The 144179-nt window shown below is 43.4% G+C and overlaps 3 protein-coding genes and 1 non-coding gene across 6 annotated transcripts; 2 read left to right on the forward strand and 2 right to left on the reverse strand.

The window, feature by feature from the left end:
- Window positions 1–226: 226 nt before the first annotated feature.
- On the reverse strand, window positions 227–330 carry LOC127669043 (small nucleolar RNA U13). Its single transcript, XR_007974256.1, has one exon. It is a non-coding gene; the product is annotated as a small nucleolar RNA U13 (small nucleolar RNA).
- A 340-nt stretch (window positions 331–670) lies between these two features.
- On the forward strand, window positions 671–11788 carry Tti2 (TELO2 interacting protein 2). 2 transcript variants are annotated; one of them, XM_052161969.1, is made up of 8 exons: window positions 671–1747; window positions 3765–3951; window positions 4612–4704; window positions 6019–6206; window positions 6280–6423; window positions 8918–9080; window positions 10110–10213; window positions 11689–11788. In XM_052161969.1, the coding sequence occupies exons 1-8, from the start codon at window positions 1098–1100 to the stop codon at window positions 11771–11773; spliced, it is 1614 nt and encodes a 537-aa protein (XP_052017929.1). In that variant the 5' UTR covers window positions 671–1097; the 3' UTR covers window positions 11774–11788. The 2 variants fall into 2 exon arrangements, with proteins under 2 accessions (XP_052017929.1, XP_052017928.1); XM_052161968.1 differs by lacking the exon at window positions 11689–11788 and having other exon boundaries at window positions 672–1747; window positions 10110–10324.
- On the reverse strand, window positions 10590–18666 carry Mak16 (MAK16 homolog). The gene is made up of 10 exons (XM_052161970.1): window positions 18577–18666; window positions 16513–16562; window positions 16322–16431; window positions 16174–16238; window positions 15904–16055; window positions 14858–14912; window positions 13134–13208; window positions 11619–11735; window positions 11234–11299; window positions 10590–11060 (listed from the first exon to the last, which is right to left on the reverse strand). The coding sequence occupies exons 1-10, from the start codon at window positions 18589–18591 to the stop codon at window positions 10875–10877; spliced, it is 891 nt and encodes a 296-aa protein (XP_052017930.1). The 5' UTR covers window positions 18592–18666; the 3' UTR covers window positions 10590–10874.
- A 15484-nt stretch (window positions 18667–34150) lies between these two features.
- Fut10 (fucosyltransferase 10) lies at window positions 34151–108851 on the forward strand. 2 transcript variants are annotated; one of them, XM_052162570.1, is made up of 6 exons: window positions 34151–34358; window positions 35173–35288; window positions 42104–42443; window positions 49238–49532; window positions 83100–83935; window positions 106894–108851. In XM_052162570.1, the coding sequence occupies exons 3-6, from the start codon at window positions 42363–42365 to the stop codon at window positions 107125–107127; spliced, it is 1446 nt and encodes a 481-aa protein (XP_052018530.1). In that variant the 5' UTR covers window positions 34151–34358; window positions 35173–35288; window positions 42104–42362; the 3' UTR covers window positions 107128–108851. The 2 variants fall into 2 exon arrangements, with proteins under 2 accessions (XP_052018530.1, XP_052018529.1); XM_052162569.1 differs by lacking the exon at window positions 35173–35288.
- Window positions 108852–144179: the final 35328 nt, after the last annotated feature.

A 144179-nucleotide genomic window follows, 5' to 3' on the forward strand; every position in this document is an offset into this window, starting at 1 on the left:
GTGCACAAAGCATTGATACACAAAACAGTAATGACTTATGGCAGCAACTTTTTTCTAACAAGTGTCTTTCTAACTTCCGTCACTTTCTGTTTCGTCGGGAATGGAGTGTACTTTAGGTACAGTCGCCAGAGCTCTTTTTACAGCCTAAGGAACAAACCTGCCACACTGGACACAACATAATTCTGGCTTAAACAAGAAACAGAACTTAAGGATCCTCCAAAGTTCACGTCAGACGGGTAATGTGCCCACGTCGTAACAAGGATTATGGGCGGCACATGTCACGCAATAGCATGAACACCCAATCATCACGCTTTATGAACCAGAAAGGATCGGTGTAGTTCATTGCTTGGGAAGTATCAAATAAGTCTGACCAGTTTTACAGCGAGGGTGACTGACATGCTGCGGACCTATTCAGTTTTTACATACAAAATATAGTACGATTAAAAACTATTACTGAGATTTTGTGAGAATTCTCTTGTTTCCATCCTGGCAGATGAAATCAGAAACAAAATTAATGCGCAAACATTTCATTATGCAAATATATTCTTCATAGCTCCACCTTTTACTCGTTCCTTCTCCGCCGAATTGTTTGTTGCTTTCTGGCCGCAAGTCGTAAAAAGAAGTGTTGCGGCTCCGCTGGCGGAAGTTAGTTTTGCTTTACGGCAACAATGTTATCCAGGGCCGGAAGTCGCTGAGTACAGATGGTGTAGGGGAAAATCTGTAGGTGTCGGGACCTTGTTGGTATCGCGGTTCGGTAGTTTATCTTTACAGTTAACTTCCTTTTTTTTTTTTTTTTTTTTTTTTTTTTTTTTTTTTTTTTAAATTTTGAGCCTTTAGAAAGACAGATTTCGCAACATGTTAGGAGCATGAGGCTCTCACCATAGAGAGGCCCCTCCTTACACCCACTTAACCGAATGGACGGACCCTCGATCCCTGTGTCCAGCAAGTAAGGCAGCGTGCGCCTTCACCGTGTATGGTTTTAGTTCTGTGCACTGGGGGACCCCCAACCCCGGACGACCTTCCCTTTGAGACTCCAGACACCTCCCTCTTGTGGTCTCTGTCCCCGCGGGGAGCCCAGCCCACGGGTGCGACCCGGAATGAAGCTGGACAGCGCGGACGAGAAGGCGGGGGTCGGCCGCTCCCTGCCTGCAGAGGGCTCGCCCCCCGCCCTCGAACAAGCCTTCTGCAAGATCCTGCACGGTCTCGGCCGCCACGAGTCATCAGGACGAGGCAACGCAAGAAATGCCGCTCTGCAAGACCTCAGCGCCTTAATAGAAGCCGCCGAGGGTGACAGATTATTCGAGGGGAGTGGGAGCGGTGGATCCCTCCGGGGGATGCCCGAGACCCTGGGACAGGTGGCGAAAGCCCTGGAGAAGTTCGCCGCACCCAGGGAGGCGGCAGATGGAAGCGAAGAGCATCCCCAAGTGCCCGAGAAGGCAGCTGAAGTTGGATCTCTGTTTCTGAAGCTGTTGGGGAAGGTTGAAACTGCCAAGAGTTCCCCCGACTGCCCTGCATGGAAGACAGGCCTCCGACACTTGTCAGGACCCACGTATGTTTTTGCCATCACACACAGACTGAAGCAGCCGTGGACCAGTCCAAAGTCTCAGCATGTTGCGGGTGAGGTGCTGTCTTTACTGCTTCGAGTTACCGAGTGCAGTTCTGTGGCAGGATTCCTATACGGAGAAAATGAAGATGATCGAGGGAGATTTGCTGTGGTCTTGGGTCTTCTTAAGCCCCATTTGAATAAGTGAGTACTGAACTTTTCACTATTATCAGGAAGATGGGTGTGTGGGGGGGTTGACATAATAGATTTCTACAGGACCAGAGCGGTTGTGGCTCATCTGGGAAAGAGGTAATCAGATAGGAGCGAATTCAAGATTAGAACTGAAGTCTTTAAATCCCATTTTCTCCACTGAACAACTGCCTTGGGATATTGGAAATTCTGACCATAGCCATGGAATAGCCATGGAAATTGAAAATTCTGTCCCGTTTATATGGAATCAAGTATCTTATGCCAGGTAGCCTTAGGTATTGGGGGAAAGACCCAGTCTCTCAGCGTGAATGTAAATATAGGGACTTCTGACTTGCTCATAATTATTAGGTAAGGTGATTACATTATAAGGAATAATACTTGGGATAAAATAGTGAGAACGATTTGTAGTAAGTGGATTGAATTAGATTGCTATAAGCTAACATACTTGCTGTGAGTTTTGACTTGGTACTTTCTGTGTTTTGGGATTGTTTTGTTTTGTTTTTTTTTGTTTTTGTTTTGGTTTGGTTTTTTTTGTTTGTTTGTTTGTTTTTTTCCGGCCAGGTCTTAATTTTATCTACATTTTATTTACTTATTTTTGAAATAGGGTTTCACTGTGTACCCTCAGCTGGCCTGGAACTTTTATGTAGACCAGGCTGGCCTGGAACTAACAGAGGTTGTTCTGCCTCTGACTTCTGCGGGTGTCACCACACCTGCCCCAGGCAGTTGTTTTTGTAAAGGATTTTATTAATTTTAATTATGTGTAAGTGTGTGTCTTCTTGAGAGTGCGGGTGCCTGAGGAGGCCAGGGGTATCTGGTCCCCTGGGGGCAGGATTTGCATGTGAGAACCACCTCACGTGGTTGCTAGGAGCTAGAATCAGCAAGTGCTCTTGACCACTGAGCCTTCTCTCTGGCCCCTTCAGGCAGTTTTTCATGTAGCCTGAATTTCTGATCCTGCTTACAAGCCTTGGACTTACAGGCAAGTGTCTCCCCAAGCCTGCCGAGGACTGAGCCCAGGGTGCTGTCCATGTCAGACAAGCACCTTACCAACTGAACTAGATCCCCAGTCCTCTGCCTATGGAATGGTGAGGTGACATAAACCTGGAGTTAAAGGCTTTTGAACTGGTCTTTCGTTCTTTTTCTTATTAAGACCTGCTTACTTCCTAGGCTGGCTTTGTACTTCCTATGTAATCCATGCTGGCCTCAACTGTGAGAGATCCTCCTGCTTCAACCCCCTCAAGTACACATACCTCAGAATACAGGGATGCAACACTGTGCATTGTTGTGAGGAGGACCAGCTCAGATAGCATCCATGAATCTTTTTTTATTATTTGTAATTAAAGGTGATATACCTATTATACAGTTAGTGTTTCGATGAGATTGAGTCAGATGTGCAAACTCCTTTTATAAGCTCTAAGTTGGCACTCATGCTCAGATTTCGTTATTCCTTTGACATTGTAGTGGAAAGACAGCTTTATTCTTCTCTGTCCCTTCTCAGCACATCTCATGTCATCCACCTGCATGGCTGCTGCTCATTGCATAAGCTTACATTACCCCAAGTTGGGCAACTGCTAAGTGTATATAGTATAAGATACATAAATTATTTTAATTCATATCATAAAATGTATTTGAAAAAACCAAGAGTTGTATAGGAGATACACACACACACACACACACACACAATGTATAAAATCTGTTAAAGACAAGAGAAATAGGGACTGGAGAGATGGCTCAGCAGTTAAGAGCACTGACTGCTCTTTCAGAGGTCCTGAGTTTAATTCCCAGCAATCACACGGTGGCTCACAACCGTCTGTAATGGGATCTGATGCCCTCTTTTGGAGTATCTGCAGACAGCGACCGTGTACTTATGTATATAAATTAAATAAATAAGTAAATCTTTAAAAAAAATAAACACAAGAGGAGGAGGAAGAGAAGAACTCCTTGTTAAGCTTCAGGTGTTATTTTTGCTAACGCCATGCCATTTACTTAGTGTGGTTTTCATGTGTCCTTTCAGGGAAACCTGGAAGAAGAATCCTGCTGTCAAACATGTTTTCTCGTGGACTCTCCAACAAGTCACTCAGCCCTGGCTGAGCCAGCATCTAGAAAAGATAGTTCCCCCATCTTTGCTCATCTCAGATGACTATCAGACTGAGAATAAAATCTTAGGTGTCCAGTGCCTCCATCACATTGTGGTTAATGTGGTAAGTGCCTCAGCTCTGGCCTGCAGATGGGCAGCCAACCCGCCCGTGCCTGCATGTCATGTCTGATCTGTTTTTGCTTTGTACTTTTGTCTTTGTAAGGAGCTTTCTTTTCATGTTAAGTCATGTAATTCACTTATTTATATTTTTCTCCAAATATATTTTTCTCTCTGAACCTGGTAGAAATAGTATCATGTTGGTAATAAATAAAAGGGTAATCATAGAAGAAACAAGATCATGCTTCATTATTTTTTAAAATTTATTTTATTTATTTAATGTATATGAGTACACTGTAGCTGTCTTCAGACACACCAGAGGAGAACATCTGTTCCCATGACAGATGGTTGTGAGCCACCATGTGGTTGCTAGAAATTGAACTGAGGACCTCTGGAAGAGCAGCCAGTGCTCTTAACAGCTGAGCCATCTCTCCAGCCCCTCATGCTTTATTATTTAAAAAACGTGAAAAGAAAAAAAGCAAAAAAGCCTATAGAAATTAGTAACTTTCAAGTAAAAATAAATGAGTTTATAGCAAAATATACAAAATGTTACTGAAGGAGACTCTTCTTAAATATGAAACTTTTACAGTTCACATAGGAGAGTGGTCTACCGAATCTTCATGTACTCATATCTAATTTAAAATGATTGACATTTTGTCACTTGCAGCCAGCTGCTGATTTGCTGCAGTACAACAGAGCCCAGGTCCTCTACCACGCCCTTCTCAGCCACCTGTACATGCCCGAGCACCACCTCATTCAGGTATGGGAAGATTTACTCCTCTGACTGCAGGGCTCTAGCCTGAGCACAAGGTGCTATTCTGTAAGCAGGAACAGTTTGGAGCTGGAAAAGTCAGGCCCTGCAAGCTTCTGCCTGACTAAAGGGATCTGAGGGTGAAGCAGATGCAGCCCGGGCTTTATCTGCATGCATGTCAGCTACATGCCACTTGGGGGTAGGTGTGTTTTCATTAAGTGTTCTTCCTCTGTGGTGCTCCATGTAGACATATGTATTTGAAATCTCTTGTATGTAGATACCTTGTGTCAGACTCCCAGCAGACATTACTGATGTGTAGTATGTGTCTGTGGTAGGTCCCAAGAAGTGACTCAGAAAGTGTTTCTGACTTGAAACTCCTTGGAAGACATTAAATATGACTGTGCACATATATCTCTGTGTATGCACAACTCACCAAAGCTCTATTACAAGGCGTGTAGTGTGTGACCAGCAGTAATAGTCAGCTAGTGAGGTTGAAAGTAGCTTTAGGAAGTGGTGGGAATAACAGGAGATATGTTTATGAAGGGCAAAAGGCACTTTCTTAGGAGGGAGAAGAACACGAGAAACAAGCTATCGAAAGTTTTAAGCGGTAGTTTTTCTTTGCACTGAGATTGGATCCCAGCCCTCATACATGCAAGGCCAGTGCATACTGAGCCTGTTCTCACCGCTGGCTTTGGTTCTTGTGACAAGGTCTGATTCTAGCCCAGGCTGCCCTGGAACTTATATTGATCATGACCACTAAGTGCTGGGATGGCCAATGTACAACACCATATCCAGCAACTCCCCCTTTTGTGTGTGTGTGTGTGTGCTTTTAATACCTTTAATATTTTGGGTACTGAGAATCCAGTTTTTCTCAGAAATTTTATTGACATGTTGGAGAAAGGAGATTTTTAAAATCCTCAAATACCTAGAAAAGCCTGAGGCCCCTGGAATGCTAAAAGGGAATGTTTAGATACTATAACCTCAGATAAAGAAGTTTGGACACTGTTCTGTGGGAGCAGTTTCATGCAGAGAGCCCATAACTCCTATGTGTCACTCAGTCTACGGGACAGACCTAGATCCATAAAACCTGGGGAAAGGTCCTAACTTCGCCATTCTTTCCATGTCACAGATTAGTAAAGAACAGTTCTGGACAGGAGGTTTGAAAGTTTGCAGTACTTTGGACCTTGTTCGTTAGTTACGGTTATTGTTCAGAATTCTATGACATGCCCCGGGGACAGTACATTAATGAAAATCTTAGCAAAACCAGGGATTTTGTGAATGCAAATAAGTGAACTCTGGTTTCTTTTCCTTCTTTTTCCATAGGCTGTGCTCCTGTGCCTCTTAGACTTGTTCCCTGTCCTAGAGAAGGGCCTGCACTGGCAGGGCGAGGCAGTTCGAGCTGCCACACACTGTCATGAGGTGCTGCAGCTGGTCCTCACCCACATGGAGCCGGAGCACCGCCTTGCGCTGCGTCGGACTTACGCCAGCCACCTTCCAGCCTTTGTGAGCAAGTGCGTGCCTGGCCTCCGGCTCTGGGCATGTGCCCCACACTCTCCTTCTTAGTGTGGCACTCTCTGTTTGTAGGTTGGGGATCCTAACTGTCCGGCACTTAAAGAGGCTGGAACGAGTTATCCTTGGTTATCTGGAGGTTTACGATGAACCAGAAGATGAAACTAGGTTGAAGATCCTGGAAACCCTGAAGCTTGTCATGCAGTATACTTGGCCCAGGTACAGCATCCAAGTTGACAGATGTGCTAAAAGGGCATGCTTCAGCTAATTGTCTCTTCAGAACTTGCCCAGATAAAAATATTCAGGACATGTAATGTATCTGAATCCTTCTCACTTTCTTCATTTCTAAGATACTTTGGATGTTTATATTTGAACCCCTTTCGTCGCTAGTAGTTCTACGTTCTGTCACAAATCCCTTCTCTTTCTTAAAAGTTCCAAGGCTGGGTATTGTACTACAACCCTTTAATTCGAGCACTAAGGAGGCAGATTTCCTGAGAGAGATCAGTTGGAGATCAACTTTATCTATATAGTAAGTTTCAGCCCATTCAGGGCTACACAGACCCTGTCTCAAGAAAAGACAGACACAGCCGGGCGGCGGTGGTGCACACCTGTAATCCCAGCATTCTGTAATCCCCATCAGAGGCAGGCGGATTTCTGAGTTTGAGGCCAGCCTGGCCTACAGAGTGAGCCAGGGCTATACAGAGAAACCCTGTCTCAAAAAACAAATCCAAAAAAAAAAAAAAAAAAGATACACACACCACATACAGAGAGGGAGAGGCAGACACACATACACACGTACACACAGAGAGAGAGAGAGATAGGCAGAGACATGGTGGGGAAGAAAATCACAAAACAAATTTATGGTCATGTAAGTGGGGAAACATTGCTGTATTATGATTATGTTATGATGAAGGCAGTTTACAGAAGAAAGTTTGTTTTGGGCTTACAGATTAAGAGGGTTCAAGTCCATGACAACCATGTTGGCAGACAGGCAGGTATGGCTGTGGGGCAGTAGCTGAGAGCACACATCTCCAGGCACAAAGAATGAGAACTGAAGGAATGGCAGTTAAAACCTCAACGCTCACCCCAGTGTCACACCACCTAAACTTTTCCAAGCAGCTCCATCATGAGGACCAGGTGCTTAAGTATGAGCTTATGGGGTCCATTCTCATTCAACATGCCACACACACGGGCTCTTCCCAGAGTGTAGTTATGCGGTAGTTATGTGAGAGCACTTGCCTGGCATGTACAGCAGTATAGGCTTGATCCTGAAATGCTTCCATAATCATGTTTAACTGTGTTCATCTTAGAGATCTTCAGTCTATTTGGGAATGGACCGCTTCAAGACAGTCATTCAACATTTGCCAGGGCAGTGATTAGATTGCTAACTTAGGACATACTTGTTTAGAAGACATTCCGTATGAGGCTCAAAGGTGTCAGGGATAAACTGGAATCTCCACCATCTAGTCACCCAGCAGCTGTCTTGCAGGAAATGGAAAGGTTAGCCAGACAAGCCCGAGCCCCGACAGTCTGCTGGAGTATATTCTTTTTTTACAAATATACCAGGTATCAAGAAACTTGCCCCAGTGACAATCTGAGCTACCTAACTATATTGCATTTTTTTCACCTGTTATTTTTGTCCCCCACTAAACTACAGGATAGATAGCCACATCTACTATGCATCTCTGAAGCACTCAGTACCTGTCATTAGGTACATTAAGTATTCAGAGAATGAATAGTCGTGTAAGTGAAACTGAATGAAGCTAATTTTATACTGAGCCTTCATAGGGTAAAGATTCTAAGAAAGGCAGTGTTAAGGCAGAGAGCGGGGAAGTGGTAAATACAGCAGACTAATGAACGGTTAGAGAAATACAAGCCATAGCAAAACACTCAACAATTGAGATAAAAGATGGAAACTAGTCAGTTTTAGTCAGAAATGTTCTGTTTTTATATTTTTCCACCTTTCAGTAAAATTTACCAAGTAAGAGCCAATGACCTGATGGCATGTTGTATAGTCAGAATGTCATGTAATGAATACTATGTCCATTTCATCAAAAGGACTAATAGACAATAAACTAGACTTAAAAGCAAGCAAGGCACCCAAGACTGAACTAATGTTGACATTTAGGTCATCCTTGTCTATCTTTTACGGCTGTTTCACTCTGTAGTAAAGCTCAAGTTTCAGGTCCTCCTGCCTCTGGGTCCTGACTGCCTGGATTATAAGCATGTACCACTTACTGCCTGCAGACTCACTCTAAGTCAGGCTCAAAGTTCTATGACTGCAGACTATCTCCTTAACACTGGTAAAAAAAATAAATTTAAAAAAAAAAGGGGGTGTAGGGGAGCCTTGAAGAGGAAGGATCTCAACTCCCCTCCTCAGCTCATGCTGGGGATCAAGCTTTGGCAGGAAACTTCGTTAGGTTTTATGGTTTTTGTTGATAGGGTCCCTGGCTGCTCTAAAGCTAGCAGAGATCAACCTGTTTCTGCTTCCAGACTGTTGAAGTTTCTTGAACTTCCCAATGTGTGTACACAGGCAGAAGTGCTAGAGAAATATCAGGAACTTTGAGGCTAACAATCTGCAGTCTGTGTTTGGTTTGTTTTTCAGACGAGATAACAAACATCTTGACTTCTTTCTGTTTTTCCATGCTTGACCAAGTCTCATCCAAGTTTAACATTCCAGTTTGGAATATGATGTTTTTCTTCCCAATTCCAGAATTTCCTGCAGAGTTGTGGTCTTACTAAAGGCTCTCCTGAAACTGATCTGTGATGTGGCGAGGGATATGATCCCCACAACTGAGGCTGCCAAGACTGCAGTGCTCCAGGAAGCCACAGACTGCCTGATTCTTCTGGACCACTGTTCACAGGGGCAGGTGAAGGTAAGACAAGCATCTGCAACTCCATGTCAACTGGCCTTACTGTCCTAAGTGGTTTACTACTTGCATGCCCCTCAGAGTTCTGGAGAAAAGGCTGGGCTCTTTTAATGATATTTTACCATAGAGCAAAAAGAGGATCAGATGTTACTGGCATTCAGGACAAAAAAAGAACAAGCAAATGCCACAAAGACTTTATAAAATTAAGTTCTGAGATTGACACGACACCTACTGTGTTAGCAAATTCTATTCTAGACTTTTGAGTTATAACCAGTATTAATAAAGTCAAAAGAAATAATGAAGCTATAAGCTACCAAGGAGTAATATTGTTAATTATGGGAGGGGCACTTTCTAGAAGCTTGTTCATATTCTTGGGTGTGCTTGTACAGGTAGGGCCAGTGTAGGGTGTCATTCCTCACAGCCCCCACTTTTCCTTTTAGACAAGATCTCTCACAGGCATGGAACGCTTTAGCAGGCGTGGCTGTCTCGATAACCAAAGAAACCCAAAGGGTCTGCTTAGTTATTCCTCCCTGCGCAGAGATTACTGGTGTGGCTTTCTCACTGATGACACAAGTTTTAAACATGTTCATCCCACTGAGCTGTCTTCCATTTTCCATAAATCAGTAGGAAATTATTCCTTTGATTTCATAATTCCTCAAAATTCTCAAGACCATAGTTTGTCTATTTACATGAAATTCTAATTTCTTATTTTTTACCACAATTAGAAGTCTCCAGTTTAAAGGAGCAAGAGAAGAAATCCATACCCCAAAATATGTAGAGCTGGAGTGTGGCTTGCTGTCTTTCAGTTTCTTTGGCACTGCAGCCTTGTGTTGGGCAGTTTTCTAGCTGAGGGTCCAGGCCGAAGTTGTTTTGGCTACAATGAGGAGGTTCTTAAGCGTGGGAGAGCTAAGTAACATCTGTTCTGATGGAGGCACTCCCCTAGGGCCATGCAGTCTTTCATCTTTTGAGTATGTGACAAGAGGAAAGGCTGTGTGGAACCAGAACTCAGTGCTTGTTTGCTCGTGTGTGTTTCAGGATCTTCTGGCTAGAATTGCGATATCTTGTGAAGACAGCACAGTGGTAAGCTGCATCAGGAAGGTGCGGCAGGGCTCTGCTGATTCTCCTGGCGAAGACCCTGAAGATGACTAACCCGCAAAAGAGGTTGCTCCTCTTATCCCAGATCACATGGATGGAGTTATGGGGGTAAAAGAAAAAAATCTATTTTTGTATTAAAATATTTTAAGTTGAAATTTTTATCTCCTCCAATTTGTTCGCATAAGAAAACTGAGTAAGAAAAAAAATTGAAATACTGACATTTCTAAGTAAAAATTGGGAGGAGAGAACCGGGCAGTGGTGGCACACACCTGTAATCCTAGCACTCTGGGAGGCAGAGGCAGGTGGATCTCTGAGTTCAAGGCCAGCCTGGTCTACAGAGTGAGTTCCAGGACAGCCAAGGCTACACAGAGAAACCCTGTCTCAAAAAACCCAAATCCAAAAAACAAACAAACAAAAAAATTGGGAGGAGAGAATTCAGCACTTGTAATTTAGATATTTACAGCTAGTGCCATTTCAGTTCCAAGAAGTCATCTGTTAGGTTCCTTGGTCTCAAGCTGTCACAGCACATGTGTTATAAAAATACTCCTTACAATTCAAGGCTCTTTCAGATTCATTCCAGATATCTGCTCCACTGAAGATAACAATATAAATAACTTTCTGTAACAAAATAACTTTAGGAAATAGAATACAAAAGAGCCCAGCAGCCAGTGTGGACTGTTTCAGGATAAAAGGTGTGAAGGGAGCTCATGTGGTTCTGCCTTTGGCCATGGGCTCTGTCTCCTGTTCATACTCTATTTCCACATAGGCCCGCTTCTTCCGCAAAGGTCCTTTCAAGGGTGCTTTGCCTTTGTGTTTGGCCTTATGAGCCTCTTCTTCAGAGGATTCGTCATCCTGGTCTTCTCCACTGTCAGTATTCAGCTTATCCATATCCTAATATGTAGAAACAGAGTCAGACCAGGAAAGTGCAAGGTTTCCCCAACGCCCTTCACTGCACTACAGGTTCAGAGCAAACCATGCCTTTGTTCATTGCTCCTGTGCTCAGATCCTCCCTTTCCTCCCTCCTTGATGGGGCCACAAGCCATTCTTTGCCCTACAGGGCTCACCTCAAAATCACTCAGGTCACTCTCCTCTACCTCATCATCTTCTACAAACTCTCTCTTCCCCACATCCTAGACGGAAACAGTTACTGGTTAGAAAAAAAAGACATTGAAGACGTAGTCCAACATCAAGTTTGACCTCTTTCCATAAAGGAGTGAATCAGTCCACACACAGCCACCAGAGCCTATTCCTGTCAGGTTAACACTTAGAAAGTAAAAGGAAAACCAGGCATGTGTATGAAAAGTCAACACACAATCTGTTGGCCAAGCCCTGCTAAACCAAAACTAATCATCACAAGATACAAGAGGTGATGGACATGTCACCTCTGAATTACAAAAACGCGTTGTCCTACAGGTCACTATGTTTCAAAACAAGGCAAACCATACTTACCTCTTCTTCATCTTCCTCCTCCTCCTCCTCTTCTTCATCTTCAGAGTCACTTTCTGCTTCCTGTTTCTCTAGGGCCTTGTCGAAGGCATGGATGGGGAAGTTGTATATGTCGCCATACTGAAGAACAAACACAGACCGCCTGTAACTATGTTTGAGTCTCACACTTTCCAAGTTCCTCTGTCTACAACCGTATTATTTATCACCAGGAATAAACTATATTTCTGTACAGTTTTCCAGCCTAGGTACAGAATGTTTTTGACATTAACAATCTAAGTTGAGGGCTGGAGAGATGGCTCAGTGGTTAAGAGCATGGACTGCTCTTCCGAGGGTCCTGAGTTCAAATCCCAGCACCCACATGGTGGCTCACAACCATCTGTAATGGGATCTGATGCCTCTTCTGGGGTGTCTGAAGTCAGCTACAGTGTACTTACAATTAATAATAAATAAATATTTAAAAAAAAAAACAATCTAAGTTGAGAAGCAATAGTGACATTTTTTTAAAAAGAGACTTTTTAAAAGACCCTTAAAAGATTAGAGAAATACACAAGAAGCAAAGGCTCTAGGCGTTGAGACTGGGGTGAAGCTCAGCATATATCAATCCTCAGGTCCAATCCCAACATCATATACACCAGACATGATGACAGTTATAATACAGCACAGCTGGAGGCAGAAGGGTCAAAAATTCAAGCTCATCTTTTGCTACAATCTGAGGTCAGTCTGGGATATCATTAGATGTGGTCTCAAAACAACAAGATAAACTATAAGGAGGGAGAGGTTCCAAAATGAGTGAGGTGCTGAGTGACTATTTATGCCGAGGACCCAGAGCCACCTCCGCAGGGATGGTGAAGCCACCTCTGGTCTGAGTGCAAAGGTGTGTAGAACATGTGTCCTAGGTCACTTCACCCAGTACTGAGGGTCTGAAGTATCTCCACTAGAGACACTGCTACTGAGATCAGGTAAACCTGTCTCCTTGCTCCGGCAGTGTCCACAAACCTGCCTCCTCATGTATCCACACTAAGCCATTCCCTTGTTCAGCTGTGAGCTATAACCTGCCTCCCTGAGTTGTCAGCTCTGTACAATAAATGTGGCCGAGCTTCCAAGAGCCCTGCTCTCTTCCCAGCCCATTAACTGCAGCTTTCCGCCTGTCTTTTCATCCCCTCGCTGCCCCAGGCAGCTCTGTCCCTGGAGGCTGTGCATGGACAGGGGAAACAACCAAAGCCAGAAAACCAACCCTATGACTTTTATGCTGCTTTTATACAGAACTGGTAAGCTTGCAAACATCACCTAGAGGTACCAGCCAAGGGGAGAGTTTCATCAGGAAGACAGGCCTACATAGACTTGCTTTATTCTGTGGACAAACTGCGGTGGGAAGACTTTCTGCTTCCGGTTTCTCTAGGGCCTTGTCACATGTGTCTAGGGTGGGGTGATGTGTTTAAAAATACTGCATTTTTCTTAAGTCCCAGCAGGTACTACTACCTAAGAAAACACTTGTCCCAACACTACTAGCTTTCTTACCGTATCTTGTTTCAGTCTCTCCAGCAACTCCTTCTCAATAGCATTGTCCAGCTGGGCAGCTATTAATGCTTTTTCCTATAAAAAAAAGACCAAAGCGTTACTCCATCAGGACTTACTTTCCAGCCTGTACACATACAATTACCTATGTTTAAAAATGGCATGATGTGGTTATGTACTAGCAAGGCTTTTGCCTTTCTAGCCAGATACACTTCTTGGTCTCTCAAGACCTCTTGGGAGCTTTTCAACGAGAAGTTTCCTTCTAAAATTTGCATAAATACATCAAAGAAATAAAACGAAAATAATTCTTATGACTTTAGCAATAGCACTCTGAATTTCTAGCAAACCCTTGATAGACCTACTACACCTATCTGCTTACCTACATTTAGGAATGTCCGATGGGCCGAGGGAGATGGCTCAGCGGGTGAAATGCCTGACTGCAAATATGAGGATCTGAGACTGAACTCCCAGAGCACTGTAGAACACCAGGCGTGATGGCATACACCTGTAATCGTGCCAATAGCGAGAGAGGAGGCAGAGGTAGAGAGAACCCTGAAGCTTGTAGAAAAGATCCTGGCCTAGAGTTCAAGCCAATACAAGATCTCCTCTCAAACACAAGGTAGAAGGGACCTGAGAACTGTCACCCAGTTTCTACATGCATGTGTGCTCTGCATACACTCATAAGAAATACATTAGGTGGATAAAAAAGAAGTTCAGAAGGTGCTTAATAATGAGAGGAAGTGTCCTCTGAATTCACATGGAGAAGGTATATTTATTCTGAAATGTCTGCAAGGATGTTTGAGAGTTAGGGTCTGTGGAGACTTACTAGCTGGTCCTGAATAAAAGTGGAAGGATAAATAGCAGAGTAAAAACCTGACAGTGGCAGGAGTCTGCAGTCACAGAAGCTGTGTGGCGATCTGCACCTGGCCAGGCCAGTTCTGCTCACACAGCAAGCTGCTGTCTGGGACAATAATGAAATAGTAAATCTGAGTTCGAAAGCTCCACGTGATTAGTGAGAATAAAGGACCAAAGATTGAGGATGTGTTCCTTAAAGGGACAGGACAGAGTGGGGCAAATGCCGTTTAAAGGGAGAGAGAGAGAGAATGCAGAGGACTGGAAATGGACTTGTTGGGGAGAGCTGACTCCCAAGTGTAGGTCCTGACAACCAGTGGAGCTCAGCACAACTGTCACGTCAGTGAGATGGCCTGACAGCACCCTCTGGGCAAAGCTGAGGAGCAGGCCTTCTTCATGCATGCTGCTGCCTTTAGTAACCACGCGCCATCACCCTCCTTAGGAACCAAACCACCCAGGTTACTCCAGAGCAGCTTAATCTGAGATCACTGTATCCATTTTTTTTGTTAAAAAATAAAAACAATCGCACAATCAAACCCTTCTATTTTCTAAATAATATAGCCAAAATAGCCATAAGACTAAAGATATTGTCTAAACTCTGCAGAAAGTAATGTATGTATGAGGCAGGCAATGCCAAAAATCTAAATTATGAAATATTTTGACTTAAAGGCTTTTAGATAGAGTTGTCTAAGATACTCTTTTTATTATACCCAAACACCTCAGAGTACCTATTTTCAACCTTTAGTGAAAATTTTAAAAATCTGAAGATACAGAGACCAACTGCCCCATTAGTGACTTATTATGAATCTCATGCAAGAAACAACTTTCTTACATGACAATATAGAAACCATGTAAATACCAGAACAACATATTACCTCTCTTCGTTTTTCCCTTCGTTCAACCTTTTTACTCAAAGGAACAAGCTTCTTCCTAGCAGAAATCAAATATATTAGAACATTCAAGTTCACTTTAAAGATAAAAGAACAGCAGCTCCCATTAGGGACTCAGCATGGACAGTGAGGCAGAGGGATCACTGAGTTGAAAGCTACATAGTAACTTCCAGGCCAGCCTGACTACAGGGTGAAATGTTGTCTTAACCCTCTACCAAAAGTCAGATATTTTGATATGTATTTATTTTTTAAGACTTACTTATTTTATGCAGGGCATCAGATCCCAGTTAGTTGGTTGTGAGCCATCATCTGTAGCGGTTGCTGGGAACTGAACTCAGAACCCTTCAAAGAGCAGCTAGTGATCTTAACCACTGAGCTATCTCTCCAGCTCCCTTGACATGTATTTTAATGTGGTCCTTTTTGTTTAGGTTCACTACAGTAAGATTAATGCTTCAATGAGCAAAGAAAAATGAATTTAAAAAAAAAAAAGATGCACATGATCTTTAACATTCTTTGCTGATCGCAATAAAAACGCCTTCATGCTTACACTCCTTAAGAAGGTGTTCTACAGCCAGGCGGTGGTGGCGCACGCCTGTAATCCCAGCACTTGGGAGGCAGAGGCAGGTGGATTTCTGAGTTCAAAGACAGCCTGGTCTACAGAGTGAGTTCATGACATGCAGGGCTACACAGAGAAACCCTGTCTCAAAAAAACCAAACAAACAAAAAGAGAAGGTGTTCTATTGAATCTGTGTGTATCACATCAATTACTGAGTGTAGTTCATACTCCTGTTAATCACATTTTAAATCTTTAAGCTTTTCTCAGTGAACCACACAGAATATCCAGGTAGCCAGGGTTATCACATATTCTGTTTTAAAATCCTGCAGCACCACTGGACACACCTTTAATTCAAAGTTTTTCTGGCATATTATCAAAGATTAGTCACAGCCAAATTTAGGAGGAAAACATGGTTTGTGACACGGTCCAGAGACAGTAATAGACAGACTGTGAACAAGGGACCAGCTGGCCTTACCGTCGCTTCAGTGTAAGTTTTCTGATTCGAATCAGGTACTGGGTTATCTTGGTAAACCTCTGCTTACATTTGTGTCGGATAAAGCGGGGCCAGTAAATCAAATTTTCATCTATTTGTTCCAGTGCTTTCTCATAGTTTTTACTAAGTCGTACCTGTGGAACAGAAAGGGAAACATGAGGAGGAAGGGCAAATCAAGTTAGGTCTTCCTTTTCCATCCCGAGACCACTGAGGGTGGCTTTGAAATGTAGAGATTTTCTCACTGAGTCTTACCCGTTCCCAGAGACGCCGAGGAAAAGCTGCTCGTTCTATAACCTTTATGTACAGGTAGCACTGTCCTGAAGAGAAGTTAAACAGCTTTACTATATTTACAGAGAGACTTATAGACATCTGTTTATAAATTGTTATGTAGTTTCCATACCTTTCTCTTCTTTAATGGTAGCATACTGACTATTTGCCAGGGGACAGGATGACCGATTGCACAGACCCGTCAGACTGTATTCATTTCTGCAAAAGCCCTGAGTCTTGGTTCTAGGATACAAGGAAAGAAATGTTTACAACCAAGGGGACAACTAAATAAATACACTTTAGTCTAGGCTGCAATGCACTCACCTTATTTTGAAGGAACAAAATTGCTTGTTTCCTAGTGTATTCCAGATAACCTGCAAGACAGAATGAAAGCCCTTTTGCTCCGGCCCCAAAGATGCTGTTTAATATAAAAAGAGGCACTGCTCTCTGGACGGCCTCATGGAGCTGGGGCTCCATGGCTGAATCCTTGCCCAGCATGTGCAAAGCTCACTGTAGTCTCCAGCAGCAGCACCACCACCACCAAACACAAACACAGATGATGAGGACCATGTCAGAGCGCATTGCTGGGTGCCTCGGTGAGGAAAGTCTTTAGGGAATGAAAAGAAGGAACTATCTTTTAATAGCTCCCACTCGTTCCCTTTACAAGGTAACATGAATTCATATCTTGGAAACAAACAAAGGAAGTGTTCTTTGTGTTTGTTTACAAGAAAAACCTAAATTCAGATATGATAACCGTACCCTATTACTCAGCAATAAAAGTTCATCAAAAGTAACTATTTCCCCGGGATTCTTTTCTTTACACACATACATTCTAGCATCTATGAGCCCTATCACATTTACATTGTAACATTTTTCACATGTGTTCATTCTCCATTGTCCAAGTCTGCACAGTAGTAGATGCTTAGACACACATACCACAACTGCCACAACTTTATTACCTTTTACAACTTCTCACTAAAGTGTCCTGCATTCCAAAGTAATGGCACTGCCATCCCCAAGCCCTGACATCACAAACTCTAGGTGTTTGCAGGATGAAAGCACAGTCCTTATATCACAGTACCTGGTGAGGTGGACAGTATTTAAGTGGTGCCACCTATGTGTGTGAGCATAAAGGGGGAAAACAAGGGGTCAAAGAATAAAACACACATTGGGGATTTAACAGGGGTATGGGTGGGCATAGGAAACAAGGGAGGTGGGGGTATCGTTCGGTTCGTGACTTTTGCATATCATTTGGCCAGACCTCTTTCCTGGGCACCAGGTTTCTCCATGCATCCAGTTGCCCACTTGGCATCTCTAAAAGGATCCCAGTGGTAAACATTCTGCAATGCAACTCTCAGCTCTCCAGTTCTCATTAAGAAAAGACCTGAAATCATTTCCTTCAAGGTTCAACCCTACCTTACCCGGGCAAACATTAAATCCAGCACCCCCCTCATCCTTTGGATTCTTGTAACAAGTCCCATTGGTGCCCTCAGTACCACTCCTTCCCTGTCTCCCATCTTTGTACCTTTACTATTCCTCCGCTATTCTTTTTGTTTGTTTGTTTTTGTTTTTCGAGACAGGGTTTCTCTACGTAGCCCTGGCTGTTCTGGAACTCACTCTGTAGAGCAGGCTGGCCTCGAACTCAAAAATCCGCCTGCCTCTGCTTTCCAAGTGCTGGGATTAAAGGTGTGTGCCATCACTGCCTGGCCCTAGCGCTATTCAGTGGCTGATTCAGTCCCAATGTTTGGGTCTTTAGTCCAATGTGAGTAGTCTATCTGCAATGGTTTCTCCATTACTCCTCGTTCATAGTACCGTTTACCACGCAAATGCTTCGCCTATTTATTCTCCATCCCCAGAGTGCTCATGAGAGCAGAGGGTTTTTTTCTTTTTTAGTCTTCTTGTCCGACTGTTAACAACTAATTACCACAGTGCCTACGCCAGTCAGACACTTGCTATGTACTTACAACTCCTGTAAACAGTCAAAAGTAGTCTTACTTGGGAAATTACGACTCGGGCAGACAGTAGAGCAAGATAAACGCCTAACACAGGGAAAGTAACGCTCATGATGGATGAGCCCCTTAAACTTTAAACATCGCATCTCTCCCGCCTGGCCATTCCCGAGACAACTGCCGTTCAGATGGCAACTGGCACAAGGGGCTTTACTGCTAAGTACCAGGGACTAAAGAAGCCGATCCAGCGGGCTGAGGCTGGGGCGTCCTGGCCTCTCAAACTCGCGTGGGGACCCGCTATCGGAAATCGGGGCTCTGGAAGCCTCGCAATCCGAGAAAACAGGAGACGAACGGGCCGGCTGAGTATGCGGGTCTGAGTCCTAAATGTGCGAAATGCCGCACAAACCCCGGGGCGCCAGAGCGGGAGGAGGGGACTCACGTCGTCCGACTGCATGGTCCCGGCGGGTCAGCTCGCTGCGTTAGGTTGTCCCGGGAAAGCAGCCACGCTTCTTCCGGAGAGCCACTTCCGGAGAGCCACTTCCGGAGAGCCACTTCCGGAGAGCCACTTCCGGAGAGCCGCTAGCCTATCGCGAGAAAGCCCCAATTTCCCAGAAGCCCGTGAGGTCTCCGAGCGCAATGAGCGTGCGCGCTGCCGCACCAGCGCTCGCCTGGTTCGCGGCGTGCTCGCCTCGGGCATCTCTTGCCTTAGGGGCGTAGATAGTGTCTGGTTCTGTTTGTTCTGTCTCTGTCTGGCTACTTAAGTGGGCACGCTCCAAACCTCTAAAAAGCGGGGCTTCTTCGTCCTCTCTAATAGAAGGCGCGCCCCCGAGGCCCCGCTGTGCACGCGCGGGGATTTAATGCTAATTGCGGTCCCATTCCTGGGCTGTGGCCGCGAGTCTTTAAAGCCTGAAGCTGTCAGCCCTTTTACCAACCCAGGGAACTTCTAGCAGCCATCTCCATTCTCACTTTGAAATACTCACGGTAGTGTCATCGTAGTGAAACAACAACAGCAAACGAAAAAACTTGTATGCATGTGACCCTAACACTGACAGATTTCTTCCGTCCCTGCCTTGCTTCTTCTACACAAGTGTTAGGGATCAAACTCAAGTTACCAGGCTCCCGCTACTTCCTGAGCCATTATCCAGGCCTGAGATATCCAGGCAGCTGCTTTTAAAAGGTCATCAGGAGAAATAATAAAATGAGGTTTGCTTCCCTGGTTCTCCATCCCGAAAGCCATTAAGTACTTCTAATGATTTTGAAGCAACTGCCATGTGCCAAATACAGTCCCAGAATCTAGAGATAGAACAACAAAGAAGGGGAAAAAAGTTCTAACACTCAAGGTTTTTACTTAGTCATGGGATTCAGAGAATTGTACCATATACTGTAAAGGTAATGTTTAAGTAACCCAAAGCGTTGTAAAAGCTATGAAGCAGCTGTGAACCGTATAAAACATTCTCAGCTAGTGGGGAGGTTTGTTTGGGAGCTTGATAACAACTTGAAACTGGAGAGATGGCTCAGCAGTTGAGAGCACTGGCAGCTCTTCCAGAGGTCCTGAGCTCAATTCCCAGCAACTACATGGTGGTTCACAACCATCTGTAATAGGATCTGATGCCCTCTTCTGGTGTATGTGAAGACAGCTATTATGCACTCAAACACATAAAATAAGTAAATCTTTTAGAGACCAACTTGAGTATTAGGGAGGCCACATCCCGATGTTGGTGATGGTGAAAACGACAAGGATAACGTGAAGTAAGTTAGTGAAGTCAGGCTCTTTTAGAAAGGTTTATTGGGAGAATTGCGTAGAAGTGGTAACTAGATAGAGAATCTCGATGAGGTGATGCAATAAGTCCTGGCAACAGGGCGTGTGTGTGTGTGTGTGTGTGTGTGCCCTTTAAGGATGGATAAAAGGCAAATGGAGAGCCCTGAAATTAAAGAGATACTTGCAGTAAAGATGGGGCAGAAAAAGGTATGGGCTAGAGAATGGAGAGCAAGAGGAAAGATCAGTAGGAAATTAAACCAGGAGGAACCCAGGCCCGAAGTGCATGCAGCCTATCCTTGACCTTTGTGGTAAATGTCTGGGGTAAAAAAAAAAAAACAAAAAAAAAACAAAACAAAACAAAAAAAAACCAAAAAAACAAAAAACAAAAAACAAAAACCTAGTAGCTAGATTGCATCTCTGCTCAAACAATACCAGTTTCTCTCACAGTTCTCAAACAACCAACAGTGCAGTTGGCCTTGTGTGTGGTTGTAGGGAACCCAGTGCCTTAATCATACCAGACAAGGTTCTACCATTGAGCAAAACCTATAGCCCTGACTCGATTTATATCTGGCCATCTATTTGTTTTTTGAGACAAGAGTGTCACTGTAACACAGGCTGGTCTGCAACTCACTGTATAGCATCCCAGGTTGGCCTCAAACCTGGGAGTAATCCTCCTGCCTCCCTACCTTCTCCACTGGGATTACAAATGTGAGCCCCAACATTGAGCTGTGAATGATTTTAAAAGGTGGTGGCATCCACTGCCTTCAAGGAAGAAGGTATCTTTCTACAAAGCACCTAAGTGCAAGGTCCAAAGAGGCCAAATAAAGGGCTACAATTCCCTGACAAGATTCACACTTCACATAGCAGTGTGTAAACACAAGGTTACATTGAAAAAATAATGGCCAGTGATGGCACACACCTTTAATCCCAGCACTTGGGAGGCAGAGGCAGGCAGATTTCTGAGCTCGAGGCCAGCCTGGTCTACAGAGTGAGTTCCAGGACAGCCAGAGGCACACAGAGAAACCCTGTCGCTGACCGGGGACAGGGAACATGATTGTGGTTGTTCTAAATGATATTCCAAAGTGAAAATGATCTCACAATGTTTTTACAGATATAGAAAAAACAAAACGTGTTGTAAGGCAAGGCATTTTTCAGATTCATTGGTAGAAACATTAAGGGGTGGGTTACAGCAAAGCAAGAGAACCTGTTACAGGCTTTGGATGCTCTCTTGTGACTGTCTTACCTTTTCGTGAAGTTCTAATTAATCAGTCTTGTAGAATCATTACCATAGAAGTGTTCCCCCAAACTCAGGGTGCATTCGGTCACATGGAAGACTAAGGCGATTATAAATTGTAAAGGGCTAGAGCAGAGGTAGTGGTTTGAACAAGAATGGCCCCCATAGGCTCATATACTTGAATGCTTGATCTCCAGTTGGTGGAATTGTTTGAGAAGGACTAGGAGGTGTGGTCTTGTTGGAAGACGTTTGTCACCGGCATTGGGCTTTGAGGTTTCAAAAGGCCACATCATTCTCAGTTAACTTGCTCTCTGCCTCATGCTTGTAGATCAGATGTAAACTCTCAGCTACGGTCCCAGTGTCATGGCTGATATTTCTATACCATTACGGTTCTGAAGTCTATATAATCCTCGAGAAACCACAAGTCTCAAATGAAATGTTTTCTTTTATAAGTTGCCTCAGCCGTGGTGTCATGCCACAGCAATTTGACAAAAAGCAAAAGTACCCAAGATAGCAGGTGAAGAAAATAAGGGTCCTAAACTTCACTCAAACTGGAAGGTGACAATATCAAGTACTACAGTGTTAGGTGTATATCAAATAAGACACAGAGCAACCACTAAAGAGGGGTTACCATAAAAATACCATCAAGTGGAATCCTTAAAGGGTTCAGGTAATCTACAAGATGTCAGGAAGAGGAGGGAATCCGCACAGGAGTGTTCAGGTCATTGAAGACCCCTTGAAGATCTCAGCTTTTTGTTTATAAAGATTATACAACCCACAGTGATCAGCCATGCATGGGTGAGTGAGAGCAGAGTGTTTATCACAGAGCACAGGTGCACATTTTCACAATTTTAGATTGGGCAGATTTCTTAGAGAATTAAAGCACAGCAAAACCAGTAGGGAAATGGTTATGGTTTAGGTAACCATAAACCTCTGTAATGAGAATGTTCCCCACCCCGACTCCAGCGTTGTATACTGGTATGGCATGGCACCCCCAGTTGATGAAGTATTTGGGGAGTGTCTTAGTTAGGGTTCTATTGTTGTGAGGCGACATCGCGACCATGGCAACTCTTATAAAGGAAACCGTTTAATTGGGTCTGGCTTACAGTTTTAGAGGTTCAGTCCTCTGAAGGAGGTTCAGTCCTAGAAAGAGCTTCAGTCCTAGAAAGGATGACCTAGCCAAGGAGCAGGAACTTACAGAGAGATGGTAGGGAAGGTGACTTTTAAAAGAAGCCCCTAGTAAAATTAAGAGTAGAACAGGAAGTTGGGGTTTCCCCCAAGGGTAGAGCAGTTGAGGGTGAGGAAACAGGCGCCCAGTCGAAACAGCAGCCAATGACAGATGACAAAATCCGGGGAGACTTCCTGGATAAGCCACTTCTGGTTTTCCCAAGCTTGGCATGGGCCCAATCCTGTCCTATGGGAATCCTGTCCTAACATTCTGCATCCATGGCACCCAAAAATGAAGCCCTAGGTTGGCCGCCGCTGCTGCTGCTGCTGGAGGTGGAAACACCTCTCCCTGTAAACAAAGCGCGGGTAGGGGTAGGGGTGAGGGGTGAGGAGTATGACCAGGAACAGCACTGCACCTGAGCTATGGGGTGGGGCGGGGGGGGGGGGAGCATGGTCAGGAGCAGCACAGCATCTCAGTTATATAACAGCAAACACAAGAGACAGACACAAGCAGATCCCTGTGATTTCTAGACCAGCCTGGTCTACACAATAAAGTCAGATCAGGAGCCTCCACTGATAGATACAGTCACTTGCAAATGACTGTCTAAAGTTCAAAATGTCACATTTTTTCCCTTAAGAATACTATGTAGGTTTTTTGCTTAATTATAAGTAGTAATATCCTTACTAATTGAAGATATAAATATGCTTCAATCTTGGGTTTATATAAAGAGAAAGTGAAATGTAGGTATATTTATTCACATAGATATTAATCTCCAAAGAAGGGAGAAAGAAATGGGAATTGATATAAATATTTTCAAGGATACATAGATAATAAATAAATCCAGGCTTTTGGTCTCAATAGTTAGGAGACAAACGTAGGGACAGATAGGTACCTTATGAGTTCAAGGCCAGCCTAATCTGCAGAACAAATCCAGATCAGCGTCAGCTACAGAGAAACCCCGTCTCAATAAATGATCATTGTTTTAATTATCAAAATGCACGTGGTTGTAAGCTCATTGTTTATGATGGTATTACAAGTCTGCTATGAAAGAAGTCAGAATAGAACAGACCTAAATAAAAAGGGGCTGCGAGACTGAATCAACCTGTACTTTTGATGATTTCAGATAGCTGAACCAGACATGCTGTTTTTGGAGAAAGGTTCTGCATTTATGTTAACAGGAAAGAGGAAGAGGCTTTGGACTCCTTCCAAAGTAATAAGGATCAGATTTGATAGAGGGAGACCCTCTGAAGATCTCAGATACATATAGGAGAAAATAGAAAGGACCAAATGCACTGTGTATTACTAAACCCTCTTACTCTAAACAGCTCTGAAAATGACTGGGACACATATATCTCTCTGGCTAGAACCTTAGCTTGCATGGGCAATAAATCTTCTTGGCCTAGAAATTCTCATACTTATTCTTATATACCATCCTTTCAGGTGGCATGATTGGAGATTTATATTGCAACTTGATTATATGATCAAATTAACTTCTGAAGAAACACTGTTGTCTTTCACATGTTCAAAGAGCAGGGAATTATCCTTAACTGATCGGTGCACCTTTTATGTTCCATACAAATGTCTTTAAACCTATGGATTGCTCATAAGATGTATATATTATAGAATGGAAGACCCAGAGGGCAGCCCTGACAGGATTCACCCTTGGGGATGCTGAGATGCTGAGATGAGACCTGCTGTTCCAGCTCCCTGATCAATCCTCCCTCAAACTGATGCTGTCTGCAGAAACTTCCTTCCAGAACAGTTTCAGAAAGGACTGTTATTCCCAGATAACCTCAGTTCATCCAGCCTTTCAAGACTGTTCCAGTCAGGACTTCAGTTAAGTCCTGAACTTTCCCAGCACATAGAGACTGTATAACAAAAGATGCCAGCTAACTTTCTTTTGACAACCATTTTTCCATTTTCCTTTTGGGCCTCAAAACAGGAATTGTTCCCCCAATTCAGAAAGACACAATTATAAGAACACTGCCATTTCAGTCCCTTAAGTTGGGGTCAATGGTTTTGGTCATTTTATAGACATATGGGGATGAATTATTGAATCTGCTCTTTTTTTAAAAGACTTATTTATTATATGTAGCTGTCTTCAGAAACCTGAAGAAAGAGCATCAGATCTCATCACAGATGGTTGTGAGCCACCATGTGGTTGCTGGGATTTGAACTCAGGACCTAGGAAAGAGCAGTCAGTGCTCTTAACCACTGAGCCATTTCTCCAGCCCCTTGATCCTACTCTTACGTAAAAACATTTTATAGCTATATTCTTACATTGGTAGAGATCTTTAAATTTTGATGCAGAATTGAAGTTATATTTTCTTACATGATACAAAATTTTGTATATTGATACAGGTTTAAAGTTTTCTTTGGTATAAATCTTTGTATATTGATACAAAATTTAAGGTTAATTCATTACAACATATTCAAGTTTCAACTCTTGTATAGGTATTGTGCCTATGAACTCATTTTAAAAATACAAGGTTTAGTCCTAGTCATTATTTTTTTAAAGATTTATTTACTTATTTTTATGTATATGAGTACACTGTAGTTGTACAGATGCTTGTGAGCCATCATGTGGTTGCTGGGAATTGAACTCAGGACCTCTGCTTGCTCCAGCTCTGCTGATTTCGGCCCAAAGACTTATTTATTATTATATGTAAGTACACTGTAGCTGTTTTCAGACATACCAGAAGAGGGCGTCAGATCTCACTATGGATGGTTGTGAGCCACCATGTGGTTGTTGGGATTTGAACTCAGGACCTCTGGAAGAGCAGTCAGTGCTCTTAACTGTTGAGCCATCTCTTCAACTCCAGTCCCAGTCATTTTAATGGCTGCTCTTACAAACTGTTTAAAATAATTAGTAATGCAAGTTAATAATCAAATTCATGGTTATATTAGATATTAGCTTAGTTAATTCCAATAAAAAATCTTTTCAATGTTATTCAGGTTGTAAATAGCTAAAAATAAACAATGTTTGACAATTAAGATATACAGTAAATAGATAGATGGTTAGTCTTCAAAAACCTCAGAGATCCACAGAAAACAGCACTTAGAATTATTTCATTATTAAAAGATCTTTTGCCGATGAGGTAGGAACTCCATCTGTGGGACAACGGACCTTGCCAGGAAACTTGATAGGTTGAGTAGGTGGGTTCAGAGTCCCCAGCACCCAGGCACCCACCTGAGCTGGTAGGCAGTTCCCCACTGCCCACCAGATTCCTGGCCTGGAAAACGTGCCACACTTCCCACATAAGGAAACATTAGTCATGCTGCCCCAAACAGAGTTCTCCATGCTAATGAGGTATCTAGAAGCCCTGAGGATTTAGCCAGTAAGCTTCCTGTCCTGGCTAAATATCTTTCTGCAAAAGATATTTAATCTCAGGTCCACCCTGAAGAGTTGGTTTGCACGCATTTTTCGCAATGAACAAACAATAAACAGTTTGGAACCAAGGACTGTCTCTTCCATCGAAACCACTGTGGGGAGCGTGGAGATGGCCTTGGCCTATGGAGCAGCAGCCTAAGGTCCACTGAAGGCCCCTCCGCGCTCTAGACAAAGGGCTTTTATCGATGAGCTAAGCCGGAGTTGCCCATTCCTCTTGTCCTGGGCTCATTGTCCTCAGCCCGAGCGCCCCTAACTCTGTGCGGTTTTCCAGCAGTGGCTGGATGCCCAGGAGTCGGGGAACCCCAGCTACGGCCTCCCACATCATTCCTCTTGCCTTAGCATCCTGAGTAGCTGGAGATCTTTACCACTAAGCAAAGGCTCAGCTGTTAATGTATTTTAAAATAATTAACTTGTCCTCTTTAAGCCTCCTTTTCCATAACCGTAAAAACCAATCAACCAACAAACACACCGACTGCCCTTCCAAAGGTCTTGAGTTCAACTCCCAGCAACCACATGGTGGCTCACAACCACCTGTAATGGGGTCCGATGCACTCTTCTGGTGTGTGTCTGAAGACAGCTACAGGGTACTCATATGCATAAAAAAATAAATCTTTTTGTTTTAAAATACTTGATATAATTTGAAATGAAAAGAACAATACTTATATTATTTTTTCCTTGTCTTTAAGGAGGACCTTAGACTGTTTTGGACTGGCGAAGTGGAAGGATCCCGGAGGAATATTTGCTTTGGAGTTGCGGTAAACTACTTGAAGCTAAGTCCGTGTGTGTGTGTGTGTGTGTGTGTGTGTGTGTGTGTGTGTGTGTGTGTGTGAGAGAGAGAGAGAGAGAGAGAGAGAGAGAGAGAGAGAGAGAGAGAGAGAGAGAGAGTGAGTGGTGGAGTGGGAAGATGCTACCAAGAGCTTCTCTTTTCAGTCAAGTGACCCTGAGGATTGCCTACTGGTGCTTTTCTAGGTTTAGCACAGAGAGATCTTAGATGAGAGGCCTTGAATTCCCTCGAGTACGTTCAAAGCCAGGCTGCCAGCCTCACCCAGCTGTGGAGTGGTTTTTGAAATAGCAGGGCTAAGAGTCCTCTTCAATTGGCAGTTTGATGGTCCATCCTTGATCTCTTGCTTTGAACGCGTTCTCCAACTGAGTCTTTTCAAGGCATTCTTCAAGAGCTTATGAGCTTAAGGGTTCAGAAAGAAAGAAAGGTATGTTTTTGTAACCCCACTCTGCAAGGATGGAGACTCTAAAAGTACTTTTTTTTATTATTTCCTTTTTTTCTCCTTTTTTTTTTTTAAAGACTTCTTCACTTTTCTTCCCTCTCATTGTCCCCTTCCTGGTCACCACCTTGTACAATCCTTCCTCCATTCCCCTCCCCCCTTCTCCTCTGAGAGGGTGCTCCCCCCCCATATCCTCCCGCCCTGGCACATCAAGTCTCTGTGGGGCTACACACATCCTCTCCCACTGAAGCCAGACAAGGCAGCCCAGCTAGTAGAACATATCCCACAGACAGGCAGCTTTTGGGATAGCCCAGTTCTGGTTGTTCAGGATCCACCTGACGATCAAGTTGCACATCTGCTACACATGTGCGGGGTGGGGGTGGGGGGCAGGGGGGCAGGGTGCAGGGCTAGGTCGGGTGGGTGGGGCGGGGCTGGTCCAGTCCATGTATGTAAGCTCTTTGGTTGGTGGTTCAGTCTCTGAGAGCCCCAAGGGTCCAGGTTAGTTGACTCTGTTGGTTTTCCATTGGAGATCCTATCCCTTTCAGGGCCCCAAATCCTTCCTCCTATTCTTCCATAAGAGTCCCCAAGCTCCATCCACTCTTTCGCTGTGGGTGTCTGCATCTGTCAGAGTCAGCTGCTGGGTGGAGCCCTTCAGAGGACAGCCATGCTAGGCTCCTGTCTGCAAGCATAACAGAATATCACTAATAGTGTCAGGGATTGGTGCTTGCCCACAGGAGGGGTCTCAAGTTGGGCTGATTATTGGATGGTAATTCCCTTGGTCTCTGCTGCATCCCTTGTCCCCACATTTCTTTTAGACAGGACAAATTTTGGCTTGAAAGTTTCCTGGGAGGATTGGTGTCTCTATTGCTCCATTGGGGTTCCTGCCTGGCTACAGGAGGAGGCCTCTTCAGGTTCCATATCCCCAATGTTGTGACAATCTCTGTCACTTCCTGGAGATGCGCCCACCTCCCCCATTCCCTCTCCCACCCAGTTCCCTCCCTCCATCTGCCTCTTATGATTATTTTATTCCCCCTTCTAAGTGAGCTTCCTTGCTTGTGCTTTAATCCTTGTTTAGCTTCTTTGGGTCTGTGGATGTAGCGCGGGTGTCCTGTATTTTATGGCTAATACCCACTTATGAGTACACACCATGTATGTCCTTTAGGGACTGGGTTACCTCACTCAAGATGATACTCTCAAGTTCCATCCATTTGCCTGCAAAATTCATATCTTTGCTTTTAATAGCTGAAGAGTATCCCGTTGTGTAGATGCACCACATTTTCTTTATCCATTCTTCAGTTGAGGGACATCTAAGTTGTTTCCAGTTTTTGGTTATTATGAATAAAGTTGCAGTGAGCATAGTTCACTCATACTTGTTCAACTATGACCATAGTTGAGCAAGTGTCCTTGTGGGATGGTGGAGCACCTTTTGGGTATACGCCCAGGAGTGGTAAAGCTGGGTCTTGAGGTAGAACTATTCCCAGTTTTCTGAGAAGCCACCAAATTTCGAATGTGGTTGGTTTTTTTGTTTCCAAGACAGGGTTTCTTTGTGTTTCAAGACTGGCTGCAAACTTACAGAAATCCATCTGCCTCTGTGTCTTAGTTAGGGTTTTCTTGCTATGAAGAGACACCATGATCAAGGCAACTCTTATAAAGGACAACATTTAATTGAGGCTGGCTTACAAGTTTAGAGGTTCAGTCCATTATCATCAAGGTGGGAGCATGGCAGCATCCAGGCAGGCCTGGGGCAGCTGCGGCTGAGAGTTTCACCTCTTGTTCTGAAGGCAGCTAGAAGACCAGCTTCCAGGCAGCTGAGATGAGGGTCTTAAAGCCCAGGCCCACAGTGACACACTTCCTCCAACAAGGCCACACCTCCAAATAGTGCCAGTCCCTGGGGCAAGCATATACGTACTACCATACTCTGCCTCTGTGCATATTTCCATAATGCATGATTTTATATCTTATCATAGCATTATATTGCCCATTATACATGCATTATATATTATCCGTGTTCTACAATGTTTGGGTCAGAAAAAATAAACTGCATTTCTTAAATGTGTCTGACCTACCTTTCCCTTCCCCCAACTTCTCCAGATCCTTTCCACCTCCCGCCACAGAAATCCATGGTGCTCTCTCTCTCTCTCTCACTCTCTCTCCCATTATAAAACAAACAACGGAAGTACACACAGACCACCACTCCAAAATACAAGATATGCATGCAAAAGATCAACAAGACAGAAAAAAATGGCCAAAAGGAAGCAAAATGAGGCCTAAAGTCTGCAAAAGTATGGAGTTGGTAGTTTGTTGGGCAACAGGAGCTAGGCATGGGTTCTACCCTGAAGCTTAATTAAGATACCTAGTGAGATCCCACTGGAGAACAATACTTTTTCCTTTAGCAGCAGGTATCGAGTGCAGATAGCACCTTGGTTAGGTGGGAGCCATCTCTGCTTCTCCCTCTCAGCATTGGTACCCTGTCTTGCTTCAACCTGTTCAGGCCTGCGTGTTCCACACAGTCTCTGTGAATTCACATGACTTTTAGCCCAGTTGTGTGTAGAAGACAGTTTCCTTGGCGTCATTCATCACCTCTGACTCTTAGAAACGTTCTGCCTCCTCTTTCACACAGATCTGTGAGCTCTGAGAAGACGGGTTGGAGCAAGACATCCCCTTTAGGGTCGAGTGGTGTTCTGAGGTCTCTTATTCTCTGAGTAGCATCCGGTTGTGGGTCTTTCTGCTTGTTCTCATTTCCTACAAGGGAGGCTTCACTGATGATGACGGAGGTCAGGGAAGAAGTGAAGGAGGAGGGGGAGGGAAGCCCCAGGTCACGTGATAGCTGTGGTATTTGCATAAGATGGTGCTGATGATTACAGCCTGAGGGACGGAGGATTCTTTGGCTTTGTGAATTACTCTGGGAGTCCTGAGAAAAAAGCCAAGACCGGGTCAGGTGAGCTAACAACTCAAACATGGTGGGACTTGAGGAAGTTTCCATGGTAACGCTGAAAGGAACAGTTCTTGCAGGAGCAAGGGATACAGTCTTGAAAACCAAGCCATTCTGTAACAATTACAAAGGAGACAGGGAGGAAAAGCCAAAGCAGGTGTCCTTTTCCAAAGTCACAGTTCTGCTAGGAAAAATTTAAGGTCGAAAGAGCTGGGACAGGGATGGAAAATGGAGAGTGGGGGGGGGGGCAACAAAAAGAAACACATACACATTCTGAGACACGCACACTTATACACACAGAAAACCCATAAGATACCAGAAACTATAATCTATAAGCAAAAGCATTGTAAGAAAAAACAACCCAGACAAAGCATTATGAGACAAAACATCCAAAAATTCCCATTGAGTTCAGTTTGTTTTGGCTACTTGTGAGACTCTGTTGGAGGAAAAAAGCATTTCCTTTGTAAGTAGTTATCTTCTGGGCTAGTAAATAACCCAATAGGGCAGTGGTGGCACACCGCCTTTGATCCCAGCACTTGGGAGGCAGAGACAAGTGGATTTCTGAGTTCAAGGCCAGGCTGGTCTACAAAGTGAGTTCCAGGACAGCCAGGGCTATACAGAGAAACCCTGTCTCAAAAAACAAAACAAAACAAAACAAAAAACAAAAACAAACAAAACAAAACAAAACAAAAAACACCAGCACCTCCCCCCAAAAACCCAATAAAATAATATAATTATGCTTATACTTGTCTAGCGTCAAATGAATGAGACCCAAACTGTGATTTATTAGGCTTTGTGCAATTACTGGGGGATGAGCCCTAATCTAAATCTCTAATGCTAGTCTGGCTACTTCCCCAACTGGACTCCTCAAACACATGCAGTTTGAATCTTCCTGGTGTCCTGGGGAGGCGTCCACTCTGGAGCCCAAGCAGCTGCTCCATCACGGCTAATGGAGATGTCCTCGCTCCACCCCACCCCCCCTTTTCTGCACTTAATTTGTGTAGAAATCCAAGCTGGGTAAACTTTTCACTATGTGAAATGTAAAACAAAACAAACACAACACTGTGAACATCCTGTCTCTGCAGCCTCTTTATTTAAATCTACCTTATCGGACAAAAGCTGGGTACATACGTTTTCGACCCCCAAACAAAATTCTCTCTCTAGAGTTGTGACGTAACCTTGGGCACGTTAAACTTTTTGTTATATTAAGAATAAAGGCTGTTCTAACCTTGCCCCTTGGCTCTTTTACTGGCAAGAGATCCTGGAGAAGAGATTAGATTTATTTGCCAGTGCGAAACATATTGGAACTTGTTTTTTTTTTTTCCCTAGTTTTTCTAAGTTCCCCCATAAGACAAAAGAAACCGCTGGACACAGAGACAATTCTCGATCTAAAGGGATACAAGTTCAGGGTGTGGCAAGTTGCTAGAGGGGATAGTTTTAGCATATACTTTGTAACTGCGAGAAGCAACATGAATATTCTACAGCTTGTTACAAAGGTTTCCTCTCTTTTCGGCCTAGTTTGCAGTTCTGTCGTTAGGATGAAACGCCAAGAGCAAAAACACCTTAGGGAGGAAAGGTTTTTTTTTTTTTTAGTTTTCAAGTTCTGTGAGTTTTATTTTTTTATTCGATATATTCTTTATTCACATTTCAAATTATATCCCCTTTCCTGAATCCCCCCTCCCTGAAAGTCCCATAAGCCCTCTTCCCTCCCCTTGTTCCCCAATCCACCCCTTCCCATTTCCCTGTCCTGTTATTGCCCTACACTGCTGCACTGAGCCTTGCCAGGACCAAGGGCCTCTCTCCTTCCTTCTTCTGGGGCATCATCTGATATGTGAATTGTTTCTTGGGTATTCTGAGCTTCTGGACTAATATCTGCTTATCAGTGAGTGCATACCATATGTGTTCTTTTGTGAATGGGTTGCCTCACTTAGGATGACATTCTCCAGTTCCACCCACTTACCTAAGAATTTCATGAATTCATTGTTTTTAATAGCTGAGTAGTATTCCATATTGTAAATATACCACATTTTCTGTATCCATTCCTCCATTGAGGGATATCTGGGTTCTTTCCACCTTCTGGCTATTATAAGCAGGGCTGCTATGACCATAGTGGAGCATGTGTCCTTATTACATGTTGGGGAATCCTCTGGGTATATGCCCAGGAGAGGTATAGCAGGGTCCTCCGGAAGTGTCATGCCCAGTTTTCTGAGGAACCACCAGACTGATTTCCAGAGTGGTTGTACCAGCTTGCAACCCCATCAGCAGTGGAGGAGTGTTCCTCTTTCTCCACATCCCTGCCTGCACCTGTTTTCTCCTAAGTTTCTGATCTTAGCCATTCTGACTGGTGTGAGGTGAAATCTCAGGGTTGTTTTGATTTGCATTTCCCTGATGACTAAGTATGTTGAACATTTCTTTTTTTTTCTTTTCTTTGTTTTTTAATTCGATATATTTTTTTATTTACATTTCAAATGATTTCCCCTTTTCTAGACCCCCACTCCCCGAAAGTCCCGTCAGCCCCCTTCTCTCCCCCTGTTTTCCCACCCAACCCTTCCCACTTCCCTGTTCTGGTTTTGCCCTATACTGCTTCACTGAGTCTTTCCAGAACAAGGGGCCACTGGGAGGAAAGGTTTTTATCACCTTACAGTTGATAGTCCATTAGGAAGAGAAGATGGGGCAGGAATTTTGAGATAGGAACTAAAGCAAAAGCCAAGAAAGAAGGCTGCTTCCGGGCTTCCTCTTCTGTCTACCTTTCTTGTACTTCCCCAGACTACCTGCTCAGGCAGGGCACATCCCACAATGCACTGGGCCCTTGGCATCAATCTTTAGTCAAGAAAAAGTCGCCCCGCCCCATACTTGCTTACAGACCAATAGGATGGAGACATCTTCCTAGTTATGGTTCATTCTTCCAACTGACCCTAGTTTGTGCTAAGTTGACAAAAAACAAAACAAAACAAAACACCCAACCAGTATACTTTAAAAATATTTTAGATAGTGTCTCACTATGTAGCCCAGGCTAGCCTTGAACTCATTAGCCTTCTCAGTCCCCTGAGTGTTGGGATTATAGGCGTGCCTCACAATAATCAGGTCCAATTTCTTATTACTTTGATAATTAAAAAAAAAACCCTTCAAATTTTAGATTTCTTTTGGAGTAAAGCACGCTTTTTAGGTCTGGGTACGTGAACTACTTAGCACAATGGCTGTGGATTCAATACCCAGCACTACAGACAGCAAATATTATAAGGTTATTTCTCAGCTGAACAAATTCTGTTTTCCTAAGCTTCAGCCACATGTCTCCTGACTGTCCACCATTCAGCCTCAGGAATAATCGATCAGAAAGCTCGTGATGCTTTTTATTTGTGTCTGTATTGAGATAGCATACAGTAATTAATTCGAGCAAATAAATGCAGTATCACTGTTGTTCTTTTTCTTTTTTCTCCAGCCATTGTGCACCACATTGTCCCAAGGTCAGTGCCACAGTGCCACAGTGCCACAGTATCACAGTGGTCTTGTTAAAAAAAAAAAATAAGCCAAGCAAGAAAACAAACAAAACCCCCAAATCCCCTACCCCAACCCTTCCCCAACGAAACCAAAATAGTTCACTTCAAGCCAAGCGGTGCATTCCTTTAATCCCAGCACTCAGGAGATCGAGATAGACAGATAATGAGTTCAAGACCAGCCTGGGCTATGTAGTGAGATATTATATAAAATAGAGGCAAGGACAATCTGAGTTGGAGGCCAGCTACAGAGCGAGGTCCGGGACAGCCAGGGCTATACTGTCTCGAAACCTGTCTCAAAAACCCAAACCCAACCAACCAAATAAATAAAAAATTGAAAGAAAAAAAAAAACAACCCAGGTGCTGGTTTTCTTCATCCAGCCATGGCTAACATACCTGTTATGATTTGAATATGTACACTGATAGTGGAACTGGGAGCCCCCACCTATTCATAAGGGGTCGAATCTCATTAGTGAGGACTGACTTAGTTACCAAAGTATCCATCCCAGCACCACGGGCACCATAAACTTGGAGCAGACTTGCCAATCTAAGACACTGAGACCAAAGCTCCTGCTAGGAGCCTTGGTTTAACGAAATTGAGAATTGGCCTTGTGTTTCAGTCCTCCTGGCTAGTGACAGCAGTCTCTTGTGACTGGACCCTTCCTTTCAAGAGGGGCTTTTATAGAGAACTTTCCAGAATTTCCAGGAACCTGACGCGTTCCGGGGCCAATAGCTCTGAGAGGCACCAGTAAGGGGCGGTCCAAAGTGTTTTTGAAGCCTGGACCGCTAGCTTTTAAACATCGCATCCACAAAAACGTGGATCCAGGATCTCACAGGTTGACTGCGGCGGGACGATCCGGGAGCTGTGCCTGCCATTCCATCGAGCCTTCTCCGGGTCTTCGCGGGAGCTCAGGCGGGTAAATGGAAAGTGAGGACTCTGGGGAGTGGGGAGAGCGTCCCGCATCCCCTGAGGATGGGTGAAGTACTGCGCTGGCGACTTGTTTTGATGCCCAGACGCCTAAGGTGAGTCTCCTGCTGCTGGTGGAGACTAGGGCGCTGTGCAGTAGAGTGTAAGAGGAGACAGTTTGCTGGGCCCTGGCGAACAGAGTCGGCTGGGAGGAGGTGGGGGTGGGATCCTAGAAACCCTAAGCAACGCCTTCTGGGGCCAGAAACTGGGGCGCGAGCGGATCTGGCGCCGGAGAGCACAGTCTGGGAGCCGGTGGCCCCGGAGCCTCAAGGCTCCGGGAACCGAGAGGAGTGCGATATCCCGAGGGTCTGATTTAGCCCGGAGCTGGGACTGCAACTCAGCTTCCTTCCCAAGGCCCCAGGCAAAAGTCTCAAGGCCCTGTGGTGTGGAGAACTGTGACTCGCACCTGCGTGCTCCTCTCTTAGAAACACTTGTTGATAGAACTTGTGCCCAGTGAGTAGCAATTTTGACTTTCAGGAGGTGGATGCCTTGTGCGTTTATTAGATACTGTGGAAGAGCCTGCAAAGAGCAGGCTTTGATTAGCCACACACAAGTAGTTTCTTAGGGTTTTTGTACCCAGCCAGGGCACTTAAAATACGACTCATTTCGTATTAAAAGATACAGAACTTGTGACTTTTAATGGCAGTTGCTTGGAATTTCCCCATGATTCGTTAATTGATATCAAATCTTACACAAAGTGCCTTTATCTTAACATAACAGCTCCAATAGATTACCTCCTAAGCACTGACGCGATGCCCTGAAACAGCGCTAGGAATAGTTGCGCAATGCATGCGACCCGGATAGATCCAGTTTTGAATAAGGCAAGCCGATGCGATGCTCAGGACCGTAATGCAGCCTTCCTTCCTTCAGATGAGGTGCACCACTTCTCACACGCACAGGACCAGGCTTGGGCTCGCTGAAGATATCGTACTACAAACTAGAGTCTTGCTTCCCTTTGGGCCGCCATACTCTCAGAATTCTTTCAGGTAGGGCCTGAATTGGTGTCTGCATTGAATAATCAGCTGAACACTGAATAATTCAGTTGAACACTGAATGTTCCAGCTAACAACCTACAGAGTACTCCTCTATTTCCACGTTAGAACTGCCTCTCAGATGGTTTCCAAGTGTAGTGCTCCACTGCTGTTAGGCCTCAAACTGGTGACATGACAATGGGCCAACCGGGGTGCTTATGAACATATCAAAGTTGAGGTTGGCAGCCATGTTCTCCCAGTATTCCTCCGTCCCTACCAGTTACAGGGTTCTCCTGGCTGGTATACCCAGCCCCCTACCCTAAACTTCTTCAGTGAGCAGTCCTTCCCTCAGGGGCTCTGCCCTATATAAAGCAGTCATTTTGGCTGTGCCCCGCCCCCTTGCCATTTTTGCCTCATAGTTTCCATCCGGGCTCTCCCTGTTGTGCTTCCCATCTCCTCCTGTGGCCTGGCTCAGTCTACCGGGTCGCTGTCCACTCTGGATTCTCCCAGCAGCTCTTGCCTTGGGCTATGCTCTCATCTCTCCAATAAACCTTCTCCACCATGCCTGGGAGAGGTCATCTCACTTCTTTCTGCCTCTTTCTTTCTTTCTTTCTTTCTTTCTTTCTTTCTTTCTTTCTTTCTTTCTTTCTTTCTTTCTTCCTTCCTTCCTTCCTTCCTTCCTGTCTGTCTGTCTGTCTGTCTGTCTTTCTTTCTTTCTTTCTTTCTTTCTTTCTTTCTTTCTTTCTTTCTTTCTTTCTTTCTTTCTTTCTTTCTTTCTTTCTCTTGTTCTTTCTTATTCAGCAGCCTATATTTCTAGCACTCATTTTGGAAACCAAGGCAAGAAAAGGTGATTTAGAGGCCAGCTTAGGCTAAGAACAGGAAAAAAACAAAATAGAAAACCAAAACCTGTCTTTTGCTTCAAAACCAAAAGCAACATGTCAGATGACCAGAAAGGTATGTTAATGCCGGGCGGTGGTGACACACACCTGTAATCCCAGCATTCTGGGAGGCAGAAGCAGGTGGATTTCTGAGTTTGAGGCCAGCCTGGTCTACAGAGCAAGTTCCAGGACAGCCAGGGCTACACAGAGAAACCCTGTCTGGGATGGGGGGCGGGGGGAGATAGGTTAAAATTCTGAAGTTGTAATGACTCATCTGCTGGCTGCCTGCTAGATGGCAGTGTCTAACAGTGAATCAGAGCCTCTGTTGTTACTGGGTTCCTGCTCACCCTGCATTCTTCAAGGACAAAAATAAAGCAGTTTTGGAGTTTTTTTCCTCATAAACAACATTCAGAAAACCCTTCCTTAGGATTATACTTAGGAAATAAAGGAGAAGATGATAATTTGGCCAATGTTACTCATATATACATAAATTGGGCATAGTACAGAAACCTTCCCAGACTGTATTTAAGTGCTTTTAAATGGATGCAGGATTGTCCCCAGAAACACAGCATCTTACTTATCATTCTACACCAGACACCCTCTCCCACAAGCTCATGTTTGTACACTTGGTCTCTAGCTGGGACACTGTGTTGGGAAGTTGTAGAGACTTTAAGGAGGTAGGGCCTGGGTGATGGAGGTAGGGCCCCCAGGAAGAGACCAGGGCAGGAAGCTACAGAAATAGAGAAGGTTCACATGGTCGTGTTTCCTTTTCAGCGTTGGGGTTGGAGCCCAGGGCCGTGTGTGTGGTAGACAAGCAACCTGCCCCTGAGCCGCAGCCCTTTACTGGACCTCTTTTAAGCTGATCTTTGGAACCTTTGTGAAGGCATGGTCAGACTTCAGTCAGAGAAAGATACTCAGTTTTCCTTCTTGGGACATGAATTTATCACTAGCTGAGTGGTGAATCCAGGAGGATGGGAATGGGAAGAACACTAGTTTTGGGGACTGAGAGCACACTGTAGGGGCGAATGAGGAGACTGGACGTGACATTGTTGAAAGGAGACAGATAAATGTACTCGAGAATGTGACACATTCATGCCAGTGTCCCATGTCATTTTTTCCTTAAGACAGCCACACTTTAAGGGGTGTACTGGAGATTTATACATTATGAAGTGACAATATCTCATAGAGAACCGAATCTCTTTGAGGAATTAAGCATTACTGTGAATCATTCAGGTTTGATAATAAGATTCTTCCCAAACAGTCTCTGGTGTTTTCTTCACTAGCCTAGTGAAGACGATTGCCGTTGACGCCCCTAATGGAGAACCAATCAGAAGAGTCATTTTAGAGCTGCGTGTCTTCTGCCTCATTTCTATCCTGGCAGATGGGAGAGGAGCCCATTGAGCATCAGTATTTGGGAGAGTTAATCTTCATTGTCAGCATCAGGGATGCATGACTCTGGAGTCTTCTCAGAGTGTTTCCAGGAAGGTTCTGGAGAGAAGGGAAGACTTGCTCTGAATGAGGGCGGCAGCATCCTGTGTGCTGATCAAAGGGAGGAAGGGAGCTGAGTACTAGCGCTCGCCTGTTTCTTGACTGTGGACACAGTGCGAGCAGCTCCCTCACACAGCTGCACCTGTGCCTTCCCCACTGTGAGGTGAGCCGAACCTATCCCACCCGAGGTCCCTCAAGTCCCTCCCATTGCTTTTGCCACACTCTTTCTTACAGCAACAAGAAAAGCAGCAGTTCCAGAGTCAGACAACTCAGTGTGTCAGGCATGTCACTGGATCTTCTTTATCACCTTCATCAGGGACATGGCAGAAATTCCTTGGCGCTATTGATGGTTCCGCACTGCCAAAATCTGAAGCTTGGCACCCACAGTCTGTGGATTTTTTTTTTTTTTTTTTTTTTTTAGATACTTAGCCTTACCTTCCGTAGAAGAAAACAGGAATTATTTTCCTGCTCATTTCTTTGTATAAAAGTACTTCTAATCTCCACTTTCCCAGACCCTTTCCTCAGAGCAGATGGACAGCTGTAGATAGTGCGAAGCAGCCATGTGATGCGTTAGGGAAGCTTAGCTCTAGGTCAGGAAATGGTTTTAGTCAGAGACTGTTTCAGATGTTACATACTGTGATGGTTTGTATATGCTTGGCCCACAGAGTGGCACTATTAGAAGGTGTGGCCCTGTTGGAGTAGGTGTGGCACTGTGGATGTGGGCTTTAAGACCTAGCTGCCTGGAAGCCAGGATTCTGCTAGCAGCCTTCAGATGAAGATGTAGAGCTCTCAGCTCCTCCTGCACCATGCCTGCCTGGATGCTGCCATGCTCCTGTCTTGATGATAAATGGACTGAATCTCTGGAACCTGTGAGCCAGCCTCTATTAAATGTTGTCCTTCTAAGACTTGCCATGGTCATGGTGTCTGTCCACAGCAGTGAAACCCTAACTAACACATACCACGGCCTGTGAACAGATACTTCCTCTGTGCCGGAAAAGAATATTATGGGGCATTGTCCTGACGCTCTCCTTTCAGAGTTCTCTCTGAAGAACTCTGAGCTTCATCCTGTAGGCAATGATGAACAGACACAGAGGGGAGGCTCCCTTTTGGAATGCCCTGTCATTGGAGCTCTCTGTGGGTCCATCTGCCCTCCCCAGCTGGAGGACTTCTGACTTGATGACATGCTCCTGGCTAATTGCTGGCATGGGTTAGACTGCCTGCTACTATTGTAAATGTACCTCGAGGCCTGCAAATTGCTAGAGTGTAATTCAGATCCTGGAATCTGCTCTTGAGTTGTGAATATTTAAGTCACAGCCAGGTTCCTGACACCTTACTACAGCCCTGGCTTCAGCAGTCACCTTATGAGGTGATGTTCATAAAGGGAACTTGATGAACTTGGTTTACTCTTTCTTGATTTATTCTTTGGTAGTTGATATGATAGAGTGTATAAAAATCACAAAGAAAAAAAACAAAAACAAAAATCTACAAGTATCCTGAGATGTAGTAGCTACAAAAATACCCCAGACCAGCTTCCAAATCTCTCTTCAGCTGTTTTCTTTCATTCTTGACTCTTTCTGTCTGAATAGCTGCCATGTCTCTGGTGTCTTTCTATTGATCTTGAAATCACATGACCTGACTTCTAGACCCATTCTAAAAATATGATCCTAGGGCAGTGGCTTAAATTTAGTAAGGCTTAGTTTCCCTTTTGTAATAACTAGAATAATCCCCACCTTGTCTTACTTTTCAAAGTGATTGTAAATAAGGTTGAGTGAGTGACAGATTTGTAACTCTTTGGCAGCTTGATGTAGTCTTAATTTTACTTTTAGTGATTTATATGATTGTATGTGTGTTCAGCATGGGACCTGTGTGGCTGTGTGTGGCCAGTGAATATATGTGAAGGTCAAAGGACACTTTTTTGGAAGTTTCTAGTCTTTTCACCATGAGTTCTGGGGATCGAATATAGGTCGGAGGTTTGCATGGTAAGTGATTTTACCTACTCACCCATCTAGCTGGGCTGAAAGTGATGTCCTTTTCTTCCCATCTAAGATGGGAATATTTTACTACCTAATCTGGGTCATTCTAATCAGAGCTATAGAAAATCGCTTTTGCACTTAAAATGAAAACTTAATAATCTGTCATGCAAAGGAAGGGATGAACTTTATTATTACTCACAGTGACTACACTGAGGACTAGAAATACTTAGTAACTTCTCCAAATTGATATTAGGGTTGAAGGAGAGAACCTGAAACTGGAATTCAAAATGCTAGCTGCATGTCTTATATAGCTAATAGCTATTAACACACGCTCCATAGAATCCTGCTGGGTGCTTGTGAGGGTCTTAGAGCATTTGTTCCCTTTTTCTTTGACCCATCAGCAGACGGCTGTTCGAGCCAGGGTTGGTTGTTCTCTGTGTTAGAAGCATTTAGCTTGAATTTTATAGTATTAATGTTAAAAACTGTGAAAGAATACATGAATTTCAGAGCTAACCTGGTTTCTGTTTGCAGTATTTATTAAAGTTGCGACTTTGTAAAATGATGTATTTACAGTATTTCTATCCTTCTCTTTTATTCCTTTAGCTCCTCCCTTGCCCTCTCTCAAATTCATGGCCTGCTTTGTAAATTGCTGTTACATATTTGCGCGAGTATACACACACACACACACACACACACACACACACACACACACACACACACACACTCATTCCTAAATTTATAAATACAACCTGCTCAGCCTGTATAATGTTACTACTAGCATGGATAGAGCTGATCTCTTGGTATTGTATAACCAATTCGAGGATGCTTCTATAGGGAAGTTGGGACTGACTGTGCTCCACTCCAGTAGCTAGGGGACCCACATGATGACCAAGCTGTACATTTGCTCCAAATGTGTGTGAGGCCTAGGTCCAGACCCTGCATGCTCCTTGGTTGGTGACTCAGTCTCTGTGAGTCTCCAAGGGCCTAGGTTAGTTGGCTCTGTTGGTCTTGTGGTGTCCTTGACTCCCCTCCACCCCCACTAGCAGGCTTACTTCCATCCCCTACTCTTCCACAAGACTCCTGAGCTCTGCCTGATGTGTGGCCATGAGTCTCTGCATTTGTTTCCCTCTGCTGCTAGGCTCCTGTCTGTTAACATAGCAGAGTATCATTAACAGTGTCAGAGATTGGGTCTCTCCCATGGGATAGGTCTCAAGTTGGGCCTGTCATTGGCTGGCCATCCCCCAGTCTCTGCTCCATTTTTATCCCTGTGCATCTTGTTGTCAGGACAGATTTTGAGTTGAAGGTTTTGTGGGTCAGTTGATGTCACCCTCCTTCTACTGGAAGTCTTTTCTGGCTACAGGAGGAGGCCACTTCAGTCTCTCTATCCCCCTCTGGTAGGAATCTCAGGGAGTGAGAATGGAAGTTGGTTGGGGGCATCTCCCCAGCTGTAGAACTGCAATGGGAGAGGCTATGGGGAGTCTGTGTGGGTGACCCCATTTATTTATTTTCTGAAGAGTCTGGTAATGTATATCAGTTCTCTGCCTGGAGTGCACAAGGCCCTGGGTTTCATTCCTAATACCCCATAAATCTGGGCGTGTTGGTGGGTGCCTGTAACCCCACCATTTAGGAGGTGGAATCAGGGATGGGGAAGGGACCGGAGGTTCAGGGCCCTCTTTGGCTATAGTAGTGAGTTTGAGGCTAACCTGGCTTCATGGGGACCTGTCTCTGAAACACCAACAATGTTCACCCAGTCCAGATAGATGAAAATCGAACGTGAAGCTTGCAGAGACTCATGTTCCCCACACAGTCCCCAGCTTTGCCGTACTTTCTACCAAAGACTCAGCAAATAATCCAGGGAGCAAGGGGGCTGGAGAGATGGCTCAGTGGTTAAGAGCACCATCTGTTCTTCCAGAGGATCAGAGTTCAAATCCCAGCAACCACATGGTGGCTCACAACCATCTGTAATGAGATCTGATGCCCTCTTCTGGGGTGTCTGAAGAGAGCTAGACTACTCACATACATACAATAAATAAATCTTAAAAAAAATCCAGGAAGCAGAAGTCCTTGATGGGCTGGTTGGTTTCTTTAGCATCAACCTTTATTATTTCCCCCCCTGGGCTTTATCAGAAGTAAGTGTGTGTGTGTGTGTGTGTGTGTGTGTGTGTGTGTGTGTGGTTTATTTCTTTATTCTCCCTTGAGTCCTAGCTAGGAAGTAAATTCCTGTAAATAACCCTGGAATACAATCTTCTGATGGCCGACGAATTACAGAGTTGAGACTTGGGAGTTGATGAAACTGTGTGACCCTGAGCAAGTTAGGTAACCATTCTGGTCTCAGTTTCCTTCTTTCTGAGTGAGGTATTAAGTCTATGTATATGATTAGGTTATGTATATAATTAGGTTTTATGTTCATGTTCTATAAGGTTCCTTTTAGCGTCAGACTTTCAGTGCTTTTACCCTTCATAATGGTTAAAATACTATTCATTTGTTGCAGTGTTTTTGGATGGCACCGTGTCTGAGGACTCCAGCTGTTCTGATGATAGCCTAAGAAGATTGCGTGCTGTTCCCTACCCCGCGCCAAGCCAGGCCCTTTCGGAACCGTGACTCTCAGTTCTTCATGGAGACCAGATCCCAGCAGGAAATTGGCACCCAGATGGTTCCTCCATGTATAGTTGTCTCTGGCTTCGGGCTGACTAGAGGACACCCACTGGTGGCCAGGCCAGCCCTTTGTCAGTCATCCGGGTCCGGGCAGCATGGTGCGGATTCAGAGGAGGAAGCTTCTGGCATCTTGCCTGTGTATGACAGCTACCGTCTTTCTGATGGTGACACTCCAGGTACTGGGAATCAGGGCTGTGTAGAGCAGACTCGTTGCTAGGCCTTGGCCATCTCCTTCCTGCCCAGTTCTCTTTCCCCAGCACTCTGAGTAATTCATGTTTACTTAACTTTTCAGCATTGCGAACCCACATTACAAAGCAGGGAGAGCACCTCAGTTCTATTCTTTTATTCCTTTTTTTTTTTTTGTCTTTCTTCTTCTCCACCTCCTCCTTCTCCTCTTCCTCCCCTCTGTGTATGTATGTGTGTGTTCGCGGGTTTCTCTCATGTAGTTCGTGGTATTCTGGAACTCAAAGTACTTCTGCTTCTGGCTCCTAAGTTTTGGGATTAAAGGAAGGAGCCACTGTGCCCAGTCAGGAGAACACTTTCTCTTTTTCTTTTCAGTATTATCTCATGGGCTTTGATATGTATTCAGCATTGATCTTCCTGCCTTTAACCTCCAAAGTGTTGTGACGATCGGCATACGCCACCTTGTTCAGTCATTTTTATAATTTTATTAAATTTTTTTTCTTTATACAGTATAGTTTGATCATATTTTCCTTTTCTTCCAATTCTTTTATGATCCTTCCACCTCCCTACACATCAAACTATTATGTTTTCTCTCTCTCTCTCTTTTTTGTTTTTGTTGTTGTTTTTTTTTTTTTTCCTTCCCTGAGACAGGGTTTCTCTGTGTAGTCCTGGCTGTCCTGGAACTCACTCTGTAGGCCAGGCTCACCTTGAACTCAGAAATCCGCCTGCCTCTGCCTCCCAGAGTACTGGGATTACAGGCGTGTGCCACCACTGCCTGGCATGTTCTCTCTCTTTAGAAAAAGCATAAAAGCACAAAACAAATATGAAACAACGAAAAAGCAATAAGACAAAAAACAAAATGCCAAACTGAAATGAAAATCCTGCAAAAAAATGGAGTGTGTGTGTGTGTGTGTGTATGTATGTCTGTGTGTGTGTGTGTGTGTGTGTGTGTGTGTGTGTGTTGGCATGGAGTCTGTCATGGAATGTAGTTGATATACCCAGTGACACTCCATTGGAGAAAGCTGACTTTCCCCCTGCAAGCTGGTGTATCAGTTGTAGATAGCTCTTGGTTAGGAATGGGAACCCACTCATGTCTACTTCCCTGCCTCAGTGCTGGGATCCCATCTGGTTAATCTGTGCAGGTCCTGTGCATGCTGCCATGGTCTCTGAGGTAATATGTGCATCAGTATTGCTTTGTCTGGAAGATACTGTTGTCTTGGAGTCCTCCCTCTCCTCTGGCTCTTACAGTCTTCCTGTGTCCTCTTCCACAGAGCTCCCCGATCCCTGAGGAGAGGGATTTGATGAAGACATCCCATTTAGAACTGAGTGATCCAAAGTCTCTCACTCTTTGCACATTGTTTAGTTACGGGTCTCTGTGTTGCTTCCCATATTCTGCAAGAAGACGCTTCTCTAATGATGGCTGAGGCACTGATCTGTGGGTATAGCAGAATGTCATTAGGAGCCTGAGAAGAATGAGTCTTTCCTCTGTAGCAGTCATCGGCTTCTCAGTAATGGGTGGGGCCTGGGGTGTAGCCATCCCATCTGCACTGCAGTTTTGGCCCGCTTGATCTTATGTGGGTGCCCTATAGGTAAAGTACTGCTGTGAGGTCATGCGTGCAGGAGCCTCATCATGTCTAGAAAGAGCGTTTCACAGTACTCTGTCCTGTCCTGCAGCTCCCACATCCCTTCACCTCCTCTTCTCTGATGTTCTCTGAGCCTTGAGGGTTGTGGAGTCCAGAGAGATAGCCTGCTAAGAACTAGGTTTCTTGTTCTCAGCACTTAAACCAGTTATACATCTCTGCATTGAAAGCTACCTGTTAGCCGGGCGTGGTGGTGCACGCCTGTAATCCCAGAACTTGGGAGGCAGAGGCAGGCGGATTTCTGAGTTCGAGGCTAGCCTGGTCTACAGAGTGAGTTCCAGGACAGCTAGGGCTACACAGAGAAACCCTGTCTCGAAAAACCAAAAAAAAAAAAAAAAAAAAGGTAATTACCTGGTAAAAGAAATCTCAACTCAATCAATATCAATACAAGCTATACACCTATACTGGGCGGGTCTCCCACTACACTACTCTATTCCCATCTGTGTTATCCCATAGAACTTGCACTTCTCTCCATCTTCTCCGTCAATCATCCATAGCTCCTCCCCCTTCCCCATCCATCCCTTTCTCCTCCCCTAGACTCTCAGCTCCTCCTCCTTCCTCCTGTCCAATCATTGGCTCTAGCCTTTATTTGAAAGGTTAAGGTGGGGAGAAGGTTCTCAAGGCACATGTATACAAGATTAACTAACTCCTAGTCTACAGTCCCTCCCTGGAGTGGAATTAGCATCAAAATACAAGGCCAGGGCTACACAACACTACCTAGCTAAAAGAAGCTTGTTGAGAGCAGCCCAGGTCTATAGTAGTGAATATAAATATTTAGAAGGTGATTTCACAATGTGACCATTTAGTGATACAGCAGTAGCAGGTTCAACTCTATAGCCTATGACCACCCCAGCTCACTGGCTTTTAGTTTTTTGTGACTGGGTCTTAGTAATAAAGCCTGTCCTTGAACTCTCTGTGTAGCTGAGGTTGACCTTCAATTCCTAATCCTGCTGCCTTTACCATTCAATGTATACCCGACTTTGTTATTAAATCTAGATCAAGGCTCATCAAGGATGGATGAACCAGGACAAATGTCTCCAGCACTCACACTTTAAGTTAGCTCTCATCTTTGTTTTCTGATTTCAAATTAAATCTCGCACAGTGATGGTTAAAGTATAGACATAAGCTCAACTATAAATATTGTGCCTCCCTTGAAGTACCAGCTCTCTTGGTCACAAGTCAGATGGTTGTTACACATTCATGATGAATGCCAGTAAATCATGGGAGTCATGGAAACCAAGATGCCTACTGGACTTTTGACTGCTGCAGGTCCCTTCTAATTAGGATTGAATGATAGAGCTCTTAAATGTGTGATCTGCTGGGCAGGGGCTCTGTGATTCTAACACCTCCTGTTCCTGATTGGGATGGGATTGGAGGCAGTCAGCAGTTCTTTGTTCCTAGCATGAGGAGCCTCTGCCTTTGTGACTTCCCTGCTATCATGTGCTGTGTTCCTGATCTGTGAGCCAGGGGTGAGCACTGCTTCTTTAACTTGCTCCTTGTTGGGTATTTGGTCATAGCAATGCGTAAAGTGACTAATACAAATAGTAGTCTACACACGACGATGTAAATGATAATCGCCCAGTTAAGCCCAAACACTGGTGGAGGGAATATGCACTTTAGTCATCATTCTAAATCCACACTTCATTATATTTTGTCAGAAAATTCACAATGTGTGTATGTTTCTTTATTTTCGAATTTTAATTGCCTACTTGCAAAAATAATTCATGAATACACATGGGGCATTTTAAAATAAATCCTTGTAGCACTTCACTTGGCTATGCGTTAGCAAGCTTTTCTAACAGATATGGACCATTTTTCTTTTTGAGACTGGGTTGATCTATCTCTCTTTCTGTGTCTATCTCTCCTGCCAGCCTAATTTCAAATTCACTATATCATCCTGTCCTAAAGCCCCTAGCCCTGAATGCTGGAATTGTGAGTGTGTACCCTATATCACACAGTTAGACTTTAAAGGATTTATTTAGTTTTGTTTTTGTATGTGTGTGTGTGTTTGTGTGTGTGTGTGTGTGTGTGTATGTATGTGTGTATGTGCATGCATGCATATATATGTGTGCACATGTGTGTATGTGTATTCGTGAAACTGTGCCATATTTGTGGAAGCCTGCAGAGACTAAAAGAGGGTATCAGATCCTCCATAACTAGAGATATAGTGGTTTTAGCTGCCTAATGTGAGTCCCGGGAAAAAGTCAGGTCTTCTAAGAGTAGAGTAAGTGTACTTAGTCAGGAGCCATCTCTTCAATCTGCAGACTTCAAAAACCATAACCACACATCTGCTATCCCACCTACTGTGGGGAACAATAGGTTCTCAGTACCCTCTGCAGTAGCGTGCCAGATTTCTCCCAGTGAAAAGCTCTTTGGTAATGCCATTCGGAATCTGCCATAAATAAATACATCTTCACACACTGCATTTGGGTGGCGAATCTTGAGGTTTGCATTTGTATTTTTTGTTTGTTTGGGAGGTTTATTCTCTGTCTTGGATTTGTTGAATAAACTGGTTTATTTCTCCTTGAGATTATAGATTTGGCTAATCTTATCCTTAAGGTTTTGTTTAATGTCCTTCTGTGTCCATATTTCCTACAACCAGACAATGGCATCTGGGGATAAACACACATTGAAAGTGTATTTATCTCCCCTTAAAATCGCCTCTGTCATTTGTAATGAACCTTACACTTTCCACAGGAGACGTGAGTGAGGCACACGGAACAAAACTCCTGGAGTTTTGACGGTCTTTTCTTTTTTTTCCGTAAGTTACTGGTTGTACATTAGCAAGGAAGGTCAAATGAAAAGAGGGTCTAGGACTGTAAATTAACTTGCTTCTCTCAAGGTTTTGGGGAAGAGCCATATTATTACATTATAAAAATGCAGAGAAAGCTCTTGGCAAGGGCTGGCTTGGGTTTTCTTGCTTAAAGCAAATGTGATTGCTTTACTCTTTGGAAGAGCCAGCACTTGGCTTTCAGAGAACAGGTCTTAACATTTTAGTTGGCATGGGTAATTTAAGTTTTACCCTTTTTGCAGAGACTTACAGGTTCCATGTGATGCATGGTGGCCAGTGGCCCCTTTCTCAGACCAGGAACAGCATGCCCATTGAAAAGGAGCTGCCCCTGGCTGCTGACTGTGTATCTCCTCCCATCCAGGGTGCAAACCCTCTGGGGGTCACTGTGGAGGAGTTAGTAAAGCATCCCTTTGGGATAGGTTTCAGGGCCCTCTGTGTCTGACCGCCTGTTAGCATTACTAACCCTGGTTGGCAGATAATTTGGGAGCTGTGTCCGTGTCCTGGCCTCTGGAAATGGTGAACTTATCACTTCATATAGAACTTTCGCAGGGACTTTGCAGATGTGATTAGTGTGACTGTAGCGTGTGATGGGGAAAAGCTTTGGTGTGAATGTGTCCCTTAGAGTTTATATGTTGGAATTTAATCCACACAATGGGAATAATGAAAGGTGGACGGGAGAGGTGGTTCACCGTGGACTGGGTGCCTTTGTCACTGGGCTGTGCTATCTATCTTAGGGACTGGTTGCTGATAAAACGATGACTCTGCTATTCATATTCTCTCTCTCTCTCTCTCTCTCTGTCCTTTTTTTGAGACAGATTCCACATTGATCCTGAACTTGGTGTCTGCTATGTAGGATCACGTGTATATACCATTTCTGGCTCTAAAATAATCCCTTTGGGGGAGGGCATGTGCCAGGATAGAGCCCACTGGTTCGATTATGGGGAGCAAACATCCCAGCACTAAGCTCCACCTCAGCCCTTCCTGCCCCTTTCCTTCCCATTGGCTCCTCAAGGTTGGATCATGTAGACTCCAGAACTATGAGAAACAAATCTTTGCCCTTTAGAGGTTATTAGCTTCAGGTGTGCTGTTACAGCATCACCCGGGACCAAGGAAGGAAGCAATCCTGAATTATCCACAGAGATGGAAGGTAATCACAAGTCATTAAGAGCGGAGAACCTTTCCTGGATGTGGGCACAGAGAGGGCTGATGTCAGCAGCGAGGGAAGTGGTATTAATAGATCTCAATATTGAAAATGGGGTCAGGAGTCAATAAGAATTGTGAGCTATTCCTAAAAGATAGAAAAAAACAAGAGGTCAGGCTGTCCCTCGGGGTCTCTAGAGAAGAATATGCATTTTGCTGGCCCTTGGATTTTAGACTATAAGCCCATGCCTAGCTCTTCCTTTTTGTTTGTAATTTTTTTTAAAAGATTTATTTATTATTTATGTTTATGAGTACATTGTAGTTGTACAGGTGGTGGTGAGCCATCATGTGATTGCTGGGAATTGAACTAGGACTTCTGCTGGCTCTGGCCCTACTCATTCTGGCCCAAAGATTTATTTATTGTTATATGTAAGTACACTGTAGCTATCTTCAGACACACCAGAAGAGGGAGTCAGATCTCATTATGGACGGTTGTGAGCCACCATGTGGTTGCTGGGATTTGAAGAGCAGTCAGTGCTCTTAACCCCTGAGCCATCTCTCCAGCCCCCATGCCTAGCTCTTGACCTGTATGATTGTATCATAACATGTGTCTTATGTGTATTGTTCTAAAGGGGTTTCGTTGTAGAATATTTGATCACACTGTGAACCCCAAGATGATGTTATTTACCGGAAAAACCTGTTTCTAATTGTGATGTGGCTCAGCCTTAGCATGCACCTTTAATCCAAGAGCTTTCTGTTCATTGTAAACAGGATTAATAAAGTCAACCATAGGTCAAGAAGTGGAGCGAGCAACCAGTTGACAGGGAGTGACCCTAGGAAAAAAAACAGAGTAAGAGGGAATCAGAAGGATGGATAGAGAGGCCACACAGGAAGTAGAAGGGCGGGGCGTTCTGTTTGAAGGGTTTTTCAGCCAGTGTGGAGCAGGGGGGTTTGCTTTTCCTTTTGGGATGCTGGCCGAGGAGGAAGGTCAAGTGGTTGCCTTCTCTGTCTCTCTGAGCTAGCAGGCTTCTAGCCTAGCATTTGGCTCCTGAGTCTTTATTGGTAAGATTGAATGTTAGAGGTTCTGTTAAAAACAACGGAGTTTTGGTATGTTATTGCCGAAGACTGACAGGAAGCAAAATCATCACGGCAGACGGGAGATGTGCTGAATGAAATGGGTGGACCAGATTCTGAGGCTGATTGTCTTCGCTTTCAGGTAGTGGTTGAGCTTGGGAAATTTGAAAGGAAGAAGTTTCAAAGCTCCAATTTGCAAGATGGACATAAAGACATGGAAGGTGAGCCTAAAGGCCTGAATCCATTTCCTGTAAAGGAAGCCCTGGCCTTGGCTGGGAGGAACAAGGTGGATGCTGGTCGCTACCCCATTGTGCTGTGGTGGTCGCCACTGACTGGAGAGACGGGCAGGCTCGGCCAGTGTGGGGCGGATGCTTGCTTCTTTACAATCAACAGGACCTTCCAGCATCATCCAATGACCAAGGCCTTCCTCTTCTATGGTGAGTTTGGCTTTCCCTTACTCCTTTCATTGATGTCTGTTTGAAGCCTAGTTACTGCTCATCTCCTGAGAGGGCAGAACTCTTCCTTGATCACGTGCCGGAACGCCTGATTTCTTTAGCATTGGCTCTGTAGAAGGCCTGAGGTATTTAGCAGCTATCAAACAACCCTGGCCAACTGTGCTGGTTTGAAAGGGAATGGCCCCCTAGAGACGCATAAGTTTGAATGACTGGTCCCCAGTTGATGGACTATTTAGGAAGGATTAGGAGATATGGCTTATTGGAGAAGGTATGTCACTGGGGTAGGCTTTTGAGGTTTCAAAAACCTGTGCCAGGTCCAGTCTCCTCTGCTGACTGCGGATGAGGATAGAAGCTCTTAGCAATTAGCATCTGGCACCATGCCTGCCTGTGTGCCACCATACTCCTCGCCATGATGATCCTGCACTAACTCTCTGAAACCGTAAGTCTCCCAATTACATGCTGCCTTTGATAAGCTGCCTTGGTCATGGTGTGTCTTCTCAGCAGTAGAATAGCAACTAGGATACTAATATAGGCTTGGTTATTTGGGTTTTCACAGGTAAGTGTAATGTTTACTGAATTTGATACTTCGACTTCGGTATTGTTGGCATGAGTTCAGATATCGTTGGCAATGAAGGCAGGAACTTCTGGTCATCATGACAGATGCCTGCATGGACATAAACACGTGTAATGTTTATCTCTTTGATGTTAGGTTAATCAAAATAAAAAAGAAATGGCTGGGGAGGGAGCTAAGTCATTCAGGTGATTGCTATGTAAACATGGTGTCCTAGTGACTTTTCTGTCACTGTGAAGAGGCACCATGACAGAGGCAACCTATAAACGAAAGTTCACCATTCCAGAAGAATCCATGACCACCGTGGTGGGGAGCATGGGCCAGACAGGCAGGCATGGTGTGGGACCCATGTGCGAGTGTGTGTTTGTGTCTGTGTGCTTGTGCATGTGTGTGCACATGTGGGAGTGTACGTGTGAGTGTGTATGCATGTATGGTGTGTGTGTGTGTGTGTGTGTGTGTCTATGGTGTGTGTGTGTCTAGTTGTGGTATTGGAATGGCAGACCGAGACTAGGGTGGAATTGAGCCGTTCTCAGCCCCATCAGGTAGAGGCAGGGAGTTTGTATGTCCCACAGAGTCAGGCTCACAGAGCAGTGGGCGTGAGTGGCCTGGTATCATATGCATTCGATAAAATCCAGGCACGTAAAAGTCAGAGAAATCCACAGCTCAGGTTGAGTATCATTTAACTGAAGTCGTTGGGCTACAACTGTTTCAGTATTTGCTTTTTCAGATCTGAAACACACACACACACACACACACACACACGTACACACAAGCACACAAGCACACAAGCACACAAACACCCACTGCCATATCTTTGGAATGGGATTCAGTTTACTCATGTCTCAGGTTTTCCTTACACACACAATCTGAAGATGATCTTACATGGTATTTCCAGTGTGTCTATGTTTTGACTGTCACACAAGATCAGATAGGAGATTTTCTTCCCCACTTGTTAAAGTATTAGAAGTCAAAAAGCGTGGACTTGGGGGCTTACCGGGAGCTTGGCGTTGTGTGCCTTGTATTTAAGCATCCATTTCTGGCTGATTGCTTCCTGGATCCATGTGAATGTGGGTCAGAGTAAGGTCTGGTCTTTCAGGGTCAGGCTGTGGCTCGCTTGTTCTGAGAGAAGATGACAAAAGCACAACAGCACTGAGTGCTTCTTCTGAACATCATTTAATTGCAGCCACGCTGAAGGTATGCTGTAGATATGATATAATATAGATATGATGATATATTTGTAAAGCCCATCTAAATCTAGATTGCTCAGGATTCAGAAGCCCATGTTGAACAGGTGTGGATGAGGGCTGTAATCCACTCTTTGTGCCATGCTTTGATCTGAAGCAAAATTAAATATTGAGTTTAATTTCTTTCTTTCTTTTTCTTTGGCTTTTTGAGACTGGGTTCTGTGATGTGGCCCAGGCTGGTGGCAAATTCCTCCCTCCCTGCTTCTTGCCTGTTGGGGTTTCAGACATGCATCAAAGCACGTGGCTTAACTGCCCTCAATTTTAACAACACTGTAGTAGGCTTGCAAAGGTGAGAAGCAGAACATCGTAACTAGAACTGACTGCAGAAGAAAATCATGATTCTGTACACACACTGTTACTCAGGGATATAGGATTGATGTGCATTTATAGCATTAATGGTTTAAAATGATTATACTATAGTGACTGATGAAAACTTCTTTGGATGTTGGTTTGGCAATAGCTAATAAACATAAATTCATATCAGATAACCCCCTAGCAGGTGCATATCTTTATTAATTCTCATATAGGTACATGTGTGTGGTAGTTTTGGCTTAATAAAAGCTTTAAAAATAACTCAGATATTTTAAAAATACTTTTAAAACATAAAGTTAAATAAAATGTGTTGTGTTGACATAGTGGAATGCTATACAGTAAGCAAACAACTTAAAACCCCAACCAAGGTACAGATAGGAAGTTATTCATGTATATGGAATATGTGAGTATATATGCATGCGCATGTTTATGTGGGTATGTGTAAATGCATGTTAATGTAGATAGAGAGGTACATGTATGTGTGTACATGCATGTGTGTATGTGTGCATGGAGAGGGTAGAAGTTACCCTTGGATGTCATTTCTCAGGAGTCATCTACCTTGAGTTTTGTGTCAAGGTCTTCCACTGGGACCCAGGGCTGACCAATTAGGCTGATCTGGCTGAATCTGTCTCTGTCTCTATAGTGCTGGGATTATAAGTATTTGCCACTGCATCCATCTTTTTAATGTGGGTGTTGGGGATTGAATTCAGGTCCTCTTGCTTCTGGAGTAGCATTTTTTTGATTGAGCCATCTCTTCAGATTCCAAATTGAATATTTATTTATTTGTGCTGAGGATCGAACCCAGAGCCTTGTATATGCTCAGTAAGTGTGTTATCACTGAGCTCTGTCCCAGACTACAATTTGTATGACATACAAAATAATACCTGACATGTGGATGCTCTTAGGAATCTCTAGTAGACATTTTAAAAAGCACACCATTGGCTTTTGCCCAAGTTGAACACCTGTATACACACACACACACACACACACACACACACACATTGTGCATAGTGTGTTTTTGCCTCATTCTTCTGTCTCAGCTAATGTATAGAATTTCCTTGTTCTTAATCAGTTAAAATTCAGTAAGGATTGCTTTTCTGGGTGACTCTTTCCTTCTATCATGGTAGGAACTCAAATAGCTGGGCTGCTGGAAGCCCATAAAACAGATTCTGCTTGGCGACTCTCCAGGACTGCGTATCTCTCTGCCCCACAGTTAATTCTGTAGTCATGCTAGGGCCGTGTTTTCTCAGAGGTAGCTCCACTGTCTTCCAGCTTCCTGGCCTGTTAAGATTGTGCCTCAGCCGTGACCTGTCATACCGTAGGTCCTCTTGCTTGCCACCGCTCTCACTGACAGCCGAGTGCTAAGTGTTTGCCATTTTTGTTAATGTTCCATTCAAGGCTCCACAGGTCTATTTCTGCTTTCCATGTTTAATCCTTTGAGTCCATCAGTTAAACCTCATGTATAAAGGTGAGAACAGAACAGTGGCCATCTTGGGTATACATCACAATGTTCCTGGATTGGCATCATGATTAATTCCATCTCTGTAGCCTAAAGGCTCTGTAGTTTGTCTGTCTCTTGTCAGAATAATCTAGTGCACAGCCTCTATTTGGTTGGAAGTATCGATGAACAATGGTTTCTGATATTATCCCATATATGTAAGACTGGCTGACCCATGTGCTTTTAGAGCACTGGTTCTCAACCTGCCTGTTGTGACCACTTTGGGAGAATATCAGATATTTTCTCACGGGTTGTGTAAGACCTTTCTGCATATCAAACATTTGTGTTATGATTCATGACACTAGCAAAGTTCCAGTTATGAAGTAGTATCAAAAATAATGTTATTGTTGGGGCTTACCATAATATGAGAAACTATATTAAAGGGTTGTGTAGCATTAGGGAGAACCTAATGAGAGGACCTAATGAGAACCACTGAGTCAGAGAAATGCCCACAGATCTTGGGGGGCTGGGGAATTCTGAGGCAGTAAGGAACGTTGAAAAAATGTTTTCTAAGGCTTCCTTAATGAAGTAAGAGAGGGACAGGGGGCGGCTCAGTGGTAGAGCAGGTATTTTGTCTATGTGAGGCTGTCTGTATCCACTTCTCAGGGAGAGAAACAACAAACCCAAGTAACGTAGGAGAAATTTCCAGTTACCCTTGATGGAAAATGTAGTTAGGATTTGATACCATGGCAGGTGGAGGAAGAAAACCTAGTGTCTGAGACATGTAACAAAGAGTTCTAGGTAAGGAAGAAATGAGCGTTGAAGGCTACACTGACCGAGCAAGGATGTTGGCTTACGATTTTATATCCAGTCGGAGGATGGGGAGGGGGAGTCACTGAAAGCTGAAGAGCTTCTGTGAGAGTCAGTGGCGAGGAAGGGACAGAGGACCCTCCACTAAGGTCTGTGGATGTAGCTCGGGGCCAGAACACTTGCCTTGTACACACAAGATCCTTGTTTCAGTTCCTAGCTATTCAAAAGCCAGGTCAAGTACAACACTTATAAACCACCCCTGGGTCTTTTCATCAGGGGAAGTTTCTCCTTGAATGCTCATCAACTCTCTGCCAAGCACAATGCTAATTGTACAGAGTAGAGAGGATGATAGTAAGGTAACTGTATTAGTCAGGGTTCTCTAGAGTGATGGAACGTATGGGTAGTCTTTATATAGTTAGGGAATTTGTCGATGACTTAAACAACCTGTAGTCCAACTCGCCAACAGTGGTCAGCAGCAGCTGTGGATGGAAGTCTAAGAATCTAGCAGTTGTTCAGTCCCACAAGGCAAGCAGACAAGAAAGAGTGAGAGTGTCTTCTTCTAATGTCCTTATATAGGTCTCCAGCAGAGGGTATGGCCCAGATTAAAGGCGTGTACACTGACTGTGCCTTTAATCCCAGATCACCTTGAACTCCTCCCTGTCTTAATCTTCTGGAATTCATAGCCACTATGCTTCAAGATCTCCATGCCAAGATCCAGGTCAGAAACTTGTATCTCTGCGCCTCCAGATTAGGATCAGAGGTGAGCCCTCCAATTTTTGATTGTAGTTCATATAGTCAATTTGACAACCAGGAATAGCCACTACAGTAACCGTGGTCTTGGTTTTGTATTGTGCATTATTTCTCCCTAGTAGTGTGTGACGTCACACTGGTTACACTGATAGGACTGCGCTGACTCATTGTTCTGGCCCCACAGTGACACACTTCCTTCAACGAGGCCACACCTGCTTCAACAAGGCCACACCTCCTAATAGTGCGACTTCCTGGGCCAAGCAATTTCAAACCACCACCACCACAGAGGTCTAGGGTGGGTCTAGCAATGTTTCACCAGTGGTATAGTCCTTTCTGTATTGCAGTGGTAATCAATGCTATTATTATGGTATGCAGTGGTATGTTGTTATTGCAGAGCATGGTTGGGTGTGTCTGCATTTGTGTTTGGGGGGTGGGGGAGTGCACATACACCCTTCCCATTTCTCACCTCCTTTCATTCTTTCTCAGGAAAGGTCTTGCCGTGTACCTCAGGCTGTCCTCAGACTTGTGAGATCCTCCAGCCTCACCTTTCTAGTGATGAGGTCCCATTTTGCAAATGCCTGGCTTCAACATATTTTTTCTGTCTGGGGTTTCCTAGGTTTTGTTAAGTGGGTCACTTATGCTGTAGTGAGGACTCTGTTGCAGCAGAGATTAAAAAAGAAAAGGCAGAAAAAAAATGATTAGGGTATCAACAGCTGACCCCCATAAAGGGCAAAGGAAGTCAGGCAGATTATGCCACCTCTAACCTATTATACACCAGGTTGGATTTTGTTACCTTTATTTGTTACCTTTAACCCACCTTTTTTCTCTTCTTCTAGAGATGATTACTGAATATAAGCATATTTAGGAGGTAATAAAGACTTTAGGTAAAGGAATATAATGAGCACTTCTGCCTGGCTCACTTGAGAAATGCAGAGAATTAGCTTCATCGACAATTGTCTGAAAGAAAAATTAAGCAGTCACCAGTGAATAGTCTTTAATCCCAAATCCATAGTGACTAAAGGGTAGGTAGTCTTAGAAATGGCCCCTGCGGTAATTTTTAGAACAAAACTGAACTTTTAAAAGGCTCTCTGGAAAAGTGTCCCTCAGGAAGGGTGGGTGGGGTACTTTCATGGGAGTGAGGTAGTCAGAATAGGCAGTTGTTCTCTTTGCAGTACATTTCTGGATAGGTGTGTCTGTAATAGGTACGGTAAGGACGTCATAACTGTTGCAGTATCCTACCTCCTGCGAAATCTGGCTATTATTGGGAAATCTGGCTATTAGCATGCCTCACTGAAGTCTGACATTACACTAAGATGTAGAAAAGCCTGTAAGGAGAGCTGCTGTCTAGGTGTGGTGCTGACCTCCAGTGACTGGGGGAGTCACAGTGGCCCCTGAGGGCGCGGCCTCACTGTATCTCATCTGATAGTCTAGGTCCTTTTTTTTTTTTTTTTTTTTTTTTTTGGTTTTTCGAGACAGGGTTTCTCTGTGTAGTCCTGGCTGTCCTGGAACTCACTCTGTAGACCAGGCTGGCCTCGAACTCAGAAATCCACCTGTCTCTGCCTCCCAGAGTGCTGGGATTACAGACATGCACCACCACTGCCTGGCTTAGGTACTTTCAATATTTGATCAACTCAGTAGTTGATCTTATTTGTTCCAAAGGGGCCTGTTTTACAAGGCTTTTGATTGCTGTCTTTTTGTTTTTGTTTGTGAAAAAAGGGACACAAATGGTCCAAGTGGGCCTGGGACACCTATGTAATCCAGGCTGGACTTGAATTTGGGATCTTCCTGTTCTGTCATTTGAGTGCTGGGATTATAGGTGTGCACACCCCTACCTTCCAAGGGCCCGGCAGTGTAGGAAGATCTCTTAATTGGCATAAACTGTGAGGAAGCAATTAGAAGAAAGATTATAGATAGAACAAGAGAGAGCTCATGGAGTCTTGAAATACCATGAGGAGTTGTGAGGACAAGCAAGTGACACAGCTGCTTACGAACTTGTCCTGAATGATATAAAGTGTCTTACGGATACAATCTGTGGATTCTTTGTCTTCGGAGAGTTGTAATAAAAATCACTGAGGACCAATGGTAGCCAAGCCGGTAGATATTTGTCTTTGTTCCAGGGGACGCTTAGGGGTTTATGTTCATTGTCTTGCTGTGATCATATGTAATGAAAAAGAGAGGGAGGGAGGTGGGTGTAGGAGCGCAGCTGCTCAGACAGGCCCCTCCCACCTCTTTCCACCCCTCCCCCCTCCCCCCCCCCCGCCCCCGCCTTCCAGCTGTAGAATCTTTCCTGTACCCTTCCATTACTTGGCTCGTGCTTTCCGGCTTCCTCTTCCACACTAGACACCTTTCTGCCATTTCTCAGAGAGACTTTTCCTCATCGTTCTAGACTGTTCTCAGGTGAATGGATTGCCCTGCTCAGATCCGCCTGAGGATTTGCTTGAGAGGCGTTATCACGATGGTTAATTGATGCAGGATTGCCTTGCCCCCTGCGGGCAGGCAGTGTAGTTTCCTGGGCAGGCCATCCGGGATCTTACAGAAAACTAACCAGTGGGCCAGCAAGCAGTTTATCCATGGTTTCCGCTTCCGGTTCCTGCTTGAGTTCTGACCCTGACTTCCCTCAACGATAACCTGTAACTCGTTAGCTGAAACAAACACCTTTCTCCCCTAAGTTCCTTTTGATCAGAATGATTTTTGTTACTGATTTTTACAAAACCCACAGCGATAGAAAGCAAACTGAAATTCTCAAAGGGTCACACGAGGGTGACAACCTTCTGGGCTTTGAGTTAGAAAGGCAGCTGAGCTGTTAGTGTCTAGGTTGTAAACTACCCCTTAATTATTCTTTCAGTATAATCCCCTAATTTCAATTAGGCTCTGCATCTGCAACCCAATTATTTGGTTGTTTTCCTAATAAAAACCCTCTAAGAATTATGGAAAGGAACCCTTGCGTATCTGCATGATCTGTCTGACAAGAAAACAGGAATTGTCAAGTCTTGAAGGGGTTGTGAGTGGTCTCTGACATGTGGCAGGAAGGTTGGGATGGGAGGACACTGATGTCTGTGCCCTGCCTGATTAAACCAGTGTGTCACTCCTCAAGGCCTGTACGGATATTAATTCGGCTTAAATAGAAATGTAATCCACAAAGCCATTTTGTTTTCAGAATTAGCCCAGCACAAAAGCAGTAACAAAATTTATGAACAGATTAACAGCTCACTAGCTTTTTTTCTCTTTGTAAAGATAGCTTTTAGAAAAAGCGTGACATGTAAAGAATTTATTATTTCCTTGCAGCTAAGAAACTTCTTTCCATCCATTAAAAAAATACTCTCTGTTAGTGTTGGATTTTAATCTGTCTACTTTAAGAAAATCACAATGGCATGATACATAGCACTGTTATAAAGGCTGATGGCTAGGAATTCTCTAGCTTTCCCTCTGCCTAAGGTTTTGCTTTTAGGTTGGTTTGGTCTAGTACTTTTATGCCTAGTGGATGGGAACTCTTGAGAGACACTGACTGGTCTCCGGAAAGAATACTTCCTTGCCTCTGATTGTTGAGCACCTTGTAAGCAAGCCTGGCAACACTGCCTTCTCCCACAGCATCCTTGCCTCGCTGTATTTCCAAAGGTATCGCAAGCTGATTGGACAAGACCGTTGCTAAGCCTCTAAGCCTCACAGCTGCTGGGCACTGCCGCTCATAAAATCGCCCAGCAGGAGTGGAATGAGATGGTCCCCATCCTGGATCCCTTTCCATCTTCCTCCTCACTCGGGACTGTCCACGCACAAATGTAACCATTTATGGTCAGGATCCTTTTCTAGTCTGTGTAAGTCGATGTGGAGGGCACAGTGAACATTTGTATGGCTGTGTGAAGTCAATGATGGCCGTCAGGGTCCCTTATAGAGTCCCGAATTTAGACAAAGGAACGCTGTATTGACACCCAGTTGCATGACCTTGGGTGCAGTGTCCTCAACAGAGCACATTGGGTAGATACTCAGGGACGGCTGCTTTCCCTTTAATTTATACGATCCTGCATTCCTGGGAAATTCAAAATAAAACTAGCCACACTAAAAATATTTGTCTTTAATTCTTAGTAAATTTACACAGTGTAGTATTTTCAATCCTGTTCACCTGATGTGATGAATTTTCATGTGGTGTTTTAAAAACTAGTTTTTATTCTGTCTGTCTGTCTGTTGTCTGTCTGTCTTGATAACAAGCTGAGTGTGTCAGTTACTGTCTCAGCTGATGATTTGTTCTCAGTATGGCAGAATGTGAAGGGTTAACTTAGAGATCATAGATTTGAACTTATTTCATAGAAGTAAGGTCAGTCCTATTAGCACTGAAGTACCACAGACTAACTGGAGAACCAGGCCAGATCTTATCTGGACCCCACTTCCATGTGCACCTAAGATCCCATTCCTGTCTTCACTTGCCCCTAGCAGGAGTCCAGAGATTTAGTTCACACTGAAACAGCGAAGACCACACTGCTAAACAGTGAGTATAGTCTTTCTCTCGAAAATGTGATTGCCATCCAGGGTGTGGTGGCGCATGCCTTTGATCCCAGCAGTTGGGAAGCAGAGACAGATGGATCTCTGGGTTTAAGGCCAGCCTGGTCTCTAGAGTGAGTTACAGGACAGCCAGGGCCAGGTCTACACAGAAGAACAAAACAACGACAACAAAACAAAAAGAAAAAAAAAACCCACAATTTCTAGTTCCTTTCTTTTCCCATGGCCATGAGCAATTGCTCCTTTGTATCCTTCAATCTCCTCCTGCAGCATTACCCTAGGAGACCTCCTCTAACCTGCTGACAAGGTCTAGCCTGCTCTTAAAACATCTCACAAGTCTTCTGAGTTCCGATGTAGCGTTTACCATGGGACGGATCACTGTGTGTCTTTCCTACTGTGTCGTGAGCGGCACAAAAATGAGGGCCTTTTCCATTTTGATTCCTGTTGCATTTCTTTCTAGTGCTGAGCGCAGTCCTGCAGGGCACCATCGGGAGAGAGCTGCCAAAAGAATCAGTGGGTTTTGTGGCGAGAGTCAGCTGTTCCACATGGTGACGAGAGGGGGCAGCAGAGAGCTGTCGGCGTAGAAACCTCTGTGAGGTTAGCAGGGCAGGCTTGTCCGGCTGTTTAATTAGGAACAGACCAGGAGAGGGAGAGATGTCAATTTGGAAACTGAGAAGCCAGAGAACAATTTGTTCAGAAGAAAAATGGGGTGTGAGTGAGAAGCTTCTAGCGGGAGTTAGGGAGAGGAGGCTGGTGAGGGTTTTGAGCGTGTCTTAGCCTCTGGCGGCGCATCCTCATTCACGGCAGTCCTTCCTAGGGCTGGGAAGGATCCTGCCCCAATCAGTACACACGGAAGCCATGCTGCAGGCAGGCTGGTGCATGAGGGTGGACGCCACTTTGTTCTGGCCAGTAGCTTCTTTCCTTTGGGAGCTCACAGCACATAGAGAGTAGCACTTCTGTCCCTCCATTGGATCTGGGCCTCATAGGCTGGACCCTGAGACTCTAGGAAGAAGGAAAAGGGTAGGAAGTAACATTTCCAAAGTACCCTGCCTTATAGACACAACGTAGTCTGGTAAGATCACCCTTTAACTCATTTGGAAGGTGAATGCGTTCTGCTCTGTCAATCATTCATGCGGCTAATCTGAATTTTAACCTTAGCCTCATGGTTTACAAGTCTATGTCTTTCTGATATAGTCAGAAGACGTGGAGATTTTCCCCCACTGCTTTTAAATTTCTCCTGTGTAAGGAGAAGTGTTCTCTTTTCAGTTCAGTGTCACACGAGGACTAACATTTTAATGAGAGAGGTGGAGAGTTCAGCTCGGTGTGCTTGAAGGCTCTGCATTCCAACCCAACATCACACATCACACACAGAAAAGCTACACTGGGAACTGTTACCCTAATTATGTGTTTGTTGGTTTCTGGGAAGTGATACTGTGTTTTAAGTTGACGCCCACGTTCTTCGTGGCTGGCCTGTAAAGGGAAATCTGTCAGGACTGTTCTCCTGATTTTATGTGGAAGCAAACATTTTGGGAGGGTTTCTTGGTCAGAGCAGATGTTGGTGTGGAGCGGATGCCAGTGTGGAGAGGGGAGTTGCTATCAGCTCATAGCTCAGGAACCAGCTTTACAATTACTCTGAATTTCTGTGAGGTCCTCTGAAGAGAGTCCCCTCAGGAGAGCTTGCTCTTACCCCCCATCCCCCACTACCTCCATTGCCTTCGCTTTCTCCATTGTCTTCACTGCATGCACTGCCCACACTGTGCCCGCTGTACCCCACTGTACCACACTGCACCACTGCCACCACTGTGCCCGTTGTGCCCACTGCATCCACTATGTCCACTACGCCCATTGCCCCCACTGCACCTGCTGCACCAACTGCCCACTCTGCACCCCACTGCACCCTCTGAGCCCACCATGCCCACTGCATCTACTGTACCCACTACTCCCACTGCCCCCCACTGCCCAGCTGTACTCCCTGCACCCACTATGCCCCCTGAACCCATTGTTTCCACTGCCTGCATTATAGGTTTTGGTTTGCTATGCCTGAGCACCCCAGCTCAGGTCCCCAACTTCATGGTTCGCAGAGCTGGTGTGGCTAGGAGGTCTGTGGCCAGGGATGGAAGAGCGTCACCTCAAGAGACGGAAAGCCCGCAGCAGAGTTGAGAGCAGTGTACGGCACTGTCTCTGTTACGTAGCAGCTCAGAACTGAGCCCAAGCCAGCATTTTGTGCAACTTCATCAGGTACTAAATAAAGCTGAGGAGTTTCACAGACGCTTGATAGTGGTAAAAGCTGCTGTTAACATTGTATTTGTCCTTCTCTGCTATTGATCCTATCCATTGCCACCCACAGGAACTGTTTGTCTGTGACCCCTCCCATTATTACCCGCTGGGATAGTATTTGCCTTGCCTTGTTTGGATTAGATAGATTTGGTCAAGCAGTTACTAATGGCGACAGTACAGCTGCACTTCAGATGCCTGTGGATGTGTATAGTCGTGGAAGAGGCTGCTGCCACGGGCACTGTGGTTCTCTGTGCGCATGCCCTGTGCCATGTTACATTTCTGTCCCACTCTGCTTTTAGGTCGGAAAGCACCTGCAGATTCACAAGGAGCTGAGAACAGCAAAAGGGCTCTGCTCTCCAACTGAAGGAGAATTTGCTCGGGCCTTAGAACACATTTCTCTCTACATTTACCATTAACTAGTTTTCAGGAGGCTTGGGTGGAACCTTTTGGAAAAGACCACAGCGAAGACACACTGTCAAAGAAATTGTTCTAGCCAAATTCTGGGACCTAGAATTAGGAGACTGAGCGCTGAAGTTGTTGGAGGGTTTGCTAAGTCAACTTCACATACAGATTTCAGGGTGGCTTCCCATGAGGCGCCACTAGAGGGCAGTATGCACAGTTAAAGCTGGTCACAGAGCAAGTTATTCCAGTTACGTTTGAAAATGTTCACATTTCACTCTTTAACGCTTCATTTTATTATACAAAGGGGAAAAAGTGTTAGTGTTATGTACTAGCAGAAATATTTTAGGATGAAGGATGATAATTTTATCTAGTTAATATTTAGATTTAATGTTCAAAGTCAAACCTTTATCTTTTTCTAAATAAAACAAAAGTTTAAAAAAGTGTACGCCTTTAATCCCAACACTTGGGAGGCAGAGGCAGGTGGATTTCTGGGTTCCAGGCCAGGCCTGGTCTACAGAGTGAGTTCCAGGACAGCCAGGGCTACACAGAGAGACCCTGTCTTAAAAAACCAAAAAACCAAAACCAAAACAAACAAAAAAGTGTTCCTAGTATGGTGGCCCTTGCCCATGATCCCAGAGTCCAGGAAGCTGAAGTGTCAGGATTGTAATGGAAAGAACAACTCAAGGCAGTGTAGAAAGGAAGGCTCTGTCTGCAGTAATACAAATAAAAATGGTAGTTCTTTCTCTCCATTATTACTTAACCCAAAGCTGTCCTCTGGAATTTGTGGTTTTCTCTCTCTCTCTCATCTTTTCCTCCTTTGGTTTTAGACAAGATCTCATGTACCCAGGCTACCTCAAATTCTCTATGTGGCTGAGGATGGTCTTGAACTTGCGATTCTCCTCCATCCCCCAAGTGCTGGGATTGTAGTTGTGTGCCAACATGCACCATTGCTACCCACCCCTTCCCCCTCCCCCTCTTCCACATCTCCTCCTCCTCTTCCTTTTCCTCCTCCTCTTCCTCCTCTTCTTCTTCCTCCTTCTCTTCCTCCTCCTCTTCCTTCTCCTCTTCCTCTTCCTCCTCCTCTTCCTCCTCCTCTGCCTCCTTCTCTTCCTCCTCCTCTTCCTCTTCCTCCTCTTCCTCCTTCTTCTATTCTTTCTCTTTGGATGGGAGTGTGACCTACGAGCTTCATTAGTGTTGGTTATACAATTGCACATGAGAACTATTTATGTTATATCATGACCACCCTACCAGGGACTACACCACACGAGCAAATGCCTCCCTTTCTGTCTGCAGATTTTAACTTCCAGTGCTCTCCAGGGAGGTTTGGCGCCTTAGGCCCCTTCACCTAGGGGCTGTAAGTTCTTGGAGGAAGTCTCGGGCCTTTTTATTCTCTTCCCTGTCCATGGAAGGATGTCATTTAAAAAGTTACTCACTCAGACATCTTGCTTGCCATGACAGATATGGCTGAGCTCAATATTGTGCAGGTCTCCTGCTGGTAAACTCAGCTGCTGTGAGTTTAACGGTGCAGTGACCACGTGATGCCGGTAAGATCCACAACCCTCCAGCATCCGGCTCCTACATTCTTTCTGCCTCCTCTTGCTTGGTGTTCCCCAAGACGTGGAGGGGACGTCTCATTTAGGGCTGAGCATTCAACCATTACTTGTCCTCATTACTTTCTGCAGAAGAAACTTTCTAGGATGAAGCTGACAACAGCAATAATCTTTGGATGTAAATATTGATGTTTAGAAGGCATATCATGATCACTTAGACAAACAACAGTCATAGCTTTCCTACTAGGGCATATAGCTAGCCTTCCTAGCATCGGCTTTTGACCAGGTTTTATAGGACCAGATGTGTGAACTTCCTCTTGAGGAGGGAATCTGAGAGCATTTGGTTACCCCCGTAAGTTATTTGCTACGATTGGACCAGTGGGAATATCTTGTCTGGTTGGTTAGTTGTGTTGCATGGAGAATGTACGTGAGAGTTTTCTCCCTTAGCAGCCTGCCTACCTTCTGTCAGTATGAGGGCTACCCAGCAGGGAGAAAGCTTCCGGCCGCCCACTTGATTTCTCTAGGTCCCACAATGAGAGCAATACATACCACTTCTCAATAATATGTTTAATCTTTTATAATTGATCTTGTTTGATTTTGGTTTACGTTTGTGTGCATTTGTGTGCCAGTGCCTGCTGAAGCGAAAGGAGGGCATTGGGGCCTCTATAGATGGAATAGCAAGTTACAGGGGTTACGAGGTGCTTGACACGGTGGCTGGGAACTGACCTTGGGTCGGGTCCTCAGGGAAAGCAGCAAGCCCTCTAAACCGCAGAGTCACCTCTCTAGTGTCTTCTCCCATATAAAGGACTGTTGGGTTTATGTACTAAAAAAGCCCCTGAATTTATTCTTGTACAAGGGTGCATGCGTGACATGGGAGGAGGCCAGAGGACGACCTTGTAGCGTTGGTTTTCCCCTCCTATCTTTATGTCAGTCCTGGGACTTGAACTCATGTCATCAGGCTATGCAGCAAGTGGAGTCATCTCACAGGCCCTGTTAGCCTCATTTGTTAACACGTTTCCCCAGATACATATATTTCTCTACCTCAAATCTAATATAGTCGCATTATATCACATCAGAAATCGATTATAATATAATGTTATAATTTGGCTTTGCCTCATGGCGCATTTCACCTGAGAATCAGTGGAGAGAATGAAAACCTCTCCCGCTCCTCACACACCGAGGCGGCCATCAATTTCCTGTTTGGGGTCGATTACTCCAAAATTGTCTTTTCCTCCACATGACTGTAAGTACATCCCAGAGCTTTACTCCCCAGCATGGTTTACGCCACTATCACCATGGAAACCTTACCTCACTTAGGGCCAGTGACTCCATTTCTTTTTTTTCCCCCTCTTTTTTATTTTTATTTTGTATGTCATATTTATCTTGAACTAAATCTTTAAAGGGTCTAAAATTTTGTTAATTATTTACCATTAATTTTGTGTTCCACTAGACAGATCAAACACACATAGTTATCTATCAATGTTTTAAGTGAATAAAATTGAAGTAAATGGTCTCCTATTGCAGTTACTTATTAATATGGCTTTCTTGTAGGGGACATTTTGTTCTGCTTTTCAATGTGTGTGGAAAGCTGCGGCTGTATTCGCCATTACGAGATGGCGCCGGCTTCCACTGTGCTAGCTCTGCTTTCTTTTTCTTTTTTTTTTTTAAATTCTTTATTTACATTTCAACTGTTCTTAGTAGACAAGCTATCTGCGCAAGTGCAAGAGTATTTTCGCCCAAATCTCTGCCCGTCCCGGGGCATTCGAATGAGGTAATGAGTAAACAGCCAATCAGGTGTGTACACGCCACGCCAAGGGGTATATAAGCGGCGCCCATTTTAGGCGCGGGGTCTTCCTCCACGAAAAGCATCAATAAAGGCTTGGCTGCAGAAGGATCCTAGTGTTCCGTGTGCGTTCTTGCTGGAGAGACGAAAAGCGCGGAACAAATACGGCTGAATTTTCTGGAATATCCTCAGTCTGGATTTTCAGATAGCCTGGGTCCCCGCACCTCTATTTTTGCTGATTTATGATGGAGTTCCTACTTGCTTATGGACTGTGTTTTGTGGCCCCTTCAGTAGCCACAGCCCATTTCCTAGGAAGGCAATGAAGGAGCGGAGGCTGGAACTGAAGGCGTTGCTACTCCGGATCTTAGAACTGGACGTGCTTCTGATTCTTCTGCCTTACGTGACCCTTGTAACTAGAGTGTCACACTGGGCAATTTCGGGACCGCACACCCAGTAGTTGATCTCCCCATGAGTTACTGTCCCGTGTTGTATCTTTGGAAGCAATGTAAGATGCATTCTGATTAAATAATGTTGGTGTCTAGAATTGGGTTGCCTCCTAGATCAGATCGGTTCTCTGTGTATCTGGAAATGTTTTGATTCTCCTTCTATAAATAAGATTTCAAGAATTTGTGCTGATGTATCTGGATATAGGGCTTTCCTCTCTTAGCAAACCTTGTAGTCTGGATATGTTTTTCATTTCTGAAAATGTGCATCGTGGTGTTTTCTTAATGGTGTCCTCTTCTTTGAACGCAACTTTTGAAGCTATTGTGAACAAGATATTGAAATTTCTAATCTTCCTTATTTTTGATTTTACTTTTCCATGTTTCTTTTTGCTGACTTTTTTAAAAAAAAGATTTGTTTATTTTATGTATATGAATGCTCTATCTGTATGTATACCTACATGCTAAAAGAAGGTATCAGATTATATTACAGATGGAGGTGAGCCACCATGTGGTTGCTGGGAATTGAACTCAGGACCTCTGGGAGGGCAGCCAGTGAACCATCTGAGCCATCTCTCCAGCCCATCATTTTGTGTTGCTGGGAGTTTTTGCTCCCTCTTTGTGCACCTGGCAGATCACATGCGTGTATCCCTACCCCTACCCCAGACACTATTTTTGGACCCTTGAATGAAACACACATACACACACACACACACATACACTAGCTTATATTTAAAGTGCCTTGGCTACCTTAAATGCTGGGCACTCCTAAACCTTCCTCTGCTACCGGAGGTTGGTTGGCTTTATTTCCTGCCACGCCTGTGTCCCATCCTTTTACCCTGAGTCATGGCGATTCTCTCCTGTTCCTCTCTGCGTCCTACCTCCCACCCCATGCCCAGCCATTGGCCGTTGGTGTCTTTATTGATTGATCAAAAACCAACTGGGGACAAGGACCTTCAGCATCTGGACTTGCAGATTCTCGATGGAATCAAGGCATTAGAACCAGTCTCAACAAGTTTGCCTTGATTCCCTTTCTTGACATGTGCTTATTTGTGCGTGCACCCATAGGCATATGCTAGTGTCCTGAGTACACATGTGCAGTCAGAGTACAGTTGTGTGAGTCTCCTTTCTCTGTATGGGTCCTGGGGCTGGCATTAGCTGTCAGCTTTGGTCTTTGGCTGAACCATCTTCTCGGCCCCTATTTAGCTTTCATGGGGATTTCTGTTTTATCTTCAACTTTTTTCTCTTTTTTTGGTTTTTTTTTTTTTTTTTTTTTTTGGTTTTTTCGAGACAGGGTTTCTCTCTGTAGCCCTGGCTGTCCTGGAACTCACTCTGTAGGCCAGGTTGGCCTTGAACTCAGAAATTCGCCTGCTTCTGTCCCCCAAGTGCTGGGATCAAAGGTATGCGCCACCACCGCCCGGCCTTATCTTCAACTCTTTTGTCACAGTCTAGAACATTTTCTTACAACACTTTTAATTTCATTTCTTTCTTTTAGTAAGTGGTTGTGGTCACACAGCATCTCAATGATAAGCTCTTAATACTTAAATTTTTTTCTCTTTCAGTTTCTTTTTTTTTTCTTTTCTGTCTGCTTATTCTCTCCAGTGGGTTTTAGGGGAAGCTGACTGAACTTGATTTCTTCCCAGGGTATTATTAAGTGTCATCTGTCATGTGGGTCATTTTAATTGAGCCATTCAGTTTCTGAAGGAAAGTGTTCCTTCTGTTTCCTTCTGCCAAAATTCCGGAACCTCGGGGTGGTCGGGGTGGTCGCTGAGCCTTCAATCCCTGAGTTTTGTAGTTGTCTCCTGTTTGTAGTTGTCTCTCTCACCCTGTCCTTTATCGTACCATGTGCAACCAAGACTGATGATTTACTTTCCAAACTAGAGGGAACCCTGTCACTCTGGATTGGAGCACGTGGGTCACCTGCCGAGTGATGTTTGCTTTATCTGTAATTAGACTTTTTTGTAGGTCACGATCTCTTTTTGCTCCTCACCCCATCCTTCACGGGCTCTCTGTTAGGTGCAGTCCTGCCCATCTCAGTATCCAGCATAACCACTCCCCGTCCTCCACATCACTTTCCTCCTTGCACCCGGAATCCGTACCTTTCAAACCGTGCGTTTAAATCCCTCACCTGATTTAGTGATTTTTCTCCAGTTCTGTATTGTAGGTTTCTGTTGTCTGCACTTCAGCGGTGCTTTGGGGATGGGGAAGAGCTGACTCGTGTTTAACCAGGAGACTGGGATGTGTAACCCAGTGAGCTGAGCCCAGTACATTCCCTTATATCTTCCTGTGAATTTCACATGTTCACTTGATTTCTCTTAGAGGGACACTAGTTCCCTACCTCTCATGACTTCATAGATCCTAATTACCTCACAGAGGAAATACCTTAAAATAGCAAATAATTAGGGTTTTAACAATTTAGGTCTTGAGGAACACACTTAATCTATAGCACATTTTCATTTTTGAAAATAAATGTAAACAAATGGAAAGATAAAACTGTTTTGACATCTTATCCCTAGGAAGTGATGTTTTCTTTTTTCTTTTAAAGAATTATTTGTTTATTTTATGTATATGAGTACACACACTATAGCTGTCTTCAGACACCCCAGAAAAGGGCATCAGATCCCATTACAGATGGTTGTGAGCCACCATGTAGTTGCTGGGAACTGAACTCAGGATCTCTGGAAGAACAGTCAGTGCTCTTAACCACTGAGCCATCTCTCGGGAGCCCAGAAGTGACTTTTTCATTCTCTAGTTCACAGAGGCCTTTTCTCAGTAAACACAGTCTTAAGATGGAGAAACAAGGGACGATAATCGCTAGGAAAGATTCGGGTACAGAATGCACCTTTTAAATAGCAGGGCCAGCTTTTCCCCCGTGGTTCTACTCAGACCCAGAGTCACATTCATGGAGCAGCCGAACCGCTCCCTAGCTGTGTCTCCACCGTGAGGCTGTGGCCTGTGAGTGATAGAGGACCCGGCTCTTGCCTTCCTGTATTGCCGGTGAATGGAGCAGGGGCAGGGGCAGCCTGCATGCAGTGCCCTCCCTCTCGGTTTCTGAGGCTTCCGCACTACTTCGCAGCTCACTGACTTGGAATTCTCAGCACCTCACTTTCTTCTTTGGCCTCCTCTCCAATGTCTTTGAAGACGCGCGTGCGTGGACTGTCAAAGGGGCAGTTTCATGACTATCGCCGATTTTACAGCCCCTGTTCTTGAGACCGAAGAAAGCGGAAGTGTGTGCTTAGGAAGGGTGGGGTTTATCCTTAGCAGATTGCTTCTTAGCGTTCATAGATTAACCTGTCAAATGTCTTCTTTTACTGCATGGTGCCTGAGACCTGATTCCTGGTACCCGGGCAGTGAATCAGGACCAGCAGATTCTCTTGCATGGTGAGCAGCCATTGTGTTCATCTTGGCCCAGGTCTAGCTTTGCTGTATATGACAATGGCCTCGGTACTATCTGTCTCCTGCTCCTTCTGACTTGGTATTCTATCTTAATTTTCTCACCTTGGATCAGCGCAGGCGGCACTTTTCTCATGACGTCACACGCCCGTTCTAATCCTCTAATTCCTTTTGTGCAGACAGTGATATCTCTGCAGTGCTATTATTTTCCCAAGCAATAGCTGCGAGGGACTGGGGGAAGGATTCATTTTCACCATTTGGCATCCAAATGACCCAGCCCATAACACCCAGCGGCTGGCCACTGTACATTATGGGGCCGAGGGGACCATCGGTATGGTAAGGAAATCTGAGCACAGTGGCTGTTAGGGGTGGTCATCAGGAACAGGCTGCCGGCCCGAAGGAGCTGGCTGGGGCACACGGCACTGTGTCGGGCCCCTGTGTGCCGCTAGTTTGGCGCTCAGGTTGCAGAGGATCAAATTGGCTCTGATGTTTTACTGGGCCGGGCTCTCTACTGCATACTAGACTTTGTTCCATACCATTATGTGGAAGAGGCCATCCAACCGCCTTCCAGTTCCCCGCTGGGAAATAATTCTGGGAAGATGTTTGGCTCTATCGGTGCTGTGCAAAAAGCCGCTTTTGTCGGCTAACAGGAACCGGCACGACTTCTGGCTCACAGAAACATATGTGCTAGCACACACCCATAATGATCCCAAGCCTTAGCCCTTGCCAAATATGTATCAAGTGAGATACTTCTGGCTGTTTTACTGGAGACCTTTTTAGTGCAAGTTCACACAACAGTCCTTCCGGGCCATTTTAAGGCTTGGGCTGTTTTCCTCTTTCCCTGTTACCATCGGCAGACATCTCTCCCGTGGTTGCTGCATGGTATCGCTGGCCTCATAGCAACAAGGCAGATTTCATCAGTTCCAGCCCCACATGCTAGCTACGTGCGGGGCATACCAGTTCTCTGGGGTGTGTTCGAATCACGACCTCAGAGGGGGCACGTGAACACGCTCAAACCCAGATGTTCAAAGGGTGCATCTGTACACCGCAGGACATCTGTAACCCCTTCACATTTAACCATAAAAATGAAAAATCTTACCTAGCTCCTTAAAACACAGCACAGAACATCCATGTTGTTAACTCCTCGCCTCCCCCTCGGTCCCCTCCCCCCCTCCCCGCCACTCCCCACTGTGCCACAGCCTGGCTCCTTCTGTGGCCTGGTATCCTGTCTCTTAGCTTTCCCCCCATCTCTCTCTCCACTCCCTCTATTCTCCCCAGCACTCAGTAGCCAGTGGGCTACTTGGAACATGTATGAGATTAAAAGTTTCTGCATTCGAGCAAGCTCTTTCCAGCTTATGCCTGGCTCACGTCACTTGGCAAAGTGAGCTCTAGATGCACGTATGCTACAGGTGACAAGATGTCACCCTTTGCACACTCAGGCTGCTTCTGTTTCTCGGAGGTTGTGACTAGGGCCATAATAGGAGTGGAAGTGTGACGCGTCAACACGCGGATTTCGCTTTCATTTCCGGTAGCGTATTCGCCTAGTGGAGAGATTGCTAGATGGCATGGTGGCGCTGATTTTAGTTTACTTTTTTTTATTTTAAACAACTTGTTTTTAGACATGGTCTTGCTGTGCGGCCCAGGCTGGCTTCAAACTCACCATCCCCCTGTTTCAGCCTCCAAAGCTCAGACTTGCTATCGCCCAGTGCCACAATTATCTGTTTATGTTAACGGGTTATTGTTAATGGCATTACCTGTTTATGGTACATGTTTCTAAACACGTATTGCCTGTTTATCCTAGTGGATTTAGAGTGATATTTTCTTACAGCATGAATGGATCTAATCCAACAGCCCAGGATTTTCAGTGGGAAAATCTGCATTCTGGGTAAATTGGAATTAATTGGCCACTGTTAGTCCCCTTTAGGAGGTACTATAGTAAACACCAGGGCACGGGGACCAGGGGCTCGGAGATACTCCGTTTGGAAGCCAGAGTAAGTGTTAGCCTTTTTGTAGGATGCATAAGCATCAACTGACTTCAGCTGGCTAAGTTTTTTGTTTTTAAATTTCTTATAACTTATTTTTTTAAATTTTGTAGACACTGTGTTTTAATTACTTTTCTGTCTTCCACCATGCTATTTTAAGAGCACCAACATTACCAACATTTAGTTTTTAAAATATTGAAAATAAAATACCCAATCAAAAGCATCAAGGTGAATACATTCTACTACGAGGTGTTATTATTTCAAGGTAAGACACCTGGTTTGATAGGCTCCGGTTTATTTTGAAGTCAGCTTAATTTAAAAAAAAATGTAGCCTTTTTTTGTTTGTTTTTGTTTGTTTTTCATGACAGGGTCCTGGCTGTCCTAGAACTTGATCCACAGACCAGGCTGGCCTCGAACTCACAGAGATTTGCCTGCCTCTACCTCCCAAGGACTGGGATTAAAGGCATGTGCCACCACTGCTAGGCTCTAGCTGGTTTTTAAGCTGAATTGCAAGACATCTTTTTTTTTTTTTTTTTTTCCATAACAGGACTTCTGAGAAGATGTGTTGATCATTTACATCTGAAATCATTCCTTAGTTGGGAATTAGACTGTTCCACCTGCTGATGCTCAAGTGTAACCTACCCTTCCCCCACTGAGGTCGCTGAGACCCCTGGCAGTTTACTGTGCCACATAATTTCCCGTATAAATTATGCTCCAAGATAGTCTTACGAGCAGGCAGGCTGCCAAGGGCAGTATTTCTTAAGCAGCCTCGGGGACCAGGTGGCAGTTTGAGGAATGTATCTGAGCCCTTCCACACTTTACTAAGTTTCCTAGGCTTTCTTACATTTTTCTTTGTCTTTCCCTATAAATTTCTGGTTTTGAAAAATTAGACAAAAAGTGCCTGAATGTATCACTGTAGAAAAATTTAAACAGTAAAAGCAGTCTCCCAGGAAACAATGAAATCTTACCTTTTATGAGCCACATCCCGGTTGTATTCAGGGCTTTTAGAGTTTGAATGTAAAAATCGTTTGGCATGTAGATTTGTGTATTTTATGGAACTGAGTCAAACACACACACACACACACACACACACACACATGTGCTATTCATACATACATACACATGTATATACATTTAAGTATTTTCGCACCCTATTGGTTTAAAGCTCTTGCGTCTTTACAGGTATCTGGGCTTGTGGCTTTACTTAACACTCCTCCTGCTACCTTCCCTGCTTGTGCTGAGTGGTGTCAGTCAGATGTCTACCCCTTTGATAAGATACTTGAGGTAAATAAGAGGAGGGAATACCTTACAGGTTCAGAGTGTGGCTGTTGCCGCATTTCTGTTTTGGCCGTGGTAACACAGCTCAGGAGGTTGGTAGGGAGCAAATTTTCTGACCCTGAGACAGCCAGAAGCAGAGAGGAGAGGAGGGCCAGGCCTTCTCCATGCTCCAGGAATATTCTAGCTAGTGTTCTTCCACTAGGCCCCATACCTTGATGGCTTCACCACTACAGGCTAATGGCGGGCGGATTACCAAGCCTTTAACACAGGAGTCTTGGTAGGATGCCCAGATCAACCCGTAACAGTTACTGTGAACACACTTGGTCTTTGCCTGTATGTGTTCTTGGTTCTCTGTTTGAATGGTTAGGTCAGTCTAGACATTAGAATGTTGATATATATTATTGAATTTGCCTCGAAAAGGTACTGACTTTTCCATTCAAAATTTCAATATTTTTAATAACTGAACAGTTTGAAGCAAAACAAAAACTGAAGGATAAATTTCAAGCGCCAGCCAGCAAGTCAGAAAATTTTTTTCTCTTTTAAACAAAATTTTACTTGTTGTTTATGTTACTTTTACATTTGACTCATACAGACGTTTCTCAGAGAAACGTAATCTATGTTTGAGTTGTTGATTTAGTTGCCAGCTATAATGTCAAGATTTCACCTGGGTTCAGAATGGAATTTAGTATTTTTTTATGGTTACCCAATGAGGAAAAATATGTAGGCAAATAGGGTTGTGTCAACATGGGATAACCAAGAATTTACAAACAACCAAATGATCTTTCATTTCAAAACTAAGAGTATAATCTTTTTTTTTATTTGATATATTTTTTATTTACATTTCAAATGCTTTCCCCTTTTCAGACCTCCCCCCCCCCCTTTTGCCCTACACTGAGTCTTTCCAGAACAAGGGGCCACTCCTCTGTTCTTCTTGTACCTCATTTGATGTGTGGATTATGTTTTGGGTATTCCAATTTTCTAGGCTAATATCCACTTATTAGTGAGTACATACCATGATTGATCTTTTGAGACTGGGTCACCTCACTTAGTATGATGTTCTCCAACTCCATCCATTTGTCTAAGAATTTCATGAATTCATTGTTTCTAATGGCTGAATAGTACTCCATTGTGTATATATACCACATTTTTTGCATCCATTCTTCCGTTGAGGGATACCTGGGTTCTTTCCATCTTCTGGCTATTATAAATAGGGCTGCTATGAACATAGTGGAGCATGTATCCTTATTACATGCTGGGGAATCCTCTGGGTATATGCCCAAGAGTGGTATAGCACGATCCTTGGGAAGTGAGGTGCCCAGTTTTCTGAGGAACCACCAGACTGATTTCCAGAGTGGTTGTACCAGCTTGCAACCCTACCAGCAGTGGAGGAGTGTTCCTCTTTCTCTACATCCTCGTCAACACCTGCTGTCTCCTGAGTTTTTAATCTTAGCCATTCTGACTGGTGTAAGGTGAAATCTCAGGGTTGTTTTGATTTCCACACACCTATGGCCACTTGATCCTTGACAAAGGAGCTGAAAACATCCAATAGAAAAAAGATAGCCTTTTTAACAAATGGTGCTGGTTCAACTGGAGGTCAGCATGCAGAAGAATGCGAATTGATCCATCCTTATCTTCTTGTACTAAGCTCAACTCCAAATGGATCAAGGACCTCCACATAAAGCCAGACACCCTGAAGCTAATAGAAAAGAAACTGGGGAAGACCCTTGAGGACATCGGTACAGGGGGGAAAGTTTCTGAACAGATCACCAATAGTGTATGCTCTAAGATCAAGAATTGACAAATGGGACCTCATTAAATTACAAAGTTTCTGTAAGGCAAAGGACACCATCAAAAGGACAAATTGGCAACCAACAAATTGGGAAAAGATCTTCACCAACCCTACATCAGATAGAGGGCTAATATCCAATATCTACAAAGAACTCAGGAAGTTAGACTCCAGAAAACCAAATAACCCTATTAAAAATGGGGTACAGAGCTAAACAAAGAATTTTCACCTGAAGAACTTCAGATGGCTGAGAAGCATCTTAAAAAATGCTCAATTCATTAGTCATCAGGGAAATGCAAATCAAAGAGTATAACCTTTTTCAACCTTATTTTCCTTGCCTATAACTTATTCTTTCTGAAATCACTAACTTTATAATTTTTTTTCAAAGAATAGCTGGGTCCTAAAGCATTGCTCATATTTTATTGCATTGTCTTATTTTAATGAGGTAGTACTTGTAACAGACTCATTTGCCATGAAATAGTATCTGGAAAATTAACATAAAACTTACCCAAGAAATAAGGCAATAAAAATTTCATAAGACAAGTGATTTGTTATACCAGTGTCTCTCTAATTCAGTGTCTGTTTTTATGGTCACATGTACCTGTTGATCTCATGGGGTGGACATGCAGGCCACAGAATCTAACCACTGTTTGCGTGATCCGGAAGGTAAAGAAAACAGAGTGGAGGGTGGGCAGTTTACTACTGTCAACCTGACCGAGTCCAGAATCATCTGGAAGACAAACTGGTAGGCTTTTTCTCTCTCTTGGAGACACAGATACAGACCAGATTAGACCAGAGTTAAAGTGAATAAAGGCAGGTTTATTAGGAGGCAGGTCTCAGATGGGTCCACCAGTTCTCACAGGAGGAGACAGTGAAGTCACAAGGCCAGGCTAAAGCAAGGGGGTTTTACAGATCTTAGGCGAGGAGTGAAGGCGTGTCAGCTAGCAGCTGGGATTGTGTCCATACATGGGCAAACATTGAGCCCCTGGGCGGGCACTCTTGTGTGTGTGTGGGTGGGTGGGGGGAGTTGCTGAAAACTCGGGGATAAGGAGTCAGGACATGTCAGCCCATAATTTTCTCCATGCATGCGGGGTTGGGGGAAGGAGGGCAGATGGGGTTCCCTAGCTATGCAGTGGTGCCAACCAAACACAACCTCTAGTCGTGTCTGGGAGGAGTCTCCAGGGTGGGTTAACTGGGGTGGGAGGACTGTGGGGAGCACCATTCCATAGGCTGGAATTCAGAGTGGAACAGGAAGGGAAGATGGATCTGGGCACCAGTACTCACCTCTCTGCCCCAACTGTGGACGCAGTGTGAGCAGCTGTCTCGCGTTCCTGCCACTGTGATGTCACCCCTGGGATAACTGCAGCCTTGGACATCGAGCCAAACATCCCCTCCCCCCTCGTGTCGCTTCTGTCAGATCTGCTCCAGCGAAGGGGAGAGCACCTACCTCTCCTTTCATTCCCCTGGGCCGCCACAGTGAGCAGCCATCTTCTCTTCCCCCCGCTGTACAGAGGGTTACGGGAGCACCTCAGCTCCTGTAAGATGAACCCTCATTCATTGCTTTCCCATTGGCTCGCATGCTTGGGCTTCCTGTATCCGGCTTCCAACGTGGCTAATTACCATGTGTGACAGATCAGTAGTTACTCTTTGCATTATGGCCATCATCATGCAGACTGTATTCATAGGCCAACCAGAGATTGCTTTTCTTGTTTGTCTCCAGCTGGTAATTGAGCCTAATTTTTTGATTACGAGGCTTTCTGTGTAGCCGTCAGTAGTTGTGCACCAATCTCTTAGACTAGTCAGAAATAATTACTCCTTTCTTTCTGCTACAGTGACTGTGTGTATGTATCACACTCTAATTTGAATTTCAGCTAGTGGCTTAACATTTACATCCTCATCAGAAGATGTCCCAAGGCTCAGTTTGTTTGTCTTTGAAGCACCAGAGTTTAAGTTTAATGTCTCAGTAGCAGGACACAGTAACTCCGCTCTGTAATGCTGTCTCCAATTTGTTGACTGCAATTGAGTAACAAGGATGTGGTTCTTAGAAGGATGCTACCATGACTTCAATTTTTTTTTTTTTTTTTTGGTTTTTTGGAGACAGGGTTTCTCTGTGTAGCCCTGGCTGTCCTGGAACTCACTCTGTAGACCAAGCTGGCCTCGAACTCAGAAATCCGCCTGCCTCTGTCAATTTTTTTTAATACATTTTATTTCTTTACTTGATGTGTGTGTGTATGTGTGAGAAAATATAAGCCCAAGATGGTGCATGTGTGTTTGTGTATGTGTGTGCACACACACAAACACACACACCTGCACTGGCAGGCAGACTCCTGTGTGCATGGGGAAGAAGGAATGCTTGGGCCACGGCACACACCTGTAAATTAGAGAGGACAGCTCACAGAAGCCAGTCTTGCACCAGGTGGGAGGGACTAGGGGATCGAACTCGGGTCCTCAGGCTTAACGGCGACCCCCTTTACCTGCTGCGCCACCTTTCCGACTCTGATAAAATCGTGAATTTTTCCTATAAAATGGAAGCATGGCTTTTTCCTATTTCCACATTTCACCAGACAGACGAAGGGAAATAAACAGGAAAGTGAATCTCCTCAGGGAAAATATAAGCCCAAGATGCTGCTGACTGGGCAGCCCTGGCTCTCCTGGAGCGCACTCTGCCTCCCAGAGTGCTGGGATTACAGGCGTGCGCCACCACTGCCCAGCGTTTTTTTTTTTTTTTTTTTTTTTTTTTTTTTTTTTTGATTTTTAAAGGCAGGTCTCATGTATTGTTTAAACTATTTTCTCTTGCTATATAGCTTCCTACCTCAGTCTTGGTGTGCTAGGATTAGGGCCTTATATTACCATACTTAAAAAAAGCGCCTTTTTTTTTAAATACATGCCATGCACTACTTTACACATAGCATGTATGTGCATGTTAGTAATCACAAAGTTATATACAAAGGCAAAGGAGAAAACATTGGATAGCTTGTTAGATTGATCTTTAGCTTTTAAAATATATAAACGTGGTATGAGAGAATCTTTTTCCTTTGTCTCAGGCCCTGCACATATTAGGAAGGGGACTGGCCCTCAGGACACCTCAATAAGGAGTTTGAGACATTTCCATGGCCTAGCGTGGCATAGGCATGCTTAATGAATGTGTGTAATTGAGAGGGTGACTGCCTGATGGTGAATTGATTCAGGGTCAGGCAGAGGGATCCTGGGAGAGAATTAGTGGGAGGAGAGTGAGGAATGGGGGTCCAGCAGTTAGTTGAAGGACTCTCTGAGTCAAGTGTCCTGTCAGAGCCTGCTCTGGATTGACTAGGGTGACAGTAGAGTGTCTATAGAGGTGCCTGTGGCTTCTTCCAGTGTTCTGAAGTTGTAGCTGCAGGTAACAGGATTCTTACCCTAACTGCATTTCAAAAGTGAAATGACCTGTTGTAGTATGGACAAGTCAAGAAAATTCACAGGGGAAGGATTTAAAAGTAGCAATAAATGTACTTGTGGAATGATGCCACACTGGGCTGCCCTTAGCCGGTGTACTGGCTGGTTTTGTGTGTCAACTTGAACTCTCTGGAGTTCTCACAGAGAAAGGAGCTTCAGTTGGGGAAGTGCCTCCATGAGATCCAGCTGTGTGGCATTTTCTCAATTAGTTATCAAGAGGGGAGGGTCCATTGTGGGTGGTACCACCTCTGGACTGGTAGTCTTGGGTTCTATAAGAGAGCAGACTGAGCAAGCCAGGGGAAGCAAGCCAGTAAATAACATCCCTCCATGGCTTCTGCATCAGCTCCTGATTCCTGACGTGCTTGAGCTCCAGTCCTGACCTCCTTTGGTGATGAACAGCAATTTGGAACTGTAAGCTGAATCAACCCTTATCTCCCCAACTTGCTTCTTGGTCATGTTTGTGCAGGAATAGAAACCCTGACTAAGACAGCTGGACACTTTCTTAGAACGTTTTAATTCTCATTCTTGAGTATTTTTGGTAGGACTGAGCTTTTACAGGTTATGTAGCTTTATGGATATTTTGTTGGTAAATAGGTGTCAAGTTCGTAATATACTTTGGGAAGTGTGACTCATTCAGGCTAAGCTGTGCCATCTTTTTAAGCAGGCTGGGTTTACCATATTGCCAGATTGCTAACGCTGGTGTCTGTTTTTTGTAGGAGTACTTGAGTGTGGCCATATTCACTCATTCATACTCATTCATTCATTCATTCAGTCAGTCCTTATCATCAGCACCATGGTGGGACCAGCCATCATTCCAAACTTCTGCCGTTGGCCCGTCTGATTCCTGTTCCTTATCTGGCTTTGTTTTTGTTCTTGCTAAATACTCCAACCTTTGTGATTGACGTGGGGTGACGTGGCGTGTCTTCTGTTTGCTCCAGTTTGTGTGGGGATGATGGAAGATGTCCATGTGCCACATAAGCAGGGAGGTCCCATGAACATATCCCATAAAGCATGCCACTCCTCTTATTGCTGTTGCAAATCGGTCTCTGCAGTCAGCAGTCTGGCATCAACGTTAGCCAGAAAGGCAATTCCCTTTACGGTGCACCTGATTTTTTTAGCCCTTAAGTTCTGTTCTTCAGCAGCTGTTTTAAGAAGCTAATAAATGTATCAATAGTCAGTAAACACAAAGTAACCTAGAGAAGCAAGTGTTCGAATCCCAAAGCTGTTAAATGTAAGAGGCAGTAGCAGTAACTGTATGAACTAGTGAAAAAAAAAATATTTATCAAGGATTGCCATATTTGTCTTTACATTGTCTGACTCAGCTCCTTGCTTGTCATAGACATTACCCTGGAGTTGAAGTTAAATCATCCATTTTTTTTTCAGCTACTCCCTTTTAGAATGGTGGTGCTGTTGCAGGCTCTGGTGTCCCCAGCGTGGTATTTGAGATCTGTGGTGGTCCTGAGTTCACTGTTTCTGAGTGGTTTCTGTCTTAAGCGTAGTCCTAGGACAGTAGTTAATGGGGGGACAAAATGATATGTGAAAAAATTGTTCCCTGGAGAATTTTATCTTGGGACAGTTAACAGAAGACTTAATGTGGTGATGTTTGTGCTTAGGGATTTGTCTTTATGTAATGTTTTGTGTATGTCTCAGGGAAGTTCCTAGGAAATGCTTTCTAAAATTGTAAACATGTAAAGTGCTTCTGGGAGGAAGTTAGGTCCTTTAACTCTTCTCTCTGTTAAAGTGACATCTACTCACTAAGAGGAGGATGTTCCTGTCACTGCAGACTCAACAGAGTTAAGAAGAGAGAATAGCAAAGCTACTCTTCCTCGTTTAGATTTCTCTCTCTCTCCTCTCCTTCCCTCCCTCCCTCCTTCTCCCTCCCTCTCCTCCCTCCCTCTCCTCCCTCCCCTCCCCTTTCTCCCTCTCTCCCTCCCTCCCTTCCTCCCTCCCTCCCTCCCTCCCTCCCTCCCTCCCTCCCTCCCTTCCTTCCTTCCTTCCTTCCTTCCTTCCTTCCTTCCTTCCTTCCTTCCTTCCTTCCTTCCTTCCTTCCTTCCTGTGGGGAGGCATTAGGTATTGAACCTTCATTGTTGTGCCTGCTAGGCATGATGCCCTAGCATTGAAATACATTCTCAGTACTTGGGTTTGGAGACTGTATCATGTTGTGCTGTTCAGGCTGTAGTTTGGTCTGGTCTTGCTGGGCGGTGGTGGCACACACCTTTAATCCCAGCACTTGGGAGGCAGAGGCAGGCGGATTTCTGAGTTTGAGGCCAGCCTGGTCTACAGAGTGAGTCCCTGGACAGCCAGGGCTACACAGAGAAACCCTGTCTCAAAAAACCAAAACAACAATAACAAAAAAAAAACAAAAAACAAAAAAAACCCCAAAAACAAACAAACAAAAAAACAAAACAAAAAACAACAACAAAAAAAACCCACAACAAAGCAAAACAACAACAACAAAACCAGACAGACAACCAGACAGACAAGGACTTGCTGGGATCGGGTAGTCTTGGCTCTGCTGAAAAAACCACAGCAGCCCAGAAGTTCATTGTGTTTACGATACAGAGCAGAACAGAGACATGGCATTACTGGCATAGAGCCGAGCAAGGAGTGAGATTATTACGTATAGAAGAGCAAAGAGGTGGGTTCATGCATGGTATTAGACAAGTTAGGCCAATCTTGGTAGGATCAGTCTCTGTAGCGGAGCTGCCTCCCAGCTACAAACACCCAAGGGGAAAAAGCTCCGGAGGACATTTTCTGCATACACTGTCAACATCTACATGGGCTAGAAGGGAAGGCTTTGCCATTTTCCAATGGGCCCGAGAATCCTTAGTGTGGATTTCTCATGATCTTAAGTATGGCCGAGCCAATGCCAACAGTATATCCACTCAGGACCTCACAGGCCCTGGGCTTCCTCCTCGCCCTCCATTGCTCTGTTTCGAGTTTTTGTTGTGTCTTCCCTCTTTGACCTGGATTAAGAATCTCCCATGCTCGACCAAGCAGCCGTGGATGGCCAGTGGGTAGGAGTGGCTTGCTCAAAACCTCTGTGACTGACCTATCAGTTAGTTGTTGACTTCTGTGTGCTCTTCCCTTTTTCTGTTTTCTTTTTAAAACAGGGTCTCATTATGCAGTCTAGGATGACCCCAAACTCTTGATCCTCCCATCTCAGCCTCTCCTGTGCTAGATTCTTGGACTTTCCAGACCCCAGGAGTCCTCAGCCTTCCAAGGGTTACTAGGATCCCTTTGCTCTACAAACGCTGGGAGAAAGAGTGTGGCCCACGCACGGCTTAGGTCTCGTTTATTTTAGTCATGCCGCTTTAGCCTCCAGTGCTCCGGCTTTGAACCATATCTCCACTTGCTATGGCTGCTTCCAGCCTAGGCCCATCTGAGCAGCAGCAGTGGCTTCAGTGTGGTCAACTGCCTTTCTCCCCAGAAGTTCCCTCGTGTCTCTCTGTTTCTTTTCCATGTCGATAGTTATTAACCTCCATGAACAATCCCATCAGACTCTCTTTCTGGACCATATATGCTACATTTCTAGCATGTGGGTGAGAATGCTTTTTGATGTTTAATATCAAATATAGCCAATGCCACCCAAACACACATAGGACACTCTTGCTAGCGATCGAGAAGCCAATTACATGGTAGAGATGTCTTTTTTGCCAAATTCTCTATGTTCAGTATATATCCTCTGGCCTAATCTAATGCCCCTACTTTTTTTTTTTTAAGATTTATTTATTTATTATTTATTTATTTAATGTATATGAATACACTGTAGCTGTACTGATAGTTGTGAGCCATCATGTGGTTGTGGGGAATTTGAATTCAGGACCTCTGCTTGCTCCAGTCGGCCCCTCTTAGGCCCTGCTCACTTCGGCCTAAAGATTTCTTTATTAACATATCTTCAGACACACCAGAAGAAGGAGTCAGATCTCTTTATGGATGGTTGTGAGCCACCATGTGGTTGCTGGGATTTGAACTCAGAACTTTCGGAAGAGCAGACGGTGCTCTTTACCACTGAGCCATCTCTCCAGCCCATGCCCCCACTTTTTAAAAATTGTTTGTTTTGAGTCACTAGTGAGAAACGGTATCTGTACCACAGAGCTCCAGAGCACCTGCTCGGTGTGACCCTGGATTGGCATGAGGGGTGGTGGGTGGCCACACATTGCAGAAGGAGTGAACAGGAGAGAGCTAGTGAGCTACATTGGCACAGTAGTCACAAAGTGCAAAGTGGGTTCTGACTTGGGCTCCCCCATCAGTCTGTAGCGTGTGGATTGATCGCGCACTTGATGGGGAGCAGATTACCAGAGTCTGGGTATTGCAGGGACCCACTTGTGTATCCATCCCAGTAACATATGGTGCCTCTTCGCAGAAATGCTCTGTCATGCTCATACCCTTCAGTCAGCCAGGTATGAGATATCTGCTTCCTCTACAAGCATTGGCTCCTCCTCTTTGGATATTATCTATCAGTGATGGTGGGATTAAACGCCACATAGTTAATGAGGACCTTAGACTGTTGGCTTCATGGTGCAGGGTATCCCATAGGACTCTCATCCTGCATGCCGCATGAGCTCAGTAGGTGGTGTAGGCAGCTTCAGTCTCATCTGACTTCTCACTGATGTACTGTTGAGGTGTGTGTGTGTGTGTGTGTGTGTGTGTGTGTGTGTAGTTTTGGTTTTTCTATTTCCTTACGTTAGTGTTTAAAAACCTTAAGCCATTGTTCACAGTAGCATTGTCAGGAGCACACGGAAATTCTATATTGTGACTTCTATATTGTGTAAAGTCTTAATTTTTCTTCCTTAGTCACGGAAATTAGTTTTTCCTGAGTGGAACTACCCACATGGTCAGGAAATAACCGCTCACCACATCCATCACATCCCTCTGCATCTTACCATATTTCAGACGTTTTTCCAATTAATCTCATGAAGTCAGAGTCACTCCTCATTATTAGCTTGTTATGCCTCTTTATTTTTTGATGTGCTTGTTAATTCATGCCTGTCTCTGCAATGGTCTGTAACATAGAACTGTTATCATTGCTTTTGTCTTTAAAAGCCCCTGACTACCATTTTGACTAAGATTGATCAACTGCACTCTGTTGAAATCAGTCATTTTGTATTTTTAAAAAAAAATATCTGTCCTGCATATTTCTTAAGGCAAAGCTTGTATGGTCCCTCCCAACTTAACCTGATAATCCATCTGCCACCCCAGTTACGTTCCGCCATGTCGGCTTCCTTGCCCTTGTTAAGGAACTGTCTGTCTATCCTGATGTCTTTATTGTCTCTATTTCTCCTGCTTTCTTGTAGACAACACCTCTGGAGTGAAGAGACACTTGCTAAAGGCAATAGAATAATGTCTCTTTTTAAATGTGCTGAGGCTCTTCATCCCCAGTACCTTTTTTATAGAATGAAAAAAGATAATCCTTATATTTGATAATTCTTTCATTGGTCAGTTTTGGGGTGCAGGATTCTTCACCATTGGCTTCTTGGGAACTTTGGAGTGGCACGGACACATGTGTTTGTTATTCATAGTATCAGACTCCTGTATAGTACGAGTTTTCCTTGAGATACCAACTGTGTATTCTTTAGATGTATTCATTCGTATTTTATTTTCTCCTCCTAGGTACTGACTTTAACATAGACAGCTTACCTCTGCCTCGGAAAGCCCATCATGACTGGGCCCTCTTCCATGAAGAGTCTCCCAAAAACAATTATAAGCTCTTCCACGAGCCAGTCATCACCTTGTTTAACCATACGGCCACGTTCAGCAGGCATTCCGACCTGCCGCTGACCACGCAGTACTTGGAAGGCGTGGATGTCCTGAAGTCACTCAGATACCTAGTTCCTTTACAGTCTAAAAACAACCTAAGACAAAAACTGGCTCCACTGGTGTACGTTCAGTCGGACTGTGATCCACCGTCAGACAGGGACAGCTATGTTCGGGAGCTGATGGCTTATATTGAAGTTGATTCCTATGGCGAGTGTTTACAAAACAGAGATCTTCCTCAGCAGCTGAAAAACCCCGCCTCCATGGATGCCGAGGCCTTCTACAGGGTCATTGCCCAGTATAAGTTCATCCTTGCCTTTGAGAACGCGGTCTGTGACGATTACATCACAGAGAAGTTCTGGAGACCACTGAAGTTGGGGGTCGTGCCCGTGTATTACGGATCCCCCACTATCACAGACTGGCTTCCAAGTAACCGAAGTGCCATTCTAGTGTCGGAATTTTCTCACCCCAGAGAACTGGCAAGCTTCATCAGGCGACTGGATTACGATGATGGATTGTACGAGACCTATGTGGAGTGGAAACTAAAGGGCGAGATCTCTAACCAGCGACTCCTGACAGCTCTCCGGGAACGGGAGTGGGGCGTGCAGGACATTAACCAGGATAACTACATTGACACATTCGAGTGTATGGTGTGTCGCAGGGTGTGGGCAAACAGTAGGCTGCAGGAGCAGGTGAGTGATTGGAAGTCTGGTGGCGGGTGTGGGCTGTCTCTTTGCGTGGGCCTGGTCTTCCTTCCGTGACTGTTGCCTGCCACCCAGCTCCATTCCTAGTAGAGACAAGGGAGAAGGCCCCCAAATCAGAATGTTAGCAATCTGCCCGCCATGTGCAGGAACAGCCCTGTAACTTCTCCATCGATAGCTACTGTTGTTAAGAAGCCTGTAGTTTGTGCCAGCCCCTGCCACTCAAGCCCACTGCCTTCTATCAGGAAACCCGTATTATACATGCAGTTAGCTACCTATTCTCCATAGATCTTGTTCTTTCTAACATCTACTCATGCTTACTAATATAATGTAATTATCCTAAATTTTTGTTTGTTTTTTGTTTTTTGAGACAGGGTTTCTCTGTGTGGTCCTGGCTGTCCTGGAACTCACTCTGTAGACCAGGCTGGCCTCGAACTCAGAAATCCACCTGCCTCTGCCTCCCAAGTGCTGGGATTACAGACGTGTGTCACCATCCCTGGCTATCCTAATTCTTAATGCTTGGAGCAGAAGTGTTTCAAAATCTGAAGGTTTTCAAGATTTAGATAATTTACATAGACTCTACAAGTTGACCCTCTCTAGTCCCCAAAATCGGGAACCCGAAATGCTGTGAAGTGAGAAAGTTTTGAATGTCCTTTTGTTGCTCAAAAAGTTTCAGAATTTGGAGCGCTTTGGATTCGGATATTCAGCTCTCATGTGAGAGATGCTTAGCTTGTGAGAGTTTTCAGGACTCAGGGGAGGGAGGCTCAACCTGTGTAATGAATTCAAATAACAACAAGGCTAATGTCTTGGGGCAAAGACCCAAGGAGCACTTGACAAAACCAGAGTATGAATTTGAGAGTATTTCTTAAGCCCACTGATCAATGACTGCCTAGAGAGAAATAGTTCTTACAGAGCAGCCCCAACTGCTTTATGCACAGAGCTTTTGCATTTAGTTATTTATTTATTTATTTATTTATTTATTTATGTTTTCTCGAGACAGGGTTTCTCTGTATAGCCCTGGCTGTCCTGGAACTCACTCTGTAGACCAGGCTGGCCTCGAACTCAGAAATCCGCCTGCCTCTGCCTCCCAAGTGCTGGGATTACAGGTGTGCGTCACCACTGCCCGGCTGGGAACTTTTAAAGGCAGAAATGCATGTCTGGGGAGTCAGTTGCAAGTGGTAGTAGAGTAAGTGAGCAGTTTAACTGAAGTAAAAACTTGCAGTTAGCTGTGTCCTCTTGACCTCAAGTGTCTGGGACAAGGTTGGGCAATTTTTTTTTTTTAATTTTAGTATAGTGTAGAGTTTATTCAGACCATGAGGAGGGGAGTTAAGAGGGTAGTAGAGGCAGAAAAAGGTAGAGAGAGTGAGTATAGAAATGTAGAGGCCAGCCATGACTGTATGGGGAGTGGGGGAACGGAATGGGGAGGAGAGAGAGGGAGCAAGAAACAAGAGAGAAGGAAAAAAAAAAGCAAGGTTTGGTAATTTTAAAGGGACTTTCCCACAGGAAGGGGTTTAAACAGGGAGTCAGCTCTGAGTCAGACCTTAGACGACTGCAGCAGAGACGGAGGAGCAATCACACCAAGCCTGAAGAAACTTCTTTCCCTTAAATTGTTATAAAATGGCTTACAACATCTTCAGATTTTTAGATTACTCTTGATGCATGTTCGCATAGCAGATGGCCCCACTCTCTCCATGACTGAATATATTAAATGTTGTTTATCGAAGGGAACAGAAAGGGCAAAGGCTAGATTTAGTTTCTTACAAAATTAAGAAGGCTCCGCACATAGTATTTTCTGACACCTGTCATCATCTTTCCTGACCCCAATAAATACATCTTATCTGCATTCCACAAAGGCACATGGTTTCTATAAATGTTTGTTTTAGCTACCACATAAGCAATATAGAATTATTTTTATGTATTATGTGGGCAGTGTATGTGATTTTTGTATATGTGTATGTATATATATATATATATACACACACACAAATGTACATTTATACATATATATGCTAAATAGATATATGTTTAGACAAATTTAAATATTTAAAGTATTTGAAGCATCATTTTCTTAATTTTAACAATTATGAAAATTTAAATCCTTACCTGTTTTTTTTTAGTAAGTTTTTTTTCACATTATATTTTTTTTATTTTTTTTCACAATATTTTTTTTATTCGATATAATTTATTTACATTTCAAATGATTTCCCCTTTTCTAGCCCCCCCACTCCCCAATAGTCCCTTCTCTTCCCCTGTCCTCCCTCCCACCCCTTCCCACTTCCCCGTTCTGGTTTTGCCGAATACTGTTTCACTGAGTCTTTCCAGAACCAGGGGCCACTCCTCCTTTCTTCTTGTATCTCATTTGATGTGTGGATTATGTTTTGGGTATTCCAGTTTTCTAGGTTAATAACCACTTATTAGTGAGTGCATACCATGATTCACGTTTTGAGTCTGGGTTACCTCACTTAGTATGATGTTCTCTAGCTCCATCCATTTGCCTAAGAATTTCATGAATTCATTGTTTCTAATGGCTGAATAGTACTCCATTGTGTAGATATACCACATTTTTTGCATCCACTCTTCTGTTGAGGGATACCTGGGTTCTTTCCAGCATCTGGCAATTATATATAGGGCTGCTATGAACATAGTAGAGCATGTATCCTTATTACATGGTGGGGAATCCTCTGGATATATGCCCAGGAGTGGTATAGCAGGATCTTCTGGAAGTAAGGTTTCCAGTTTTCGGAGGAACCGCCAGACTGATTTCCAGAGTGGTTGTACCAATTTGCAACCCCACCAGCAGTGGAGGAGTGTTCCTCTTTCTCCACATCCTCTCCAACACCTGCTGTCTCCTGAATTTTTAATCTTAGCCATTCTGACTGGTGTAAGATGAAATCTTAGGGTTGTTTTGATTTGCATTTCCCTAATGACTAATGAAGTTGAGCATTTTTTAAGATGCTTCTCTGCCATCCGAAGTTCTTCAGGTGAGAATTCTTTGTTTAACTCTGTACCCCATTTTTTAATAGGGTTGTTCGGTTTTCTGGAGTCTAATTTTAGTAAGTTTTAAATCGTAATATTATTTGCTTTATTCTGAGCATCTTGGTCAGTAACAAGAACACTAATATTACATCATTCTCAGACTGTCTCCTGCTTTCTAATGACCTCGTTTATGGTGCAATTTATAGAACTACTTCACAGAAAAAAAGCAATGCGCAGCACACAAATACACCCCCCCCACACACACACCCACACACACACACACACACACACACACACCTACACCCACACACACCCACACATACCCACACACACCCACACACACCCACACCCACACCCACACCCCCCCCCCCCACACCACAGAAACATGGGAGCCCAGACTATACTGATTGTCCACCTTATGACACTTATTTGTTCTCAGGATACATCAAGGCAGAAAACAGAACTCTCAGAGGCGAAGATTTGCAGTGGCTCTCTTTTAAGACATAGATTACAGTCACAGAGCATGGAAAGAATTACGAAAATCCAGACTGTTCCTCTGTGCCACGGGAACCAGATTAGCATGATCATTGCGGGCTGGATATAAGATATAATAGAATTTTTTTTTGTTTGTTTGTTTTTGGATTTTTTTTTTTTTTGAGACAAGGTTTCTCTGTGTAGCCCTGGCTGTCCTGGAACTCACTCTGTACACCAGGCTGGCCTCAAACTCAGAAATCCGCCTGCCTCTGCCTCCCAGAGTGCTGGGATTAACAGACGTGTGCCACCACCGCCCGGCTATAATAGTATTTTTAAAAAGCATTTATTTAAAAATATTTTTATTAATTTGTGAGGAAATTTTCTCTTTTAGTAATTAATTATTTACTTTACATCCCTGTTACAGTTTCCTCTCCTGCCTCTTTCCAGCCCCTCCCTCTTACCTCCTGTCCTTCCACTCCCCTCCTTTTGTCTTCAGAGAAGGGGAGGCCTCCCATGGACATCAGCCCTCCTTGGCATATCGACTTGTAGTAGCACTACGTGCATCTTCTTCTCCTGAGCCTAGGCAGGGCCGCCCAGTTAAGGGAAAATGATACAAAGGCAGGCAGCAGAGTCGGGGACAGCCCCTGCTCCCACTATTAGAAGATCAAGCTGCACATTCGTTACATATGTGTAGGGGGCCTAGGTCCATGCCATGCATGCTCTCTGGTTGGGATTCCATCCCTGTGAGCCCTTATGGGCTGAGGTTAGTTGATTCTGTAGATTTTCTTGTGGTGTCCTTAACCTCTCTGGCTCCATTAATCCTTCCTCCTCCTCTTCCATAAGATTCCCAAGCTCTGCCTGTTTGTCTGTGGCGTATGTTTTGATCAGCTGCTGGATGAAACCTCTTGGATGACAGTTTTGCTAGGCCCCTGTCTGCAAATATAGCAGAATACCATTAATAGTGTTAGGGTTGGTTTGTGTCTCATGGCTTGGGTCTCAAGTTGGGCCAGTCATCCATTGGTTGGCCATTCCCTCAATTTCTTCTCCATCTTTATTTTTGCACGTCATGGAGGTAGAACAATTGTGGGTTGAAGGTTTTGTGGGTAGATTGGTGTCCCCATCCCTCCACTGAAAGTCTTTCCTGGTTACAGGAGGTGGCCATTTCAGGTTCCATATTACCCATTGCTAGTAGTCTTAGTGAGGGTCGACCTTGTAGATTCCTGGGGCTTTTCATTGTCCTCAGTTTCTAGCTCATCCCAGAGATGCCCCCTGTCCCCGCACTGATTCCAGTTCTCTCCTTCCATCCTCTCCAGACTTAAACCCTCCTGTACCCTCACCATTCCGTCTCCTATCCTGTTCCTTCTTCACCCAACCCCTGCTGTCTATTTTATTTCCCTTTCTCAGTGAGATTCAAGCATCTTCCTTGGGCCTTCCTTATTATTTATCCTCTTTGGGTCTATGGATTGTAGCATGGTCATTTTGTCTGTCATGACTAATGTCCTCTTATAATTGAGTATGTACCATGTTTGTCTTTCTAGGGCTGGATTACCTCACTCAGGATGATATTTTCTATTTCCACCCATTTGCTAGCAAATTTCATGATGTCATTGTTTTGAATAGCTAAATATTATCCCTTTGTGTAAAAGTATCACATGTTCTTTATCCATTCTTCAGTTGAGGGACAATTAGGTAATTTCTAGTTAATCTACAGAGTCAACAGAATTCCCATCGAAATTCCAACACGATTCTTTACATACCTTTAAAGAACAATACTCAGTTTCACATGGAAAAACAAATATCCAGGATAGCTAAAACAGTTCTGTACCATAAAAGAATTTCTGGTGGTATAGAGCAATAGTAATAAAAAAACCTCATGGTATTGGCATAAGAACAGACAGGGTTGATTAATGGACTCAAATCAAAGACCCAGAAGTAAATCCATATACCTACAGACACTTGATTTTTGACAAAGAAGTCAAAGCTATACAATGAAAAAAGAAAGCATCTTCAGCAAATGGCATTGGTCTAACTGGATGTCTGCATGTAGATGAATGCAAATAGATCCATATCTATCGCACTGCACAAGTGGATGAAAGAGCTCAACATAAAATTGGATACACTAAATCTGATAGAAGAGAAAGTGGGGAATAACCTTGAACACATTGGGACAGGAGACTCCCTGAACAGAGCACCAATGGCTCAGGCTCTAAGACGAACAATTAATAAATGGGACCTCATGGAACTGGACAGCTTTAGTAAGGCAAAAGACACCATCAATAGGACAAAACAGCAGCCTAGACAATGGGAAAAGATATTGACCAACCCTACATCTGACTGAGAGCTGATATCCATAATATATAAAGAAATTAGACGTCAACAAACCAAATAAGCCAATTTAAAAATAGGCTACAGATCTAAGCCAAGAATTCTTTTTTTTCCTAAGATTTATTTATTATATGTAAGTACACTGTAGCTGTCTTCAGATACTACAGAAGACGAGTCAGATCTCATTATGGATGGTTGTGAGCCACCATGTGGTTGCTGGGATTTGAACTCAGGACCTTTGGAAGGGCAGTCAGTACTCTTAACCGCTGAGCCATCTCTCCAGCCCTAAACAGAGAATTCTTGACAGAGGAATCTCTAATAGCTAGAAAACATGTAAAGGAATGTTCAACATCCTTAGTCATCATGGAAATGCAAATCAAAAGACTCTGAGGTTTCATGTTATGCCTGTCAGAATGGCTGAGATCAAAAACTCAAGTGACAGCCCATGCTGACGAGGATGTGGAGCAAGGGGAACACTCCTCCATTGCTGATCTGAGTGCAAACTTGTCCAGCCACTTTGGAAATCAATTTGGCAATCTTTCAGAAAATTGGCAATAGTTCTACCTTAAAGACCCAGCTACTCCTGGGCATATACCACAAAGCTACCCTACTATACCACAAGGACACTTGCTCAATCAACTATTTTATAGTTTTTATAGTTTTAGTGTTTATAGCAGTTTTCTTGAGAATTTCATCAGTGTCTTCTGATCATACTCACCCACGCTCCTTCCCTTTCCACCTCTTAGATCCACCCTCTTCCCCACTACCCCCTCAAGTTCACATCCTCCTTTTCTTAAAAAACTCATTGAGTCTACTTTGTGTTGCCCACGTACTCATGAGTATAGGGTCATTCATCTGAGCATGCCCAAATGGTACACCTTTAAAGAAAGTTGACTTACCCCCTCCCCAAGAAGCTATCAGTTGTCCATTGAAACTAAAGCTTGTCATGACATTGGACACATCTATACCTCCATTACTGTGGAAAGGGGAGCTGGGGATTGCTGACTTTAGGCTGGGGCCACATTCAATGAGAGACCCTGTCTCAAGGAATAAAACAGAGTATGATGGATAGGACACTGTTCATCTCTGCCTCTACCCTCCACATCCATGTGAATGGACCCATACTACAATCTCCTGGGGTGGTACACTCCACTCACATGGAGACCCCCCCCCCATGGATGCTCATGTAACACTGAGATTTCTAGCTCCATGATCTTTTACTACCCAGACTCTAGAATTATAAGAAACACCTAGTTTATAGTATTCTGCTACACTAGCCTGATTTATACAAAGACATAAGGGAGGCTATTAAACAAGGGCCGTATACAAGAAAAACGACGCAAGTAATGTGTGAACTGAAGAAAATTGAAGTCTACAAAGTTGATAAAATTATTTTTTTCTATATTCTAGCAGTAAATGACTAGAAAAATAAATTGCTTAAAAATGCTGTTATAGTGCCATAAAATATGAACTCATTAGAGTTGCATGACCAGTTACAAAGTAACACACACCAGAAGTGAAAAATACTGTTCAGAGAAGCTGAAGAAGAGCTAAATCGATGGTCAGATAAATCATACCAAGGATTTGGTCAATATTTTCAGTTCTAAAATTGACAGGGATTTAACACAATCGCTGTAGAAAGCCTATCAAACATGTCTGTAGCAACTTACAAACGAATATAAAAAGTGTACACATCTAAACTGACAAGAAATTTGCAGGTAAGTAGATGGGGCTAGGAATGATCATTCCCAGTAAGATAATCCAGACCCGGAAGGACAATCGCAGCATGTTTCCTCAACATTTGTGGATATTAGCGTTGCATCTTTATATAAGGAGTATCCGTAGAGGCCAAGAGAAGAGCATGGCGGGGGGGGGGGGGGTGTCAAGGGAGGGATTGAGAATTCAGGTAATAAGAAGGGAAGCGGGAAATAAAGAAGCAAGAAGGATTAAGTAGGCTAGGTAGGAGGGAAGAGGGATTGTGGGGAAAGGTAATTAATACTACAGACCTTCGACAGAGTCATCTGGAAACCCACCACTAACGAAGTTGGCAACACTTTAATTGGAGGGCAGTGCCCCTCTTATATCTATAGGTTCCCAAAAGCCAGTGCCAAGAATGAGTTACCTCTTTTATTGGAGTTGTTGGCCCCATGAACAACCCCCCCATAATGCTACAGGTTAATTGCTATTGCTCTTGATTATTATCCATGCCCTGTGTAAGACTCTTGCTGAAGGCATCATACGGAAGCCATAGAACATGGAGAAATCGAGGGGAGTGACATGGAACCTTTCTTTGCATCGGCATGTGCTGTATGTGCTACTTGAGGAGAAAAATAGTCGTCAGTCTTAGCCAGCTGTGCATTAAGTGGGTTTGAAAAACAACAGGGCTGGCAAGGAATGCCCACTTGTGAGACAGTGGTGTGAATGTTCTGGAAGTAGCCAACCACCTTGACTATCCTGGAACTCACTCTGTAGACCAGGCTGGCCTCGAATTCAGAAATCTGCCTGCTTCTGCCTCCTAGAGTGTCTAAGATTACAGGCGTATACCACCACCGCCCAGCTTAAGGCCACTTTCATAAGATAGCATCCATACCTGATACCATTATCAGATCCAAGAGCCTATGATATGTCTAGATAGAACCTCGTCTCAGGGAGAGCCTACTGTGATGTTGCTAAATGGCATAGTAGTAAACCAAGTCTTAATGACTTATCATTATGTCCATAGATTAGTACATCTCTCAATCCTGTTAGAGAAGCTTCTTTTTGTAGTTTATGGCAATTAACACAGAGATCCAAAACTGCTCAAAGTATGGAGAATAACAGCCTGTTCCAAATGGAATGTGTATATCACACTTCTCCCAAGGTTCAGGGATCATTGTAGAAGAGGGAAGAGAAAGATAGTAAAGAATCAGAGGCAGTGGTTAGGGGTAGCGTTTGGGTTCACGTGAGAGTTTGGTTGGTTAATGTTAGGGATGAAATAGTGTTCTTTGGACACAGTTAGGCAGCTGCACATATGAACTTAGGGAAATTGTGGCAGTACATACAAAACTTGTGCGAGATCAAGACAGACACATTTCATCATGGAGGAGGGTAGCCGTCAGGAAATCCCACCTTAAGCTGAAGAGCTGTGACAATTGGTAGTTGTTGATAGAGGAAGAGTCTGTATTCTTCAAGGTGTGACCCCTGTTAGGTAGGGCTGTACTCCAGTGGATGGCCCTGCTCCCAAGAGTATATGAGGAGCACATATTACCCTAGGATGGATTGTTTAAAGAATAAAAGAAGTTATAAAGTGTGGAAAGGGCAGAGGGAGTGAATCTGGAAAAAGTTGGGAAAGGACTAGGGGGTGTTATGACCAAAAATACATTGCATTTAAATTTCAATAATAATTAATTGAAATTTACGACTTTATATACATTTTGACAAATGTTTTAAAAATAGCGCTGGAAAAAGACTCTCTTTTTTTTTTTAAGTAAATTTTGCAAATTTAGCAAACTGAATATCTACCTGCAGAAGAATGAAGTTAGACGCCCCTCTCTTATCCTATGCAAAAATCAAAGTGGATCAAAGACCTTAATTAAAATGTCAATACTAGAAGAAGTTAATTCGGGGTAAAAGTATAGGTTGGAACTTTCTAGATAGACTCCAGTAAACACAGCAGATGCCCTCAAGTAACCACAAATAGGACTCTGTGAAATTAAAACTCTCGTGCACAGCAAGAGGAATGTTCAGCAGAGGATAGGGACAGCTCACAGAATGGGGGAAAATTGCTGTCAGCTGTACTTGAGATGGGGATGTTGATGCCGGGAATATATAAAGAGCTGCAACTATTAATACCAGAAAACACGACGATAAGTGAGCCAGTGAACTGAGCAAGCCCTAGAAGATGAAACTCAAATGTCTATTAAAACATATGGAAAAAATGCTTAACCTCAGTCATCAGAGAAAGATAGATGAAAGCATTGGAATTCCATCTCCCTTCAGAAGGGCAGACCTTGAGAAAATACTGATGAGGTTATGGTCATAAGGGAACACTGGTGGAGACTTAAATTAGTCCAGCCACTGTGGGAGTCAGAATGGCAGTTCCTAAGGCGTCTAAAAATATATATGTCATATGTCACAGATCTAACACTTCTGGGTATTTACCTAAAGTACTTGAAATCAACAAATCGCAGAGAAACTTGCACACTATAGTACTATTCATAACAGCTGTTATAGAATCAGCCAGGGTGTCCCTTGCAGAGGAATGGAGAAAAAAAATGTGTTTCATGTTCACAGAGTTCCTCCCTCCCTCCCTCCCTCCCCCTCCTCCTTCCCTCCCCCTCCTTCCTCCCTCCCTCTTCCCTCCCTCCTCCCTCCCTCCCTTCTTCCCTCCCTCCCTCCCTCCCTCCCTCCTCCCTCCCTCCCTCCCTCCCTCCCTCCCTCCCTCCCTCCCTCCTTCCTTCCTTCCTTCCTTCCTTCCTTCCTTCCTTCCTTCCTTTCTTCCTTCCCCAGCTATAAAGACATTAATGAATGTCTAAATGAATGTTAAATGAATTAAGACTTTCTGAGATAAATGTTTCACATATGTAGTTCCATGATTTTATACAGATTCCTAAAACCACATGTGAACATATGATATAGAAGGAGAAACAGGAAGTAGGAGGGCTTAGAGGCAAGAGTAGGGGGTATGGAGAGGATTTTGTACAATGTAATATATATTCTTATATAAAATATCTTTACGTAATTCAAGACCAAGTACAACAAATATATACAATAATATAGTTTTAAAGTGTATAGTGTAGGCTTATAATATAGTTTTAAAATGTATAGTGTAGGCTTGTATCCTGTTGTGTAGGTAGCCTCACAGGCTTTTCCCTGTCCACTTTGGCAAGTCCATTGGTATCATCCTTGTTCATGTTGCTAAGACTTTATGGGTGTAGCTTCTGATATTACCAGGAGACACAGTCTCAGAGCAAACTCCCTGATCCTCTGGCTCTGACAATCTTTTTGCCCCCTCCTTCTGCAATGTTAAAATAAACCTTAGGTGAGGGAGTGTTTAGTGCACATATATCCATTGGCACTAGGCTCCATAAGTCTATCAATCCTACAAAGAACCATAGGCAATCAAAGAAAGCCGGGAGCAGGAGAGGCAGTCTTCCCAGGGAAGAAAGAGCGCATCAATTGGTTGTCCAGTGCCAAATGGTCAGCTCTGAACACATACATGCAGGTACCATTGTATAGACTGAACAGGTTTCATATATGTATATATTTAAAGTTTTTATTGATTCCTTGAGAGTTTCACATCATACACCCCAGTCCCTCTCATCTCTCCACCCCCATATCCATCCTCAGCCCTTGCACTCTTGCAGCATACCCCCCAGGCAAAGCACAAGTCAGCAAATAAACAACAAAAAACAATGCATAAAAAAAATCCCATCATGGAGGCTGCAGTATGTTACAGTGTATCCCGTAGGATATCCCCCTGGCCACACATCTTCACTGGCAAATAAATGTTCTTGCAGTGAATAATCAATCTGGCCTGAGATCTTTGGCTTCTGTGATACCATCAATATTGTATCCTCACCAGGATTGCTTCAGGTTATCCTGTTGCTGCCCTGTGTCATGGAGATCCTGCAGCCCTGACATAGTAGGATCTCACATGTCCCAACAGTTCACAGATGCTATAGATTTTGGGGTGGGTCAATTTAGAATCCTGGATATAGCGTCTGGATGGCAGCTGACCTGGCTGAACAGGTTGTGTGTGTGTATACACACACACACACACACACACATATGCATATATGTGTATATATACATATACACATATGTGTGCACATGTATATACATCACACATATGTGTGCACATATACATACACATATGTGTGCACATGTACATATACATACACACATGTGTGCACATGTACATATACATACACACACATGTGTGCACATGTACATACACATATACACATATGTGTGCACATGTAATATACATACACATACGTGTGCACATGTACATGTACATATACACATATGTGCACATGTGCACATACTATACACATATGCGCGCACATGTACACACACATATACACACGTGTACACATGTACACATACATATACACATATGTATGTGCATGTGCATATACATATACACATATGTGTGCACATGCGCATATACATATACACATATGTGTGCACATGTACAATACATATATACATATGTGTGCACATGAACATATACATATACACATATGTGTGCACATGTACATATGCATATCCACATGCATATATACATATACACATGTATATATGCATATACATATATGTATGTGTATATGTATGTATGTATGTGTGTGTATATATATATATATATATATATATATATATATATATATGTATATATATATATGTATGCAATAACAACTGGATAAAAAGAGACCATGGATTTGAAGACTAGGGAGGGGTGTATGAGAGTGCTTAGAAGGATGAAAGATAAGGGAGAACAGAATTACAACAGCAAAAAGTCCTATTATGTATTTACTATAATTTAAATGCAACATTATGGATCCTATGTACAGTTAAAAAAACACATCATCTGTCCCCTCACCAGTGCTTTCTAAATAGATATCATAAAGGGATGTCTTCTGTCACAGGGATCATAATCAAAGGGCTAAAATCCTATCCTCACTCTCCCAGCTCCCAAAGCTTTTGGACCACCCTGCTCAATATTACTCCAAGGAAGCTTCGACATCTCATTTACAGTAGGTTGTCATCACGTCCAAGTTTCAAGGACACATTCAACCTGTCACAAGAAACAGCTTCAGTTATTCTTGTTACCGCATTGGGTTTCATGAGTGCGCCCTTCCAGCTCTGCGAAAGCTATTCTGTGTTCCTCTCACCTCAGCCCACACACCTCATGACGGGCTCCATATGCGTCCCTAGTTCTTGCCAGCACAGCCCGGTCAGATCTGCTAGAGTATTCCTGTGGTTCCAGCAGGCTGTCACTTCTCGGAGCTGGTGATGGGTAGGTGCTACCCTTCTTAATGTTCAAGACTCTGCAGCGGTAGAAGGAGCATTTACTCTCATCAGGTAAAGAATGCTCCACAGGACTACTTACCCTGGTCTCTACAGAAAGCAAAAATGCAAACACACCCTTAAGGACCATGGCTTTATTAGGGAGTCTAATCGCAGAGGAAGAGGCACAGAATCTCAGCGAGGAAGGAGGCGGGGCAGATATGAAGACGTGACAGGGCTTTCCTATGAGCTTCACTGGCTATACCTTCCTACTCATCCAGTGAGACACATACCCTGTGTCTTAGGACCATTTCTTCAGAGAAGGAAGGAGATGTAATGTATCTTCCTCTGGTTAAAGGACGAGGGCCCCACAGGGCCCAGCTCCTTCCCTGTCTTGTGTTGGGATGCTGTGGTTATGATGTAGTTATTCATGTAGTTATTCATGTAGTTATCCATGTAGTTAACATGTAGGCAGGAAGGGAGAGTCACACAGAAGGAGACGAGGCATGCATTTGGCCCCAGCCCCGCTTCGTTGCAACAAGCAAGAGCTGAACTCTTGGGGTACATGTGATGTATGTCAGTCAGATTACTGTGACAGATCCCTAGTGCAGACCGTGTAGCGCAAAGGCAGTTTTACCTCATGGTTTCGGAAATTTCAGTCCACAGTCCTTGAGCTTGTCATTATTATTATTATTATTATTATTATTATTATTATTAAGGGAAGATCACCGTGGCAGCATATATATGGTATATCTGTAGAATATATATTCTGTAGAATGGAAGATAAAAGAAGAGGTATAGGGAGGAGAGGGAGAAGAACACCTCAGTGACCTCTTCACTCAGTTCCATCCTGTATCCGAAAGTTCCAGAACCTCCCAGAACAGTGCCAATAGCTGAATGCCAAGTTTTTAATACCTAAGCCTTTGTGGACATACTTCATATCTAATCATAATAAGGTATCTGCTGCTATACAATGCGCTTACCCTCACCTAAGCCTACTTCCCCTTAATCCTGGGATTCTAAGGTCTTCCTGTTAGGCCAGTGAGGCGGCTCAGTATCTTGGTGCACTTGCTGCTTGTTGGAATTGAGTTTTCTCTGGTTGGCTGAATCATTTGCTGCCCATCTATTAACTTCACAATCTGCAAATTTTGGTTGCTGTTTTCTTCATTGTTTTAATTTTTCTTTATGAATCTATACCATACCACAGAACATATTATTTTCATCTTATGAGGGAATTCAGGAGAGAATGGAATTAAAATGTGTGTCCAGCTAATACTGTTTTATTTGCACATCTACATTTTATATACAGAAAAAAAATGCCATGAAACTATTTTATTAAGGCAGTTCCCTCATTCTGGACTGACCGACTCAGAAAACAGCCATCAATAAAAAGCCATTGCCTTTGTCATAATGCTTGCAGTTTGAACAGACAGCATTGAATAATTATGGAAATAAACTTTGATGGGCTCTGTGAAGGAAGAAAGTCTTCGATGAGGAGCATGAATATTTACAGTACAGATGCTACTAGAATCTTCCAAAGGACCATTCTCATTATTGGAGAGACTTTTTAATATATCTGCCACAGTGCTGAGGACACCACCTGCTAACAGTAACTCCATTAACCACCAAGAGGGTGCACAGTCTAGTAACAAAATTATATGGCGTTGGAGTCACATTTCAGAATTCTCTGGCAAGATAAAGCTGTCCGCACTAAATAAATACACTCATCATGACTGTCATCAACTGGACGCTTGATAGGAGACAATGAATTGCTTTAGTCTTTTTTTTGAATGTGTTTGTATGTGTGTGTACATGTGTGTTTGTGGTGTGCATGTTGTATGTGTGTAATGTGTGCCACAGAGTAGCAGTGAAAGTCAGATGACAACCTCAGATTGGTCCTCGCCTTCTACCATATTGGAAACAGGACATCTTGCTTGGTGGCACCACTGTACACATCATACTAACTGACTGTGAGCTTCTGGGGTGATCTCCCTTGGCTTCCTATCTCACCTCAGCTGCACTGGGGTACAGAATGTATGCGACCATGTCCCCAGCCTCCCATGGCTTCTAGGATTCTAACGCAGGTCTTTTTTATTTTTTATTTTTCATTTTTTATTTTTTTGGTTTTTTTGGATTTGTTTTTTTCAAGACAAGGTTTCTCTGTATAGCCCCAGCTGTCCTGGAACTCACTCTGTAGACCAGGCTGGCCTCGAACTCAGAAATCCAGCTGCCTCTGCCTCCCAGAGTGCTGGGATTACAGCGTGCGCCACCACCGCCCGGCTCTAACTCAGGTCTTAATGGCTCGTGTCTTTGCTCACGGAGCCTTCTTCCCAGCATTTAGCTCTTATTCTTGTATGAACAAACTTTTAGCCAACGTCTACTGCAGGCACAAACTACAGATACTTGCTGTTAAGAGTTATGCAGTGCACGTACCTTGACTCAAAAAGCTTCTTATATGTTCAACAATATTTTATGTAGTTTGGATGACATTGGAGGGACGGACTAGAATGATGAATACTGTGTAAAGATATCAAATAATTAATATCAAATGCTCTCCTCTTGGTCCCACCCCCACAGAGATCCTCCTCTCATCCTCCCCCTCCTCTGAGAGAATGGGGAGCACCCTCCCCCCCCCATCCTGCCACATCTAGTCTCTGCCAGGGTAGGTACATCCTCTCTCACTGAGGCCAGACAAGTCAGCCCTGTTGGGGAATGGATTCCATAGTCAGGTTACAGCTTTAGAGGGAGCCTCCACTCTAATTGCTGGCGGTGGGGGGGCCAGGGGGGTACATGGAGACTGAGATGCACATCTTCTATATATGTGTGGGTCCTCGTTCAAGCCCTTGTGAGTTCTTTGGTTGGTGGCCCAGTCTCTGAGAGCTCCTAGAGGACCAGGTTAGTTGTCTCTGTTGGTCCTTCATTGGAGTTCCATTTCCTTCAGAGCTGTCAATCCTTCTCCCAACTCTTCCCTAAGAGTCCCCCAGTCTCCGTCCAGTGTTTGGCTGTGGGTATCTGTGTCTGTTTCAGTCAGCTTCTGGGTAGGATCTCTCAGAGGTCAGTTATGTTAAGCTCCTGTCGGCAAACATAACAGTATCATTAGTAATGTCCGGGATCGATGTTTGCCCATGGGATGGGTTTCAAGTTGAGCTGGTTATTGATTGGCCATTCCTTCAGTCTCTGCTCCATCTTTGTCTTTGCATTTCTTTTAGACAGGACAAATTTTGGGTCGAAAATTTTGCAGATGGGTTAGTGTCCTTATTCTTCTACTGGGGTTCCTGCACAGGAGAAATGAAACATTTCCTATTTCTACTTTAACAAAACGGTGCAGTCTGACTTCAGGTTAGTAGGATTTACTGTAAGGAGAGTCACCTGGAAATTCTCCTGCTTTTTATGTTGTAGATAGAAGATGGGGGGGGGGGCGGGGTGCACAGTTCCAAGCTGGAGGTTGTCAGTCTCCTCACAGTTGTCTGTCACCTCACCGTTCTCACATAGAACCCACACATGTCCTTGTTTGGTTTTTCTGCTCTCAACCTCTTGAAGTTGTGGATTTAAAACCATAGACTAGATGGATGAGCTGGTGAGATGGCTCAACAGGTACACGTGCTTGTGGCCAAGCCTGGTGACCTGAGTTAGTGTCCCTAAAAGCTCTGCGGAGGAAGGAGGCACGTGACTTCCAAAAGCTGTCTTCTGACACCCCCATATGCGCTATGGCTCACCCCCATAAACAAATAAATGTTAAACCATTAAAATTACAGTAGCATAGGCATCACCGGACTCAACATCCATTCAGCTACTGAGACATAACATTTTGATTAGACCCATGTTTTTCAATAAAATTGCCATTGCACACCTTTTTTTCCCCCTACGCGATCCACTGTATTTTTATCATGTTACTGCCATTGGTAAGACCAGTGTGTGAGCCATTTCTGATTCTGGTTCTATTCATTTCTGTTTCTCTTGAAACTTAGCTGTTGTTATATTCTTTATGTGCTGTGGTCCTTGACTGATTGCCCTAAGTCACAGAAGGACAGACTTGGAGGTAGTGCAACCATTGTGCTTAAACGTGACTGTGTGTCTGTCACTCCTGGCTCTAGTCAGTCTAGTTAGGAGTGGAGCTGGATTTTGACTTTGTGTTTCTCCTCCCCTCTAGTGTGGCAGATCACTGTCTGGGCTTTGTACACATCAGAGAAGTGCTCTGCTACTGAGCTGTTGCCCCAGACCCTTGTCCCTTGCCTTTAATTCTCCATAGGGTGTGACGCTTTTCTCCCTTCTGTGAGAGACGCTTCGGTTGGGAATTATGATGTGATAGGCTTATAGTGGGGTGAGCTAGGTTCTTTGTCTCAGATGCCTCAGACTCAGGCAGGCTCTGATTTCCTACATCTAGAGCTAAAGCTGTGCAGATCTTCCCAATTCTGCTTCCCATGGTAGTAAGTATTCTTTGTATTTCTGTGTGATTTGGGTGTGAGAATTTGGTGTCCTCATCAATGGCAGGTGACCTTTAGTAGCTTCGTTACCTGCTAGTCATAAAATTGTTTCTGGATTTCCCCCAACTATTAGGAAGATGACTTTCTTTTTCTTGCCTGGAAGTAGATCCAGGGGTAGATTCTTTTGATTCCTTAGTGGCTCAAGATAGTTTTCTTTATGAGAAAAGAATCTGGGATCTTAAATATGAACCACCCTTAGACTGTACCAAACAGATATCTTAGTGTTTCTATTCCTGCACAAACACTATGACCAAGAAGCAAACTGGGGAGGAAAGGGTTTATTGAGTTTACACTTCCACATTGCTGTTCATCACCAAAGGAAGTCAGGACTGGAACTCAAGCAGGTCAGGAAGCAGGAGCTGATGCATAGGCCATGGAGGGATGTTTCTTACTGGCTTGCTTCCCCTGGCTTGCTCAGCCTGCTCTCTTACAGAACCCAAGAGCACCAGCCCAGGGATGGCACCACCCACAAGGGACCCTCCCCCGCTTGATCACCAACTGAGAAAATACCCCACAGCTGGATCTCATGGAGGCACTTCCCCAACTGAAACGCCTTTCCCTGTGATAACTCCAACCTGTGTCAAGTTGACACACAAAACCAGCACTACAGAGGGAGACCCTTTGTGTTGTCTGTTCCACCTTTGTGTTCCTTCTAGGGTTTTGTATTTTCTGTTCCACCTTTGTGTTCCTTCTAGGGTATTGAGTGGAAGGCCATAGGGAAGAGCATTTAAACCTCATTTGCACTTGGGCCTCCAGGCTGTTCCACACTGATAAAGATGATGATTCTTGGCCTTGAGGAATCTGTGGACATGTTGGCTGATTCTTTGTTACATGGTTGTGTAGCAGCCTCCTCCTTTCTGTTTAATGCCTAGAGTTACATGGGTCCATCTTTCCTGGGAGAGAAGTCTCACTCTTTGCAATTCAGTTCCCTAACAGACTGTGGAAGAGTTAATAGTGGTAGGCCTCTCAGAATCTTTACTTTTTGTTGGCCTAGTAACCCCATTCTCTTTGGAAACATAATATTTTAAAAATCATACTTTAGAAACAGCTGGTTTATTCTACTCAATTTCGCAACTGGAAGGAGATGCAGAAACGTAGTTATTTCTAAAAATGCCATAATCATTTCATCAAACACACTTCAGATCAGGCTGTGTAATATTTTCTGGTAGAATCTTAGATTGAAAACAGTGCATCATACATTTCTTTTCTTCACCTTCAGATGAAATTTGACACTACCCCATTCAGTGAACCCTTCTCTTGAGTGGCAGAAAAATGCTCTCATTACTGACGGCCTCATATAAACACCTGTGCAAGGCCATGGTTGAGGAAGACACCCCCAAAGTGATGTGGCCAGTGCAGTAACTAGCTGGCTGATGATTCAAGTTGTACAGGTTTTCTCTCGCACATTCCCAGTGTGGGTGATTTCATTCAGTTTTAAAAGACAGCTTAGTTTAGTCTCCATTAGTTTTTTTTTTTATATGATATATTTTTTATTTACATTTCAAATGCTTTCCCCTTTTCTGGCCCCCCACTCCCAGAAAGCCCCATAAGCCCCCTTCCCTCCCCCTTTTCTCCCATCCACCCCTTCTTACTTTCCTGTTCTGGTTTTGCTCTATACTGCTACACTGAGTCTTTCAAGAACAAGGGGCCACTCCTCCGTTCTTCTTGTACCTCATTTGATGTGTGGATTATGTTTTGGGTATTCCAGTTTTCTAGGTTAATAACCACTTATTAGTGAGTGCATACCATGATTGATCTTTTGAGACTGGGTTACCTCACTTAGTATGATGTTCTCCAGCTCCATCCATTTGCCTAAGAATTTCATGAATTCATTGTTTCTAATGGCTGAATAGTACTCCATTGTGTAGATATACCACACTTTTTGCATCCATTCTTCTGTTGAGGGATACCTGGGTTCTTTCCAGCTTCTGGCTAGTATAAATAGGGCTGCTTTGAACATAGTGGAGCATGTATCTTTATTACATGCTGGGGAATCCTCTGGGTATATGCCCAGAAGTGGTATAGCAGGATCTTCCGGAAGTGAGGTGCCCAGTTTTCTGAGGAACCGCCAGACTGAATGTACTCTGGTTTCATTAAGAGCCCCTCAGTCTCCATTCTGCTCTCTAGTTCTGTAAAGTATGTTGTCTTGTTTTTTATCCTTATAGCTATCCTCCTTATCCTTTTTGTTTCCTTTTAATTAATAATTTTTATTGTTGGATTATTATTATGAAGACATAAGCTGGTTGCTTATGTCTTCTCTGAATCTTGATTGTCAGTTTGGCAGTCCTTAGATATGGAAGAGATTAGTCAAACACACCAGGTGTGTTTGTGAGAACATCTCCAGACATGGTTAGACCATGAGGGCTCTTACTAGGATCAATGGCTCAACCCATTTATGGAGTCAAACCTTAACAAAGCATCGTAAAGTAGTACGATCAGGAAAATGGAGCCTAGATGAAAGACATAGGTCACTGAGGGTGTATCTTAGAGCAGTGGTTCTCAACCTGTGGGTTCTGACATCTTTTGGGGAGTCACATGCTAGATATTTATATTACAGTTCATAACAGTAGCAAATTATAGTTGTGAAGTAGCAACAAAAAGATGGTCGGGGTCATCACAATATGAGGGTTACAACATTGAGTGTCTTAGAGGGTATATCTTTAGCCAGCGAGATGACTTGGTGTAGAGAGATGCTTTTACACCTGATAACCCAACCTGAGTTCCACCTCTGGAACCCACATGATAAAAGTATCAACAAGTTGTTCCCCAGCTTTTGTATGAGTGCTATAGCAGCTCCTCTCTTTATAAATAAATGAGATGCTTCATGTGGTCTGTGAGTTGTGTCTTGGGTATACTGAGCTTTTGGGCTAATAACCACTTATCAGTGAATGCATACCGTGAGTGTTCTTTTGTGATTGGGTTACCTCACTCAGGATGATATTTTCTAGCTCCATCCATTTGACTAAGGATTTCATGAATTCATTGTTTTTAATAGCTGAGTAGTACACCATTGTATAAATATACCACATTTTCTGTATCTATTCCTCTGTTGAGAGACATTTGGGTTCTTTCCAGCTTCTGGCTATTATAAATAAGGCTGCTATGAACATAGTGGAGCATGTGTCCTTATTACATGTTGGAGCATGTAATAAGGTATATGCCCAGGGTATATGCCCAGGAAGAAGGAAAACCAAAGTGTGGATACTTTGATCCTTATTAGAAGGTGGATCAAAATACCCATGGCTCACAGCCAACCAATAGACTGAGCATAAGGTCCCCAGTGGAGCAGCTAGAGAAAGGACCTAAGGAGCTGAAGAGGTTTGCAGGCCTGCAGGAAGAACAATAATATGTACCAACCAGTACCCCCAGAGCTCCCAGGGATTAAACCACTAACCAAAGAGTACACATGGAGGGACTCATAGCTCCAGCTACATATGTAGCAGAAGATGACCATTTCAGACATCAATGAGAGGAGAGGCCATTGGTCCAGTGAAGTCTTGATTCCCCAGAATAGGGGAATGCAAGTCAGAAAATTGGGGGGGGGGTGTGTGGAGGGGAGTGGGAGATAGGGGATTTTCGGAGGGGTAACTCAGAAAGGGGATACCATTTGAAATGTAAATAACGCAGATAACTAATAAAAAAATCTATATCCAAATAAATAAATAAATAAATAAATAAGATGCAATTTAAAAGAGAAAGGGCATCTCTTGCTTAGTTCTTCCTGCCTTCATTCTCCTGACAAGTATGTGGGGTATCTTCATTCTACGCTAGTGTTCATGACATACCTTAGCCAAGCAGAAATGATGGAAACATCAGTTTCCCTGGGAATTCGAAAAGCATTTTGCCATTGCTTTTAAAACGTTTTCTCTTGGATAAACTTTACTAATGGAAGAGTTATCATGAAAAGCCAAATTCTGTATCCCCTTCACCTAGCTGCTCTTAAAAACTGCTCTATACTTGTCAACACTAAAACATTACTGTTGGTACATTACTACAATTGAATTACAGGCTTGCTTCACTTTGGAGAAACTTTACCTTATTTCCTTAGCCATTTGCAATTGGTAGCTGCCAGAAGAGAGAATATCAGTTTTCTTTAATTGACTGATGCTAGGTATGCCAGCTATACTCCTGGGCAGGTCCTGTGCCCAGAAGTAGTTGGCCAAACCAAATCAGGTTCCATTTAGTTTCTTTTCTTATGCAATATTTTTATTGATCATTTGGGAATTTCATATAAAGCACCATGATCACACTCACTTTCCTTTACTCCAAGGTCCATCCTCCCACCCCTGCTTCCTCACCCCCAAAAGAAAAGAAATACATCAGGTCCAATTTTGGTTGTCCTTATACTCATTGGAGTATGAACAATTAAACTCCCAGTCACAAGCCCTTTAAAGATAACCGAGTCCTTCTGGATCTCGTGTGTGTGTGTGTGTGTGTGTGTGTGTGTGTGTGTGTGTGTGTGTGTGTGATTTTTTTCAGCTCCCCTTATTTTATTTTTATTTTATTTTATTGTTTTTATTCGATGTATTCTTTATTTACATTTCAAATGATTTCCCCTTTTCTTGGTCCCCACTCCCTGCAAGTCCCATAAGCCCTCTTCCCTCCCCCTGTTCCTCCATCTACCCCTTCCCACTTCTCTGTTCTGGTATTCCCCTATACTCTTGCACTGAGCCTTTCCAGAACCAGGGGCCACTCCTCCATTCTTTTTGGACATCATTTAATTTGTGGATTAGGTCCTGGGTATTCAAAGTTTCTAGGCTAATATCCACTTATCAGTGAGTGCATACCATGATTGATCTTTTGAGACTGGGTTACCTCACTTAGTATGATGTTCTCCAGCTCCATCCATTTGCCTAAGAATTTCATGAATTCATTGTTTCTAATGGCTGAATAGTACTCCATTGTGTATATATACCACATTTTTTGTATCCATTCCTCCATTGAGGGACATTTTGGCAAGGATTAGGAGGTGTAGCTTTATTTGATCAGGTGTGTCACTGGGCCAGGCTGTGGGGTATCAAGACTCAAACCATTCCCAGTGTGGCCTCTCTACTTCCTACTTGTAGAAGAGGATGTGAGTTCTCAGCTATTCCCTTTACCATGCCTCTGCTCCCCATCAAAGACTCTAACCCTCTGAAACTGTAAACCTAATTAAATTCTTTTTAACAAAATGAATAGCTGTTATCATGGTGTTTTGTCACAGCAATAAGAAAGTAACATCACATCAAAATCTCACGAACTATATTCTCAGAGTACAGAGCTCTCCTATGCAGAGGAGGCTGTGGGCATTAGCAAAGAGGAGAAAAGTAATTAAATAAGGCAATAAACAGGAGTGGGGAAGCAGACTCTAGAGAGAATTAGGCTGAGTCTTAGGTGTGCTGATATATTGCTTTGGGACAGTACTTAGAATTCTACTGCCGACTTCTGTAAAATATGGTGGTAATATTTATTTCATGCGATTGCCAAGAAAACTAAGTGAGACTGTCTCCGACACCTAATGGAGTGCCCAGTGCACAGAGTAGTCCCAACGAATATTGATACTTTCCTGTGTGACACTTCAGCCGTGTAACTGCCGAGACGACAGAGGGAAAGTATTTGCTTTATGAAAGTATGCTGTGTCTTCTGGTTGAGAAGCAGGAACATGGGGTCTGCATTTCCTTATGTACGTCTTAAATTCTTTTTCTCCTTCTTTCCATGCAGGGCTTACCACCCAAACAATGGAAGGCGGATGTCAGCCACCTACATTGCCCAGAGCCCACCTTGTTCACCTTCTCATCTCCAGCTTCTCCGGCCCTACGTGGGAGATCATTGCGAGACCTGTGGCTACCCAGCTTTCAACAGTCTAAGAAAGAAGCCCAGGCACTCAGGTGGCTGGTGGACAGGAATCAAAATTTTTCATCTGCAGAGTTTTGGGCTCTAGTATTTAAGGAATAATTTTAAAAGGTACTAGACAGACAGAGGAAGCTTAATGCTCTTGGTGGCCTTAATATTTGAAGATGAAAGATGATGACTATTCCCCTAAGTATCCTTTAGGATAAGAAGTAATTGTAGCACTTCGTACAAAAGAGCGCTGGCAAGTAGTAGCTGTGAATTACTTCTAGGGGTTGCCTCTGTATTTTTATACTTAAAAAAAAGTAGACCTTTAAAAATGGACATTGGTTGCCTTCAGGTTATGCTTTTGGACCCAGGTACTGGCTGTCTTCTGCAGAAACCGACCTGAGCTTTTCTCGCTACACATCTAGCTGTGAGTTCGTGATCCCCACTTCCCTGTCAGCAGCTTATTGGTCCTTGGCAAGCCCAGTTTGTTGAAGGAATGAACCGCATTAGAACTTGGCGGTGAGAGACTCCATCTGTTGTTCTCGAGGATGTGAATGAGTAAGAAAAGCTCTGTCAAGCAATTCTGCTCCCCCAGTCCAAAGGACTGGGACGCATGCGTGCCTTCACGTCACTAGCCCCGCCTCTGTTCGCTTCACCTGTGCCCTCCTCTTGTTTCGCTCTGATGCGGAATTCTCTATAAAGACGTCAAGTCTCCTGGTTGCTCCATCAGTGAGATGTCACTCGTTTCTCATACCCCGGACGCAGCAGAGGAAACATGGTCAGTTTCACAGCAAGCAGGCATTTGTCTTGATCAAGTTGTGGGATGTGAATGCCCTGGGCTCTCTTCTGGTTTGAAGCTGATTGTCCTCTGAATGATGGCTTCAGCCTGTCATGGCAGGCAGGCAACTGCTGAGGAGCGTTTCCTAGTTTCCAAGGCTGCCAGAAACTCTGTGTTATCTGGTTCCCTATTGGAGCTCTCTGAGAACAAGGAGGAGCAACGCTGGCTTTCATTCCAGCAGATGGTAAGAAGACTTCGAGCCAACGCCAAAGCCTTTTGATAGCTGGTGTGTTGGCTTCTGTGTTCTTTCTGTGGGAAGACATTGCTCTCCAGCCGTGGCAGCCAGCCTGGGAGAAGAGAGGAGTTAAAGTAGCACATTCTTTATGAGCAGTAGGGTCACCTTGCTGGTGGCAGAACCTGACTACGGAGAGTTTCTCCTCAATTTCACATCTGTCATGGACCAAACGTGATCATAGACAAATCTCTTAACCTCCCTGGACCTTGAATTTGTATCTTAAGAAGAAGTGGCTGAGTTGGCCTTTGAACTTGTAACTTTTTAAATTACTCATCAAAGTTTAAGATGGTTAATTTCACAGGTGATCTTTTTTTTTTTTATTAAGGTGGGAATAAACTGGCCTAGATGTGTGTTTTTCAAGAGAAATGTGTTCTTTGGAGGAAGGAGCATATGTATTTTATCCAGCATTGGGAATGAAAGGAACTCTCTATTATTTTATCTAATTAAATACTGACACAGTAAGTGTTTGAAAAGGGGTTGTTGGTATGAAGTCAGGCCTTAAACTGTATGCTGAATGAAGTGGATTCATTCTGAATCCTCAGAAATGGTCTGCCAAAGGATTTATACCTTTGACAGAATAACATAGTAGCTCCACTTCACAAATGTCTAAATCAGATACTCAGTGCTTTCATGTGTCTCAAATCTCAATATGTCGGGCAATTCTTAACATTATTTTGAGAACCTCAAATATGCCATAACAGACATGATTTCCCCCCACCCCTCCCAATCTCCCTGCAATGTCCATCCCACCTTTGTCTTTTTTTTTTTAAACTGAAAATAGAATCTTCTCTCTTGGCAATGCATCCCAACCAGTCTCTCCTCCCTCCACCCCTCCTAGCTCCCCTCCACTTCCCCTGTCCTGAAGATCTACTCCCCCTCCATTTCCTCTTCAGAAAAGAGCAGACGTTCAAAGACAATAGCCAAAGCAAGATGCAGTAAGACAAGGCAACAGCCCTAATATTGAGGCTGGACGTTAAACATATATTAGAACACACTAAGTCCGGTGAGTGCTGCTTATCTGGGCATGAGTGAGGGAGCATATGCTGGTGCCTAGGGACACTCTCAGTGGGACATTCTCAATTGTAAATAGCTCCCTTGCAAGGCATGGAGCCTGGCGATAATCTGTCCCCCTTCCAGGGAAGGCAGCATTTCAAGAACTCGTTCCTTTCTTCTGCCTCTTACATTCTTACCACCTCCTTTCCCTCAGCATTCCCTGAGACTGACTGGGGGCAGATGCTTGAGATAGATTATGGCTGAGCACCTAGCCTTTTATTCCCAGCACTTTTGACCAGTTCTATCTCCCTAGTGATGTTATCCACTGCAAAAAGAAGTTTCTCTGACTGAAGTTCTGCTCTAGGTATAAATAAAATTTATTTAATGTTTTTTTATAAATTACCTTTTCTAGAATTTCTTACATGAATACATGATATTAACATCATTTCCACCCATCTTTCTCTGCTCCTCCAACTTCTTCCCCTTCCTCACTTTCAAATTCATGACATATAACTAATGTTGCACATATATACACATATATGTATATATATATATATAATCTATGAAGTCCATTTAGTATTGCTTCTATGTTGATGCATTTAGGGTTGACCACTCGATATTGGATCACCTGTCAGGGGTCTTGTACCTAGAGACAACTTGTTCTTTTTCTATCAGTAGCCACTGACTGCCTGTGGTTCTTTAGGATGAGACCTTGTATAATTTCACCTATTTCCGCTGCCAGGTTGACTGGTCTGGTCATTATGCAGGTCTTTTTTTTTTTTTAATTATTTTTTTTATTTGATGTTTTTTATTTACATTTCAAATGATCGTTTATACAAATGTTCTGTTGAGATTTCAGGAATATAACACTGCTGTCGTCTAGAAGACAGTTTGCACCAGGTATCGTGGTCCTCTGGATCTCTCTCTCTCTCTCTCTCTCTCTCTCTCTCTCTCACTCTCTCTCTCTCTCATTCAAGATTTATTTATTTTGTGTATATGAGTATACCTTCTCTGTCTTCAGACATGCCACTCAAGGGCATTGGATGCCATTACAGATGGTTATGAGCCACCATGTGGTTGCTGAGATTTGAGGACTCAGGATCTCTGGAACAGCAGACAGTGCTTTTAACCACTATATCTCTAGCCCCTGTTTTCTTTTTTTAAGTTGAAAACTTTATACAATACATTCTGATTTCTCCTTCCCCATTCCCTTCCAGATCCATCTTACCTCCCTACCCACCTAATTCTGTGACCTTTCTTGCTCTAAAACAGGCAAAAACAAACAATAAAACCAAGAAACACCCCAAAACCTCACAATTGAAAGCAAATAATATAAGCAAAAGATCAATAAGGCAAAAAACAAAACAAAACCAAAAACCAACCAACCAAACATAAACAAGTCAAAAAATCTACTAAAAATGTCATTGAGTTTATTTTGTGTTGGCCAACTACTCTTGGACATGGGGTCTACTCTGAAGTGTGGTTGATATACCTAGTGAGACTGTATTAGTGAAAGCCAATTTTTCCCTTTGCTAGCACTTATAATTTTCACATAGCTTCTTGGTTAGGGGTGGGAGCCTGTGTATATGTCACCTGCTCAGTGCTTGGACTACTACATCTGTCTTTTTTTTTTTTTTTAACTTTTTTTTTTAATTTTTTTATTCGATATAATTTATTTACATTTCAAATGATTTCCCCTTTTCTAGCCCCCCCCCACTCCCCGAAAGTCCCATAAGCCCCCTTCTCTTCCCCTGTCCTCCCTCCCACCCCTTCCCAGTTCCCCGTTCTGGTTTTGCCGAATACTGTTTCACTGAGTCTTTCCAGAACCAGGGACCACTCCTCCTTTCTTCTTGTATCTCATTTGATACTACATCTGTCTTAAACCTGTGCAGGTCCTGGGCATGCTGCCACAGTCTCTGTGTGTTCATATGGGCATCAGTCCTGCTATGTTTCGAAGTCATCCTAGCATGGAGGGGAATAGGATTCTTGAGCCCTGACCAGCAAGTAAGGAACTGTAGACAGTTGTTTTCTTCTAGGGAAGGGGGAGTAGAGTCATTTTTCTTTAAAGGTGTGGCTCCTGGTAGGTAGACCATGTTTATGTAGATCAAGCAACACCCAGGACCATCTACATAGCATTAATTGGACTCAGGTTATAAAAAGGGGGTGGGACATGACATTGTGGGGTATAGGAGGTTGGACGTATCTAGGAAAAACTAGGGCAAGAATGGGTGGATTTTACCAAAATACATTGTATGCGGTTCTCAAAGAACTAATAAATGAAAACAAATGAGGCATTTTGGGACTCTATATACCCACAGATTTGAGACTTACATGCTTTGAGACATTTTTGTTCCTTAGCACCCGCTGCTTCTTTCATTAAGTGTTCCTTTGTAAGATGCCTTCCTGCTTCCAAAAAACACTGTTACAGGGTAAGAAGTGTCTCTTAATCTCAAGGCCTCCTGTTTCCAAGTAGAACCTGTACTCTGAATGCCTGGTGCACTTTCCCTGTGCTTGTCCTATCATGCCACAGTTCTCTTTACCTCACTCTCTATGAGCTGATTCAAGGGGACACCATAAGTAATGCCAAACAATATTCACATTGGTGCCTCACTCTATCTCACTTGGGTTGTTCATGAAGACTGAGTTGCTAAGCAGTACAAGAAGGTGAATAGACACGTTTATGAAGGTGACTACTAATGTTTGCTAATAGTCTTCATGTCTTCACTTGAAAATGGAGACAGCTTTGACTTTTGGTCATGCAACAAATCTAAAGTTTCAGAGACTAAATGCTTACTGGCTTAAGGACTGGTTTCTAGTAGCTAGAACATCAGTTAGGACCATTATCAATTTTAGTAACTGGATGCATAGTAGGTTGTTTAGAAGAAAAGCAAAAATGAGTGTTTTTTCCCATTTGTATATTATGTATTACACATAGGAAAGCAAGCTTAGTGTCTGCAGAACATAGAAAAAACTGAACTTGACAAGCCTCACGTTATATTGTGTATTTTAAAAAGCCTTTACAACACAGTTCCTGTTAAAGATAATCAGGGATCTCTTCTTGCCCTTTCTTTCCTAGTTCCAGGACACTTAACTCATGTCAGGTACTTGTACAGCAGTACCCCACTTCTGACACTAAATTTCACCTTAGTCTCTCTGGGTTGTTTTATATACTGTCATAAACTTGGTGACTTACAAATAACAAAATTTACTTCTTATATTTTTGGAGGCTGGGAAATCTAAGCTCAATGTGCCAGTAGATTTGGTGTCTAGTCAAGGACTTCTTGGTTCACAGATGGTAGTCTTCTTGCTGTGACTTACATTACAATAGGTAAGTGAGTTCTTTGAGGTTTATTTTATAACACTGATCGACCCAGATGCCCTACTTACTTCCCAAAGGATCTACCACTCTATATGTGTTCTTTGTTTGTTTTGTTTTGACAGGGTCTCACTGTGTGTCCCTGGCTGGCCTGGAACTCTCTTCGTAGATCTGAAGACTCAGACTCACAGATCTGCCTGTCTCTGGACTCCCAAGTGCTAAGATTAAAGGGATGCAGCACTACATCTGGGAAATGGCAAATATTTGATATTAAAATTTTAGCATATTCAGTCTACAGCACCAGTGTAGAGTAAGGTGCCCTAGAGCAAGAGGGGCACAATTTTGGGTAACTAATATGTCTCGGAGTGTTCAAAGGATGGTGTAGAAGTTCAAACAAGAACAGTGATTAGTTTTGTTTCAGAAAACTTGGCAGCCTTGAATATTTTATAAAACAACCTTACTGTCCTTTAATTTTTTTTAAAATTATTATTAGTGAATATTTTTACTTCATATTGTATTATATACATCATATATATGTTTATTATACTATGTATATATATATATATATATAATATGTCTTAAATACATAAATAATATAACTGGAAATGTTGGGAAAAAGTCAGGGAATATAGAATTATGCCCTATAACACAAGAGTAAGAAAAATATAGCTGAATGACAATGTGTTATATTATCTTTCTGAAGTTATTTGGTCGTTCTCCCTATTCTACCATATGCCTATTATACTAGCTGACTTCCTGTGAGTCAGTTGTGATGACTAAATAAGCAAATGCTCATACTTTACATTTTACATAAGTGTTGATGACCATAGCCATCACTCTTTTATTTTTTAAGATTGTGACTGAGATTTGTCCAGTAAGACAGATTCATGAATGATAGATTGGGGGGATTCCCTTTTGTTCTTGTTCATTACTTGATATGTATTTATTGAATGTTGTGAACTAGCATTGCAGTGTAATGACATAAGATGTGAGCGGAGAGAGAAGGTGAAGGGTTCTATGGTAGGCTTTGTGATATTATTAAAACCAGGGACCAGGAGGCTGCAGAGATGGCTCAGGGATTGAGAGTACTGGCTGCTCTTACATAGCACCCATGTTTGGCAGCTAGTAAATCCAGCTCCAGGGGATCTAATGCCTAATCCTGGACTCCAAGATATCCTCACCCAATCATTCCCACTGGACACTCTCCTTTTCCTGCTCCTTCTCCTTCCTTCCCTCCCTCCAAGGCCCATAAAATAAATCATAAAAACCCAAATAGGTATGAAGGAATATTATACCTATATTATGCCCAGAGTATTCATAGTTACCCTTGTGGGTCTTTTGATATGTTTGCACATAGCTTCAAACAGCAAAATGACTCTGGAATGGTCCTGTGATAGGAAGGGACAAACCCTATTAACTCGCCTGCTTGATTGATGAATACAGTTTAGACTTGAAACCCAAGGAGGATATTTTGCTGCCTTCCCATTACTCTGTTCTGAATCTTGGAACCAGGCCATTTAATGGACCTGGACTGAGAAGGAGGATAGATAAAAATAACTAGGTTTGTAGACCTGGATCCCGATTATTCATCCACAGAAGATCAGTGCGGAGAAAGAAGAGAAACCTGGTAAATCATCTGCGAACAGACCTGCCCTCTCTTGTGTTCCTTGTGGTGTGGATGAGGGACTACAGGTAGCACATACAGGAGTGAGGTTTTGTACACTAGTGACTTCTCTATCTGTAACTCTGGCCCATCACTTTCCCAGGCTCACACACATTGACTTAGAACCTTGGTAGGGCTGGAGATAGGGTTGATTGAGGCGCTGAACAAGGCTACAGTGTTGGGTGCAGCAGAGTTGACTCCTTAGGGTAAAAATCTCAGTGCGTTGGCATGAACAGCCTGATTATCATCATTCAGAGGTGAGGTCTATCTGAGCAGTCGGAACATAACAAGAGAGCCCTTTATCTGTCTTCATGGGCTTCTTGTCTTGTCCTCCATTGTTCCTTTATACTTCTTGGAGCAGTGATCTTGGAGGTTTCCTTTAGTCTGTTCCACTGTAGCTTCTGAAGTGAGTCAGGACTGGACAGTGATGAATGCTTCTGAGGACATATGTCCTCTATGTTACTTACGGACCCCACATTATCCAATCAGGAGCACGAGAAGATATTCTATAACCGCCTACAAAAGCTGTTACGACTATTCAAAATTTTCCTACCATGGACCTAATTTTTAACAATGATTGAGCTGTTATAAGACTTAAAGACCATCACTGTAGGCGATGGGGTATTAATGGTTTTGAGGCTGGTCATATTCCAAGAGCTTTTGAGATGAATTTAAGTTGTTTCTCAAACACACAGAGTAAACTCCTTCAATGAATCTACTCAAAGGAGTGGAGAAAGGACAATATTATGAAAGAATGTCCATGATAAAGCAATAAAAATTATTAATTAAATCGCTGTGTGCCTTTTTATTCTGTGTGACAGTAGTAGTCTAGAGAACAGAAATTAGAGGATGATATATATTTATATTTAATACATAAAGAATTTATTAGGTTAGGGCACCTTAAAATAGTAACAACAACTAAATCACAATTTTTGTTTTCCGAGACAGGGTTTCTCTGTGTAGCCCTGGCTGTCGTGGATCTCACTCTGTAGACCAGGCTGGCCTCAAACTCAGAAATCCATCTTCCTCTGCCTCCCAAGTGCTGGGATTACAGGCGTGTGTCACCACCGCCCGGCAACTAAATCACAATTTGATGATTGGATGTGTGAACTAGGCATCGTGACAGGCAATGCAATGATGTAAGATGTCATCGAGAGAGAAGGTGAGGATCCTGTAGCTGCCAGGCCCTGACACCAGGGGCCTCGGTCATGACAGTGGTCCCACAGCATCTGTGTTTTCCCGAGAGAGGCAGACCAACCAACAGCTGCTCAGTCCACCTGGGAGGTTCCTGGTCTGTAGTCCATGATGGATGCCCGGCAATGCTGTTTTGCTATTAATGATAGAACTGGTGGCAGCAGCAGCCACTGAAATAAACTCAGAGGCCAGAGGGAAGGTCAGGTGAGGGAGAGGTGAGGAATCTTCTTCCTGCATTGCCTCCAGAGGGTTCTGCTCACAATCGGGCACAGTTTTGCTCAGCGATCAAGGCAAGCAGGATGCTTCTTCAGGTGAGGCTTCCTGCCCAGGTGGTTCTAGCTTGTGGTGAGCTTACATTAGACCAACCACAGTGACAGACCTGGGAACAGACAGACATTAGACTGCTGCCCGGGCTGGGGAGTGGCTCCCTGGGAAAGCGCTTGCCGCAGAAGCCTGAGGACCTGAGGTTGCACTCCTACAGTTCTCATAAAATGCTGGGTGCTGTGTCACGGTGCTGTAATCTCAGTGCGGGGAGAGTTTCCAGATTGGAGGATCTTTGCTGGCCAGCCAGGGTAGTCACCTCAGTGAGCTCCAGGTTCATTGAGGGGCACTGTTCACAAGAACATAAGGAAGAGGATGGTCGAGGAAGATACCCAACAGAAACCCCAGGCCTACACGTCCATGTGTGCATATGTGCCCACATACCTGCACGCACACATGCCTAGGCCCACACGAGCAGGTACACATGCACACATCCATAGACTTCACAGTAAAGCAGTTATCTTATGCAGCATAGCAGCCAGTGGATGCAGAACAAGTCCTGTGTGATGGAGTGGGAGCTGAGTGCGCATGTTTTCCCAAGAACATCGCATTTACTCAAAGCAAACCATCTGGAAAAGCACACAAACGCAACCTCGACTTTTTTTTGTCAGTTATATTCTTAAACACAAAGGGAGCCCGTCACTTTAAAAGACTAATAGACTTGGTTGTCAGTGATTAAAAGATGAACCAGCCTTCAAGTGAAAATGAACATTTTGGGACATGAGTATCTACTTGCATTGAACCTCATAACTGCCCAGCGCAGGCTCTCCTGAGGAGACTAGGGAGGGGATATGGACAAATGTTATATTTGACGCAGAAGGGAATGGAGAATGCGTGCAGGGCGGGGCGGTCTTCTTCAGCCTGGCTTTTTATAATTCTGAAGAATGGAGAGAGAATGTGGTGGCAGTTTCTCTTAGTTTAGTTTTGTATTTTACTCGAAGCATTCCTTAAGTGGGGTTTCAGAAATGCTGATAGAGGCGAGGCCTATGGTTCACCACTTGAATTGCAGTGCTCTGTGGACTGAGGCAGGAGGATCACAAGTCTGAGAGCAACAGGGGCTCCAACAGAAGATCCTGTCTCTACAAACAATCAAGTAACAAAGCCAAATACTGATTATTTAAAAATGAGAGTAAGATATATAACAATTTATAGTCATCAAGGAAAAGAAGGCTGTTGTTTTGTTTTTTTTTTTAATTTGGGAAACAAGAAAAATATAAATTAAGGAATAAGAAAAAATATACAAGTAAGAAAATAATTACTGTTTTGATCAAGCATCCCCAAACTTATTAATAAATTTAATAAAACTTTATTGAGCGTGCAAGAGTGAGCCTAGCGGATGCAAACCACGTTACCATGGAGTTCCTAATTCTAGTAGGGGATGACAAATTAAAATGCTTCAGCGGAATATAAACCATTCAAGGAAACTTTTATTTCTTTTTGTAAGAGCCTGGTGAGATAGAATTTACCTCTGGGCCCCTACTACTCCATGTGAAATGTGATATAAGTGTGCAGTATTTATGGAGTATATTAAATGGGCTGTATTCGTAACAAGATTCATTCAGTGCACCAAGAGTTCAGCTTTGCACCAACCAGGGAGCCTGCACGGGACTGACCTAGCCCTCTGAGCAGAAGTAGCAGTTGTGCAACTTGGTCTATTTGTGGGACTCGTAATAGTTGGAGCAGGGGCTGCCTCTGACTCTGTTGCCTGCCTCCTTTGGGACCCTTTCTCCTACTGGGTTGCCTCCTCCAGCCTTAATAGGAGAGAAGGTGCCTGGTCTTACTGCAGCTTGATATGCTATGGCTGGTTGATAGCCATGGGAGGCCTGCCCTTTTCGGAAGAGAAATGGAGGGGGTGGCGGCAGGGGGGACGGTGGTGGGGAGGGAGGGATTGGGAAGAGAAACTAGTTGGGAATGTAAAAAAAAAAAAAAACCCACAAACTTTGATCCCTAACCCAGAGACAATCCCCATTTGATAAGCGTTTGCAATGAAAAATTCAGCATTCTCCAAGGGAGTCTCACTGGGGAAACACACTAACACACTATTATTAAGGGTAGGTTGTGTGCCCAGCAGTAGATGGCCACAGAAAACAAACTTACAGCATCACTGGAGGCTTCTGTCTCATGATGTCATGTCAGGGCTGTTTTCTTTTTGAATTTTATCTTATTTTAATATATATATACTTTCTTTTTACTCCACAGGTCTTTTGCATATATATTATGGCTTCCATTTTCATTTTTATCGGATTCTTGAGTGTGTGAAAAAATGTGTCCTTGTGCCTATATAAGTTTCATGTGCCTTTTTGTGTGACTCTTTTCCTTTTTTTTTTCTATCCCGATGTATTAGTTTTTGTTCTATCCTATTCTATTTTATTATTATACCATAGAAACCCACTTGTTTTCTGCTTGATTTTTCTTTCTATGATAGTCTCTCAAGTAGCCCAGGCTGGCCTTGAGATTGTCACCATCTCTCAAGGGGTGATTTTATCCAGTGCCAAGGATTGAACTTGGGTCCTCATGGTTGCTAGGTTAGTGCTCTCCCCACTGAGCCACACACTCAGCCCCCAAACCTGCTGGTTTCCTAAGGAGAGATGGAGATGGAGTGGATCCAGGTAGGAGGCAAAGTGGAGAGGAACCAGGAGGAGTAGAGGGAGAGAAACCATAACCAGGATATGTTATGTGAGAAAAATAAAACTATTTTCAATAAAAGGGGGAGGGGCGGAAGGTGTTCAGCTCGGCAGTTGGGGTGTCTAGAAGCAAACATTTGTATAGAAAGGTCCAAATGAGTCAGTGCCTGCTTAACAAGAGCAGCTCCAAAGGTTGATGTTTTTATCTTACCGGCTGCGTTCAATCACCATCTATACATCCACATAGGCTGGACAGCTGCTTGCTTTCACGGGTTTGCCACTGTTATATCTACCCCACCCCCCACCTCCGAAAAAAAACTCAGTCCTTGTCAGGAATTATCAGACTCCTTTGCAACAGGAATAAACACTGGAGTTAAAAAAAAAAAAAAAGGAAAAAGAGATGGAAGAAGGAAAACTAAGGTTCTCAGAGAAACATATTGCTGCCTGGCACAGACAGGTATGGAAACCGTAGAGAAAGTGTTATAGACGCCCTTTCTAGGGCGCTAGAGTGTCAGCACGTGGGATAGCAGATGAGTGATGGCAGTTAAAACAGGGACTTCCAGCAAACAAGTTATTCTCTAATTTTCTCTTTGCAAAGCAATAATAACCAAGAGATAATAGTCATTTGAAGTTATTAGATCATTGGAAGAGTTATAAAAGAGGGTTTTGATATAAAAATGTAGATGCTCGTATTAAAAGATGGGACTTTATTATCTTCCATGATGAAGCGAGGCCTAGTAAGTTCCCAAACCCGACTCTTCCTGAGCCAGAATGGTCTCCTCCTCAGACACTGACGTTCTTGGTTTAGGGGCCTTTGGACTCAGGCTTGGAATTCCCCTGCCACCCCCATTAACCTGTACTTTCAGTTCTTGTATAATTCGTGGAGCAGGAATTATACTCAGAGCCCCCCTCTTTCTCCAGCTGCAGAGAGTATGCAGAGGGGCTTCTTGGCAACTGTAATCACATGAGCCAAGTCCCTCAATAAATCTCACGACATTTGTCTAAGTCTATCTATATGCCTGCCTTCCTCTATAGCTATTTATCTCCTATTAGTCCTTTCCAAAATTCATATTCTCATCCATGTTTGAAAGACAAATATCTCCAAATAAACTTTATCAAACAGATGTTCCTTGAATTAAAAAGTGCTTTCATAATAACATTTGTAAGTTAAACATGCCTTCTGTCCATCTAGAGTGCTGAATTCCATCTCAGCCAGAGTACCCTGTGAAGTGCTCCTGGTTCCCTCAGGATCCTGTGCCTCGCTGGAGTCTGACCTGCCGCCGCCACCAGACCTCACTAGAGAGTCTCAGATTGCACGACCCCAGTGTGGGAAGAGATTAAAATTCAAAATTGGAAGTACAGCTCCATAAATGTACATTACTTTTATAACATCATGAAGTTGAAAATACTGTAAGTTGAGCCATCATATGTCTGGGCCCATCTGTTATAAAAAGATTCTCAAATTTTCCCAAACTCTGGAAGACTAGCAGCATGGAACAGACAAGTATGGAAAACGTAGAGAAAGAGTTATAAAGCCCATTCTAGGGTGTTAGTGTTCAGCTGCTGGGGCAGATAGCTCAGTGGAGCTGATATACGGAGTTCCAGAAAGAAAGACTTCTTGTGCTTCCCCCGCCCCCCTACCCCGCCCTCCTCCCACAAAGTGTACACTTCATTTGCAAAAATTCCCCCGACAGGAAATATGATGTTGCAAACTTTGGGCTTTGGGGACAGACTCATAACAGGGACAAATTTCAATGCTCTAAAAAAAGTGCTCTGTGAGCCTTTGGCTTCTGTAGATGTCACTGAGACAAGCTACCATAGTTGGCTCTGAACGTGGGAGGCTCAGGTACCCTCCAGTCCTGCCACCTGTCACTGCTGACTGCGATTTGATCCATACAACACCACACCCACAGCTTCACATAGCCCCCGTTGAGGTTGCACAATCCTGCAGTGAACTGGAGGGCCCTTCGTAGGAGGTGGAAAACAGAAAGGAAATGACCTGTGGTGATCTGGTGTGGACCAGAATCTGTTCTGGCTGCGGGGAGGAGGCCCTTGCTGTAGAACTCTGTTAAACAGTGATCTCATCTCTGGCAGCCTCTGAAGTGACCTTGGAAAAGACTTTTTAGTCTGTGTCAACTTGATCAGAACCTCTAGACGAAACATGCAAGTTCAGCCAAACCATGTGTTCAGTGTTTGTTTGACAGTCTTCATTGCACTGGGAAATCTCAAACGAGCTCTACCTACCCCCATTGTCTTCTTTTCTGTCATTGACACAAACAAATGGGGGCCGGGGAGAAACATTTGACAGTGTGAGCACAATATGCTATTATATGGCAGTTTGGGGTTTGAACAGATTTGTAGATGACCGGAAAGTGATGCTAAGGACCAGGGGCCTGAATGTGTCTACCGGAGTTGACAAGTTATTTGAAATAGTCTCATGCCCATTTTGCTTTGCAGGGAAGCTGAGCTTAGGCTCTCTTGAGTTTCCCTATTTCCTTCAGGCTCTGCCCACTGGGATAACTGATTAATTTAAAATAGCCATGGCTTGTTTGCGACTGTTATGTGGGAGGGTAGCATCGTCTAGGCTAATCTAAACTGAGACTAGCTGGGGGTGAGTGACAGCTACTCTCGTCTTCTTGCATGGCCGCCCATCAGTCAACATCGGCTTTGGCTATTATCCAAGAAAGAAAGCAGCAACAAGCTGCTCTGCCCCATGGGGGATTTCACTGTCCATTTGGGTCCCTATATTTACTGAATTTCAAAGAAACCATGGCAACCACAGTTGTCTCTGTGTCCTCTCCCCTAAATGTTTCTGGTTCCATCTGTTAGCTATTCACTGATAAAATCTATTTTTCTTTCTCCTCTTTTCATTGTAAACAGAAGGAGAGTTATGATAGTACCTTTTAAAAAATTAAAATTCAAGTGCACTTTGCTTGGTAAATTTTTGAATAGGGGACCAGAGAGGATGATGGCTCAGTGGGTAAAGGCATTTACTGCCGAGTATGATGACCTGAGTTTAATCACCAAATGGTGGAAGAAGAGAACGTATTCCTACAAGCTGTCCTCTGACGTGCATAACTGTGCTGTGTCTCATTGTGTCTTGTGGATACACACACATACACACACACACACACACGTAATAAATGTTGAAAGATATGTATTATATAGCATCTTCATACTTTCTCTTCATTATTTTTTGAGAGATTGTTTTATGTAGCCTGGGCTAACCTTGAACTCACTGTGTAGCAGGAGCTAGCCTTGACCTGCTGCCACCTCCCAATTCTGGGATTACTGGGTCACTGCACTCAGCTCCTCTTTCTTTAGTCTTCACTGACCTATGAACACAGTCATTCGTTTGCTTTGTCAGAAAATTCTTGTGCAATGTTGAGAGATGTATCATCACGGAGCAGGGACACCCCCATCTCCACACCACATACTTAGTCCCCTTTGTCACCAAGGATCCCACCCTGTGTTTCAAGGAGCATGTGAGAACACAGGACCCTGAAAACGGATATGGTCACATTGGGTCATTTCAGATGGACTTAACAGACACAGACAAACCTCACACTTACAATGTCCCACAGATCCAATGCAGGGCCCTTGTTTAAAGCCGGGGATGAGCAGCTGACAGCACTACTTCCTTGGGAACTGCCCGTGGCCACTACACTCCTTGCACTTCTCTGGCACTAGGGGTCTTTAGACACTGATCGTCCCTTCCCACGAACTTCCCTAGTTGTACCCAGCTTAGGCTCACTCTTCCAAGGTCATGTCCAGACAGCTCTGGGTCCTGGCTCAGATGAATTTCCTATCTAGCATTTCCTCCAAATGGAGGTGAACTATAATCTGCTCACTTCAGAACTTCTCTTCTCAGCCTCCCCCTCCCTCCCCACCTTGAGTCAAATACCTGTTACTTGATCATGACCGAAACTGTCGTATGTGTCCTTTTCCTTGATTTTCCAATTGTGCATTGTCTCAGTTTGTCTCCGGGTTCTGGCAATGCAAAGAGATTACATGCTGTCTAGACTCTTCCTATTGTCTTCATTCCTCTTTATGTTTTTACACACTGACTTATTTCCTTTGTTGGGATCATTAGCTAAATCCTGCAAGACTCAGATCTAACTATGTTCTCAGTGAACTCTGTCCTAATAGTCTCAGAAGTAGTCAGTTTCTCCCCCATTCCATCTCCCTCTCTTGGCAGCATCTCATGTAGAGGCAGAACTTATGACCGTAAACTTCTGATCCTCCTGCCTCCATCTCCCTCTGAGCTCTAGGATTAAGGGTGCCCAGTTTCCCCTCTTTCCATTTCAGAGTGTGTGTATGTGTGTTTCTTGTGCAATTGCCAGGCTATACTCCAGCATGGAATGGATTGAGAAGTGTAGTCCATTCCCCAAATGGTCTTACCAGGCAATTGGGCAAGTTAATATACATGTACTCACTTGTGTGCACATGCACAAACATGTGAGCTGGAAAAACACATAAACTGACTTTTGGGCAAAATTCAACATTCCAATCCAAGTATCAGAGTAGGACAGTTGTGTTCATTGTCCCTAGTGTTTCGGATTATGTAGCATCTACAATATCATATGAATGGTCCATAGAGTCTCACTAAATTATCATATACCTTCCCTGTTCTTGCCCCATCTGTTGGTCTAGTACGCTCTTGGCACCAGCAGCCCATAGAAGGATTCATATTATTCTTAGCATCTGTTTATCTATTTGTCTCCTGCAGGCTGAGTTCCTTGGAGATCAGGTGTTACCTTTTCTCCTATGCACAGTGCCTGGCTGTATCAGTGAGTGAATTAGGGACTTGAATCCTACTTGTATTTCTATTACCAAAGCTAATGACTTATGTTAAGTACTGTGCTCTGACTTAATTAAAAACCTGCTTAAGACCATGAGAAAATGTGCTTGCCTATCTACAAATATGTTATAATTCTGATTACTTTTCCCATTTAAAGTTAGAAGCAAGCCTGATTGCTGGTCCCTTTATATCATCATATTACATCTTAAGGCAGAAAGTCAAGCCAAGTCTGGATTATTTATTTGATCACTTTTCAAATCTTTGTGCTAGAGGTTGGCCCATAGACATAACATATAAGTTCATAGAGCATGCAGACTTCAATGGAGGAGAAAATTAACTACCACAAAGGATGCACAAACAAACAAGATATGCACAACTTTTTTTCCTCATCAGTACTTTGAGAGGAGAAAACAGTGCCTGTGTAACATGTGGATGGCAGACCCTGGAATGGGCCTGAGTTTTTTTTTTTTTTTTTTTTCCTTTGACACTTGCTGAACACAGAGAGTTCTCTTGGTTTTGTATACCTGTGACAGGCCCAGGAGAAGGAACACCCAGAAGTCCTTTGGATTTTGATAAATGACTAGTGTATTAGTCAGGGTTCTCTAGGTCACAGAATGTATGGTTAGTCTCTATATAGTTAGGGAATTTGTTGATGACTTAAACTGCCTGTAGTCCAACTCGCCAATAATGGTCAGCAGCAGCTGTGGGTGGAAGTCCAAGGATATAGCAGTTGCTCAGTCCAACGAGGCAAGCAGGCAAGGAAGAGTGAGTGAGTCTTCCTTCTTCCAATGTCCTTATATAGGTCTCCAACAGAGGGTGTGGCCCAGATTAAAGGCATGTAACACTGTGCCTTTAATCCCAGATGACCTTGAACTCAGAAATCTCCTTGTCTTAATCTTCTGGAATTCATAGCCACTATGCTTCAAGATCTCCATGCCAAGATCCAGGTCAGAACCTTATATCTCTGAGCCTCCAAGTTAGGATCATAGGTGACCTTCCAATCTTGATTGTAGTTCATTCCAGATATAGTCAGGTTGACAACCAGGAATAGCTACTACAACTAGAAAAATAGGTTGTGTTGCTAAGTAACTGGGAGCTCAGTAAAGTATTCAAGAAGTCCTCTGGAGAGTCCTCTGGTGGAGTCTTGCAAACACCCACAGTGCATTATAATTCCTGGTTTGATAGGAAGATCACCACGGTTCTTTCCACGGTGAAAATGCTGGGGGTGGTGTGTGTGTGTGGGTGAATTTAATTATTCAGTGCCATAGGCATCAACACTTTGCCCCCATGTTCCAGCAAATAGACTCTCATGTGTGCTCATGCAAGTAACCATAATTGAACTCAGTGGGTCACCAAACCAAACCAAACCAATCCTATCAAAGCATAGGAAGGGGTGAGCTTGGAAGAGGAGAAGATTCAGTGTGAGAGAAGGGGGGTGACAGGGCAATGGGGGGATGAAAATGACCACGATATACCTTAGACATGTATGAAACTGTCAAACATTAATAAAATTACTTACACTGTAGAATATCTAAATGCTGCCAAAATAATAAAACATTGTTTTCAATATGCAAGAAGGTGGATGTAGTGGAGATTCGTGTATTAGGCAAATTAAGTCAGATTCAGCAAGACAACATGGTTTTTCTCAGCTGTGGAGACTAGATTTTATATGGGCAGATAAAATCATGTATGTACAGATTCCATGGAAATGGCAGCAAAGGTATCTATGCTAATGAAGGGGACTAGTGGTAGAGGGAAGAGGAAAGGGTATAGAGAGGGACATGGGTGTATGAAAATGTCCTGGTAAAATCTAGTACCACAGACAATGGATATACACCTGTGATGGTTTGTCTATGCTTGGCCCAGGGAGTGGCATTACTTGGAGGTATGGCCTTGTTGAAGTAGGTGTGTCACTGTGGGGGTGGGCTTTGAGACCCTTGTCCTAGCTGCCTGGAGGCTAGCAGTCTTCAGATGAAGATGTAGAACTCTCAGCTCCTCCTGCACCAGGCCTGTCTGGATGCTGCCATGTTCTGCCATGTTCCTGCCTTGATGATAATGGACTGAAACTCTGAACCTGTAAGCCAGTCTCAATTAAATGTTGTCCTTTATAAGAATTGCCTTGGTCATGGTGTGTATTCACAGCAGTAAAATCCTAACCGAGATAACACAAATGTTCTAAAAATTGTACAGTGAGAACCAAAGGAAATTTAGATTGTAGTTAATTATGCTTTTTTGAATCTTTCTCACAGGGTTGTCTTTTCTTCTGAACTAAGTAAGCATTGTGGAACTTTTAAAAAGTTGAATAGACACACAATTCTGTTATTTCCTATTGACCAACTTCTGTCTTTTCTTCCTCACTGCCCTCCTCATTATGGTATTACCTCCTCACTACCTCACCTCCTGCTTGCTGTCAGGGTAGTACCTCTTCACTGCCCCTGCCCCCTTTGTCAGTATGATAGCACTGCTTCACCGCACTCGGTAATTCCTCAAGGACAGAATATAAACACTCATTAAAACATATCACACATGGACATCAATTGTTAGAGGAAATCACCGTGGCCTTAATCTTGGACTCAGTTTTTAAATGGCGTGAATCCAGTAACTTATCTCACTCTCAAACTCCTTTGAATCTCAGTGTCTTAATCACTCTGTGGCAATACTGCTTTTTCTTCAGCGTAATAGAATTAAAAGGATGAAATTGCCCCATGTATATTTTAATTACATATTACATAAAATAGGTTGATGTAACACGGTCTTCTCTCCTGAATCAAGTACAGATTTGCTTTTAATGCAGACCATATTAGTCCTTAAGAAATTACTGGAACAACATAATATACAAGGAAAAAAGATGTCCTGTTGGCTTCATTGTGACTTTCAATTGCATTAGGCAATTTCACATTCAACCCTGATTTTGATGTTTCATTATTCTGCTCTGTTTATTCCTGGGACCCACATAAGGTGCCACAGTTACAAGGCTGTCATCAAACCATGCCATAATGGAATTATCTCTAGGTTCACATAATTTGCCTGTGTGTAGAGGTAAATTGCACTGTTAAAATGTGTATCAAGCAAGGGATTACCAGGTTGCCTCTTGGATCATTTGCCAGCTGCTGTCTTGAATTGCTTTAGGTCCTTTGGAGATGGGTCAGTAGTCTCTGAAGCATCTTAGGTTTTAGCTAAGGCATGCACTCTGTGGCTCTAGAGTGAGCTAATTTGCTTTTTTGCACCACAGCCTTCATGTATGTTTTTGTTTTGCTTCAGCAAATGAAGGAGAAAACCCAGGCATGATCGCTTGCTCCATTAGAAGGATGCATTTCTGTCTCCATCCAATAAGCCATTTTAATTTGAAGCTTTCAGCGCCGACTGAGATAAGGTGGGGAAACTGGTAGCAATTAAGGGGAAGGGTGGCTTTTGGAGGACACAGTGAGCTGTTAGCTTGAGTTTCGTTCCAGAGATTAAGCGTCAGGCTATGTCGAATCCTGGTCCTTAAATCTGCAAGTATCCATTAATCATAGATACAGGGTACTAAGGGACCTTATAGCAAGGTGTCTGGCTGTCAAGGCTCCAGGTACACAGGACCAAAGTAGTCGATGTATTCAAAATAGTCATTTATTCAAATCCCTGGGCACAGCTAGTTCTCAACCACAAAAGAGTTCAAGAGGCTGGCTTCTTTCCTTCTTTGAAAAGCTTAAGTACCTCAAGACTTGGATAGTTTAATACAACTCCATTTATTCATTCTGAGTGATCTCTTTCATCTTAGAATAAAGGAACAGAGAAAAATACAATCTCTTAAGTCTTGAAGCCCCAAAAGTTTATAAATCCCCAGCACTATCTGATGTAATTTATTGTAGATGGAAAGATGATCAGGATAGTGGGGCCAGGAGAGCTTGCATTCTGTTTAGCCTCTTTATCATTTTTACAAATGAGGTAACCCAGACACTTCTTACTCCAAGGACACTTTAGTTTGACCAAGGACTATTTCTCTCTGAAATTTTGGAGTTGTTTATTTTCTAGAATTGGTCATCTTCTATTTTTTCTAGAAACCACCCAACATGAGATGATTGTGATGAATGATTGGATCAATATTTTTTTTTTTTAAACTCCACAGCAAAACATGTTGAACTGAAATAAGTTTTATTTTATTTTTTGAGTCACCCTCTCTTTCTCTAGATATCTATCAGGCTGATGTTGAACTCATGATTGTCTTGTGCACAAGGGGATACGTTAGCACAGCACCCCCTGTGCTAACATTACAAACGTTACCACACCTGGCTTATTCTCAATTCTGAAAGTAAGTTTGAATGTGTTACCATAGAGACGTCAGATAGTAAGTCTAGGCTATCGCTTGTTTCTCCCTTTACTTCTTCAGTTTCCTTACTGGCACAGTAATGTGACCTCATTTTGTGACTCCATAACTGCTACTGGAACTATGGAAAGGCATGGACCAGACGTAAGCATAGAGGTATGATCTTCAACCCTACATCTTAGCTGATAGGCAAATACCACAATGAAGTGGCATGCATGAATGTTTTGGGATCTCAGTACAGATAAACTTTATATTTATATAAAATTATAGTCTATGGAGTATACGGTAAAATTATATATATAAAAAGCAATGCATATACCTGAATTTAAAAGTACTTTTTGCAAATGTCAATCATGGGAGTCTTAAGTGAATCTTTATGTAAAGGATCTCACCAAGATGTTAGCATCTGGTTGTTAACCATTATAAGATGACAGTGGCAATTCCTTACTAAAAGTAATTTTTTCTTTTGACAGTTTCGTTCCTATATGATGCATTATTATTATGATGATGTCCATCCTTTCTTATATCACTTCTACCCAACAACTTCCTTTCTTTTCTACTAATCTCTTCTATAATCAAGAGTTGTGCTTTTGTGACCTCATTGAGTTTAGCCTGGGCCATCTGTGTGACCCTGGGTTTGGAATACCCTATGGAGCCTGATGGGGTCACTGAGTAGGTAAATGACTGAAGAAATGGCTCCCCCTAACTCAGGTCTGTCAGGAGTCAGTAGTTGAGCAGTAGCAGATGGCCCCAGAGCCCCTTTCCCATCCATGGCTGACTGTTGTAGCCCAGCCTTGGGTAGGCCTAGTGCTAGCAACCATACTTCTGTGAGTTCATGATTGCAGTGGCCGTACTGTGCCCAGATAATGGCATTTCACAATACTTCTCCATGTCTTCAGCTGTAGAAGTTTCCCAGGGGGACTTTAGGGCCACTTATGTATCATCTACAAATAGAGATACTTTGATGTCTTCTTTTCCAGTGAAGGAGATTCCCTGAATCTCCTTCAGTTGTCTTATTGCTGTAGGTGAGAATTCAAGTACTATATTGAATAAGTATGGAGAGAGTAGAAAACCTTGTCTTGTTCTTGATTTTATTGGACTTGCTTTGAGTTTCTCTCCATTTAAGTTGGTGTCTGCTATGTGCTAACTGTAAACTGCCTTAATTATGTCCCTTGTACCATTAATCTCCCTAAGACCCTTATCATGAAGGGATGTTCGATTTTATTTAGATTTTATTTATTTTTATTTAGATTTTCTGCATCTAGTGAAATGATCATGTGGTTTTTGTCTGTCTATTTATATGATGGATTACATTTATTAATCTACATGTTGGATCTCCCTGCATCTCTGACATGAAGCCTATCATCATATTGGATTATCTTTTTGATAAATTCTTGGATTTGGTTTGTGAACATCTTATTGAGAATTTTTGCATCTATATTCCCAAGGAAAATTGGTCTGTAGTTCTCTTTCTTTGTTAGGTTTTTATGTCATTTGGCTATCATGGTAACTGTGGCATCATACAAAGAATTGGACAACATTCCTTTTGTTTCTATTTTGTGGGATACTTTGAAGAGTATTGACATTATCTCTTCTTTGGGAATCTGATAGAATTTTTCACTAAAACCTTCTGGCCCTGGGTGGGAGACTTTTAATTACTTCTTTTATTTTATTAGAGGGTATAGACCTGTTTAAATTGATTATCTGATCTTTATTTAACTTTAATAAGTGATATGTATCAAGAAATTTATCCATTTCTTTTGGATTTTCTAATTTGATGGAGTACAGTTTTTAAAGTATATTCTTATGTTTGTTTTGATTTATATATTTTGGTTGTTATGTCCCTCTTTTCATTTCTAATTTTATTAATTTGGATATTCTCTCTCTGGCTTTTAATTAATTTGGATAATTAATTTGGTTTGTAGCTGTCTTTTGCTACTTTGTGGGTTTTTCTTTCTTCTCCCCTTCTCCATCCCTTTTCTTCCACCTTTTCCAGACCCTAACACTATTCGGGAGAGAAAAGAGGATAGAGGGAATAGGGGGTGACATTATCATTAGAATGCATCCTGCTGAGTAGCGGCATTGCAGCATTGTGTTCCTTGGGTCAAGTTTGAGTTTCATCATCAGGATATCTAATTTCTTCTTTGTGCATGACTACTTAATAAACTTTGACCAACAGCAAACAATAATCAACCCCACCTCTCAGGCTCTAGAATTTATATGCCCTCTCAAAAGTCTCTGGAATTCCAAATATCACACAATCGTAGAAACTAATTGCATCTGGCAAAATTATGCCCCTGTTAGAGCATGAGGTAAATCATAGTCACCTGCTGTGAATATCTGAAGCAGCCACGTCCTGCTGCTGGGGATAAACCATAGTCCCATAATATTTCTGTGTTTTTTAAAAAAGAAACGAAAGCCCCCAAATTGTCACTACAAGGATTTGTCAATATTATTGATTTTTCCTGAAGAAACAACTCCTTGTTCTCATTGTTTTATTGATTCTCCTCCTCCTCCTCCTCCTCCTCCTCTTCCTTCTCCTCCTCCTCTTTTCTGCTTCTGCTGCTTCTCCTCCCCCTTGCCTCTCTTTCTGGTGTGTATATATGTGTGTGCTTGTGTGTGTGTGTTTCTATTTTATTGATTTCAGCCCCTCATTTGATTATTTCTTGATTATTTCTTATTATCTGTTCCTTTTGGATGTGATTTCGTCCTTTTGTTATAGAGCTTTCAGGTGTGTGAATAAGTTACTAATATGAGATCTACTCAGGTTTTTTTTTAAATGTAATTAGTGCTATGAATTTGCCTCTTAATGAACTAGTTGCACTCATTATGTTCTATAATTTGAGTATGATGTGTATGATTTTCATTCAATTCTAGAAAGTCCTTAATTTCTTTCCTAATTTCTGGTTTGATCCATTTTTTTATTTAGTAGAAAGTTGTTCAGTTTTCATGACTTTGTAAGATTTCTGTTGTTGTTATCAAACTTTAATCCATGGTGGCCAGATAGGATACAGAGTAGTATTCCAATTTTTTGTGTCTGTTGAGATTTGCTTTGTGTCCAAGCATATAGTCAATATTGGAGAAGTGCAAATAAGGTGTATCCTTTTCTGATTGGGTGATATGTTATATAAATATCTGTTAGGTTTATTTGTTCAACTCCAACATTTTTCTGTTTGGTTTTGTCTGGATGACCTGTCGATTGGTGAGAATGGGTTATTGAACCCATTATCAGCATGTGATTTAAGCTGCAGTAGTGTTTCTTTTATGAACTCAGGTGCCCTTGTGTTTGGTGTATACATATCAGGAATTCCATTTCTAAAATAATTTCATAAATGAATTTTTCCTTTGATGAATATGTAGTGTCTTCTGAATAATTTTTATTTGAAGTGTATTTTGTAAGATATTAGATTACCAGCTTGTTTCTTGGGTCCATTTGCTTGAAATATCTTTTTCCATCCTATTACTCTGAGATTATGTCTAACCTTGATGTTAATGTGTATTTCCTGGATGCAGCAGAAGGATGAATCTTGTTTTTTGTATCCATTCTGCTGTTACTCTGGGAATTTTTATTGGGGAATAGGACCACTGATGTTGAGAGATATCAGTGAACACTGCTGATTTTTGTTATTTTGTGTGTGTGTGTGTGTTTCCCCTCTTTTGATTTACTAGTCTGGGATTATTTATTCCTGGTGCTTTCTTGGGTGTAGTTATTTTTTTAAGTTTCCTTTCTAGTACCTTTAAATGGCTGGATTTGTAGATACATATTGCTTAAATTTGGTTTTAGCATGGGATGTCTTATTTTCTTCATCAACTGTTATTGACAGTTTTGCTGTGTCTGGGCTGGCATCTGTTGTCTCTTACAGTCTGTAATACAGGCCCTCTGGCTTTTAGAGCATCCAATGAGAAGTCTGGCTTTATTTTAATAGGTCTGCCTTCATATATTTCTAGGCATTTCCACATTGTAGCCTTTAATAGTCTATGCCCTGTACGTGTAGTATTTTGATTATTATGTGCCAAGAGAACTTTGTTTTTTAGTCCTATCTATTTGGTTTTCTGTATGTTTCTTGTGCCTTGATCTCCTTCTTTAGTTTGGAGAAATTTTCTTCTATGAGTTTTTAAAAAATATTTTCTGTGTCTTTTATGGCATCCATAACTATTTAGGGGGATCATCCCTGGGGAAAGGACATGCTCTTCCATCAGTTGTTAATTGCTTATAGCTCTTCATCTAGGATTGGAGACCCATGTGATTTCCACCCATCCATGTTGGTATAAGCCAACTGGTGCTGTTTCTGTTAATGTTTTGTTTAAGAAGCTATATTGATAAGACCCACTGTCTTTTTCAAAGCAGTTAGAAAAACACACGTGTTAGCCCTTCTTTAAATTGTGGGAAATTGGATCAATAACTCCATTTGAGTTGAGATTTTCTGTATTGGGAGACTTTTTTTAATTACTGCTTCATTCTCATTGAGTATGATGGATTTAAATTGTTTATCTCATTTTTCTTGCTTTAGAACTTGCTCTTAATTCTCTTGGACATGTATGATTCAGTAGGATTGATGGGTTATATTGCAAGGCTATGGTTAATTAAAAAAAATAACCAGACAGATGTCTTAGTCAGGGTTTCTATTCCTGCACAAAACATCATGACCAAGAATCAAGTTGGGGAGGAAAGGGTTTATTCAGCTTACACTTTCCACGTTGCTGTTCATCACCAAAGGAAGTCAGGACTGGAACTCAAGCAGGTCAGGAAGCAGGAGCTGATGCAGAGGCCATGAAGGGATGTTACTTACTGGCTTGCTTCCCTGGCTTGCTCAGCTTGCTCCCTTATAGTACCCAAGACCACCAGACTAGGGATGGCACCAACCACAATGTGCCCTCCCCTGCTTGATCACTAATTGAGAAAATGCCCCACAGCTGAACCTCATGGAGGCACTTCCCCAACTGAAGCTCCTTTCTCTGTGATAACTCTAGCCTGTGTCAAGTTGACACACGAAACCAGCCAGTACAACAGAGGACCAAGAAATCTGTTGTGAGGTCCTAGAAATGACAGGGAAGCTACATTAAAGATACTTTAACAATATGGCTGTCTAAATAGGACCCAAAATATGACACTAGTAGACATGTTAACATAGAAGAGGGGGGAACTTCAGAGGGCTCCACCCCTAAAAGAATTACAGATAAATGACAAGGGATTACTGAGAGGAGAATTAGTCATTCCATGGATGAGCCCCCTAATTCATTATCTAAGTACAAAGGATTATTTTTCCAAATCATGCACATATAAGCAGCACTAAACAGACTCAGCAGGATTAACTTAAGTATTTGTGCATTTATACATCTATGTAACAATAATGAAGAAAAGCCATGGTTTTGAAAAGAAATGAGGTGGGGAACATGAAAGGGATGAGAAGGAGGAAGGAGAATGGAAGAATGTGATCATGTGATTACATTTTTATTTAAAATAAAAACAATAATTTAAAATTAATTCTTTGACAGTTACACACACACATTGATTACATTATAGTTTCAATGAACATAATCTAGTTTTCAATACTCCAAAACATTTTAGATTATTTATTTATTTATTCAGGGTTGGTCTAGCTTGGTATGTATTCCCTGAATACTTGAAAATATGTGTTCTGATAGAAGAGTGCTTTGTAAGAATAAATAAGATTCTCTTGATTGGTGGTTAAATTCTCATCACTTGTTTCTGTTTCTATCTAACGCACTATGGATGTTTAAGCAGTATTGGAGTCTCCAGCTGTGATCACATCTGTTTATCCTTTCAGTCCCGTCACCATTTGCTTCTCATGTTTTGTTGCTCTGCCATTGTTTGTTTTGGTGCTTACCTACTCTGTATTGTTATGGTTTTTAAAATTCTTTTTCTGAAAAAAAATTCCCCTTTGATTATTATATAGTGACCCTCTCCATATGTGGTTGGCTATAAATAAAACATTTAATTGGGACCGGCTTGCAGTTTTGGGGGTTCAGTTCATTATCATCATAGTGGGAAGTGTGGCAGAGTCCAGGCAGATATGGTGCTGTTAAGAGCAGAACATTGTACATCTTGATCCAAAGGCAGCTAGGAGAAGACTGACTCTTCCCCAGTGGTCAGGGCTTGAGTACTAGGAGCCCCCAAAGCCCACCAACACAGAAACATACTTCCTCCAACAAGACCACACCTCCTAATAGTAGTGCTTCCCATGGGCCAAGCATATTCTAACCTCATCATTCCATTCTCCCATCCCCAAAGGTTTGTTTAAACACATGAGGCTGTGAGGACTATATCTAGATATAGCATAATGCAAAATTCATTTAGTCCAATTTAAAACATCCCATAGTCTATAAAAGTTTGAATAATGTTAAAAGTCGTCTAAAGTCTCTTCTGAGATTCAATCACTTAACTGTAATACTCTATAAAATCAAAATATAAAAGCATATCACACACCTCCAACATCATAGAATATATATTACTATTCCAAAATGTCATGATGAGGAAATACTGGATCAAAGCCTGACCCAAAACCAGCTGTGCAAACTCCAAACTTAGCATCTCCATGTTGGATGTCAAAGCACTCTTCAGATTTCCTACCCCTTTCATCTTTGTTGACTCTAACAATCTTCTTTCTCTTCAACAGATTCCACTCCCTGTTAGCAGCTTTGCACAGGAGGTATCCCACAGCTCTGGCATCTCTAACATTTTTGGGGTTTTTAAGGCAACTATCACTTTACAGCTTCTTGTTCCATTGTCTGGGATCCACACATGGTCTTCTGGGCATCTCTAAAGGGCTGGCACCACTTCTCCAGCTCTGCCCTCTGTAGTACTCTAGGCTCTGGTTTACTCCACTCCACTGCTCCTACTGTTCATCCCATGGAACTGGCACCTCCAATATACTGGTGTCTTCAACTGGAACTAGATTTTACCAATAGCCTCTCATAGGCTCTGATTATGGTACCAAGCTTCAATTTCTTTGCATGACTCCTTCAGTCCTGGCCTCTCATCTACAACTGAGACCACACCTTCACCAATGGCCTTTCTTGTTCTCTTGAAGTGCCAAGCATCAGCTGTTCTCCATGAGTCCTTCATGCCTTCAAAACAAGTACCACCTGGGTGAGTCTTACACAGTACCAAGTCCAGCTGCAACATATATAAGCTTGGTTGTGTCTGGAACACAGCTTCTTTGTGCTCTCAGAAAACACATCCCAGAAGATTTCACCTCGGTGATGCTGGTCTCTTCTTAATCATGGCTAATCTCTTAGCTCCAGCTAATGAGTATCAGTTGTCTCTACTTTTGATTCTAAAGCCAGAGCTCATGGTTGAAGCTGCCAAGTTCTGCTGCTTGCTGGGGCTAGAACATGGTCCCCTTGATCTATTACATCCCTCGCTGCCTAAGCTTTGCTGTCCTGGGACTTTCTCTTTAAACTGACCTTGAACTCAGAGATCTGCATGCCTCTGACTCCTGAATTTTGAGCTGAAAGGTAGGTACCACTATGTCTGGACCTAAGCTATTCACTATAAGTCTTAGTCAAGTTTACAACTGAGAATACACATCACAGTCCATCCTTTGCCAATTTGACACATAACTGTATCTCCTTATGGCCAAATGAAAACAATAACCAGCTCATAATCATGCATAGACATAACTATCCCTGATCAATTGCAAACACACCCATGATAAGCTTCACTGGGTGGGATCTTGACCTGAGGTCTCCATTCCCTTAATTTCATTTAATATCCTTGAGCATAGATATGATTTAGCTCCATTGGTAATCCTAGCATTTAAAAAAATATTTATTTATTTTCTTTTTATTTCATGTGTATGGATATGTACCTGCCTGAGTTTATGTGTAACATGTATGTGCAGGCACTCATAAGGGTCCTGACTGAATCCCCCTGATTGTGACCCACCTGATATAGGTGCTGGGGAACTGAACCAGGACCCATTGCAGGTGTTCTCAGACACTGATCCATCTCTCTAGCCCTAATTTTAAGATTTAAAATTAGGATGCATTTTTGGTGAGGACTCTTGTATCTAGCCATGTGTGTTCACATGTGTATCTCCTTACCTTGAATCTGCGTGTTTATCTTTCCCTGAGTTTAAGAGGTTTTCAACTTATTTCTTTATGGACATTTCCAGCTCCATGCCTCATTCTCCTTTCAGAACTGCTCAGACAAACACAAATCTGTTGTCCCGGAACCCTGGGGGCTCTATGTATTATAGTTGATTTTTCTTACGTCTTTCCAGCAGCAGAAGGGAAGCTCTATACTATTCCATTAGTACCATTTAGCAGGAAATCCTTGGCATCTCACTTTGATGGTATTCATCCCTGGAGGGTAGGCACGGAGGCTCATCTTTTCATATGGTATCCAGTGATGCTGGAGTGGGCTTGTTTTCCTTATTGCAATGGTGGGCGTTGTGAGTATCCACTTGTCCTCTGTAGCCATCATAATAGGGCAAAGAGGGACATCTTGTTCTTGCCTAGCAATGAGGAAGACTATGTTCTCTGTCTGATGCCCTCTGATTCTCCGAAGAGTTAGGATAACAGTCCCAGCTCCCTATTTTGCCTTCTTTGACAATATTCAGGCATGAATGTTTGGACACTGCCTTTTAGAGTCTTGTAAGAGTAGAAGTCTATGTTCCTCACTCATCCTCTGCACGTGTGGGTGGATTCATGGTCATTTCTTTGTGTTTTACATTTTTGTTGTGGTAAAGATAGGATAATATATACATTTACTATTTTAAGTGTACAGTTCATTAGCTTTAAAGACATCCATATTTGCAATTCGTCACCATCTGCCTCCAGAAAATTTCACCTTCCCAATATAAAACTGAATGGGAACTGTGTTGTCCCCTCCTCCCAACACTAGGCAACAGTGATTCTGTTCTCTGCCTTTGAGTGCCACTGCTTTGGGCACTTCGTAAAAGTAGAAGCACGCTGTGTGTGTTTAGCTTATTCACTACGCATGGTGTTTACAAGTTCCACCCACATAGTGGCATGGGTCACAATTTTCATTTGTTTTTAAACTGAATATATGCAGCCATGTGTCTGTATTACATTTTCTTGGCTATCTGAGTCGCCCGGATCTTTGGACTAATGTGAATGATACTACTGTTCACAACTTGATGGAAGAGTATCTACTTAACTCCCTACTTTCATTTCTTTTACTTACACACACGCTTATAACTAGAAATGCTGGATCCAGTTTTACTTTTCTGGTGATCTGTGGTACTCTTCACCATGGGGATACTGATTTACATTCCCATCGGCCAAGAATAGACCGCAACTTCTCTGCTGCCTTACAAACTTTCTCTCTCTCTCTCTTCTCCCTCCCCTCCCCTCCCCCCTCTCCCAATCTCCCCCCTCTCACCCTTCCCCCCTCCTAATGGAAGCCATGTTAATGGGTGTAAAGTGGCATCTCTTAACCTCTGAGCCATCTCTCCAGCCCTGTCAAGCTACATCTCATAGTTTGATTGGCAGTTCCATAATCATGTTAAGCATTCTGTCATGTTTTCCCCTTTTTGTAGATGAAACAGTTCACATGTACTTATTTATGCTAAAGATGTTGGAGCTTGAGTTGGACTTATTGCTTTGATTATTGTCTTAGTTAGGGTTTTGCTGCTGTGAACAGACACCATGACCAATGCAACTCTTTCTTATAAGGAAAACATTTAATTGGGGCTGGCTTACAGGTTCAGAGGTTCAGTCCACTACCATCAAGGTGGGAACATAGCGGCATCCAGGCAGGCATGGTGCAGGAGGAGCTGAGAGTTCTACATCTCCATCTGAAGCCTGCTAGGAGAAGACTGGCTTCCAGGTAGCTAGGATGAGGGTCTTATAGCCCACACCCACAGTGACACACCTACTCCAACAGGGCCACTTTTAATTGTGCCATTCCTTGGGTTGAGCATATACAAACCATCATAGTTATCTACTCAAGAAAAGATGGGAAAATGTTAACATGGATTAGATTTAATGTTTGTGCCACATCTGAAGCTGTTATATTGTAAATAGTATCCAAATTGAAGATCGTCTTTTATTATTCAAAACTGTTCATCAGTTTATGTGTAGATGTCAGGCTGGTACTGACAGATGGGTGAAGTTCCAGCATTAATAAAAATTAATTAATAATTAATAAATTAACCATTTTTAAATGAAAACAGAAACAACAGTCAACATCCTATCAGGACTTCATTCACATCAGTGACTTAGGTGGCTTCTTTACTAAATAACATGAGAATCAGGCATTTGCTTTTTATCTCCTTGCCAAATAATGGTTGAATTAGGATTATAGGTTAGCACCTAACTAAACCACGAACTTGATAAAATCAGAGCTAAGCCATTGTGCAAGTATCCAGTTCTGTACAGTGTTAATGCAATGTGTTGTACATTTTATTTTATGATTTGTGAATCACATGCTATGAAACTTTATTCAATAAAATGTGTAACAGATACATAGTTCCCTCAGCCTCTACCTAGAAGACGCACTTCAGGTAAAGTATGAAAAAGTGCCATTACTTGATGCAGTTTTATTCCAAAGCTCTCCTATAGCATAGATTTTAAATGCAACTCACTAGTTGACCAGCAGGTGTCACTGTGGTGTAGGGTCACAGTCACAGGCTGGTGCTTCCTGGAAGATGTACCAGAGTTGGATTGTTTCAAAGTAAGCTAACCATCTCCTAAATTTACTCTGTGGAAAACATGTCACACCATGTCCTGTGACCACGGACAACAAAGGGACAGGCATGATGTATTGGTTTTGTTTGGTGATGCTAGGGTTTGCGCATAGGGCCTTACACATGCTGGGCAAGGGTTTGGGGTGTTTTCCTTTTGAGATACCATCTCACAGAGTTGCTCGGGATGGCCTCGAACCTGTGATTCTCGGACCTCTACCTCTCTAGTGCCTAAGGGTCCAGTTCTATGTATTTTAAACTCTTTCAATTGCATTCAGAAAACCAAACGGCTATCTGTTTGACGCTCCCTGCTTTTACCCCTTCTGACCACCCCGTCCTGCCCTCTTTCATTCATGTTGTCTATCTTGTTGTCTCTCAACACTTTATGTAAGTACATGCTGCATGGAGCTCAGCCGATTCTTCCTTGTGGGTCCTTCCCTCACTTTCTGGGCCAAACCCCTGTCATGAATATCTAGAGCTAGACCTCATGGGAAGATCGGCGATTAGCTTTGGTGTGAGCCTCTTTTCGCCACTTTTCAGTGGACTGGTTTATTTTTGCTCCCTTAAGTAGAAAACAGCTGATCTGGTATCAACGTAGTACAAAGATGTGATTTCGGTTAAGAGAGAGAGAGAGAGAGAGAGAGAGAGAGAGAGAGAGAGAGAGAGCGCCTGAGCCTCCTGTTTCTAAAGTGTGGTTTCTGGGTTGACCTGCGCATGAATTCACATTACAAGATGAGCCCCACGAGAGACAGCTGTTGCTCAGTGAAGTGGTGCGCCTGTTACCGACTGAGTGATTTCCCTACAGGCTGTGGGAAATAACGGTTTGGGGTAAAGGATGCTGGGATACGAGGAGAGGGATTTAATGACTACTTGTCGTTTGTTGGCTTATCCGTCAACGTCCAAGAAACAGCTCAGCTCTCTTCCTTCCTCAGCGCTAGTGCGTCAATATTATTGATGCAGGCGAGAAGCTGAAATGAGCCCAAACGTGCCTACTGTTTTCTTCTTCACAAAACAAATTTGTTGCTTAGGTAATACATGTGTGGCTTCCTTCTTCCCTTCTGGGGATTCTCTTTGTCTCTGTTTCCCATTTCCAGGCATGGGTGTGCTGGGGTTGTAGACGGGCGCTACCGTAGCTGGCTTGAGATGGGGGTCATGTTAATGCAGTTTAGGCATGAAGCCATCTTCCTAGCCCTATAGTTATCCTCACCATCCTGGTATTTGGAAGAACATTTGGAAAGCAGCAAACATTTAAGGCATTGTAATTTCCGCTCCCTGTTTCCACCTTGCCTTACCCAAAGCATCTTCCTTCTCTAGACCGTCCGCCCTTCCTCTCCCTTCCCCAGTGTAAAGCATCTTCCGGTTGGGGTGGATGAGAAGATAAGGAGAATCATTTTTCTTTCATTTCTCCCTCAGCTATGCATTTGCCTAAGTGAATCTTTGGATGGAAAACAACTAAAACCACTCTAAAGAGGAAAGACCCATTTATAAAAATACCCACAGACTATTATTGCATTGATGGCCGGCTAGGAACATATTAAATCTCACCAGAATGCTTCATTATGAGTTCTCATAATTCTTGGCTGTCCATATTTGTGAAATGCAAGTCCAGGAAGCTGCCCCCTCTGCTCTGTGGCACTGTTTGGAACACTAGGGACTCCCAGTCGCATCGTGTGACGAATGAGAAAATGAGGCTGGTTTCCCGTTGCCGTGTTAGTGAATTTGTCTCAGGGGTAATAGTTGTGAGTCCAGCATTATAGTAACGAGAGGAGAAGTATGAAGATGGGAGACACTTGCTTTATCAGCCCTAAATACAGGTATCTGAGTTCCCAGTAACAGACCTTGGGAACTTTTTGTGTTACTTTGCTTTTGCCAAATGTGGTGGGACATCCTCTGTTCCCCTTGGACTCTTTAAGTGTCTTGGAACATTTCAGGTGCCTTTGTCTTCCTTTTATAATATAAAACTCTGATCAGTCAAGGGAAATACAGAAGCTTCTATATCATTTTTTATTCTTACTTCTAATGCATTTTTTAAAGATTTATTTATTTATTTCATGTATGGAAGTACACTGTAGCTGTCTTCAGACACAGCAGAAGAGGGCATCGGATCCCCATTACAGATGGTTGTGAGCCAGTGTGGGGTTGCTGGGAATTGAACTCAGGACCTCTGAAAGAGCAGACAGTGCGCTTAATCGCTGAGCCATCTCTCCAGCACTTATTCTTACTTCTCCTCCCAGGACCATTACTCCCCAAAATAGGAGAAGAAAGGCATCAGTTGGGATATATATTCAAATTCTCATACTGCAAGTCACCTGGCCCCAATTCTGCCTCTGCTCTGTGTGGTACAGTTTTGGGAAAACAGAAGACAGCACTGTATATAATTCTCAGGTACAAAACACACACAGTTTAACGGTCTAAGGAGAATATATTTTGGCATTATGTCCAAGTGATCCACTAAGCCTTCCATAAAATACACAAAAGTCACACGGAACACCAGAATAGGTAATACACCAATGCGTGGGTTTTAGAATATAAGTTAAGAAGTGCACGGAGCATTGTGCTTTTTTCCCCCTGATGAACAGATGTCTACCCAGTAGCCATTCATTGCCCTTCCCCTCCCCTCAAGCCCCTGCCGCATTATTCACTGGGATCTGCCACAAGAGTCTGGCCAGCGTAAGCTCTAGATCTGCTGTGGTACGTGGCAGATACAAAGCTCATCAGGGAACGAATAACTGAGGCTTCTATTTCTCTACTGAGGTTCTGTCTTTTTTTTTTTTTTTTTTTTTTTTTAGACCAGGCATGTTTTCAATACCTGAACATGATAATACATATAGTATCCATGCCATGAAATATAGCATCCACTTCCCTGATGTTTCCTCCATAGGCCTGTTTCTGAAGATCCCTCTCCATCACATATGTCTGGAGTCACCTTCCTGTAGAGAACTCCTAGTACACCTGCGCACTTCTTGGTTCCCACCTCTCCCCCTTCCGTCCTCAGTCTAGAATTCACGTAGGTGAACTTTAGGAAAAGCAGGAGAAAAGAGTCCATCCGCCCTGTGCTCTAAGCAGATAGAGCTAAATGAGGGTGTTCCGGAGCCCAGGGGAAACACTTTATTAACCCCGAATCACTGTAAGGTCATAAGCTATCACCACAGGAGCAACCCCTTTCTCTATCTGTCCTGGAAATACATTTCACCAAGAAACATGTGAACTGCCTAAAATGAGTTCATCAGCCTTGGATCAGCTGGAGAGATAGGAGAGCAGACTCATCAGCTTTCCTGGAAAGGGATAAAAGACTAAATGAGAAGTTATTTATACTTCTGGCTGTCACCTGCAGTGGGCTGTTAAGACTGCCCTATCGCATGGCCTCTACTTCTTAATAGAGGGAGTGGAGGTAGAGAAATGGAGTTAATGTTGCAATGAGACATGACAGAGCCTCGCGTTTCCAGGATTGGCCTGAAAGGAATTAAAGCCAAATTATACCAACAAATCTGTCATGCTGCCCCGAAAACAGGAAGTCTGGGCCGAGCCAACATTAGTCACGGTACACACTGGCAAACTCTACCAGATCAGGGAATGAGAAATGTGCTTCATCTGCAAAAATTAACTTTTGGAATTTGTAGAGTGTTTTCCATTACCCACTCTCGGCTCTCCAAAGGCCAGACATCAAATATGCTTGGCTTCCCTCAGGTTCTGCGGCACCATTAAGTGTATGAATTTGTATGAGAAATGGAATCCCAGCTAGCTGTGTGCCCTTGGATAAATGACCTCATCTTTCTGGGCCTGGATTTCTTCTGAAAAATGAGGAGCTTGGCATCTCATGATGCTGGGGTTTTCCTTTAGCTTTGTTGGGGATTAGGAAAGAGTATAGCAGACATTGGTCGCACGCCCACGAAATGCTCCATACTGCGCTGAGAAATGGAGACAGAAAAGAAGGAAGATGTTTTCCTTTAAAGAGTTTCCAATGCATGCAGGGAGTCACATACTTAGAATGTGTGTGTGTGTTTGTATTCTACACAGCCATCTACATCGCAACAGTAAAAGACATTTAAAATCGTTGTGAAACCAGACTTTCCCCTGTGCTATGAGTGTATACAAGATACAAAGCTGAAGAACAAAGACCCTAAACACACCATGTTTCACACATTCTTCAGTATACAAGGCCAGCAGCCCTGCCCCATGAATTCTGAGGGGAAGCAGGGAGTCGTAGGTGCTGTGGGTATCGCCACTCTGCAGCCTCTTCTTTTAGGCCTGAGGAAGGAAGAGGAGCCGTGGCTGAGTTGCTTCTCATCCTCAAACCAAGCCAGAGAGGATCTGAGGGAACTTCATTCAAAGCCTGGAAGGCTGGCTGGGCAGTGGTGGCACACGCCTTTAATCCCAGCACTTGGGAGGCAGAGGCAGGCTGATTTCTGAGTTTGAGGCCAGCCTGGTCTACAGAGTGAGTTCCAGGACAGCCAGGGCCACACAGAGAAACCCTGTCTCGAAAAAAACCAAAAAAAAAAAAAAATACATAAATTAAAAAAAAAAGACCTTGTTTTGGGGCTGGAGAGATGGCTCTGCGGTTAAGAGCTCTGACTGGAATATGGCGGCGGCAGTGCAGCAGTGGCTGGTCCAGCTGAAGGGCCATCAGCAGTGGAACCAAGGCAACACAGGGTCCAGTTAGGCCCTGCGCCCATGACCACGACCACTGACCTTCGCTGACCAGCCGGGCGGCAATCAGCTGCAGTTGTGCGGCGCCTTTCCTGCACGGAAGCCACTTCAGAACTCGGCCTCCCACCAGTCAGGAGAGGTGCATCCATCTTGGTATCGGACTCCAGGGATCGGACAGACTGAGGTACACAAACATAATCTGAGGCCAACACCGCGGTGGTCTGAGCCCGACGGGCGTTGGCCTGCACCCAGGCCCTGGGCTGGTAGGGGGGCCATCGGGGTGCCAACCCAGCCAGGAGGTTTTTTTTGCCCAGGCCTGCGCACGCGCCGCCATTTTGCCTGCAGGACGACAGAGAGCTCTGGCGGGCAGACCTGCAACAGGCATTGCGTGAGGCTAACAAAGCGGGAGTCTAGGCCCCAAAAGGCACAGGACTGACCCCAAGAACTGGGCGGCTTGGTGGGCCATCTGTGAGTCAACCCGCCCAGGAGGTTGTTAGCACAGCAGACTCTCCCGGAGCTTTCAGGGAGCGCGGGTGCGCACGCCCACCATCCTAGTCACCTGGTGGACCCAATTAGCATTCATAGCGCTAGGGGAACTTTGCTCGGACCTTGGCCTCCCAGGCTTTTGCCTGGACTCAGGGACTGGGCAGCCAGGCTAACCTTGTGTGCGCCAGCCCGGTGGGGGGATCGGCTGCCCAGCGGAGTGAGCGGAACACAGGGGAGGTCACAGCAGCATACACCGTCGGCACTCCCTGGGGGTGCACACGGGCTCCATCTGGTCCACAGACACAATCTGGGGCAAGGCCTCAGGTGGAAGCCCTCAGCTCAACTCTCTCCGCTTCCGGATCCAGATCAGCCTGGGCAGCCGCACCACATCTCCAGGTCCTGCAAGAGGCTAGCTGGGCTTCCAGGCGGCCAGCTGGGAGAAGTCAGTGTGCTCCAGTCAAGTCAAACTATCATTATTTGCAGACGACATGATCGTCTACCTAAGTGACCCAAAGAACTCCACTAGAGAGCTCCTACAGCTGATAAACAACTTCAGCGAAGTGGCAGGTTATAAAATCAACTCAAGCAAATCAGTGGCCTTCCTATACTCAAAGGATAAGCAGGCTGAGAAAGAAATTAGGGAAATGACCCCCTTCACAATAGCCACAAACAATATAAAGTATCTTGGGGTGACTCTTACCAAACATGTGAAAGATCTGTATGACAAGAACTTCAAGACTCTGAAGAAGGAAATGGAAGAAGACCTCAAAAAATGGGAAAACCTCCCATGCTCATGGATCGGTAGAATCAATATAGTTAAAATGGCCATTTTGCCTAAAGCACTATACAGATTCAATGCAATACCCATCAAAATCCCAACTCAATTCTTCACAGAGTTAGAAAGAGCAATTATCAAATTCATCTGGAACAACAAAAAACCCAGGATAGCTAAAACTATTCTCAGCAACAAAAGAAAATCTGGGGGAATCAGTATCCCTGACCTCAAGCAATACTACAGAGCAATAGTGTTAAAAACTGCATGGTATTGGTACAGTGACAGGCAGGAGGATCA

This window comes from Apodemus sylvaticus, chromosome 18 (assembly GCF_947179515.1).
Source record: "Apodemus sylvaticus chromosome 18, mApoSyl1.1, whole genome shotgun sequence".
NCBI classification, from domain to species: Eukaryota; Metazoa; Chordata; class Mammalia; order Rodentia; family Muridae; genus Apodemus; species Apodemus sylvaticus.

What these genes read in the sequence shown, in the direction of transcription:
- Mak16 (XM_052161970.1), bottom strand. An exon ending in AGGAGGAAGATGAAGAAGAG is followed by an intron (nt 11,300 to 11,618) that starts GTAAGTATGGTT and finishes GTTTCCGTCTAG; the next exon opens with GATGTGGGGAAGAGAGAGTT. An exon ending in GTGACCTGAGTGATTTTGAG is followed by an intron (nt 11,061 to 11,233) that starts GTGAGCCCTGTA and finishes TCTACATATTAG; the next exon opens with GATATGGATAAGCTGAATAC.
- Tti2 (XM_052161969.1), top strand. Translation starts at nt 1,098, where the DNA reads ATGAAGCTGGACAGCGCGGACGAGAAGGCGGGGGTCGGCCGCTCCCTG. An exon ending in CTTAAGCCCCATTTGAATAA is followed by an intron (nt 1,748 to 3,764) that starts GTGAGTACTGAA and finishes GTGTCCTTTCAG; the next exon opens with GGAAACCTGGAAGAAGAATC. An exon ending in TCTCCTGGCGAAGACCCTGA is followed by an intron (nt 10,214 to 11,688) that starts AGATGACTAACC and finishes TCCTGTTTCTCT; the next exon opens with AGGGCCTTGTCGAAGGCATG.
- Fut10 (XM_052162570.1), top strand. Translation starts at nt 42,363, where the DNA reads ATGGTGCGGATTCAGAGGAGGAAGCTTCTGGCATCTTGCCTGTGTATG. An exon ending in TTCTGATGGTGACACTCCAG is followed by an intron (nt 42,444 to 49,237) that starts GTACTGGGAATC and finishes CTTCGCTTTCAG; the next exon opens with GTAGTGGTTGAGCTTGGGAA. An exon ending in CAAGGCCTTCCTCTTCTATG is followed by an intron (nt 49,533 to 83,099) that starts GTGAGTTTGGCT and finishes TTCTCCTCCTAG; the next exon opens with GTACTGACTTTAACATAGAC.